Genomic DNA, 144,179 nt, shown 5'->3' with positions numbered 1-144,179 from the left:
TTTCTTTGTTTTTTGTACGTTAACGCCGAAATATCAGATTTATCACTGAGCAATTTTTTACATAATGTAGAGCGGAGCATAATTGCTTTTCGTAAGTCTTTAATGTGCAATATAGATTCAGATCGAAAAACGTTATAGACGTCTCAAGTTTCCAAAGAGGATGCATTTAAAAATGTCATTGGAATTTTATAGAGCATTACGTATACAAGTTTAAAGTAAAATAAGATCGTTAAAATATTAAAATTAGTTTTAAAATTAATGTAAATATTAAATTAAAATTAAGTATTAAAAATGTTGAACTTCATTATTATATAATGTTTTGAATTCCCAAATGAACACCCTCATTCGATATGTGTACACTTACTACACTTACTTTACAAAGGACGTCTTGTTGAGACATTTTATTTGTTTGCATATGTTTTTATTGGCACTTGACAAACTTCTAAATTTATAATACGTATTTAAAATTGTTTACAAATAAAACAAGGAAGTACGCTGCTACGCTGTTGAGTACACTCATAAAACAAGTGAGTATTTATACCGTAACATACGAATATTTAATCAATTCTTTTTAATATCCTAATACCATGTCGCATATATCAATTTTATTTGACCCACAGTATTTTAGGAAACAAAAACGAAAATTATTTTGAAATTTTTAACTTCATTTGTTATTTTAATGATAAAAATAATAAAACGATAAAAAGAATTATATCGTTATGGCAATGTAATTCATTTTATCGTTCAAAATATCTTTTACAAATATTCGTGGTCGTCAAAGTAACTTTTAGTTGAATCTCACTCCTTGTTCAGTTGAATATATAAACTATAAATAGAATATAGATTATATTAATTAGATAGGCATCATATTGAATCAAAAAAATTACTTTTTTTACCGTTCTTGTTAGAGTATACATTATTATAACAAACCTATGCACAAACTTGTACTTGCTGTTTGTGTTATTAGAAAATAATATGATAAATAAACTGATGATATAGCTATTGTTATTTCAAATTTATCAGTTATTTCACAATGCTTTCTATTTATTTATATATCTATTTAGTGGAATCGTTGAAAATAACGTTGCCCGACGAGAACATTTGATGCGAGTCTTTTGAGTCATTGAGTGATAGCCAGACTTGATTTATAGGATAGCGTTAGTGTAGGTCGTTTCTGGCTATGGTATAAACAGTACTTAAGTAGTAGCCACATATGATCTGCATGTAGCTTTATTACTTATATAACCTAAGTATTAAAATTACCCTACCATAACCAATATAACAAAGAATACCATACTTATAGATGGTCCACATCTAAGCCATTCTATGAATCGATTGTGGCCATCACACTCGATTTATGAGATGGCAAGTGAATAATGAATACTCCTCACTTTTCTTGTAAACAAGTACAATTTTTTCTAACTCGATTTTAAGTAAACAGTTAAATGTAACATTTTAAAAAATTTGTTTAAGAAATTCTTTTATAGAATACTTTATGTTCTTAAAGTTTTACTTTGCACCCTACCGTGCAAAGTAAAATTTCCTAACCGCACGGTGCAAGATAAAAAACATAAACTGTTTAAGTCATTTCATTTTATTTAAAAATAAATTTGTTTGCTTTTGTATATCTAAGAATTAAAGTTGTTCAGAATTAAATCTTCAATAATATTTAAAAAAAATGTTTATTAAATAATACTCTTGATTAGTAAACATAGGTGTGTAATGACTCAAAAATTTATAAACAGTATAAAAATATATATAAAAACAGTATTAACAGAATTTGATTCTCTTTGCTGTACGAACTGTTGCAGAACAAACAAAATTTTTTGTTTTGACATCCTGTCATTACAGATTTAAATAGCATGAAATAGCAAAGCATTATTTTATAAAACGTAAACAGCACAATTAATGATAATTTACAATACGTGTTAAAATAGTTATTTTTGCTTTTTTTTATTTTGTTAAGGATTTCATATTTTGGTTTTGTCACCCACATCTCAATATTATTTTCTACAAACAGTCTCCGAAACTTTATTATTAAATTTGACTCTAAAACTTTATTGGAGATGTTGCTTAAAGGAACAGTTTTAGTTTTGCTTATCCACGAATTTGTTATTGCAATCGAAATACCGCTTGATTATAAATACAACGAATGTAGTCCCAAAAAGAATGAATGCGAGTTCTGGTTAGAGATAAAAGAGAAACTAACAATGATATATAAGAAAGACTTACTTTATTCTTCTGGTGGTTCTTTATTTCTATATAACGAATCTCCTGGCCCGAACGCAACAAAGGTCTATAGTTATAGTTATAAATATATTATAAAGACATATTTATCAAAACCAAAGTCTAATGTCTTGAGTTTTGTTATGTAGATACCCCTAGATGATGTGATTTCAGCAGATGGAGAAAACCGAATGGTAATTGTAATTAATGGTACACTACCGGGCCCACCAATTGTTGTTTATGAGCATCAAAATTTAATCATTCACGTTAAAAATATGCTACTAAGTGATGTTACCACCCTGCATTGGCACGGATTGCATCAAAAAGGAACCCCTTTTATGGATGGCGTAGGATGGATATCTCAATGTCCTATTTCTGCTGGCCAAACATTCACCTATAAATTCAAGGTAAAAAGTAATAAATTTTATTGGTTTACTCGATCCTTATTTTTTTAAACTTATTAAAATATTTTATTGTTATTACATTTTAAAAAAGCAAGCCGTTATAAAATATAAAATACCAAAATATAACAAAAATTTATGAGACTGTTATTAAGAAATAAACGAACGCGACTCGTTAAAATTGCATTTAATAAATTTTTTGTAGTAAAGCTTTTTTTAAATATCTTCAAATTATTAACAAAAATATTTTAATAGAACTAAACATGATCATTAAAACACTACTAAAACACCAATAGAGTTTTTCTTTGTAAAGAAAACTTAGATTAGTTTACACAAGAAAAAAAAAAATTACACTTTTGTAAAAAGTATTTCAATGTTTCAATAAATACTGTTTATTTTTAAGGAAAGAAGTTGAACTCCTTTATTAAAGATTTTAAAACGAATACTGAGGATAATTAAAAAGATTGAATACGGTACGTTATATTAAAAACTTGAGAAAGACTTTTAACTGAAAGACTGCCTACCTAAAAAGCGTTCATTAAATACTAACACAAAAGCGTGCATTATTTATCGTAAAATCAAAGGAACGATTTTTATTCTGAGCTTATTGGGAACTGCTTTAATTGCGCTTAAGTAAGAAAAATTATTTTGAAATGTTTTTATTTAAGAGCCATCCATAAATGATGTCAGTAAAAAGTGAGGGAGAGGGGGGAGGGTCCTAAAAATTGACAATCGAGAGGAAAGTATTGAGACCAAAATGATGTCAAGTTTTTATTTACTCTATCTATAAGCAGATTTAAAAAAAAACCATGAAAAAAATTAAATGGTATACCATAAAAAAACTGATTGTAAACACGCATTTTTTTTTTTTTTTTGGGGGGGGGGGGGGTTGGGGTGACATAAACTGACATAATTTTTTAGAGGGAATTTTGAAAAAGAGTTAAGGATGGGGAGATAGGGGTCGAAAAACGAAGAAAAATTATTGACATTATTTATGAACGGCCCCATATGATTTGCTGCCAAAGAACTGAACAAGATTTTTTGCTGAAAAGGGAATTTTTTTTTTAAATAAAGTTAAATATAAAAAATTCTTTTAAAGTTTTTCATTTTTTATGCTACTTTTAGTATGTGCAGTGCCGTTTTAAGGCGAAGGCTGATAGGGTTGCAGCCCCAGTCCCTTTGTGGCTGCAACCCCATGCAAAACAGGCCCTCTGGCCTGGGACCTTTTTTATATTAAGGAAACAGAGAGCTTTTTTTATTTGCATGTTTCTCAGTTTTTTTTAAAACCAGTTTTTTTTAAAAAAGGCATTAGTATTGCATTTGACATAGAAAAATGTAAAAATGCAAAAAACTCTTATAGGAAACGATAAGGATGAATGCAAAGTTATATTTGAAATTATGACAATGATGATCAGTTTTTCAAACCAAAAATTGATATCACGTGTAAGAATACATTTTTTTGAGCACAGAACAAAATGAAGAAGAAAATACTGTAAGTTTTGTCACTCAATTACGAAAACAAAGGGGTCATCCATAAATGATGTCAGTAAATATAGGGGGGGAGGGAGTTCTGGAAAGTTTGACACTAATTGACAACGGGGAGGGGGGTGTTGAGGCCAAAATGATGTCAATTAAAATTATTTTTTTAGTTTTAATGAGCAGATTTTAACGGTATTTACATCTACTAAATGGTATAGAAATTATGCTTTGTTTGTGGGAAAATTAATATTAAATGCGGGGAATTTGATATGATATTTAAATTAAATTATTTATAATATAATATTATAAATTAATATAATAAGTTTCCCAGAGACATTAAATAAATAACAACTACTAACGTAAAATAAAAATTACTATCGTTTTATTAATATTTTACCATTTGACTGCGAATCAAATTATGTTAGAAATATTAACTCTTTGTATATAAAATTCTATTATAAAGTGTGGTTCAGAGGAGACTCATAAAAGTAAACTCATAAATTTGTCATTTTTTTAAATTAAATTGTCGTTATTTCAAATACGAAACTCTAATTGCTCTCTAGTTGATTGTAAAACGTGATGCAATGCAAACACAAAAAGTCTATTGAAAATTCGAAACGCTAGATTCTCCCCAGCGGGTTGAAGAAACTCTTTTAAAAAGCTTGCGCTAACGATGAGCAAAATTATTTTGACTGTGATGTGAACAATACTAATAAATCAATATTAAAATATGAATAAAACCGCATTACTTAACTTATTGATGGTCTCGTATGGAAATGCTCATTCCGATAAAAAAAAAAGGCTAATATCCAGAAAGAAGTCCATAGTATATGGAATTCATTAAAAGAAGAGAAACTGGTGCATAAGGATTTTGAAAAATCCTTATGCACCAGTTTCTCCAAAACAGTCTGCCCCCACTCCACTTGAATTTGACAAGAATTCTTTACAGTTTGTTGAGCCCACCAATGAGCAATCTGTTTTTGATGATCAACAAAGTGCATTAACTTTGAGTTTGTTGGCCAAAAAAAAGTATGATCTAGCTCAACAGAAGAAAACTAGAAAACTGAAAAAAGCTAGAATGGAAGAAATCTGCTTGGAGCATCCAAAAGTCAATGAAAAACTAAAAATCAGAAAGAAAGGTTGACCGTCATTAGAAGTAGATCAACCTCTTCTTTTGAAGACGATTATGGATATTGCTCTCCATGGTTCATCCGCTGATGAAAGACGTCGGTCAGAAGTTCTTCGGGTAATGATAGCTTAGCTATGTTTGTTGATATTGTATTTGTTAGATTTTTACTTTTAATTAGTACTCGCACTATTGTAAATATCCTTGAAATGTTAACAACTAATTTCAAGATTTGATTTGAATATAATTTATGAAAAAAATCCCGTTTTCTGTAAAAAAAAGTTAATTATATCAAAATATATTTTTTTGTTATTTAGAGCATTGAAACTCTCGACGAATTGACATCCGAAATGAACAAAATTGGATTTGCAATCAGCAAGAGCGCCCTCTATACTCGTCTACTTCCGAGAAGTTACGGAACATTAGAAGGCAAAAGGCACGTCAAAACAGTCCCTCTTAGATTGATTAGTCCTCAGAATGAATCTCATTTAAAACATGTTGACGGACTCTTTTGCAGTTCAACTATAAAATATGGGGAAGAAGTTTGTTCAATATAGGGCCAGATGAAGTGTATTTCATTAGCCAAGACAACAGGGCTAGAGTGCCAATTGGAATCACAGTAGCCAAAAAATAGGCGCCGTTGTTGATGCATTTGGAGTAGCGAGTGACTCCCGGATCCCGGACCACGACTGGGTCGTGGCTGCTAAACACAAGCTTATACCATCTGTATACGCTGGAATTACGATCAAAAAAGATGGTCTCGCAAAAACAGATGCTGTTACTTAATCTGGACCTACCTACATTGCTGTTCGATCAGGTAAACACGCATCCTCGACCGCCTTCGCTCATGGATTAGACTTTCAGCGGCTCTTGGATATCAAAGAATTCGACTCTATTACCAGAGATCCTCAAACTAATATATGGTTAAGCCTATCGTTGTGTCTAGCGTCGATGGAGGACCCGACAAAAATCCGTGAATTTGATTGTACCTCAAGAATACGATATCCTTTTAAAGCGCGGAGAGCATTCACTATTGTTTTCAATTTCAAATTCACTATTGTTTCAATCAATAACCACTTCAACAACCCATGGGAAGATTATATTAAAGATATATAATACTGTTTGCTAAGTTAATTATTTAATGAGATATCGACTATTATATAATATAACTTGATGAGATCTACTATTATATAAATGTATAATTTTGTCAGAAAAAAATTAATGGTTTTTAAGCTTTTCATTGTTTTTTAGGGGGGGGGGGGAGTACACAAAAACTGATACCATATATAACGGGGGATAGGCCAAAAATTGACAGAGTTTGACAAAGGGGGGAGAGGGAGTCAAAAAATTGAGAAAAAACACTGACATCATTTATGGATGACCGCAAACTGAATATTACCCTTTTCCATATCGCTAAGGCAATAAGGAATAATTCCTATACGCATATTACTCCATAAAACTAAAACTTCTTATAATAAAAAACTAAAACTTCTTATAATAAAACCATAAACCTCGAAAATGTGCTTAAACCGGTTGCAACGTAGAGATATCAACACAACATGCAAAAGAAAGCTCCAAAAAATAAATAGACGAATGACAGAATGAATTAGAAAGCAGAAGTTATCGTTAAGCTCATATAGTAAGCGTAGAGTGTTTTTACTAAAATTTCATTTTATATAGGGGAAATTCGGGTAGCCCCGGACGGTGGGTAACTCCGGACACTTAATGTACGGCATAAACTAAAGAGGCTATGTGATTTTAAATATTATAAAAGCATTATTTAAGTAAAATATGCCATATGCAAAACATCATAATATACCGAAGCAATTGGCTGGAAGTTCAAGATTTGGTTTCCCACCGTCAGATAAGCGATGTATCACGTTTGATTCACATATAAAATTACCAAATTTTTATGTAAACTAATAGCTTTTTATTGATTAAAGGTACATTTTTATTTACAATACTTATTTTTAAAAATTCGTTTAATACTTTAATTCACTGCTTTTAAAACTAGTATTTGTGAATAAGTTTAATAATAACACATGTTTAGAGTTTGGGTTCCGGACAACTTATTCCATTTACATAACAAAAATGAGCAACTTTTTTTTTATGTAAATATTAACTAAATTAAAATAATACATAAACCTATAATAGTAACTCAATTAATTCCAATAAAAAGACCTCAGATTTGAAAAAATTGTTTTTAAAGTGTTTATTTTCATTGGTAACAAGCTAATGTTTATATTTCTAAATGATGACATTTTCATTCCCATTCCTTATATATCAGAGGCAGTTATTAAAGACGAATTTTTTTTTTAAATGTGTTAAGAACTGGCCAAAGTTAATTTATAATATATTATATTTGTGTCACAAAAAATGTGTCCGGGGCTACCTTCCAATTTTAAAATATGCCTTTTTTCTAACATTTTTTATTTTATGTTTTGGATATTATTAAGGTACACAATATTTTTTTTTGTTTTTAGTTCAATAGATAAATGTTTATACTTTTGAAAAAGTCTTTTGACACTATGTTTTACGTTAGTACATGGGTACAATCTGTTTTTTCCTTTAGTGTCCAAGGCTTCCCGAATATATCCTCGATATTTTCTTTCTGATGGTGTAAAATAAAACATCCTGAAAAACATGTGCAGAAAACAATACGCAGTTTAATGCAATATATACTATATAATGGTTTTACATTCAAAATATATTTAAAGGCCCTGAAAATTGATTCAGCCAAGGACTTAAAGTTCGTTTAAGTCCGTTGGGCTTCATAGATTTGACTGACATAATTTGATTGCAAAACATAGTGTGGCTTTTTATTTCTAGCTGCAATTATGGAAGTAAATCCATACTTTAAAAATTTAACACTATATTTTTCAAACTTTCCTACTACTTGTCTCTCGCTAATTCATTATCGTGGGCATGCAATTTACATCAATATAAAATTTATAAAAAACTTTTTGTTTAGTTAGGAATTAAAATGTCTAAAATTATTAAATTACATTCGGCTCCTGACATTTGTCAAATCATAGTATTGTACGTTGCTTCGGTGTTATAACTTTAGTCAAAGTAAAAGTATTGCTTAAATTTAGAATGATAAAAAGAAACCACTGACTAGCGTAAAAAAATTTTTTTTTCAGAAGGTCTATTGAAGGCTTCTGGCAAATTGTTAGACAATCCTTGTTAGGGTTGCGACCCATAGGCTAGAACCGCTGAGCAAGACAAAGAGTGATATTCATCTATCAAAGAAGAAAATTTTGTTCAAGCTTCCAATCCACGTTGTACTTTGTGAATACTTTTAAATGTTGAAATTACTGCGGTTTTACTGGATATTTGAATATGCCAATTCAAACGCATATTTGTAAAACTAAAATGCTTGAAGATGCGACATGGGCAGCTGATACGGAGATAGCGAAAAAAAAATGGATGACCTACCCATGCAGTTTATGGCTTAATAGGTTAAGTGATTATTGTTTAGTTTCAATTATTGTATTTCTTTTTCGCTCCTTATTTACTGTATATATATATGTACATATATATATATATATATATATATATATATATATATATATATATATATATATATATATATATATATATATACATATATATATATATATATATATATATATATATATATATATATATATATATATATATATATATATATATATATATATATATATATATATATGTATATATATATATATATATATATATATATATATATATATATATATATATATATATATATATATGTGGAGATCTACCCCTCTATAAAAAAAACATATCCCATTATATCCTCCTCAGTTTCTTAATCGCATTTTCAAGCAATATTATCAAAAACTATGCATGCATCTTAATAAATAAATCTTTATGGAGTTTTTGAATACCTAATAATTTTCTCGTGTATCTCGTTGCGCATACGGTTAGAAAATTTTAATAAAACTGACATGAGTTTATCTTCATTTCAAGTTTAATAAAATAAACTGGTTTGTAGAAGCAGTTTATATAGTTTTTTTATATATGCATGGGCGCCCGCAAGAGGGGGAAAGAGTGGACCTGACCCTCATCCCCCTCCCCCTCCCCCTCCCCCCCCCCTTCCCTCCTGCATACTTTAAGTTTAAAAAAAAGTTTCGTGTCTCTTATCGATCTGAGTGCCATGAAAGTTGTCACTATTATAAGGTTTTGGTAAAAATAAATTTTTTTATTCTTTAGCAGTACAGTTTCAATACAAACTTATTTCTTAATGATATTTCGTTACGGCTTCAGAAAAAAAATATCTACTTGTTTGTACAATTTAGGAAAAAAATCGTAATATGTCAGTACTATTTAGGTGACAAAAAAATTGCTCATGGGTTCAAAACTGTTTCAAGACAATCGAAATGAAAATATTGTGAAAAATGTTAATCTATTTCAAGTAAAATAGTTGAACTTAATAAAATTAATTTTGACAACAAATTATGCACAAAAATTTGTTGATAAAATAATGAAATGAGTTGATGATAAAATATAAAAAGATCATCAACAAAAGAAATTTTTCGTTTGCTAAAATCCTTTTGCTTTTTTTAAACTTTTCTCTAACTAAAACATTTATTCTTTTACTTTATTTATCATAAAGATAACGCGTTAGGTGGTAGTAAACTGAACTTTAAAAGTGAATAAAAAGTAGTTTTCAAAAAAATAAATGGTATTATATTATATTAAAGAAAAAAAAATTTATTAAAAATACTTTGACGGTACTCATACCTCCAACTTACATTTAATAAAAAACTGCAAAAAGTTGAAAACAGAAGATGTTGCTTATCAGAAGTTGATTGTATATCTAAAGAATCAAACAATCGACCAAGAATCCGACAAACTTAAAGTTTGCCAAATTCTAGGTCAAATAATGAGATTTATAAAAAATACTAGGTTAAATAATGAGATTGGACTCTTCTTAAAATGTACTATAAAATGTCAAAAACCATATTAGCTTAGCATGGTATCATGGGGCTCAGCGAGATACTAAACATTTGGCATTAACAATAAGAGATAAAGATATTCTTTGTCAAATAGAGAGTTCAGTAAAACAAACCTTTAAAAATAACTGAAAGAAGCTGTATTCTATTATTTTTATGGAAATTTTTAATGATCGCTAATCTTCACAGGCTGGAAATGAAAATGGTATTCAGGCAAATATTCGAAAGATTTACCCCAAATCCGTTTTTGTTCACTACGCTTCACATAAACTTAATCTTGTAGGTAGTGATCTAAATGATGTTTCGGTGGTACAAAATACTATTGCCACTATTAAACCAATTATTGCATTTTTTTGTGAAAGCTCAAAACAGAGATCTTCTGTGACAAATATTCATCTTCTATGTGAGACAAGATGGACAAGCAAGTATAAAAGTATTTAAGTTTTTTTTAGTAAACTTAAAAATATTTATTATCATCTGAAAGAATTTTCATTGCATGCAAATAGAATTACACGAGAATTGCACATCAGCTTTAAACAGGGCCGCCCGAAAAAATTTTAAAGAAGGAGGAGGGGATGGTGACCTCTTCGTTTTTTGCCGACTAAGGCCCAAAAAAACGTTTTTACCCCTATGCCCCCCCCCCCCTCCATCGAAACGGCTCTGACTTGAATGTTTATCAAATTCCAGCACATGTTATTTCGCAGTCAGCTATACTTAAACTAACTTGACTTTTTAAATTGAAAAACTTTAAAAAAATGTTAAATAAAATGTTAGATAAAATTGTTGGCATGTTTGATATTGATATGATATTGATATACCAGACGACTTTAATTCTTGTTTAAAAAATAAATTTAATTTTAAATGTTGTACGTTTTTTATGAGTGCTACGTTTGCTATATACATTCAGTGTGCCATTAAAAAAAATGCTTCTATAGTACGTACTAAAGCAGCAATTTTTTTAATGGCACATTGAATGTATATAGTAAACGTAGTACTCACAAAAAGTTTATTTTTTAAACAAAAATTAATTTTTTAAATTAATTTTTAAACAAAATAAAAATGAATCGTCTGTTGTCAAAATAAAAAAATAAAAAAAAATTACATAACGGCGTTATTTACTTACACTCGTTTACTGGGTTAAAGCGTCCAACGGCGACATTTTGTTTATTAATACTGCGTAACATTTGATTTAATCGCTACAAAAATTTCAAATAATGTTTATATTAAACGGGATCGCTTTTTTACTGCTTTTCAAAAAGCCACTATCTTTAAAAATTTAAAAGATATTGTAAAAGTACAACTAAGTCGTAAAATACATTTTGCCGCAAAATATTCTATGGAAGTAAAAATCTCATAATGGAGTAAAAATCTAACATGAGATTTTTTGGAGTAAAAAAAATGCGAGAGTAAAAATCTCATATACGCCGGGTGAGGTTGGCCCTTGTTATTTATCTCGTTAGCCTCGTCGATTTTATTCAAAGACTATGCACTTTAGCTGGGAATCTGAAAGTTGGGGTTAATTCATCCTTTTTTCAAAAATAAAAATTATATTTGTTGGATCATAGTTAGAAGTGTGGAGCCGTTTTAGCATGTTTTAATTCATCAAAAGTAAATTTTGAATAGTTTGCTTGACGTTAATATGCCCACTGGTGTTCAACAGTAATGCATTAAATTTGCATGCAATTTAAAGCTTAAAATTTAAAGATTATTTTAGCATATAATGCTTGTTAATAATTTAAAAGTAAAAGCGTTTATTCTTTAAACATTACGACGAGGCAGGTTGGCCCAATGCCAATGGTCACGTTGGCCATATGTTAAAATCAATCCTTAACAATTTTTTTGTTTGTTTTTAAATAGCTTGTTTTCATTTCTGATAATAACATTATGTGTTTTGAAATGGTTTGAAAATAAAAAACTTGGGGTAAATAATAAAAATTAAACAAATAAGAGTTTTAAATTTTTTCAATATTTAAACAGTTTCATGCCAAGGCCCAACTAGAGGCATTCCGACGGAAGAGGAAGGAAGGGGGGAGGAGGAACGTAAATAGCTTACCAATGTTGTTTATTGGGTTAGAGCCGGCTTTGAACACCCTGGACCCTGAACCCTGAACCTCTTGTTTCTAAGCCAGTGGTTCTCACTAAACAATTCAGTTTCTCTTTAACAATTTCTATTTAACAATTCATCATTAAATATCATTAAGATAATTTAGTTTTAACAATTCTTTTACCCATAATGATAAAAGTTTAAAAAAATGAAAACTAAAAAGTTAAATTAAAACCATTTTATTATTATTTATAAAATTAGGATTGTTATTAATTTAACATAAAATTAGTTGTACATTACTCATACAGCTAAAAACTAATCAATGAAGTGCAACCTCAACAGAAGAAACAAATAAATCAAGGAGCCATTTTACTACATTTGTTAAAATATTTATCTTTTATTTACATTTATTTTAGAATTCCTTTGTGCGGAATTAATCTCCAAGGAATTTTAAGTTTTGCAATCGTTAACTATCGTGTAAACAGAACTTTATAAAACCTAAATAAATGTCCAAATATTTGGAATTGCTGTGCAGCAATCTTTACAATCGTGAAAGTAATACACTTTTTAAACAAACTTTTAAAAACGCTAGTAAATTAAAAACAAATCCATTTTAGGTCCCCGAAAATTGCGACCTCAGGACTGTCGCCTAGACGTCCTACAAATAAACCCAGGCCTGAAAGCAATATATATAAAGTGCAGCAACTTTTAGCAAATTTGATTTAAATTTACTTACATGTATGTTTAAATTGTGTCGCTATTTTAGATTTTCACTTAATAATTTCTTACATTTTTTTTTATATAATATAATTATGTAGTAATTCCTCCTTGGCCACTATCACTTACACTCACTATCAGCTTTCAAGCTGGTTAAACTGACTCGATCACTTTCAGCTATAGCTTTACTGAAGCTGAAACTGATTTGCTTAAAACGGAAGCTGAAATATGAGCATAAAACAGATGCTGAAATCCCTACTGTATAGGCAACATAGTGGTTTTGATGTAAATATTTTGTTACAATACATGCTTGTTTTTTTAATACTTTAATAGATAAGAAAATATCTCCATGCCTTTAGCCCGATATTCTTTAGACAAAAAATATATTTTTTTACAATACTCAAATCGTGGTAATAAGTAAAGGAAATATTTACGCCAATAATTATATGTAAAATCCCCAGTCCCCAAAGCTCATGCAATTCAATTATACATTAGTCTCGCACTAATTTCAATGAATGAAATTAGTCATCATAAGTTTTATTATATTTGAAAAATCCCTGTAGTACGCAGGGAATTTTAAGTGCATTCACAACCTTTTAAAAAAGTTACAATAAATAAAATTCATGGTTTATTTATTTTAAAATAAAATAACGGCACATGATTTTTAAACTTTTTTGTTCATTTATAATATATACTATGCTTAATAAGTCTTAGATAGTTATTAAAAAATAATATAAACAATGTCAAGACTTGGAAATCAGATATTTAGTGAGAAAATAAATTTTTAAATATTTTTCATGGTTTTTATTATATAAATGTTTTTTTCTGTGTTAGGCTGAGCCAAAAGGAACATTTTGGTACCATAGTCATGTAGGATCTCAACGCACAAACGGAGCATATGGTGCATTTATAATTAAGGAACGTGAAAAGATCAACACTGAAAAAATAACAGATGTTATAATGACAGTTGGTGATTGGCATCATAAAACTTCAGAGGAAGTTTATTTAAAAATGGTGTATGGTAATTTTATTGGAATGAAACCATTCAATGCATCCAAAACTGTTGATGGTGGTTTGTTTTCTGGTGTACCATGGGTTTCAGCTTTAATAGAAGGAAAAGGAAGATACATAGATCCAAATACAGGTAAGGTTTTATAAAAGAAATTAAAAAAGGCCCAGTATGAGGAGAAAGAATACAAAAATTGTTTTTCCTCCGAGTTTCTCCTTTCACACTACCATCGAGAAGATATTTTTTTTTAAATGTACTTTTGCAACAAACAAGGAATAGTGTCGCAAATGAATTTAATTAATAGCGTCAAAAATAGAAAAAGGAACAATGCCGCAAAGAAGTTTAATAAACAGCGCCGAAAACAAAACAAAAAATAAGGAATAGCGTCGCAAATAGTGACGAAATCGGAAAATAGTGACGCAAATAGTGACGAAATCGGAATAGTGACGAAAAAAAAAAAAAAAGAGTAGTTTCGCAAATGAGTTTAATGATTAGTGTCAAATAATAAAAATAATAATAACTGAAAATGCAAGTTTAGATGAAATGTCTGGTGTCATATTGAAATAGCCTGCTGCCGGGGGCTTCAGTACACACGCCAACTCTCTTATAACCTGCTGCTGCAAAAGAGTGCCGCAACATCGACTAAGGGTTTGGGCTTGGGTAGCAATATTTTCTTGTATATATTTTTCTTTTTTCTTTTTTGTCTGTAAAAGTCTTATGCTATAAAGATAATCAAAACAAGTAAGCAATTGCAGATCTATATACGCTCTAATAGATAATATATATTCACATATATTTATATATTAAATATTTGCGACACTGTTCCATTTTTACTATATGCGACACAATTCCTTTTACTATTTACGACACTATTCCTTTCTTTTTGTTTTCGGCACTATTCATTAAATTTATTTGCAACACTCTTCCTTTTTCTTTGCAACACTAGGCCTCTTTGTTATATTCTATACTATTCCGAAGTTCATTTTTCAACTCTATTCCTGTCATCCACTTCCAAAGCAACAATATGAGAAGAAAAAACTGATTAAAATGTTTTTTGAGCCTGTTGGAGTAAAAAGGATGCATGTTTGCTTGACGAGTCACGCAAGATTGAATTTTGGTTGATGGAACAAATGGTGAACAATATTCTCTACTCAAGCAAGCATTCATTCCTTCATTGATCTACTCAAGCAAGCTATAGCTTGCTTAAGCAGACCAAGTAAAAAAAATTGAAAAGAAAGTATAAAAAAAGAACAGTAAAAGTTAAAAATTTTGTAAAACACCATAAAATCTTTTTTTAAAAACTTTTGATACTTTTGCTTTTATTTATTTTTTCATTTTCGTATTTTCCCCTTTTCAAACAGTTATGTGTTAATAACTTTTTTAGTTATTTTGTAATTTATGGTTTTTATAAAAAAAAATATAAAGGTTTAATCTTGTTTTAACATAACATTCTAGGGAAAGATAATGGTGCTCCGCTAACTTGGTACACAGTAAAACATGGATTAAAGTATCGTTTTCGATCAATCAACGTTGGAACTATTTATCCAATGCGCATTTCAGTCGATGGGCATGAGATTAGCGTTGTTGCATCAGATGGTTATGATATCAAGCCATACTCAGCTGAATCTGTTATCGTTCACCCTGGAGAGCGTTTTGATTTTATACTAAATGCTAATAAGACAATAGATAATTATTGGATCAGAGCGGAAAGTATGGAGGTAAAATTATAAACTTTTATTATGACAACTACTACTACTACTACTACTACTACTACTACTACTACTACTACTACTACTACTACTACCACTACTACTACTATTACTACTACTACTACTACTACTACTACTACTACTACTACTACTACTACTACTACTACTACTACTACTACTACTACTACTACTACTACTGCTCCTACTACTACTACAACTACTACTACTAAATACTCTTAGCCTTTTACATTTAAAGTCACACGATTTCCTCACACCAAATAAAAACCGGAACAGAAAGATAATAAGAGTACTCGTGTTGTAAGATCCGATTAGAATTGATCAGGAGACTGATTTAAGTGTAAATTTATTCTCAGTGCTGCGATTTATTCACCAATGTTTTAAAAAATACTAATAAAAAGTGGCTTGCATCACTTGTCAGGGGTTCATACTTTCTACCATCATTGTTGAGTTTTACATAATATCAGTCATAATTGGAAAGTTATATAAATGTTTATTTTATAAAAGTTTTTATAATAGTTAAATAAACACATACTAATATGCCATTGTTTTAAAACAGGACGGCGTCCAAAATCACTCAGTAGAAGCCATTCTACACTATGAGGGAGCATCTAACAAAGAACCTAGTACCAGGAAGCAAGTTTGTTTAAAAGGAAGTTCTTGTAAAGTTGTAAACTGCCCTTTTAAATACTTTCCTGAACATCTCAATCTTGATTGCGTACTGATGTCTGACCTTCACAATGCTGATGATGAAGATCCGTCTCCTATATTTACGGCTGACAGCGAAGAATATTTTTTGAACTTTGCATTTCCAGGTAGCAAAGTAACCCCTGGTGCTGTAAATGGAAGAAAGTTTGAGTTTCCAGGAGTAAATTCACTTACTCAAGGAGATGAAATTGATGGTTATGATTGTAATAAGCACGATTGTGGGCTTGATAAAGTGTGTTATTGCCATTATGAGCTGAAAATTCCACGTGATAAAACAATACAAATGATATTTACAAACATTGGAAGTGGGGCAGGATGGGGGCATCCAATTCATCTGCATGGTCATAGTTTTTATGTTTTAAAGATGGATTATGCGCCTCAAAATACCACTACAGCTAAACTAATAAACGCAACAGCAAATAAAGATATTGATTGTGGATTGGGCCAAAAATTTTGTAATGAACCAAAATGGAAAAACAAGCAGTGGGATAATGGTAATATTCCTGGTTTAAATTTGATTAATCCTCCTCGAAAAGATACTCTGATAATACCAACAGGTAAATATTTTATGTATAAAGCATACAATTTTAATAATACTCAGTGGTGTATATATATATATATATACATATATATATATATATATATATATATATATATATATATATATATATATATATATATACACATATATAAATATATATATATATATATATATATATATATATGTATATATATATATATATATATATATATATATATATATATATATATATATATATATATATGTATATATATACATATATATATATATATACATATATATATATATATATATATATATATATATATATATATATATATATATATATATATATGTATATATATACATTTATATATATATATATATATATATATATATATATATATATATATATATATATATATATATATATATATATATATATATATATATATATATATATATAATATATATATATATATATTGCTGTTGTATGATTTAGTATTAAAAATACTAAACTCTTGATTGTTGTAAAGTGCTCAATATTTAAGAAAATATATATTTTTTCAAAAACAGAGCGTTTTATAATTAAATTTTAGAAAAAACAACTTTTAATGGAACTTAAAGTTTCATGCCTATCGGCAATCATCAGCCATGAAGTACAAAATCAAAATACAAAAAACCGTTTAAAAATTACAAACTACGGTAGAATGAGTTCTGACGTTATATTACAAGAAGAGGTAATGGAAAACTAATCTCCGCTATCAAATAATGAAAGGAGAAATTTATTTTTGTGTCTGCATTTAGAAACTAATTCGTCTCTTTTGTTTAGCAGATTATTTCATTTGTAAAATAATATTGCGAATTTCTCATTTAAATAAAGCTTACAAATTTTTGACGCCGGATTGTTTGATTTACAGCGTTTAATAATATTCCATTTGATTGAAGTTATAAAATTGTTTTCTTTTAACTCCCATACTTTCTTAGACAACTCAGTGTCGTTTTTGTATTTTTTTATGTTAAAAGATTTTTGATGGTTCGCATAACGTAGCTTAAATGAGGTTTCGCTTATCCCAATGTATGCTTTATCGTTGTATTGAGGTTTATTTGAGCTTACGGTGGCTTGGTAAACGATATTGTTAGACAAGCAATTGTTGTTCAGTGGACATAGAGATTTTTTAATGCAATTGCAGACTTTTTCTGATAAATTTACATCACCATATAAAATATTTTTGTTGTGTAAGCTGATAATAGATTTGATGTTTAGCATACAGGAGTAGCTTATCTTAATTGTGTTTCTGTTAAATATTTTGTGTAGTTTTGTGGTTTTTAGGAAAATGCTTGTCAATTAGGGTTAAAAAGCGTTGACCAATTTTGGTTGTAACATTTTTACTAAATGGAGGATTGTACCAGGTTATGTTTTGTTTGCGGTTATTTTTTGGAACATTATTTATGCTTGGTTTATATGTCAATTTATAAATGTATCCCGATTGCTTTAATGCGACATCATAAAGGTGTGTCGATTCATTAAAAATAACTTCACTTGATGAGTTGGCTGACAATCTTAGCTCGATAGTTTTTGGAAGATTATTTATTATACTAGGTGGATGGTTAGAATCAGCATGCACATAACTTAGGTTATTTTCAGGCTTGCAGTATGGTTGAAAAGAATTTTGAGTAGGATTAAAGTTAAATCAAGGTAGTTAACAATTTTAAGATTGCAATTTATAGAGATATTGAGATTGTTACGTTTGAAATCTTAAACGACATGCTTTTTTATTTGTTCCATTTGATGGTAATTTTTGTTCTTAAAAACAGCTAACCCGTCATCTCGGTATAAACCAAAATCATTTTTGTTTTAAAACTGCGAAAGTTGATCTAAAAGAAAAATCCCAACTTGTTAATAAACTAGTTAAAATAACCGCAAACGAAACATAATCTGGTACAATCCTCCATTTAGTAAAAATGTTACAACCAAAATTGGTCAACGCTTTTTAACCCTAATTGACAAGCATTTTCCTAAAAACCACAAAACTACACAAAATATTTAACAGAAACACAATTAAGATAAGCTACTCCTGTATGCTAAACATCAAATCTATTATCAGCTTACACAACAAAAATATTTTATATGGTGATGTAAATTTATCAGAAAAAGTCTGCAATTGCATTAAAAAATCTCTATGTCCACTGAACAACAATTGCTTGTCTAACAATATCGTTTACCAAGCCACCGTAAGCTCAAATAAACCTCAATACAACGATAAAGCATACATTGGGATAAGCGAAACCTCATTTAAGCTACGTTATGCGAACCATCAAAAATCTTTTAACATAAAAAAATACAAAAACGACACTGAGTTGTCTAAGAAAGTATGGGAGTTAAAAGAAAACAATTTTATAACTTCAATCAAATGGAATATTATTAAACGCTGTAAATCAAACAATCCGGCGTCAAAAATTTGTAAGCTTTATTTAAATGAGAAATTCGCAATATTATTTTACAAATGAAATAATCTGCTAAACAAAAGAGACGAATTAGTTTCTAAATGCAGACACAAAAATAAATTTCTCCTTTCATTATTTGATAGCGGAGATTAGTTTTCCATTACCTCTTCTTGTAATATAACGTCAGAACTCATTCTACCGTAGTTTGTAATTTTTAAACGGTTTTTTGTATTTTGATTTTGTACTTCATGGCTGATGATTGCCGATAGGCATGAAACTTTAAGTTCCATTAAAAGTTGTTTTTTCTAAAATTTAATTATTGATTATATATATATATATATATATATATATATATATATATATATATATATATATATATATATATATATATATATATATATATATGCAAACTAAAAATAAATTATAATACAAGTAAGGTATAAATGTTTTGTATTATAATTTTAATGGTCTTAAAAATAATATTGCAATAAGAATAGAAAAAAAAGAGAATAAAAAAAACAAAAAGCTCTAGAAACACAATCAACTATATTTTATACTTTTACCAGGTGGTTATGCAGTTTTACGTTTTAAATCAGACAACCCTGGGAAATGGTTTTTGCATTGTCATATTGAAGTGCACGCTTTAGATGGCATGGCTATGATTATATCAGAGGCTGTTAACGAAGCGCCAAAGCCTCCAAAAGGTTTTCCAGTGTGCAACAATTTTTATCACGACTTATCAAGAGATTTCTTTTACATAAGGGATGATTCAACTAATATTGGTAAAGAAGTTGTCATTTATGTTTTATAACTTTTGTTCATATTTAGTAAATATATTTATTTGGTTTTTGTTTAGATTGCACTAATACTAAAAAGTACTTAGCTATTGCTGTTGCATTGTTTGTACTTTTATTTGTAAATTTTGTTACTTCGATTGTGATTTGGAGAAAATATCGTCAGCAAAAAAAAAAGTCGAATGACTGCAAAAATGAAGACACAATTCTTTAATGAGAATAGAAAATGAAATCTTTATATTATTATTTCCTGGTGATTATACAATCTTTTTGATGAAACCGACGATCTTCATTAGCTTTGTCTAAAAGTTGTTTAAAGATGTCTTAAAATTGTCTAAAACGTAAAATTACAAATAAATTATGTTACGAAAGGTGAACGAGGTTTTTACGGAAGGTGAACAAGGCATTTTTAATGTTACTTTTATCTGTTGATAAATATTGTTAATGGATAATGATATTCTAATATTTTGATAAATATTTTATTTAATATGTTAAATTTTCAAATCAGGCCTAAAATATGTAAAAAAAAAAAACCAAAAAAAACCTGGTAATTTAAGTTTAAAGTTTGGTTTGCAAATAATTTCAAAATAATTAAAAAAGCTTTAAAGTTTTTGTATTGTCCCTATATCTCATAAAACATTTAATTGCCTTTTTACGTACACAGTCAATAAATAAGTTTCCCTAAAGTTAAGGTTACTCGAACTTCAGTGTTCGCGACTCATTATTTCTGAGATACGGAAGTTTTTAAAAGACAAAAAATTCTTACTAAAGTACTTTAATAGTTTAAAAACTATTACCGAACAATGCTTGTAAAAAAACTTCAAAAGTTTATAAACAAAAATCTAAGACTCCGTGCAAAAACTTTTGACAGTATTTTTTGATCCTATTTGAAACTTCATGGTTATGTGACGTAAAAATTCCTATATTATTTATCTGTTTGTAAAATATCTGCTAAATTCACTTTTCATTATAGCTAAAAACTGAAACATACATAGAAAAAAATCATTTTTTTTTTTTAAGTTTGTTTTAGTTTTTATCTACAATAAAAACTTTTTGCATTTATTTTGTAACAAATGATTTGTTTCGGGTACATCAATCATACTTTCAAAATTTTTAAATATGGCGGATTATTTTTAATGTGTTAATATTCCTTTTTAATACCATATAATTGAAAATAATATGGTAATTGATATTTTTTAAATAATAAAAATAAAGTCAGTTTAATTATTTATTTTAAGTATTTTTGTCTTAAACAATTTTTTTGTTTAAAAAATTTGTTAAAAAAGGTAGTTAATTTTTTTTTTTTGCGTTAAGCTTGGGTCGAGCTTTTTTATTAGTTATCTTTACAAACTTTTCTTTCTCTTTAAATCTTCAAACTAAAGCAATTAGTATGCCAAATTTTGGCATTAATTTAATTAAACACTGGCTCTTCATAAATTACTGTCTTTGAGAGATAACAGCTGTTTTGAAACTGGAGGCTTTTCTTTATATCTTTATATATAGAAATGAAAATTTCTCCAGATTTTTTATTTAAAATTGATTTAAGAGTTAAAATTAGATACTCTGATTAGGTAAATTGTATCTGATACCAATTGTGAGGTCTTCAGAGTTAAAATAATTAACAATGTTACACAAAACCTTGTTATAGAAAATCTAGTTGTTATAGACAATCTGGTGAAGGTGTGGTAAAGTTTTCCAATTTTATGAAACAGATAATTACATCAAACAGATTTGTACAATAGAATGTACAATTATTTCAATAACAATAATCTATTACACAAAAATCACTTTGGTTTTAAAAAAAAATAACTCAAATGATCTATTTTTCTATTTTTAATATCTTCGCTTTTTACATTGTTTACAATGCGTTTTTGCACCTTGTCTAAAAGAGAAAGAGCATCATTCGAATCCGCTCCAGATATGGCAGCAGTATTCCATACAAGGACAAATTTGAGATTTATAGAGATAAAGAATAGAATTTGTAGTGAGAAAGTGGCAAACATGATAAAGAGATGCAACATTAGCAGATGTTATTTTGCAATGGATTTGATATATGGTTTCCAAGAAAGATCGGAAGTAAGAGTTAACACTAGAAGACAAAGTGGAGATGACTCATCGAGTACATTACCGTTAATAAATATAGGAAGATCTATATTAGTGTGATAACGATTAGCTGAGAAAAATGAGTTTTATCTTAGTTAAAATCCATCAACCACCTATGCTGTAGTAGTAGTGAGATCTTTTTTAAGCTCAAATCCTTTCTCCAAGCAACCAGAGAGTGTTGGCTTCTTATCAAGACAAGAAAAAATGCGATCTCGCATGGATCTAACAAGCGAAGATGTTTAACAAAAAAATAACAGTTCATTTATCACACATCCACATCTAATGCACGATACAACCTATCGGGTATTACCGTTAGCAAATCATTACCGTTATTACAGTTATTTAGTTGTTTAAACCTAAAGGTTATTATGGTTAACAAATCTAAAGCGTTTGATACTGTAAATTGAAATATTTTGCTCCATAAACTTAAACATTACGGAATAAATAGCAGAGTTTTATGGTTTTGATGCTGTTTATCAAATCGAAAACAATTTGTCTATTTTGATGATATATATAAAAAAAAATTGTTTGAAATACCCTGTGGTGTTCCGTAAGATTCTATTCTAGGGCCACGTTTTTCTTGATTTGCGTAAAAGACTTTTATAAAGCCTTAAATTTTTTTAAGTATCATTTTTGCAGATGATATCAAAATAATAATATTTACCAACTCTATTCGACTGTGAATAATGAATTGCAAAAAGTCAAATTGGTTCAAATGTTATATATTTAAAACCCTAAACATAACCAAAACAAAATGGATTCTTTTTTATCCCCTCTCCAAAAAACATTTCTTTGGCATAAGTATGCCGCAATTTTTAATTGATCAACTTTAAATAAACAGAGATTTTGTAACAAAATATTTTGGTGTTTTTTTTTTGACTAGAACATCCCACGGAAACAACATACTAATTAATTTGAACTAAAGTGTCTAAAAGTATTTTAATCTTATACAAGGCCAGAATATATTTAAATGAAATTGTTTAACATAACTTTATTTATCATTTGTTCACAGTTATATAAATTATGCAATTACTGCCTGGCGTACCACAGGCAAAATTTAAAACGTCTTTACCGCCGTCAGAAACATGCTATGCGTTTATTTAATTTGCAGATCGATTCTCACATAATTGAATATTGTTTATGGAAACGAGAATTCTCAATGTATTCGAATTAAATGTATATAATGTTTTAATTTCTATTTATATGTGGAAAAACAATTTAACCTCTTTAGCTTTTAAAGATTTATTTATTTTGAAACCCATAAACAAATACACCATAAAAAAAAATAATTTTGTAAATGAACCATTTTTTAAAACGAGAGGGTAATTCCGCATCAAATCATCCAAAATTTAGAAAATTTTGAACCATGGGTCTTCAAATTTTTTTAAAACCTCTTTGGCTTTAAAAACCTCTTTGGCTGTTGCATCTTAAAAAGAAAAGTTAACACATAAAATTTTAGCTATAAATGTTGAGAGGTTGACAAGATACTGCAATTTTAATACTGACCTGGTCCTAAAATGACCCGGTTTTCATAACACTCTGAAAAAACATTTTTCTTAAAATAATAAGAAATAAAAATGGCAAAAACATGAAAATAAACATATATAATGTTTTTTTGATGCTGAATTCAATAAATGTATTTAAAATGCTCAAATATAAAAGGAACATGCTTAAAAATTAATAAAACAACTAGTTTCTATAAAACAACTTTGGGGCCCAATATCTCAAAACACCCCCATCAAAAAAAAAATTTTTTTGCTGTTAATATTTTTAGCTGTTTATAATCTTACTAGGCACAAAAAATCTAACTGGAAAAACGACTGAAACATACGGAACTTTAATTTCAAAGATGTATCAAATTTTCAATAAGCTATTTTAAAAAACTTTCAAATAGAATTCTGTAAAATATTATATTTAGTTAAAAGACTCCTTAAAAAAAAAAAAAATTTGTTATATTTAAGGAAGTCTTAATTATATGATAACTTATTAACAATATCTATCAGTGTAAAAAATTATACAACAGTGGGATTCTGAAAAGGTTTGAATTATTTCTATATTAAAGTTTTTTTTTTACTAAAAATTAAGTAGGAAAATTCTTTTATTTAAGTAGGAGAATTCTTTTAATTAAGTAGGAGAATTCTCTTTTTTTTAGGAAATAAATTTATACAAAGTAGTTTATTATAAGATGTGTTCTATTGGGTTAATGACATCAGATGCATGCAAAGGCCAACAAGATGTTATTGGAACTTTAAGCAACGAAGAAAAAATAGCTATATCATTACGCTGTAACATTGAACTATCAAACTTAACAACATTATGTGAAAAACATGCTACAAATTATTTGAAAATGTATCCTATATGGCAGAAAGCATGCTGTGATCCATTCAAAAACATACAAAGAAAATTACAAGTAAGTAAAAGTGGAATTTAAGCATTTTAATATATATTTTTTTAATTTGTGTTTTCCAAAACATAAACAATGTTTTAAACAATTGCGCAGATAAGCTATATACAACTATACATACAATTATACTATATACAAAATACATAAAGCTATATGCAATTATATATACAGTTCAATTACTTTTAGAAAATCTTAGAGTAGTTACAATAAATGAGTCACAAGACATGATGAGAAGTAGCTTAAATATTGCTCCTGGGAAGAAACTTTGCAAACCCTGTAAGCAAAAGATTGCCAAAAAAGCAGATCTTAAAGAAGAGAAGCAAAGTCAGGGTGAACAAGATGAAGATTTTCTAATATCATCATTCAAATCAAAAAGACAGGAGATCAATGAAGAACTTGAAAATTTTAATATATCTCCTCTAAAATCTCATTCAAAGTCATCAAAACATATACTCTCAGAAGGAAAGCGAAAAGTTGCGCGCATCAACGAAATGGTAAGTAACCTTACTAGAAAAACTGAAAGTCAATTCAATGTTCCCTCAAAACTGTGTTATGAACCAAATGACATTAAAAAGAAGGCTGAAAACTTTGATGAAATTATGAGCTTGATAAAAGAAAAAATTCTATGTTCTGACAAAAGAACTATTGTTCAACTTCTAACACTGGCACCCCCAAGTTGGTCAATATTAGAAGTACAAAATAACTTTGCAGTTACAGAATACCAAGCAAAAAAGGCTAGACAACTTTTTAATAAAAAAGGATTGTTGGCTATCTCACCTTTGTATAAAGGGAAAGTCTTACAAAAAGAAATAAAAGATTCTGTTAAACTTTTTTATGATTCAAGTGATTTATGTAGAACTATGCCTGGAAAAAAAGATTATGTTAGCATTCAAAAGAACGTCCATAAGCAAAAAAAAAACTGCTTTTGTGCAATTTAAAGGACTATATTTATTATACAAAGAAAGCAATCCAGAAATACAAATAAGTTACTCAAAATTTGCTTCACTTAGACCAAAGTGGTGCATTTTGCCAGGTGCAAGTGGTACACATTCTGTTTGTGTTTGTTCTTATCACCAAAATGCCATATTGCTAGTAGATGCTTTAAATATTGGACTAAAGTATAAGGACTTACTTTCAAAAACCGTTTGCTCAGTAGAAAACAAAGAATGCATGCTTGCACAGTGTGATGATTGTCCTGGTAAAGAACCCCTTACCAAATATTTGTATGAGATTTTTGGAGAATACGAAGATGATTTTAAGATACACTACAAGCAATGGCAAACTACTGACCGTGCAACACTTTTAAGTTTAACAGCTGATGTTCCAACGTTTGTTGAACTATTAGCATCTTGTTTTGAAAAGCTACAAGCTCATTCTTTTATTGCTCACTCTCAATCACAGTACCTTAACCAACTGAAACAATATATGGATCAATGGAACATTATCATTATTGGCAACTTAGCTGAAAATTATGCTTTTGTTGTCCAAGATGAAATACAGAGCTATCATTGGAACAGCCAACAATGTTCTTTACATCCATTAGTCATATACTATAAAGATGATAAAGGTGAACTGAAACATATTTCTTACTGTTTTATATCAGATGACATTATACATGATGTAAATTATGTGTACAAAATATTCCAACTGATCATACCAATATTAAAAATAAAATTTTCCAATCTGTCCAAATTATATTTATTCACTGATGGTTGCCCAGGACAGTACAAAAATTGTAAAAGCTTTTACATCTATGTCAACTAGAGAGCGAATTTTGCCTTAAAATTGAATGGAACTTTTTTGCCACGTCCCACGGAAAGTCACCATGCGATGGGATTGGTGGTACTGTAAAAAGATTAACAGCACAAGAAAGTTTAAAATGACCGTACAGAAACCAAATTTTAACATCAGAAGCTATGTATGAATTTGGATTGATAAAATCAAAGTTGTTAACTTCATTTACATAAAGGGATTGGACTTACAATTGCAACTAGAAGAGCAAAAAGAAAGGTACACTGGTGTAACAACTCTACCTGGTACTCGTAGCTTTCATCAATTTATACATCTTGAAGATAACAAGGTTGGGGCAAAGAGGTGTAGTACAGACACTAATTATATAATAATCCACAATCTTAAAAAGAAACAAGACATATCTCAACTTGATACTGTCACTTTAGGTTGTTATGTCGCTGTAGTCTGTGATGATAAGTGGTGGATCGGCATTGTAACTAAAACCAACTTAGAAGAAGTTGATGCTATAGTTAAGTTTCTTCATCCAAATGGTCCATAAATCTGTTTTAACTGACCTGAAAGAGACGACTACTGTTTTATTCCAAACACCAACATATTAAAAAAACTATCTGTTCCACAAGCTTGCTCTAGTTCTGGTAGAAACTATATGTTTGAAAATGCTGAAATAGAGGAAGTACAAGTAAAATGGGAGCAATATTGTAAACTATTACAAACACAGTCAAAATAACTTTCATCTTTGATACCTTTACAAATCTTGTATATTTAAGTAACTTTTTAAATTACGATTAACTTTATTTTATTTACAAATATTTTTTGGGAATTTCTTGAAAAAGTAATACATCTTTGAAATTAAAGTTCCGTATGTTTTAGTTGTTTTTCCAGTTAGAGTTTTTGTGCCTAGTAAGATTATAAACAGCGAAAATATTAACAACAAAAAAAAATTTTTTTGATGGGGGTGTTTTGAGATATTGGGCCCCAAAGTTGGTTTATAGAAACTAGTTGTTTTATTAATTTTTATCCATGTTCTTTTTATATTTGAGCATTTTAAGTACATTTATTGAATTCAGCATCAAAAAAGCATTATATATGTTCATTTTCATGTTTTTGCCATTTTTATTTCTTATTATTTTAAGAAAAATGTTTTTCAGAGTGTTATGAAAACCGGGTCATTTTGGGAAACCAGGTCAGTATTAAAATTGCAATATCTTGTCAACCGCTAAACTTTTTTAGCAATATTTTTTTATAATTAGGAATAATGTGTCAAAATATAACACAAAAGGAAGACACATGGTTCAATGGACTGAGTGATTTGATGTGGAATTGCTTCTAGAATCAATCAATTGTGTATTTCATATCGTGCACCATATCTCTGGGTTGTTTTACCAAATTTTTATTTATTAATAAATATTTGGTAAAAATATTTATTAATAAATAAAAATTATCTATCATAATCTCTTGGATTACTTATCCAGTCAAAATATTTTTGAATACTTTTGATAACCTAACTATACAATTCATAATGAAATTTTTTGATACAATATGTATATTTATATTTTGAGTATTATTTCTTCCTGATATGGTATCAGGGCCGGCGCGAGTATCTTACGTGGATGGGGAGGACGCTGCCATTACAGTTTTTGCCTCCGACAAAAAAAAAAGTCCTCGTTTTTTGAAATTTGACGACTGACTGGTTTACAATTGCCGACTGTCTGTCTACATTTGCCGACCAAACCCAACCCCCTCCTCCACACACCCACACATCCTTCGCGCCGGCCTTGATTGTAATACACGTTGTTATTGAAAAAAATCAGACACCTTTGTTTGTCTTTTAATTTTTTTATCTAGAATTTGAATTTATAGGTCTACGGTTTCAACATGTTGTAAAGGCTTTTATTACAAAAGGAACAAAAAAAAAAAAAGGAAAGATAAATAATACAAAAAAACGTTGAAAAGAAAAATTTTTTTTGATTACCTATTGATGACATAAACATAAATTATTTGAATTATACTAAACGTGCAAGTAACTTATGCAAATAATTTTTTTTGATGATATGATATGGAATTACACTTTCCCATTACTATAAACAAACACACCGAAGTTACTTCTGCCTACTTCTTTTCTGCCACTATTGAGTCTTTAAATTTTTGTGAAGAGGGTTTATTTAGCAGCAATTGTCATAATATTAACAAACTCAATTCAAACATTATATTGACAAACTAAATTCATTTTTAAAATCAGGAACTATAAAAACGGACATATCTGACCACTTCCAAACAAAGGCTGAAAAGATCAACAACCTGAAAATAAAAAATCTTCAAAAGAAGTAGAAATAAACTATCTTCAAAAAAATTTAAAAAATCAATAGCGCCAGAAAATCGGTCATAAATATATCACGAATATAACCTTGGACACATTAACTCTGCCTATAATAAATTCATAGAAATATTCCTAATGCAGTAATTACTTTCCAAAAAAAGAAAAAGAAGTAAAAGCAACGCACTTTAGCGTCTATTAAAAAGTTCTTAAAAAGTTAAAAGAAAAAAAAATTGTTATAAAATTATTTATAAAAAATATTTATAAAATTATACCCAAATATAGCGTATGTGTACAAATTATAATAGTATAAGTGTTTGAAAACCTTTATAATGCTGATGTCAGCAGTTCATGTGCAATATTTTTGATTTGGGCAAATTTTAACCGAATTGTTTTTCAAATATTTTTTTAAAATATATTTATTTTTTATCTCCATAATCGCTTATTTTATTTTCATTTTCACTGTCATAGATATTGGTATCAACAATATAGATACACCAATATTGTTATTCATTTCAGTGTATCGATATCTTCATTTCTTGTTGCTTTGGTAGAAGTCTTGACAATGTTCGCAGTTGGGATAGTACTTTTATTTATTTTGATGTTAAAACGCGAACTACTTTACATAACTCATATAAAAATATATAATTTACTTACGTTTAAAAGTAATTCGTTTATTTTTTACATAAATTATATAAGGTGTGAAACTTAATTACTTAAGTTTTTTAAATGAGTAAGCGTTATTTGAAAAAGTAATTTACTTTTACAAATAAAAGTTATTTGCATTTTTACTTTTACTTGTAAATGTAAGTTACTTTTAATGGTAAGTCGTTTAAAGTAAATTACTTTGAAAAGTAATTTTGGTTATAATTATGTAAAAAATTTACATCGAAATGTAATTTACTTTTTAAATGTAAAAAATGTTATTAATGAAGTAAACCTACGTAACTATAATATTTAAAAAACATATCACTTATTTTCCAAAGTAAAACAAAACCACATCATAACAACATATTACTTTTACGTGTAAAAGTAACTAATTAGCATTAACAGCTTACATAAAGTAATTTGAAAAAAATTGTTATTTATTTTTACAAATAAAAGTAAATTTTTTCTTTGAAATTTTATACTTTACTTTGTAAGTAAATAAAATGTAAGTTATATTATTTACTTTCTCAAAGAACAGTCATTTCATGTTGATTTAACATAAATTTTGAGATAGGTAGCGTATTCAAATCCGTTGCCTGTTTAAGGGCACTTCTGAATAATACTTCAGGTAATATCTGATGTGTGTAGACAGTCTTTGGGGCATTGGGAAAGGATTTTTTTTCACGTATATCATAAAGGCTAGCTCTATTATAATTAGGAGCAAATATAGTCAACATGCGGGTAATGTAGAGACGAGCTCCCTGCCGCATAAGTGCTAATAGGGGCTGCTAAATAATCATTGATTTTTTATTTCCTTTTTTTGTTGAGCAGAAATAGGTTAGTGACTATAGTGAAATTTTATCGGGGAGGAAGGGGGGGGGAAAGAAGGGGGAAGGAAGCATAAATTGTAAGTTATGAGTAATTCATGCATGTGTAAATTTTGGGTATCCGCAAGGACATCGACTCCTAAAACAGTTTTCAAAAATTTATAAGTATTTAAATTAATGTTAAAGATTGTACGATTAAAAGAGTGTTTATCAGATATAATATTTTTATGCGTTTTATCATATATAATCTATTTGAAAAAAGGTGGTAAGGAAAGCTATTCAATCTTCTACTATAGGTTGTGGGCACCCTAATAACCTCCTTTTTGTTGCGTTGGTGTCCAAGCTGCACAAGGATGATAAGAAAAATAATATCTGATTCAATCAAAATAGTACTTTAGAATAAACTTGTAATTTTTTTTCAAACATTAGTTTGACTTCACAAGATGTTTAAAAGTACATATTAAAAATGTTTTCAGAGCCAACTGGAGAACTCCACTTTTTTAAATCTCTTTCTTTTTTTTTTAACTTTACTTTATCTTTAAGACTTTACTTTGATTTTACTTTATCTTTATATTTATGACAGCATTTGTGTAATCCCAATGAACATGCATGTTAAATTTGTTTCCTGGGCAAGGGTGGTCGTACCCTTATTTTTTTTCTCTAATATTTTTTTTTTTTAAGTTGGGGCTTATAACATTTTAGAAAGAAAGATTTTTTGCAAAAAAGCTTTAAAAATGCATTCTTTTAATTTATTTGTTATAGTATTAATTTTTTGTCGGGAGGAAATAGCTTAGTGGCCCTGATAAAAATTTACCGTAAAGGAGCCGGGCATAATTTTTTCTATGCTGCTGCTTTTTGCTTCTCTTATTTAGCGTGGTTGTCAGGACCGTCCCGAAGAGGTTTCTCATCAGGTGGGGGAAGGGGGGAAGGGGAGGGTTGTATATGTTTTTTGCCAATTAGAGACACACACACACTAAAAAAGGTCCTCGATACTTGACATTTGCCAACTATACTTTAAAACTTGCCAATTGAAATGCTAAATGTACAAATGGGCTAACTCAAATGCATTTAACAGCTTGGGGTTGTAACAACCACTCTAACAGAAATGAAATTCTTTTTTTGTTTATTTATTAATAGCTATTCAAATAACTGCTGTCTGGAATGAACTAATTTTAATTAGTCTATTTCACGCAACAATTATTCCTTTATTAATCTATTATCTAACAATTATTCTAGTTAGTCATTACCATAAATAACTTTCATTTTGGTTAGATTGATTTTTAACAACAACCACGCTGAATTTAAGAAGCCAAAATACAAAACTTAGAAAAAAAATTGCAAAATACAGAGCCATTTCCAAAGCAATAACAATAAAACCAGACAGTCTTTTAAAAAAAACTTTTAATTAACTAATGTAAATAACATCAAGATTAGTTTAAAAAAAAAAATTAAAGTTAAAAAAGTAAAAGTAACTTACTTAAATTTATTTAATATAGTGAACTTAGTTGGATGGTTCAAAAAAGCACACTTTCAAATTAAAAATTTTATGGTCGATTGTGAAGAAAAGTGTCTTGATGTTATTTTATCATACAGATGAAATAACATCAAGTTCTTTTTTTTTCAGTAAATTTTTGTTACTTTTTTTACTTTAAATTTTCAAAAATTAAAAGTAAAAAAATTAACAAAAATGCAATTCACAATATTTAAACAACCAGATTCCAATCCCATATTTAAAACCAGGCCCGTAACAAGCTTTTTGCTTTTGTTTGAGAATTTAATTTCATTTAAGGACATGGAGCAAACTCCAATTTGAGGGCAAGAAGAAGACAAAAATAGTCTTATTGCCAAGCCCCTAAATATCCGTACATAATAAAATCATTAAAAACTTGTTATTAAAAATTGATGATCATGTGTTTTTCTGGGATTTGAGTTTAATAAGTTTATATAGTTGACAATTATAGTTTTGTCTTTTTTGGGAATATATCTAAAAAATTATTATATGCAGCTGAAATACCAAATTCTCCTGTTTTAGTATGTTATTAAAAAAAAAGAAAAATCTTTATCTAAAAAAACATACCAAAACAGAAGAAATTTGCATAAATAACAGAAATTTTGAACAATTTTATTATTTTCACATATTTATAAAATGGTTTAAAAAAATATTATCCATGAAAATATAAATTAAACAAAATACAAGATTTAATTTTAAATTCATTTAAATACAAGTATTGCGTGGTATTATACCATGTCAAAAGCGATGTAAAAAGGTTTCATAATTTGAAAATGCGGCGATTCCTTTTATCACCAAACCGATTAGAATTACTTAATCAACAGCATCTTTAACTAATAGTATTCTTAATAGTTACGCACAAATGAGGTCTTTTAATGTGTTGTTAAAAACCATATTAAACTCATTTAAAGACTCTATGGTAACCTATAATATAATGATATCTACTTGTGTAAATTTTGAGATTAATAGGCCGGGTGAATAAAAAAAAAAAGCAATTGGTTTTACTCAGTAATTGGTCAGCTTTACGTGAAAAGAAATTTCAGCAATTTTGCTAAAGTTTTTCTTCACGTAAAGCTGAGCAATTACTGAGTAAAAGCAATTGCATTTTTCTATTTAACCGGCCTATTATTAATTTAATTATGAAAAACTAATGATTTTGATTAATAAATATGTTTTTGGTAAATAAAACATACTTAAGTGCCAAACTTAAGTATGTTCTTGTTTATATCACGTTAGAATGTTTAGAAAAATGTTGAAACAACCACTTTACGAGTTTACGATTATATAAAGTTTAAACCGGTTTGGGTTTAAACTTTATATAACCATAAACTTTGAGTTTTGAATTTTAAAACCTGTTGTATAAACTTAAAGTAAGAAAATAAAAAATAAAAGTTACTGTTTTGTAGCCCTCACATTTGGGGTAGGGATGGTAAATATTTAAGGGTGTTTTTTTTTCCAGGCTCCAATCACCACAAGCTTTATTTGATAATCTACGTATAAATCATTGCTTAGCTACAGCTCGGGTATACGTATATTACACAGTGACGTAGCAAAGTATTTTTGGTCAGTAGATATACGTGGCCAAGGTGCCCAATTTCTGTTTCTCTGAAATAATAACTTTTCTAAAAAAAAAAAACTCTTTTAATTTATTTTAGGGGTTCTAAACCTTGCGGCTCTAGGTTCAGTTATTTGTGGGACCGTAAGTTTTGCTTATACTGGGCTTGTGGTAGCTAGGCCACTGATACTACACGCAGATAAAGATATTTACGTAAAAAGTTCTAAATTTTTCACGCCCATATAAAAGTACCGTAGTTGTTTAAAGCAAGACTTTTGGAGTCAAATGATATTTTTGAGCAGGTAGACATTTTTCGTATCAAAGTGGCAAAAAATCTTTACAAAAATAAAACGCCCTCTTAAAAAGTTTGGGGTTCCTTAATCTTAAGGGCATGGTGTTATAGCCCCCATAATTCAGGACAGGTTTAAAATTTCTCTCCTTAGTTTTTAAATAATAAATACATTTATGCAAAAAACTTGTAAAAAAGAACTAACAATTATGCAAATTGTTTTCCTTTCATATAAACAAACCTTTCTGAGTCACCCATGGGTATATGCGCCTTCTGCTAACTGTCTTGTTTCAGCTTTGTCTATATATATATATATATATATATATATATATATATATATATATATATATATATATATATATATATATATATATATATATATATATATATATATATATATATATATATATATATATACTATTATAATCAGTCAGGGACTCAAAGAAGTTACGGGTGATGCATTTATCATCATAACTTTTTCATTGAGCCCCTTTAGTCGCTCATTGAAAAAAAAAACACTTTAATTTTTAAAGTAAAATAAAAATTCAATAAAGCAAAACTTATTTTTTTTAGTGTAAAAAATTGAAAACAAAAAAATATTAAAACAAATAAGTAGAAAAAAAAAAAAAGAAAAAAATACTGTAAACTATAATTAAGGAGATGCATTTTAGTTTATCGTTTAAACGATGAAATGCTTTTTTGGTCTTTTTGGAAATTATTCCATATTGATGGACAACGGTTTGTAAGAAAGAAACTTGACTGCTGTGATTTAATTTTCCCTAGGTGATAGTCGTACCTGGTATTTGAACGCAGATTATATTTTTCAGAAAATGATACCCGGAAATTATCTGAAAAAACACTTGATAGAATTTGATTTAGATTTTTTTATACTTATGCATAAAAATTATTATCTGTTATGACACCTTTGTTTCAAGAAGACTAATATGGTTTCTCCATGACAAAGCTATTTGCAAAAAAGAATTTAGGTTAATTTATATTTAAAGCAGTCAGTTATATGTTCGTCTTGTTAATTAGTATAATTATTGTACGGAACATAACATAAGAGTCTACGTGAATTATATCGCCATTGACTGTTAACAACAGTTTGGCAAGTGTTTGGGCCTCCTTTAAATGCTTGATAATTGATTGGTTGGCTACAATATTATCAAAACTGTTTTGAATCTCCAAACCAAGAATTTCTGCTCGATCACACTTAATTTTTTAATCATTATCAGCATCAGACCAGTAAATCGAATTATTGAGTCTTGAAACTCGAAAGGATTAAGCAGCATTCTTTAATGATTTAAAATCTTTAGTATCTCTTTTTCGCCGTGACTCACTAGATGACAATGACAGTGACTCACCAGTTTCACGTGACTCACCAGATTCATGTGGCTCACCAGATTCACAATGTTGCTGACTAGTCTCAAAACGATGCTTTGTCAGTAAATCATGAATTGCTCTGCATTTGTGCAAGGTACTAGCCTTAAGGTTCTTTGTAATCTTAGACATACCAACTCCTCTAGTTAAACCTCAAATGCTTTTTTATTGATCTCTTTATGCACTTTCAATTGCTAAATCAGGCCTCCCAGTTGCGACATGCGCGTCTGATGGAATAGTAACTGCTCATAAAGTGCATAGATTGATGTTTAAAAAATGCATGTATTGAAGATATAAACGAGCACTTTTGGCATTTATGTATCCCATTGCGGAAAATAAATTAGGCATAAGCCTTATGGCTTCCAGATGTTCTTACCAGTTCTCAGTTCTCTGCCTGATGAACATTTTAATAACGCAAGAGTATTCAAGATATTGCAACCATAGTTAGGTTTTTCTGGATGAACTTGAAAGCTGTAATGTCAAATTTTCATTATAACTTTTAATCTTCTGATTACACTGCTATTTTTTATGTCTTCTTCATACAAATTTTTTTGGACCAGATCTTGATACATATTTTCTAGGGAAGTGTTGTTAACTTCGTCTTTAGGGGCTTTTTTTAGAAAGTTAGTTTATCAAGATGGGTTCAAAAAAGAAGTAAATTCTTGGTGCTCTAGCTACTGCTTTAACAGTCATATATATATATATATATATATATATATATATATATATATATATATATATATATATATATATATATATATATATATATATATATATATATATATATATATATATATATATATATATATATATATATATATATATATATATATATATATATATATATATATATATATATATATATATATATATATATAGCCATATGTGTATATACAGTCATATGTTATATTTGCAATTTCGTAAGCTTTTAACCATAATTTAACATTTAAGTATAATACAAAATTACAATTAGAGTATGTAATTTCATTAATTTGCTGAGCTTTGTATAAAAATTAATGTATAATAAATGCATTTTTCAGTAAATTAATATAAATTAATGTTAGGCGCAATGAATACTATTTCCAGGATGACTTTTACCATTGCAGTCGTGTCAGGAACGTTGTACCACAAAATTGAAATATTTATTTTAGAGACTATTGGCTGTTTTTAAACCATATCTTATTCTTTTAATTCACTTCTTCAACATTGCTGTCCATAACAAGGTGTTTGAAACGTGTTATTTCTGATAGACTTATATAAAATTCAAGTTTAAATTGTTGTTTTTTGTTAAACATAGTTAACCATTTCGATCAAAACTTGTGGTCTAGTTCTAATCCTAATCCAAAAATGCAAAAGCTGGATATAACATCGCGATTCAACAACTTTTGATTTTGACCCATAGAAGGTTATTTTAGTTCATTAGATGCTTCATAATGAGGCGAAGTAATTTGTTTCAAGGCAAAGTTATGAACTCAAAACTTCTTTATGATGCCTAATATCGTATTAACATCTGAATATGCGGCAGATATGTGAGCCAATGCTGCTTTTAATTGATCAATAATAGCAATTAGCACATTAACTCGAAATTCTTTGTTTGCAAAAAGGAAAATTTTTTTCAGAAGTACCTTCATCGAACTGATGGGTACTGATCTTTTCTGATTTTTTTGACTTCTTTTTCATATACTTTACATTTGGACAACTCTTTTCCATATTTCTTAAATTTATCCAAATCTGTCGCACATCTCAACGATTGAACATAATCAGACAATGAAGGCAACAAATCAACAGATTTATTCAAATCTAAAGTGGCACCCTTCTATATATGGAGTTGTTTTGTTTAATATTTGCAGTATCGTATCGCAAAAAACAGTCAAATTACCAGTTACCAATTTACCAAAACGTTTTGCTAGTCTAAGCGCCTTTCTTCGAGTTTTACCTTTTTTACGTTCATCAGTTCATTGGTAACTAGAGCAAATTGAATATTCGTGTAATCCTTCCGCAAAGTACTTCTTGTCTTTCTTACTTCTGATCTTTCTTGGAAACCATATATCAAATCAGTTGCAAAATTAGCGTCTGCTACGGTTGCATCTCTTTATCGAGCTCGACACTTTCTTACTTCATATTCTATTCTCTATCTCTATATATCTCAAATCCAGCCTTGTATGGAATACTGTTGCCATATCTGGAGCGGATCTTCTAATGATGCCCTTTCTCTCTTAGACAAAGTGCAAAAACGCATTGTAAACAGAGTTGGACCTGCTCTTGCAGCCAACCTCCAAACATTATCACATCGTCGTAATGTTGCTTCTTTTTCTCTTTTATTCAAATTCTATAATGGGCACTGCTCTAAATAGCTAGCGTCTCTTGTGCCTTCTACTAAAATTCATTCTCGTGTTACTTGTCATTCAATTAAGTCTCATCCTTTTTCTGTGACTGTTCCTAAGTGCTTCAAAAACTCTTATTCGTCTCGTTTTTTTCCTCGAACATCGGTTCTTTGGAATTCGCAACATTACTTTTCAATGCATTTGATAATCCAATTCCAGTGTGACTTTTAAACCTAATGAATGTCAAAAAGCGCTCAATTTTTTCACCTTTATTTACATAAAGAACTGTCTCAGACAACTGATCAACATGCGATAAGTCAGGTGTTGAATCAATTGACACACTATAGTACTTTGTTTTTTGTATTTCATCAACAATAAAAAAAGTATTTTTTGACCCATCAAATTACTGAGTTCATCACAGACAAAAGAAGATAAGTATGATGTTTTTCCGCAACCTGGACTGCCATGTTTATCAACATGTGCAGCTAAAGTTGGATCATAAAAGAGCTTATAGCTCGAGAAAGCCCATAAAGTTACCATTGTGTACTGAACCAAACTTCTCTTCATGTCCGCGAAGTAGCAAACCACGCTCAGCTAAAAACTTTACCATATCCACCGTCCGCCAAAGAACAGTTAACCATTACTTAGATTCATTTAAGTTTGCTTTCTCCTGTTACTTATCAACACAACCAATTATACCACGTTACTGTGCAAACGCTAAACAAGCTGATATATGACTTTCACTATTTTCACGTAGCTCGACATTACGTTGTCCATTTTTCAAACGATTAAACCCTTATGTAAAAGGAGAATTATTTTTCATATCCGATAATAAAAGCTTATACTTGAAACAATAAACATGTCCATTTGTTGGTGAGTAGCAAAACCAAGTATGTTCAGAGTTCTCACCAGTTAATTTATGATGCTGAGTGAATAATGAGAGAGTACAATACTGGTTTCGATTTAAACCATTGTCCGATAGTTTTGATTGCAAGAGTCCTTCGTCTTTATGATGGGATTTAATATCACTGGTGTTGATAAAATGAGATGTTTGATAAAACTTTTTCCATAAACTAAGATCGGTTTTATATTGGCAGGTCTACCACTGCTTGTTCTTGTACATGTTCAGTGTCAACGTCTGTTTCAGCTGTAGCCGATTCAAGATCAACTGGTTCTTGATTTGAAACTTCTCTGATTTCACATTAACCTTGACTTTCTGGTTTTGGAATTTTACTTTTCTGCTTCTGAAATGTTGTACTATGGAGAAATGTTTAGATGAGCGCGCTACATCTCTTTTTTCTCTGGCCTCTTTATCAAAGTCTTTTTTTCATTTTACAAGGGCTTACAGGGCTTTTTTCGTTTTACAACCCCAGTCTCATATCTTTCAGATATTGTACAATCAGATCAACAGATATTGTACAATATCTTTCAGATATTGTACAATATCTTTCAGATATTGTACAATATCTTTCAGATATTGTACAATATCTTTCAGATATTGTACAATATCTTTCAGATATTGTACAATATCTTTCAGATATTGTACAATATCTTTCAAATATTGTACAATATCTTTCAGATATTGTACAATTAAAATACACAGCCCACAGACACAGACAGTCTACAAGAAAAATTATTGTTCTCAATCAATATATATTTCTGAATACAAAAGTTGTTACAATTCAAGGTCATTTATAAATAGTAATAAACTAATCTGAAGTAAACACCTGATGCATATACCTGATATATAATAACGACAATAATATTATAATAGATAAAAATGAAAATAATAATAACAATACAAAGTTTATTATACATAATTAAAGATACTTTCTTAATAAGAGTAATGTAACACCAAATTATAATAATTACAATACATACATATGAAAATAATAAATACAACACATACATAATAGCAGTATTAAATAAAAAGTTAATAGCGAGAATAAAAGTAATTACTATATAATAAGATAAATCATAACAATTATAAAATAAATCAAAATTAATTTCCATACAACAATTGTTTATACATACATAGTTACAGTTTCAAACAGTAGTAAACTGACAAAACGCAATGATATATAGATAGTGCCTAGATATCGAACTTCGCCGTTTTTAATGAAGCCAATTTAATATTACGTAATTCGCGTTTGAAGTCATTATTCAATCGGGCAAAAAACTTTCAGCGATTCTTGTCAAATAAAAGAAGATTAGCAATTTTAAAGTCTAAATCAAGGTTGGAATTGAAAATGATTAGCTTAGAGATGATAAATTTGGTGGAATATAGCCAATATAAATTTGTTTTGGTCAAAGACAATTGTATTAGCTGAAAAACTAAAACAAACCGCTGTTTTTAAAGCCATAAATATTTAGAACTTTAAACAAAAACATTGTAATATATTATAATATTTTATGTAAGAAAAAACATATATTTATAAACCCTTGAATAATAGTAACTGATTCGTTTATTGTCTTGAACCTTTCTTAGCAATTAACTAAAGTCTTAAATAGTATATTTCTGGGTATATTTAATCAGAATTCTGAAAAAATATTCACTTATCTATCTAACTAGCGTCATTTATTTTCAAATTGCATATTTATTTTGTGGCAATGAAATTCGATACGTTTCCTTAAAAGTTTATTTGCAAACTTTAAACCTTTAAACTTAAACAAAGGTTTAAAAATAACTCCATTAAATATACTGGTCTTAAAAAATTACAAGCCATTAAAAGAATTTCTATCTAATTTAAGCATATATGCTAAAATTAGATTTTATATGATCCATGCCATATATGGCATGGATCATATAAAATGTGTAGCAATTAGTTGTCATATGAAGAAGTAATAAACATATCTTTAACATCTTTGAAAACTGACATCAAAAGGGAGCAACAGAATTTTAATTGGTACTTATACGATCAAATGTAAGACTTTTGATACAAAGGTATTTCAAAGCCAAATTCAAAATGTTTTCAATAAAACACATTAAATTAATTGTTTTAACTTAATTTAATTAAAAATTAGCAAAGAGTTTTTTCCAATGAGCAAAACAACTAATATAAAAGCTAAAGCCTCTGTACAATGATAAAACATAACTAATGGATATTTTCCAATGTCCTCGCAAACCATCTAACATGAAAACTAATGCCTCTGTAGCTTGATTATTAGGTTCGCATACAGTAAAATCCTTACCGAAATCATAAAAACCAATGCAGTGATTTGAACTTTTTTTCGAGGTCAGACTGTTTTTGATTGTTATAGTATCAATTATAAGAGTACAATATTTAAAATTAACAGTTTTCTGTTTATCACATAACATGAAAAAATATTATGGAATAAACCAAAATAAACAATCAAAATCACAATTTACAAAGGTAGTCTTTTGTGACAATGAACTCATAGCATCCCTACACAGCATTGGTTGAAGTAAGTTATATGCATTTATTAGTATTCAAGGTTAACTTATTACACTTGAACCAATTAGATATATGTTTGAGTTCTTCGTTTGCTGTTTTAAAAAGTTCAGCGATATGATAGTTTGAAAGGAATAAGTTTGTATCATTTGCATACATAATGCTTGTTAGTTTTATAGCTTTATTCGTTATGTCATTTATATAAATTAAAAAAAAAAAAGATCTTTTTTATATTAACTTTTCATATTAACTTCATTAAGCAAAAACTATAATAACAATTAAAAGATTACTTTTTACTTATAACTTTTTCTTATTCTTAATGATTTTTTAAAACGTCCAGGGTGTATTGATGTTCTTAGTTGTTATTGTTTTTTCTACTGTTAGGAAATTAACTTTATAAACAGAAAAAAACGTTTTGAAAAAATTTTCATAAATATTATTTGCGTTATCGTCAAAATCTATGTTTTTCCAATGCAGTAATGATAGTTGGTCTTTAAATAATTTAATATTAGTCTCATTATAAATGCGTTTTCGTATTACTTTTTTGGTATTAATGTTTCTTCCTGGGTTTGTTTTATTAAATTTCAGGAATATAGGAAAATGATCTGATTTGTCAGTTTTTATGATACTATTTGTATATTATTATTGAAAATATCAGTAGTCATAATATTATCTATAAGAGTTGCTGTGTTTATTGTTACTCTAGTGGGTCGACTTATTAAAGTAACTGACCTTGTTTCTAAAATTGCATCGTAAAAATTCTTAATTTTATGGTCGTCATTATATAGAAAACAGTTCGTATTTAAGTCTCCGACTATATAGCTTTCTTTTTTATCATTGGTTCCTTTTTTAAAGATTTGTTGCAAGAACATGCTCAGGTTTTCGCTCACGCCGTTAGGTGGCCGATAACAACAGCTTAGTAAAATGTTTTTAGTTTGATCGTTTGTAATTTCAATAGTAACAATTTCTTTATCGCAGTCAGAAATCATTCCTAAAAAAATACTCAAAATTTTCGTGAACATAAAATTAATACTCCACCGCTGCACTTATTTGTTTTTCTCTCCATAGAAATTTTATTAAAATGAGGAATATCAATATTACTGCTTATTTCATCTACTGTGATCCAAGTTTCAATTAAACAAATTTTATTAAAAATGTGTTTAGTTTCTTCTAATAGATTTACAAGTTTTTCAAAATTGCATTTCAAACTTCTTAATATTGACGTGGAGAATTATAATTTGATTATTTTTTTTCGCGAGCATTCTTAAAAAGAAACCCTTCTGGTTGGCTAGGAAAATGATAAGAACAATCGGATAAAATACTGCGATAAAAATTATTTCAGGGTCTAGGTTTTCTTCTGAAGAAAAGAGATTTGTTTTGTATAAATTAGAAAAATGGGATTCAAAGTTATTAGTCATAGCCATGATAATAAATGGAAGAAAAAAAAAGGATTTTTTTTTAGGAGTGCTAGTTATTTGTTAAGATTGGTTTTAGAATTATTGTTAAGATAAATAATTATTATTAAGATAAATAACTTTGTCATATCTTACCGTTACATTTTCACCATTTGAGCGCCTTTGTTTAACTTACTTTTTCTTGCAAATTACTTTTTTGAATAGCAACGGTCTCACGAGAAAAGTCTTCATTAATAAAGAAATTCGTGCTCTTTAGTTGATGAGATTCTTTTAAGATTCTTATTTTGCCTTTGTATTTTGTCCATCTTTCTTCAATCCAGTGCGGTGGGCACGTTTAATTTTGATATATATATATATCAAAATTGAACGTGCCAAGTTATAGTATACTATAACTTGAAAATCACCTTCTTTAGGGGAGGAGGTTGTAACACCCCCTACGATCTCCCTAAAATCGCCTCTGTATATAACAATATATATATATATATATATATATATATATATATATATATATATATATATATATATATATATATATATATATATATATATATATATATATATATATATACAGTATCGGACAAAAAGAGTGCAACCAAATAATGCTAACTTAGTTTCTTTATATAAAAGTGCTGCATTTTTTCAATTTAGAGAAATAACTATGTAACTGTTTAGAGACATAGTTCTTCAAGTTTTATTCATCACAAAGTTCATTATTTGTACACGAAAATTAATAAATTAATCAAAAGTATTAAAAAAAAGTTGATTTCCTTCTGGACAAAACAAGTGCAACTCGACAAAATGTTGACCAAGCTGTATTTCGCTATCAATATTTCGTGGTGAATCCTATGTTGTCGATCACAGCCTTGCATCTTCGAGGCATAGATTCGATCAGGTGATCAATGAAACTTTGTGAAGTCGCTGCCCAGGCCTTTTGGATTTGTTCAAACAGTTGATCCTTATTACGAACACCTTCACGATTAATTCTGCGGTAGACGATCTCCCACAGGTTCTCGATAGGGTTGAGATCCGGAGATTGAGGCGGCCAATCCATCACCGATAGGTGGTTGTCTTGAAACCACTGCTTGACTACTTTTGCAGGGTGTTTCGGATCGTTGTCTTGCTGAAAAACCAATTTTATTGGCATATTTCAGCATGAGGTAACATATTTCAGCATGAGGTAACATAACATCTTTCAGGATATTTTTATACATGAAACGGTCCATTATTACATCGTTTCGATGTATTGGACCTAGAACGTTAGCAGAAAAACACCCCCAGACCATTACATTGCCTCCACCATTCTTCACGGTCTTATGGCAGTAACGTAAATCGAGGCGTTTTCCGGCCAATCGACGTAAACGGCTAATGCCATCGCTCCCAATGATGTTGAACTTCGATTCATCACTGAACAGGACAGTTCACCATTTCTGCACATTCCAGTCAATATGAGATGTAACAAACAGGAGTCTTTTCTTCTGGTTTTTTAGTGAAATCAGCGGTTTTTTTGCAGGGCGTCGAGAAAACAATCCGGCTTCAACAGCTCGTCGTCTGATTGTTCGGTCCGATACAGGCAGCTCTAATTGCTTTTGTATCTCGACTGATGATATCCAGGAATTCTTCTTGACGGATCTGACGATCATAGAATCATCTCTAGAAGTGGTGGAACGCGGTCTTCCACCTTTGTTATCTGCTGCCAACTTTCCCGTAAAACGATATTTGGAACATAGTCTTGATACGGTCCATTTTCACGCAATATTTATCACAAATACTTTTTTGTGACATTCCACTTACGTAATCGCCAATAATTTTCTTTCTTAGTTCCAATCCAAGATTGTCGGGAGCCATTTTTGCACTTGAAGTCATAAAAATAATAAAATTTACCTTGTGATGATACAATAATGCTCTGTGGAACACAACGTCTTGGTTGGATGTGGACTGTATTGATGTAATGAAACACTTGTTGTATTTCACTTCTTGTATTGATGTTCTTCAATAAAACACTTTGATATATATATATATATATATATATATATATATATATATATATATATATATATATATATATATATATATATATATATATATATATATATATATATATATATATATATATATATATATATATATATATATATATATATATATATATATATATATATATAGATATATATATATATATATATATATATACATATATATTTATATTTAAATAAAAGTAGACTTATGAATTCTAATAGTTTTGTAAATGAAGCTAAGCAATGGATAATAGATCCTAACGAAGTTCAAGTTTCATTTGATATAGTCAATTTATATCCATCCATACCCATTGACGAAGCAATTCCGGTTATTATTGATATATTGAATGCTGACATTGATGACTTAAAAACTCGAACTAAACTTACTCTTGCAGACATTCACCAATTAATTGAACTTTTATTAAGTATATGCTATTTTTTTGTGAAAACAATATCCGAGTAATACCTAATTCAGGTCCTATAGGTTTATCTTTAATTGTTGTTATGGCGGAAGGGTTTTTACAAAATATAGAAAGAAAGGCCCTTAACATAGCAATTGTTTATACATCCGAACCAAAAACTTACAAGAGATGTGTAGATGATTGTCACGCTTGCTTCGCTTTAATAAAACAACAACAAATGTTCCTGAACATCCTTAATGAACAACATCCTGCCATAAAATACCCAGTGGAACTTGAAAACGACCTAAAACAACTCAATTTCCTAGATATTAATATTACAAACACAGGCTCTGGAGCTTATGAATTTCAAATACATCGAAAAGAAGCTATTACAAATGTTCAACTTAAACCTAACTCGAACATTAATCCTAACATTATTATTGGCGTTTTCAAAGGATTTTTATGTCGTGCAAAAAGAATTTGCTCTCAAAAACACCTTAAAAAAGAAATTGATTTTCTAATAGACATATTTGTTGAAAATGGCCTCGACAAGAACATTCTAAATAATATTACTATAGACTATTTAAAAAACGGTTCAAAAAACACCACATGTCAACCATTGGATACCCAACCCTTTATAAAACTACCTTGGATACCAATTGTTGGTCCAAAACTTCGTAAAGAATTTCAAAAACAAAACATAAAGGTTATTTTCACATCAACTCCCAATTTAAAAAATATTTTTTGCAACAATAAAACTAAACTACCACTAAACACAAAACCTGGCGTATACCAGCTAAAATGTTCATGCGGTTCGAAATACATTGGTGAAACTAAAAAGAAGGTGATATCGAGATGTATTGAACACCAGAAAAACAGCTTAAAAGAAAAATGGTCCAGTTCGGGTGCAACTGAACATTCCAAATCTTGCCATGGTAAGTTTGATTGGTTGCACCCCAAAACATTATCTGTAGCCCCAGAATATCGAACTCGGAAAATCAGAGAGTCACTCGAAATAAGCAAAGCTAGGGTTTGACAGGAGTTGAGAAATGGCAATGTGGTTCTCAATTGGGATGACGGTAATAACGTGACAACTAAAACCTGGGGTTTTAGTTAGGCCATTTTTTAATACAATCTGCTGACGTCAGTTATTTGAGGTAATTTTTTTGTATTATATTTTGGCTTTTTAGTGTTATCTTTTTAACGGTTTGTTTTTACTATAACGATTTCTTTGTAACTATTTTATTTATTATACCTGATGACGCTGATCACGATAGATCAGCGAAATATCGAAATAGTTATATATTATTAAAAAATATATATATATTTAAAAAAAAGTTTATGCGCAGCCCTATTTATTGAATTCTACCCATATTTTAACGTATAACAAGAAAATGACTTATATATATATATAAATATATATATATATATATATATAATATATATATATATATATATATATATATATATATATATATATATATATATATATATATATATATATATATATATATATATATATATACATATATTTATATGTATATATATATTTATATATATTAAAACATTTTAAATGAAAAAATACAACTTTATAATGGAACTTGAAGTTTCATGCCATTCGGCAATCATCAGCCATATAATTCAAATATAAAATAAAAAATAAAAACCTTTATAAAAAATACAAGTTTAGCGTTGCAACGGCATCTTTCGTCAAGTACACGTGATCCGATGTTTGCTAATCGCCGGAATCAAAGTTAGAAAGTAAAAATTTTTTCCTATGCCTACAAGCAGAAACCAATTCACTTTTTTTGTTAAGTAGTAAACGACTATCAAAAGTCATAATGAAATATTTTTCACTGATGCAAAGGTTACACTTTTTTGTAGATGGATTATAAGATTGGCATCTTTTAATTATGTTCCACTTAATTATAAGCATGTTACCTGCGTCTTTATGTTTCCAGATTTCCTTGGAAAGTTCTGTATCATTCCTATACATAATTGCATTAAATGATTTAAGGTGGTTTTCAAATCTGAGCGGTGTGAATTAATAATTGATCGAATATGTGGCATGCAGCTGTAACTAATTTTTATTGTGTTTCTGTTGAAAATTTTGTGGAGTTTATGATGTAATGGAAAATACAAGTCAATTAAGTTTAAGAAAAGGTGTCCATATTTTGTTACCACATTTTTACTGAAAGGAGGATTAAACCATATAACACTTCTTTTTTGTCTATTAGTTGCAGAAGGATTTAGATTTTAATGATATTGGAGGTGGGTGTGAAATCCAGACTTTTCTAATGTGTCTTGATAAATAGGAGCAGACTTTTTTTGCTTGAAGAATTGGAAGATAATCTATGTTCAATTGAGGTTGGTAATTGTTTTAAAATGCTTGGTGGATGGTTGGAATTAGCATGGATAATTTAACGTACTATCAGGTTTATAGTAAGGTTGAAAAGTGTAGTTATTAAGATTAAATGTAACACCAAGGTAGTTAGCAATTTTCATATTAGATTGAATGGAAATACAGAGGTTGTATTGTTTAAATATTTGAGTAAAATGCTTCTTAATTTTTTCCATTTTTGGACCGCTTGCGTTTTTAAACACGGCTAAGCCATCGTCTCTATATAATCCAAAATCAGATTTTTTATAAAATTGCGAAATCTGGAAGAGAAATACCAACTAACTTGCACATTTCCGCTTCATCAAATGCACCCATGGTAACATCAAACAGACCGCTCGATTTTTTAATCCAAACTTGGTCATTGGTAAATAATAAAGACTTACGCGCGTGGAGAATCAAAGATTTATAATCAGCATTAATGGAAACGTATTGTTCTGCAAAGTTTAAGTAGCTTTTCATTAAAAGAAGGGTAAAAGTCAACGATGTCGAAAAATAAGGAATTTATAAAAATGTTTGTCATTGATGTTTTTGAACCAATTTATTACATTTTGTGTACTATTCCACTAGTTTAATTGTAAAATATTTTTTAGGTTGGTGGTAATATCTGATAAAATATGCTTCTTGTTCTACCAACTTCATTCTTAGCTGAGTTAATTAGACGAACAATAGGATTATTTAAAAAATTAGGTTTGCGGTCTTTTAATGCAATGAAACAATTGGAAGAACTGTTTATATTGATTTTGTTAAAAACGTCATGATTCTTCAGAATAGTTTTTCCTTCTTTATTAATGTGATCTTTTATTATAAGGTTTGTTTTTTTATAGTTAGATGTAGTAGCGTTCATTAACAACTTATTTTATTCTTCTTTTGATAATTTATATGAATTTGATGTTTAATCTGCGTAAGTGTAAGTATACGTTGATTTTCGAATGGAAGAAATGTCTTTTTTAAATTTATTTTGGAAGGCCCATTGAACCATCCTAAACTGTGTGATTTAAATTAATTTGAATAAATTGCATTCAAACGCACGCATATCTTTAATCTGTTGTGGACAATGTGGTGTGTTAATACCATAAAAATTAAATGTGGTATTATTATTACTATTACTATTAATATCATTCATACCGTTAAGCTGGCGATTCATGAAGAAAAATGCCTTCCATCGCATCTTTTTAATCAATATCTTAGTTTTTTCAAGCAATCGCAACTTGTATTCTTTATTTGTTATTATTTTTTATTTTTTATATTTTAATAGTTAATTTTCACCATTTTTAAAGACTTGAGAAGAATGCTCAACAGGAGGAGCAATAAATTTATTGATAAACAGTATACAACATTTTTAAATAAATATATTTATATTTATAACAAAGCATTATACAACATTTATCAATAAATAAATATATATATATATATATATATATATATATATATATATATATATATATATATATATATATATATATATATATAGAGCCAGGGCCGGCGCGAGTACGAGTAGTCACGTGGGGGGGGGGGGGGGGGCAATACAACTTTTGCCGACTAAAAATAAAAAACGTCCTTGTTTTTTTAAAATTTGCTGATTGCCTTATCGACATTTGCCGACATTTGACTTAGTGTTGATGGTTATCACACTTTAGGTGTGAATTGTCAAGGTCACATTTGGAGCCCTTTGTTATGGCTTAGAGTTTATTAATGTAATGAGGCAATTGCTTGGACTATTAGATAGTATACTGAGTACTATCTGTGCTTTGAGTCAAGTTCTTTAACAAATTTAAAAATTACTAAAGTACCAAAAACTATAAAACACAAAAAAATATCATCACCACCAAGTTCTTTAAACCTATCATTCACTAATATTTATGGTATTCGAAGTAACTTTTCTTCTGTTGAGTGTTATCTCTTGCAAAGTTCACCAGACCTTCTTGCTCTTTGTGAGAATAATTTGAGTTCGGCTGTCTCCTCTTGTGATCTTAGTGTTGATGGTTATCTGTCTTTATTTCGTCAAGACTCCAATAATCACATGTCACATGCTTGGCCTGGGCATTTACATTTGTAAGAATTCTATATCACTCTCCTTCATCCCAAGACTGAGCTTTTTTTGATGTTATTTCTGATCAAATTGACCAAGTCCTTTTGTTTTTAATGCTCATCACACTGAATGGCTTGATTCTAGTGTCAGTCACTTACAGGCTTAGGCCCACAACTTTTGCCTTTCTAAATCTCTAACACAAGCAGTCAACTTTCCAACTCGCCTTCCAGATAATCCAAATCATTTACCTTCTCTACTTGACTTATTCGCTGTTTCTGATCTTAGTCAGTGCTCTGTTTCTCACCCTTAAGTACCTCTGATTACGATTTGATCACTCTAAAACTATTATCTCATTCTTCTTCATCTTCTTCAAACAATCATTAATTATTGCTTTTGAGCAACTTGATGAGAAAACTGGGTTTTTGCTAAAAGATTTTTATCAGAAAATTTTTCCAGCTAAATTCCGTGAAGGCCTAAAAGAGTATTTTGGAAAAAAAAAAATTTACATGTTGATATCTTTTTCTTTGAGAGGCTGATAAGTGAGAGCTTTATAAGTGCGAAATGGCACAGGTGCGAATCGATATAAGTGAAAATTGTCATAAGTGCAAATCAGTTGCAAAAACTAGCACAAATGCAAACTAACATTAGTGCGAACTGGTATAAGTGCGCCAAAAGAATTAGCTAACATTGGCAAAAGAACAAATTGGCATAAGTGCGAACTGGCATAGCTGCACAGCAGTTGCAAAAAATGGCACAAAAGCAAGCTGACATTAATGCAATTTGGCATTAGTGCGCCAAAAGAATTTGCAAACATTGGTATAAGTGCGAACTTGCATAAGTGTAAACTGGCATAAGTGCGAAGCAGATGTAAAAACTGGAATAAGTACAAATCGGCTTAAGTGCAAACTGGCATAAGTGCGCCAAATAAATTTGAAAACATTGGCATAAGAGCGAATTGGCATAAGTGTGAACTTGCATAAGTGCGAAGCAGTTACAAAAACTGACATAAGTGCAAACAGGCATAAATTCAAATTGGCATAAGAGCGCCAAATAAAATTGAAAACATTATCACAAGTGTTAGCTAGATTATAATTAGTTAATAAGAATTAGCATTTCGCACTTATGCCAATTTGCATTTATGCCAATTTTAACAAATTCTTTTGGTGCACTTATGTTAGTTCGCATTTATGTCGATTTGCACTTATGCCAGTTTTTGCAACTGCTTCGCACTTATGCAAGTTTGTACTTACGTCAGTTGGCACTTACACCATTTGCACTCATGCTAGTTTTACTTAAAAAATTCGCGTCTATTCAGTCGTCGCTTCTTCAATGAAAATGGTTAAATGATAAAAAAAGTCTATTTTACTGCTGTATATAGATGTGAGCAAACCCTTGTTCATGTACTCTGTCTCGCTGATGTTATTATGGCCAAAGTTAAAAATTTTTTTCCTTGTTTGAAAAATATTTATGCAAAGTCAGATAATACATCATCCTATCATGGATTTTTCTACTTAAATGCCCTTTACAAAGTTTGCCCAGCAAAATAAATCTTCTTACTTAAAAGATACGATTACAATGAGTCTTTATGTGGAAATGATCAATGAAATAGGAAGTCAGTAGGAGGGAAATGTGTTATTTAGAGTTTTGTTGGAAACAATTTATTGACTACAGAAGATCTTTATGACTCTTCATAATGGTAGAATTCAAAATGCTGATGTTGTTGTTATCAAAATAAACTATAAAAACTTCTATTTTATCAGGACCCAATCTGATTCCCAACATAAGCATCATTCTTTTCGGTTTTTCCCTGATCGCATGTTAATGTGGAGATAAAAACAGAACTATAAAAACGTGACATTCCATAGTTCAGTTGAAAGTAATTTGTGCAAAAATTTTACGGTTTGGTTGTGCTTAATCATTTTTTGATAATGGTCCATAAGAAGAACACATGTTATCAGAAAACCACAATTTTCATTCTGTGAAGAAATCTATGGTAGACACGTTAAGACTATCATATATCAATAAAATGAAAATCTCGAACGTAAGTTCTTCTGATTATCTGCTATTATCCATTAAAGAAATAATTGAAAATTTAACAAACGTCACTGGATGGGCATTACCAAGAACAAAAGTGTTCAGATATTCTTCAAAGCAAAAAACATTGTTAATGCAGATGCTTATGTCTGGATAAGAACGAGGGAAGAAAATGAATTTAAAGCAGGTTCACCAGCATCTGAGAGCAAAGTTAAAGCCGAGTGAATATGTGACAACTCAACAAGTTCGATCATTGATCTCTAAGCAAGTAAATTAACTTGTATATTTACTAATAACCAAAGTATATAAAATATATAAAATGTGACTTTATAAATATTTTGCAATTTCCTTCATGCTTCGAGTATATTTTTTTAAAATAGAGTAAACAAAAAAGAGCAGGAAAGCTAGTAACCATTTTTTGTGAAGAGGTTAATCTAACTGATTACGGGATTGATGCAACTAATGACGCGAGACATGCAACTCAAAACAACGATGACGATTTAAACGACGATATTTAGCTGATAGCAAAGAAGTTAGCTGCTAATTTTTAAATTGGAAATTGGGTTGTTATTGATCATAATATGCAATGGTATCCTGCAATAAGTCAAAATGTAGGACGTTGTAACACTTAATTGTTTTATTTTTGAGTAGTAAATCTACTAAGTAGATCTACTTTTACTAAAGTCTATAATTATTAATTTATTAATCAAATTATTTAAATGTAAGAAATATTCAGGAAGCACCAAGGCTAAGTAAGAATACTTCTAGGACTTCTGTAAACTTTTTATCCCTTAAGCACATGGATTTTTTTCAGATATTGAAAGATTCATATATAACGAAACCAAATATCTTTTACATTTCATGGCAGACCTAAGGCCACAACTATTATGGGTAACCTAACAAAACACATTAACCGCAACAATCCATTTTTGGCATTTTACTGCTTCTCGGGCTTTTGCATGCACATGATTTGTTTATTTTTGTATAAAATAAATAAATGCCTTAATGGCTTTTAAAAAAATTAAGGAATTCATGTTTAAGTTATGGCCTTAGGAGATATTAATGCTCAAAGTACAGATAAAATTTCAAACTTAGTGGTTTTGAACTGTGATTTTTAAGACAACAAAAAGTCTAATCATATTGAATTTTTATTTTTACTTTCGAAGTTTACACGGAGAAGCAGAAAAATAAAAAATAAATGCGTCTATTAAACTCATGTAGCTAAAATTACCCTTCAAAGTAGCAACTGCACAAATTTTTTGACAAAATGGGCCGAATTTCGGTTATACCTAACATCTCCCTAATTAATAGGAATGTTCAAAAAACTAATTTCATTATTTTCTTCAAAATATCTCAGAGCAAAAACAAATTGAGACATCACTTCTAGAATTTGCTTATTTTGCAATATTTCTCAGATAATGGCTCTAAAGAATATAACATTTTAATAGTTACGTTATAAAAATTGGTACAAAGTTTACCCTTTAGTTACAACCGTTACTATCGTTAATTAACATTGTTACAATCGATTTAGAATCATCACCAGAAATATTCTTTGAAAAAATTTTTAATGAACAATTTTGTGATTTTCGCAACATTTGTTTTGACAAAGAATAAATTTTTTTTGTCAAAACAAACGCTAAAACATTTAAAACCTTATTGACAGTTTCTTAATTAGGAAAATTTCCAAAAAAAGGAAAAATATTATTTTTATCTACTTGTTTTTGTTAAATGTTAAATAACCTAAAATGGTAAAAACTTTTCTCTATATCTTAAGTAGCAAAGTGCTGTTTTGTTTACTTAAATGTCAAAATTTAAGTAAACAAAACAGCAAAAAAGTACAGTTAAATAATCCTTGTAAGTTTTATTATGATAAACTTAATTTTAAGTTACTTCCGTATCTCGTTCAAAGTTTTAACGTTAAAAAATTTTTAACGCGTTTTGGCGATATTTTTTGCTGCATAATATTTTATAATATGTTATACTCTTTATATCATACTATATTACTACACAAAACTAATAACTAATTAATTAGCTATAAAAGAGTTGCATGATGGGAAATTATAAAAGCAAATGGTTTAATGAAAAAAGTACAGTTGAGCAGTATATTTAACAACATAGTTAAAAAAAATGCAATTCAAAAAAACATCTTAGAACATTTTGCGATCGAAAAAACGAAAATTATATCCTGACCACCTCAAAAAAATATATTTTGACCACCTCAGTAAAAATTAAATCAAGTATATTTTAAAAATATGATTTATTTTGATCACACACAAACTTTTTAAATTACTGTTGTTTATATTCAAAAATGAAATATAAACTAATGATAAAAAATTGATTCGTTTCTACAGAAAAAAACGTGTTAAAAGCACTAGAGGTAACATCGTTTTGCCATAACATTTGATTCAATTATCATTTTATTGTAATTCACAACTAGAGATGCAACTAGATCAGACATAAGCATAGTGTATTTGTTGAAGCCAAATTAGAGTTTATAGAAAATTTATTGGAAAAATAATTTATAGAATTTATAGAGTTTATAAAAATAAGAGTTTATAAAGCCTATTAATTATAAAAAGAAGATTTGACTCATCAAAAGTTGTTTTGTTTAGTTATTTAAGTATTATTATTTATTATTAATTATTATTATATTATTATACCATTATTTTTTAAGTTTCCAAATTTTTAAAAACTTCGTAAAATTTAATTTTAATGCAATTTTTAACAGTTATCAGTTACCAAGAATTGTTTAAATGTTTTAAAGTTTAAAAACTAGGTATGGTTTTAATAATAACTCAGCTGAGTATAGCTGAGAACCAACCAAATAACGATTTAATATCAATTTTCTCATTAATAAAACAGTAATTTAAGAACCTTAAGTTGTTTGCAAACGCTTCAAAAAATAGACGTCACGTTACGCAACTTCGCGTTAGATTTCATCCCCAAAATATTTCCTTGAGAAAGTAAAGGGTAAAATGATGCAATTTTAAACCACTAAAATTTACTTGAGGCAAAAATGCTTATCTTTATCTTTTTCGAAAACGTAAAATATTATGTAAATATAACGTAAATTATAAAAATATTATGTAAGCGTACACGTAAATATATATGCATAATACATTTAGCATAAATAAATATACTTTTATATTTGAGGGCATGTTTATATAAGATCATGATAAAAATAAAAATTATAAAAGAGAAAAACCCAATAGAAAATTCAAACGAAAAAAAAAAACAATAACCGAAGCCAAAACAACAATAATAGTTATATATATAAAAAAAAACCTTATATCAATTATAGCTTTTATTTTTTTTTATAGTTGCAACACATTTCAAATTATAAAAACCGTCAGTGTATTTAAGGGTAGAAAACATCAGCATACCCAGGGTATGGGTAGGGGACGATAATTAAGTACATTTTATAACAACTTTCAAGAAAATGTTTAGTCTCTTTTAATAAGAAAGTTTTAAAATTGTAAACTAAAAAAAAAGATCATCATTTTTATATTGACATTTTTATATTGTCATAAAAGCTCACGCTATATAGTTACGATACGCTTTAAAAATTCAAAATACATCTAGCAACTTATCTTTTTAAAACTTATATTTTTAAACATTATACAATATTATGTAAAATACGATAATATGTAAAATATAGACTTATAAATATATTATTGGTATATTTTCACTGAATCTCTATGTTTTACCTTATATATAAATATATTAAGTGAAATGCATTCAAAAACATTCTTATAGTTATTCATAAATAGCTTAATATATAATATAAATAATATATAATATAAATAGATATAGAAATAAGTAATAAATAAAATAGTAAATAAAGAAAATTATAAATACACAAATAAAAATTTTAAATTTTTATTTATGTGTATTTATAATGAAGAATTTATGGGGGGTCATTTGCAAATTTAGGGGCCCTTTTGGAAACTTAATGAGATTTTTTTGTTAAGCAATAACTAGCGACAAATATTTTTAAAAATTGGGGTCCTAATGACAGTTTTTTTTTTTGCGGGGAGGCCTTAAACCCACTAGCCACCGCACTGTGAATGTATATATACCCCACCTCTGGGCAAGTTTTGCGACATTGGTTAGGAAAGAGGCGTCAACTTCCAATTAAATGCTCATCCGCGGTGCTCAGCGATAAAACCGTAAATACTTTTTGGGGCACCTAAATAAAATTAAGTATATATATATATATATATATATATATATATATATATATATATATATATATATATATATATATATATATATATATATATATATATATATATGTATATATATATATATATATATATATATATATATATATATATATATATATATATATATATATATATATATATATAATTTAGATAATAAAACAGATGCTAAATATAAATCAATGATAACAAGGTAAAATTTGATGACGAATAAAAAGTTTGGGAGAACAATATAAAGGACATTTTATTAAGTGAGTTGATACTTTTTTTTTTAAATTCAGTCCATAAAATGTTTTCACTAAAACACGCAGCTAGACATTTCTTGCTAATTCTTATTAAAAATCCTATGCAATAGGAAGTAAATGACTGAAACAAACAAATGCAGTTGATAGATAGTTAAGACGTGCACAGTTTTCATTTTTAATTGCTCGTTTTTTTTCTTACTCTCAAAATAACATTTTGTTATTTTGTTTATCTTTAACAGCAGCGTTAAAGATAAAAGATACTTGACAAATAAAGAAGAGGGAAGAAAATTAAGGATTAGTTACTGTGTTTCAAGTTGTTATCTATCTCAGCGTGGTTGTTGAAATGTCCTTAAATACGGCTGAAAAAATATTTTAAACTATCTTTCAAGATTACAAAGATTCAATCTGCTCAATGTAAGTAAGCTTATTGTTAAATATTGATGTTTGAAATTTAACTAAATATATATATATACATAAAGTTCAACAAAAGCGTAAAAACGTTTACGTTTGAATTATGTTTACTAACTCTTTAAAGTTATACATTACAAAATGTTTAAATTGTTTACAATCTATTTAATACTGATGTCTTGTAGGGGAATGATTTTTTATAACAACTGTTTGTTATAAAAAATGCAATGCAATTTTGATAGGATTTATTATGTAAGTTTAACTCAGTGGTAATGAATTTTTTAATCTTTGATGGCAATATAAAACTCAGTTTAAACCATGTTGGTATTTTAGAGATTTTCATTAAAAGCCGACGATATTATAAGCCGACATTATTATAAGCTGACATTATAAGCCTACGATACAACATTTAATTACGTTTAATACTCTTAACCACTTTGAAATAAAGAACTTTCAAAAGATATTGTTTACATCTTTTTTTTAGAATCTTAAAATCTATTCCGAAAAATCTGAAACAAAAAAATAAAATGGAATCTGAACATGAAGTTTCAACACCAGTCTCTGCTGAAGAATTAAAAGCCGAAATTGCAGTTTTGCAAGAAAAATTAGCCGCCGGAGAAGGTTTCAAAATACTTTAAATTAAATTTTCATAAATCTACTAAAAGTAATTTTAGACATCTACTTATATATCTGTAGCTAATAAACTTGATTAGAATTTTTTTTCATAATTGGTGAATTTTTTTTTAGACGTCTCGCATGAGTTAGAAGAAAAAGAAAAAGCTCTTGCAAATCATTCCGAATAATTTTCCGCAAATCCTAACCCTGAGATAACCTCCAATAATGTATTTATATTCAATAGAATTAGAACGATTTAATTGTATTTGAAATAATTAACTATTTTAAATTATCAATAAATATATATTTTTCATATCTTTCATATATATGTTGTTCTAATATTTTAAAATAATTAGCGCAGTTAAAAAAAAAAAAAAATCATCCATTTATTAGAAAGTTTAACATCAAGTATCTACAAGTATCAAAAGTTGCAAAATTTATCTTTTCATATATTGCATTATAAAACCATTCCAGTTTTACTTGTGTCAAGTTATGTTTTTAAATTGATGGAAATCTAGATTGTGGTAAGGTAATCTTAAAATAATCAAATAATAAGTAAAAAATTATTAGGAAGTATACAAAAAATTTTTAGAGGTAAAATTACTTGGAAAAATGTTTAAATTATGAGGTCATATTTACTCGTATTTTTTTTTATACGCAACAAGTAATATTATCTGTTACAGCGTAACATGCAATTAAACTATAAAAAGTTGTGCGCTAAATTGCATTTAAAAATAGGTGTTGCGTTTTAACATATATAACATTATAACACGTTGATATACACACCCATTATCTAGCAAAGGAAGAAAAAGTGTTAAATATTAATAAAAGCGCAAATAGTGATGTGATTGACTTTGGAATCAAAAAGTTCGTGTTGATTGCCCACTTTTTTTAAAAAACATTGGTAAAGAAGGGAGAATGAAACTTTTACATCAAATTCTATTTCCCTGTGCATTGTAATAAGACCAGTAGGATATCGGAGAACCTTACAAAAAAAAGTCACGTGTTTTAGACTAAACACATAAAAATTTAATTTTAAATACAAGATTTAATGCTATACCAGGGGATTTGCATCTTTAATTCCAAATCTTTTTTAAAAATTGATAATATTCTGGTTATTTTTAATTTTATCAAAAACTCAACATTAACACATGGGTCAAAAAGTTGCGGGCCTAACTCCTAGATTGCATCTCTAACAGAATGAAGTTAAAGTTACACTTTGATGTTGTTGTTATTATCAACACAGCGGAAGAGCATATATATATATATATATATATATATATATATATATATATATATATATATATATATATATATATATATATATATATATATATATATATATATATATATATATATATATATAAATTCTCTTCTTCTACAAATGAAAACCTTGAATCTTTTAAAGAACAATTATCTCTTATTGATTGGAGCATTATTAACACCTCTGATGATACAAACTTAGTTTATAACTCCCTTTTTAAAACTTTCTACGATATTTACGACACTAATTTACCTGAAGTTAATATAAATCTCAAAGCTAAAAGTATTAAATCGCCTTAGATTACAAAGGGTTTGCGGAAGTCTTCAAAAATTATACATTAATTACTTAAAATGTAAAACAACTGAAAATAAAATTATAAATAAAAATTAGGCTAAACTTTTTGAAAGCCTCAAGAAAAAACAAAAACAAAAAAAATATTATTTAAATTTACTAGATAAATATAAATTAAATTTTAAACGCACTTGGTTTATAATAAGAGAAATTACTGGCAGAAAAAAATGCACATCTCACTTTTTGCCTAACACAGTTAAACATGATAATGAATTTTTTTATATGATAAAAGACAAATTACGAAAAAATTTAATAAATATTTTGTGTCTGTAGGACCAAATCTCGCAAAAAGAATTCCTATAGCTAACAGTTTAATGAATGATCTATGTTTTCCCCTAAACTCTTACTTGAAATCTTTTGAATTATCTTTTTTGAAATTGCCTTTAAAATGTTAAAATGTAACAAAACCCTAATAGTATTAACGGCAACATAATTATAAGTTCATTTGATGTTTTAAAAGTTATACTCTTTAAGATTTTTTCAATACCAGTTAAACAGGGAATTTTTCCACAAGCTCTAAAATTAGCAAAAGTCATACCAATATTAAAAGGTGGTGACATTGAGAATATAAGTAACTATCGTCCAATTTCACTACTTTCTGTATTCTCTAAAGTTTTAGAAAGAATTTAGTACAACAAAATTTATAGCCATAACTATATAGTCATACTATAAACAATTTATTATACTGCAATCAATATGGATTCCAAAAAAACAATTCCACTGAACATGCTATTCTACAATTTACAAGAAATGTATCTGACTCATTTGAAAATTCTCAATTTACTTTTAGGTGTTTTCATTGACTTGGCAAAAGCTTTTGATATTATTGATCACAAAATTCTTTTTAAAAAGTTGGAGTGGTAGGGAATTACTGGAAATATATTAATTTGGCTAAAAAGTTACCTAAATAATCAAAAACAATTTGTTTATGCGGATGATAGCGTATCATCTAATTTGCTAAATATTTCATGTGGAGTTCCTCAAGGATCCATATTAGGACCCCTCCTGTTTCTAATATATATTAATGATCTACCAAAAGCTTCTAACCAAATGACAATTATGTTTGCTGATGATTTTAACTTATTTCTTTCTCATAACAACATTTTTACACTTTTTAAAAACATGAACATTGAACTAGTCAAAGTTTCCAAATAGTTTAGATTAAGCAAGCTATCATTAAATGTTGATAAAACTAAATGGATTCTTTTTCATCCTTATAGTTAAAAGCACCAGCTGCCTAGCAACTTATCTATTCTTTTTATCGATAACATAATTATTAAAAGAGTTCTAGTGACAAGATTTTTAGGTGTATATATCGATGCAATAAAATTTCAAAAAGTGTAAGCATTTTATACAAAATAAGAAACGTTCTTGATAAATATACCTTAATTCAATTATATTATTCGCTAATTCATTGCCATATTAACTATGCAAACATTGCTTGGAGTAGCACTTATAAAAGTAAACTTAAACCTCTCTATCGGCAACAAAAGCATGTAGCACGCCTTATAAATTTCAAGGACCGTTTGCTCACGCCAAGCCTCTTTTATATAATATGAAAGCACTCAATATATACGAGTTAAATGTTTTTAATATTCTTTGTTTTATGTATAAATAAGACCTACCACCCGTTTCTTTTCTTAACTTGTATTTACAAAGAGAAAGAAATAAATATACTTTGAGGAACGATAATTTAATTCGACAACCATTTTTTCAAACTAATTTTGGAAAATTTTTTATTTCATTTCGCGGACCATTTTTATGGAATAGTATAGTTATAAATACTTTTAAAGATTTTTCTCAAGAATGTAATTTTGATTCTTTTAAACAAAATCTTAAAAAACTCATTTTTTCAACTGAAAATATACTAATCTACTTTTAAGTTTTTGAAAATCCCTTATCTATATTATATATTTAATATCTATATGTATATATTTAATGTATATTCTTTTTTTTCTTTTTTATTATCAACCAACAATTATTTAACATGTTTAATTTTAGTGAATTATTTAACGTTTTAGTTTTTAAGCTTAAGAACTAAACCTCTATTGTAAGTTTATTTTAATTTTAATTTATAATATTATTTTACGAACTTTATATACTTTTGTTATTAAATTTAATTTTGTAATAAAAAAAATTAAATCAATAACAAGAATAAAAACATTGAAAAAATAATAATAAAAAAAAGACAAAAATATTATATATATATATATATGTATATATGAAAAAGAAAATAAAAAAGAATGGATGTATGGGTATCTGCCAATATATGTATGTAGGCTATGTTTGGAGGCGAACCATCCTTTGAAAAAAAAAAAAAAAAAAATTCAATTTTTTCAATAGCGGTTTCTCTGCGTCAAGACCTAATGGTCTTCAGGGTTGATTATCCGCCTTCTTTTTATCTATTTTTATTCTTTATTTCTTAACGATATCTTGACTTGTTAACTTTTCTTTTTTATATTATTTGTATCTGTATCATAAATATTTTAATAAAGAACAAAAAAAAAATTTTTAACTAGGAAGATCACACGTCCGTTTTTTACTATTGCGGCCAAAGCTAATATTGTTTCAGTGACACTACTTTTGTTATTTTAGAAATAATAGCACCTTGATAATTCAAAGAAACTTTGGTCTTTTAAGGTTGACGCTATTGAAAAATACAATTGTTTTGCTAAGTGGTTAAAACCGGTACTTTTTGCAGTTATGATTGAGTGCTTGTTTCATAAGCTAGAGGCATGGTCTTTAAACCCACCACGTTGACAAAGGTAATAATAGCTCATAAATAATATAGATATTTAATGTTAAAAGATTAAAAAAACTGCGAACAAAAATTATATTTAGTACTTTTACTAAAAACTGAATAGTAAAATGAAAATCTTTATATTGACGAGTGCATGCGTTCTTTAGTGCGTGCGTTTATGACCTTACCATATTATAAAGTACCATATCATTGTTGTCATATAATTATTTATATTTTGCTAACTTTTACTAAATTAAATTACAATGCTCCGAAACATTATATATGCAACCAACAAATCTTTTCTTACATGTTGTAACTGTTTTTAAAAAAGTTATTAGCTTGAAAAAACTTATTACTTTCTTAAAATTATAAATAACTTAAATATATTTTTAAAGCAAGTTGTCCGGTTAGAGCGTCATTAATCTTATGAAAAACTTCAGGTTATCCAATAAAAGTTTTTTTTTTTATATATAGAAACACAAAATTTTAATAACTAAACTTTATAATGAACTAAACTTTAATTTTTGTCTGGGACATAGGAGAACCCTAAATTAAATTTCAATGCCACTGTTCCTAATTGCGTAGAAGAAACTAGTGGCTTTAAAATAAGTGGCTTTAAAATAATTGGCTTACAATAAAATATGTTCTTATTGTTAACTGTCACTCCAAACAACAAATACAAATCTGAAGTTAAAAAATATTTTATAATTAGCATTAGGCTTTTTTGCTTGATTTGCTTGGAGTCGTCAAAGAAAAGAAACATGCATAGCTAATAACTGCAATAACTTGGTTGGTTTTAATAATGCGGGTACCTAAATAAAATATAATCATTCGTAACTGATAAATTTTGTTTTCTGTTGAAGTTAGTATCGTAATAAAATAAGCTAACCTCATGATAAAAACGATCAACGGATACAAAATCTGTTTTCAAATTCTTCATTGCATCACGTAACTTAGGTTCTTCAAGTAAAAAGAGCAGAACTTCAATAATAGATTCAACACATTTTAAATTCGTTTTATTGTCTAGAAAAAAAAAATTATATGAATTTTAGTAATTACTTAAAACGAATTTCTTATAGCAGAAAAAATAACATTTTATAATGACAAACGAGTCTTTTACTTCGACGTTAATGTTAGGAACCTAAAACAAATCTTTCGTGAAGACAACAGACACTAAATTTGTTTTTAAGTACTTTTGTTAACTTAATAGCTGTCAATACCAATTGTTAACATAATATAGTAAAGGTCATTATAGTGTATTAAATATTTGTAAATGAACTATATTTAAGCGAGGGAGTTGAAAAGACTGGATTTCAGCAAATCTTTTTTTGAATCTTGGATCAAAAATGACCGTTTCAATAACTTTTAGAAATAAAAGTGTCGTCAACAATCCGTTTAATATGCAGTAATATTTGTTTCATGAACAATAAAGAATTAATAAAGGATGAAAAAAAAAACCCAACAAGGTCACCCCAATAAATGTATTACTTGGGAATTTTTATATTTATTTTAATAAAACATGGTTCAAAAAGTAATAACATATGGGTCAAAAAGTAATAACACAGTTCAAAAAGACGGTTCAAAAATTTTTTATATATGGGTCAAAAAGTCTCGGACCTAACAAGTAAAACAACACTTTGAGAATTTCTTTTTTATTAATATAAGTATTTGGCATTTTGATATTTCCAAAAATATTTAGAATTACATATTTAGAAATAAAATGAATGAAAGTGCATCAATTCATCCATTGTTAGATATATGAAATCCGTCCGAAATTTTTGGCACAGTTGCTTGTTTTGCAAACACAACACAGTTTGTTTAATCTTTGAAAATAAATCACTATATATATTATTTTTATACAATATTTGAATATGCATAAATATGTTTTATTTTTAACACAATTAAATTATTTTTAATTCTTTTTTTTAAATAACTATTTTTAAAAGTATTTTTAAAAGTATTTTTAAAAGAAATTTAAAATAACGCATTAAATTTTTTTAAGGAAAAAAATACAAAATAACTTTTTTTATTGAAAAGATCTAGTTTCTTTTTTATACACTGAAACGATTTTTAAAAGTATTTATAAACTACGCTTAAATTTTTACAACTTGCAGTAAATTTAACTATTGTATAAATAGTTCTTTTTTAAGTTTAGCAGTGCTTGTGCCTGGTTCTTTATATGAAACTACCTGACTTTTTTTAAAACAAGATGATCTTCCCTGACCATTTCCGACATTTTTTTCCGACGTTTTTATAAAATGTTTATGAAAACTATCTGCTATAATGGACATGGTAGTAATGAAAAATTTCAGTTATTAATAAAAGTTGGATTTATATATTAGTATGGATCTTATTACTACGGATGAACACTTAGAAAAACACAAATTTTAGACGGTTCAACTATATAATACTATGCAAATGACCTAAACTACTTTTTAAAAAAAATCTTGCGTCTTTCATTAACTAACACATAAAAAAAAAAACTAAAATACATATGTAATTGTACATTTGCACAAAAACATAAATATATTTAAATACATATATTCTTAGATATCTTATGCAATAAACTATCAATAGTCAGACAAACCTATTAAATGGTAATTATCAATAGTCAGACAAACCTATTAAATAGTAATTATCAATAGTCAGACAAACCTATTAAATGGTAATTATCAATAGTCAGACAAATCAAATTGCTAGTTCTTTTAATTAGAAACCTTAACAATTGAAGTTGTTGAATTTTTATCAGCTGCTAGTTAAACAGAAGCTGAAACAGGTTAGCCACTCAAATTTAACAAATTCAAGAACACTTCATGAACAAAATACTGGTTTTAAAAGAAAAAGTTTTGCTTATAAACATCAACTAACGCTAATACATTGAAAACTAAATCAATTCACTGACTGACATGAATCAGAAGCTCATACTATAGAAGCAACATGACTGATATTTTTAATGGAGGTAACAAAATGACTACTAATCAACATGCTAAAATTAAGTAACAAAAATCTAAAAACAAAAATTTAAAAGGGTCATGCGCAAAGCAATTTTCCAGTTGATTTACAGAGTAGTAAAAAAAAGAGAGGAGAACTTCCTTAAAATCACAATACAAAAATGATAGCTGATATCACACACCTTTGCAAGCATTCAAATTAGTTTGTACATAACCTTTCTAGATTAAAAAAAGCCTTAATAATTGTATTTATCCATTAGCTTTTAGGCAAAAAATATAATATAATTAAAAATATAATATAATTAAAAGAAAGCTGCATAATTGTATGTTATCCATTAGCTTTTATTAGGCAAAAACTAATTTAAGATTTTAAACCAAAGAATCATATTTGCATAAGTATTATTATCAAAGAAGTTGTCAATAGCAACATATGTCAATTCTGTTTCTTTATTCGTTAGCAATAATGTTCAACTTTGTAACGCCTTTTACTTTCTCATCGTTTTTTCTTTTTTAAAGCATTTGCTTTGCTGACCTTTGTTTTCCTTTATGGCTCGTTTTACACTAAAGACAAATTTTTTTCTGGCATTAATGAAGTTTTTGTAGGAAAATATATAGGAAGTTATAGATCTTCAACCATAGATAAAATAATGGCTTCCAGATCTTGCATTGCATGTTTTTTGACCTTCTTTCTTTAGGCATGAGTTGATATTTTTGATGAGCAGACTTGAAGGCAATTACAACTTCTAATGTAATCTGGACTGTGTGAGGCTTGAAATTGTTAGTGAGCACTGCACAAGAGGATGTTCAACAATATTACTTGTTGATAATCAGTATTGATTATCAGTAATAATTTTCCTTATTAACCCCTTTTTGACTAATGCCTGTTTATGATTTTTTATAAATCTGTTCCAACTGTGTGATTCATGACTCAACAATAATTAAAATCATAAACTACGTTCATGAGTCAGCCGCAGAATCAAGTGGGCATCATTTAAATAATTTTTCAACAGATGAAATCAAAATATTTATACATTGAAATTTAAATTCTTTTAGCTTTCTTTCTGAGCTTTGAAAATGATAAGCCAGCAGTGAATCAAATATAATTTTTTTTTTTCTTTTACAATTAAATATTGGTAAGCTTGGAACAAACCTAGACAGCTTCAGATGTATTGGACATCCTGAAAACACTAACCACTTTAAAACAATTACACAAGATCACCATTCTTGTGAGGTAGCATTGGAGTATGTGCTGATAAAGCTTTAAACATGCTTGTCAGTTAGTTACAAATTGGAGTCTAACAAGGAAAAGGATTACAACATGATTTTACCAGGATTTACAACTAACTTAAATTATTTTCAGGATGGGCATTTACTTTTAGGTAAGATCTCCCAATAATTAATAATCTTTATAATAGATGTCCAAATACTGATTTTTTTTAAGACATCTTTTTGTCGATCTGGTTGTGCAAAATGAAAGCAGGAATACAGAATTATGAAGTATACGGAAAAAGTCACTTCTTCTAACAGGAGAATTGTGAAGTAAGATAAAGCAGCTTTTAAATGTCTTTTTAAATTCTCAAATAATTGATTCAACTCTGGTTTTGAAAGCACCATAAATTATGAATAGGGAACAACAGCTAATGTCAAAAAGTTTGGATATTATGTGCAAGGCCGTGGGTGATATTATGTCTAACTTTAATTGGTCTCATTTGAAAGATTTTGCAATGTCACTGTCAGGGAATATAGCCTGAAATAAAATAGTTTTGCCACTGTTTAAACTAATGGAAATTTTATTCAAGCAACAAAGGAGATATTATTTGCAACAAAATATTTTATCCTTTTGACTCTTTCGCACCAAAACAGGTTGTTAGTGACTCTTTTATAATAAACCAATAAATAAAGGGTTTTTCTAGCAAAGCAATTAACCAATAATACTTGATTTTATGTTTTAAAGGATAACTTAGTGTTTGACTTCAAAATTGGTCATAATAAACCAACTTTAAAAGCTCTGTAGTAGAAATAAGTTGACAGTTTTTTCGGATTGTGTGATTTTTATTTTAAAATTTTTCGCAAAAGTCACGTGATATTTATGTCATTGTTATTTTAATTTTTTTTTTAAAGATATATGTCTATTTGTCTTTCAAAAAATATTAGTTTTGGTGTGCAAATATGATGCCTTCTATACTATAAAACTCTTTTTTTTTTTGATATTATATATAGTCAGATTTTTTGGTGAATTTCTAAAAAATGTGGTCTATTGTCTGACTATTCCAGGTTTGCCAAAACTAGCTAAAGCAGATAAATTTTTCATGCTTTCCAGGTTCAGCGCGAACCCTGTTTAAAATTGGATAAATTAAATAGATATTTCATATACTATTATAATCTTTTCAACATGAATTTTTATTATGAGGAATCTTCTTTTCGGCAATAATTGTACTTCATTCACAGTAATCTAATCATTAGTGTTGAGACAAATTTTGAAAAAAAACTACTCACCAAAATGATCAAAAAAATTACACTTCAAATAATGGTTAATTTTCCACATGGTTAAATAATTCGATAGAGAGCAGACGTAAATTTGACATTTTTGTGTTTCCGATATTGATAAACAATTTTAAATTTGATTCTCAATAATTTTTAATTTTTGAATTGATATTTGGCGTTTCATTATCATGTGACATTGTTAATGCTATTTTATGAATGCTAGAGATGAGAGCAAATGTTGAGCTAATCATAAATCACTAACCCCTAGGGTTTTTCAGTTCCGGGTACCCGGACCCGGCAAGTCTGTGGGTAAATAAATGTGAGCCTTAAACCGGATCTGATACCTGGTTTAAGGCTCTACGAGTCTCATGGTTTGAATGTTTTGCCTTGTTTTGCAGGCAGCGGTGCGTTGTTGAGCTGGATCCCTAACTTTTCTAGAAAAATATGGTAGTTGGGTGAATCTAACTTAAAGTTGAACTAGGCCACGGCTTTTTAGATGTTTTGAGAACATTCAAGTTTATGTATGTTTCCATGTATGTCCGAATACACACTAAAAGAATTAACTTCATAACTTAAATTTTTTCTAATCAAATGTTTTTATATATAAGCGAATTATAAATAAGCTTTAAAGGATTTGCTAATATAAAATGTTTCTATAAAAACTTTTGATTAGAAAGATTGAAGTTAATAAGTTAATTCTTTTAGCGCATATTTAAAAAACTTAAAAAAAAAACACTTTTTATTTATTAATTACTTCTCTATTTTAGGAAAAAAGTGAAATTTCATAATTTTATTAGAACATTTTTTACAGCCCCATTATGCCGAAGCACTCCAAAGTTTGGGAGTATTTCACTCAATGTACCGATTTGAAAAGTGGAAAATGCAATAAGTGTTCAATGATAATATCAAACAAAGATGGAAATACTTCATCAATGGTTAAACATTTAAAAGTTAAACATGGAATTTCTTTACCAACACGGAAAGAAATGGGAGAAAATTCTGGCGCCAAACAATTTAAAACTATCGACACTTTTGTTTCTATCGCAAGAAAGTCTTTAGAAGAAATTGTCTCTAAAATGGCCGCTCCTGATGGTATATATTTCCTGATGGAAAAAATTAAAGAAGGCCGACAATTTAGCATTACACTTGATGAATGGACGAGTATGAAAATTCGGAAATACCTCAATATCAATTTGCATGGAATTGACTCTGAAGTTTATAAACAGTTAGTTGAAAGAGTAGAACAACACCTAAAAACATATAATATTAATTTTAAAAAACAAATAGCTGGTTGAACCGGCGACGGTGCAAGTGTAGTGATAAAATTTGGACGAGAATCTCCTAGTCTCTATAATTTGTGTTTGAATCACACTATACACTTAGCTGTTTGTGATGTACTATATAAAAAGAAAATTATTACCGTCTTGCAAGATGAAGATGATGTTGATGGAGATAGAAATGACCATGGTCAAGATGATATTAATGATGATCAAGATGAAAATTATTATTCTGACGAGAGCGTGTGACGTCGAAGAGTACGGACAAGGTGAATTAACAAATTTAGGCACTCAAATAAATAGTCATAAAACCAAGAAATAGAAGAGCTATTAGATTCTCTTGTAAATGGTACTATGCCTTTAAAGAAAATACAACTATTTACAACAGATTTACTGAAGAGATTATTTGGTGAGGATGAAGAACAGCAAAACACACATGAACAGGGGCATTCAGCTAAAAATAACGAACACACTACCATTAACACTGGAGGAAGAACTACATAGAATATTAGAAAGTGCGAAATATCCAATTTTGCCAAGTTGTGGAGATAAATTAGCAAATATTGAAAAAGAATTTTTATTATTTTCAAAAACTAAAAAAAAAACAGAATATTTAGAAAAATTGTATCAAGTGTTAATGACAATAAAACCAACATCAATAAATTCTGAACGAACATTTTCTGCAGCATCCAACTTCTGTACAAGAATTCGTTCTTGATTATCGGACAATTCATTTTTTTTTTTTTAAAGTTTTATTTTTTAAGTAAAAATTATTGCACTGTTTTGTATTAAACACTTGCAAGTATTTTAATTGAGTTGAGTTTATTTTTGCTAATATATTTACATGCATTTTATAAAACGCAATATTTTTAAAAAGGTAATGTCAAGTTTATTTGGTAGTTTAATATTATTATAAAAGTATAGAATAATATAAAATAATGTCAAATGTTAAACTGGCTAAAAGTTGTTTTATTTACCTTAATGTATACCAAATCCATTTTTAAAAATCAGCGTGAGAACAAAAAATCTTTTCATGCTATTGTTAAAATTGCAAGTTAAAAAGACATATTGGACCCGAACTCGAGCCCGATAAATATTCGTCGGGTCTAAAAATGCCGGGTTTTACCGAACCCTACTAATCCCCACCCCCAAAAAAAATAAATAATTAAAAAAAAAATACACACACACAACCCTGATTTTGTGTTTAAGATAAAGTTTTAATGAAAAAATATCATGCACTATTATTTTTTTTTTTACCATTATATTATCTTTTCTCGAAAAAACCAATATAGGCCAAATCATATCTAATATTTATGTGTTTAATAACTTAAATAATATCTAATATTTATGTGTTTGATTAAGATAATTATTTTTGCATGAACTGTTATGTGACGTTTTGTGTATTTCTCATAAACAATATCCAAAAAAAAAATTCAAAACTATCAAAGATCAAAAATTGTAAACATAGTTGGACCTACTCTTGCTCATTGTAAACATAGTCGGACCTGCTCTTGCAGCCAACCTCCAACCATTATCACATCGTCATAATGTTGCTTCTCTTTCTCTTTTCTACAAATACTATAATGGGCACTGTTCTAAAGAAATTAGCATCTCTTGTGCCATCTACTAAAATTCATTCTCGTGCTACTCTTCATTCAATTAAATCTCATCCTTTTTCTGTGACTGTTCCTAAGTCCTCCAAAAATGCTTATTCGCATAGCTTTTTTCCTTGAACATCAGTTCTTTTGAATTTGCTTCCTTCATCTTGCTTTTCTGATTCATATAATTTGCAATCCTTTAAGTCTTCCGTCAATCGTTATCTTGCTCTACAATCTTCATCTTTTCTCTTCCAGTAACTTCCAACTCTAATTAGTGGTTGCTTGCAGCCTTGTTGAAAGCAAAGATGTTTAAAAAAAAAAATAGCTCTACAAAATTTCATTAGTAAACTTTTATATATATATTTTATAAAAAAACTTGAAAAAAACAAAAAAAAAAAACAATGTTTACACTTAAATTACTACATATAAAATTAGGCAACAGAACACAATAAGTGACGAAATTTTTTTTAAATAGGAGTTTTTTTTTATTAGAAGATAAAAATTTAAACACTTTAACTTTAAACACCTAAAAATACTTTCATTAAAAATACTTGAAAAATTAACTTCTTAGCTCTTTCAAACCATACTGAGAACTCTAGTGAAAAAATCAACATAAAATAACATATGATAAACTATTTTAATAAATAAATTGAACTAAAAATAATCACTTCAAGAAGATACTCTAGGAAACACATTGTTCTTGCCTTCTTAGATTAGTATACTCTGTATAGTGATGGTTGCAGTAGTTGTTTTTAACAATAGCAAGCAATAGTTCAAAAAATAGTTGTTTCTTAGTTATTCTTTAAAATATATTCACAATTTGAAGCTTTTCCAAGTTACCTAGCAAAAGTCTGAATAACCTAATACTGGTTATGATGGCTAACTCTAACTTAAAAAAGTTTCTTTGAACTTAGTGTTTAGTGCTTCAAAATCATAATGTAACAGTATACTGTAAGTATTACAATACATTGTAAGACTAAAATGGTATGTTTTTAACTCTTTTATTTTTAACTCGCCTACTCAACATTATAGTATATACATAGTATATTATAGTATTTTACATTATAGTATATACATACATTTATTAGTATATACAACATTATAGTATATACAACATTATAGTATATACATAACACTTAATTATGATTTGCTTATACTGAGTAAACCAACTTGTTAATACAAACAATTACACAATCAAATGCAGCTACACAAAAACAATTGCACAATCAAATGCACCTATACAAAATCAACTGATTAATCAAACAGACAAAAAGCTTTTATTTTTCTAACAAATCATAGTTACTATAACCAAAACCAAAACTATGACTAAAAGGTACTACAAACAAAACTTTCTACAACTAGAGACTTATGAAAAATCTTTTTACACCCAAGACACCCAAAGACACCTAAACATTAAAAAATCAACACAATAGAGATGACAACAAAACAATATCTGCAACCATTAAAAAGGAAATAATTTTTTCTTTGCACATTTTTTTATTTTTAAAGTTCCAATGTTTTAACTCGAAGCAACAAAAATGAGTTTTATTATGGTGTTGTTTTAACTAATACTGTTAAAACATTTGTCCTGGTAACAATTATCATTAAATCAAATCAACTCTTTTTAGCTGAGTTCTAGATGAACTAAAATTTTGACTTTTTTAAAAATTTTGACTTTTACAATCACTTAAGTAACACACGCATAAGTAATTATGTTATACATGCATAAGTAACTGTAAGTGACAACTACATAAAAAACTAAAAGTTAATGTTGCATAAATTACGCTTACACAAGTAACTGAAATTACAATTGCATAAGTAACTATGTTACACATGTAACTACAATTGCATAAACAACTATGTTACACATGCATAAGTAACTACACATGCATAAGTAACTATGTTAGATATGCATAAGCAACTGCAATTTTTTTTTTTTTTAAACATCTTTGCTTTCAACAAGGCTGCAAGCAACCACTAATTAGAGTTGGAAGTTACTGGAAGAGAAAAGATGAAGATTGTAGAGCAAGATAACGATTGACAGACGACTTAAAGGATTGCAAATTATATGAATTAGGAAAGCAAGATATAGGAAGCGATTTCCAAAGAACTGATGTTCAAGAAAAAAACTAGATGAATAAAAGTTTTTGGAGCACTTAGGAATAGTCACAGAAAAAGGACGAGACTTAATTGAATGAGGAGTAACACGAGAATGAATTTTCGTAGATGGCACAAGAGACACTAATTTCTTTAGAGCAGTGCCCATTATAGTATTTGTGAAAAAGAGAAAGAGAAGCAACATTACGATGATGTGATAATGGTTGGAGGTTGGTTGCAAGAGCAAATTCAACTATGTTTAAAAAGTGTTTTTGCACCTTGTCTAAAAAATAAAGAGCATCATTAGAAGATCCACCCCAGATACGGCAACAGTATTCCATACAAGGACAGATTTGAGATTTATAGAGATAGAGAATAGAATCCGGAATAAGAAAGTGTCGAGCTTGATAAAGAGATGCAACCTTAGCAGATGCTAATTTTGCAACAAAGTTAATATATGGTTTCCAAGAAAGAACGGAAGTAGGAGTTAATCCTAGAAGATGAAGGGTAGATGACTTATTGAGTACATTACCATTCATAAATATAGGAAGATCTAAATTATTGCGATAACGATTGGCTAAAAAAAATTGAGTTTTATCTGAATTACCACCATAATTATTCACCAGCCACTGTGAGCCCCATACGGTCGCAGAAGTGAGATCCTTTTCAAGCTCAAATGCCCCCTCCAAGCAATCAGAGAGTGTTGGCTTCTTATCATGACAAGAATAAATGATAGTATCATCAGCGAACAATACCACCTTAGATGTGAGAATATCTGGAAGATCGTTAATGTAAATTAAAGAGTCTAGGGCCAAGAATAGAACCTTGAGTAACCCCTGAAGTTAAAGAATAAGAAGAGTGCTGTCCATTGAGGACAACTTTTATACTACGATTGGAAAGGAAGGATTCAATAATCTTAAAGATGTTACCAGATACATTATAAGAAGAAAGCTTATGGAGAAGACAGGCATGCCAAACTTTATCAAAAGCTTTAGAAATGTCAAGAACGATGGCCTTAACCTCTCCACCTTTATCTAATGCAAGATAAAACTTATCAGTTATTACTGTTAGCAAATTAGCAATTTCAAGATGAGAGATTAAGTGTTTGTTAATTAGAGATTCAAAAACCTTGCTTATGATAGGAAGAAAACTAATGGGATGGTAGTTAGATGAATCAGATCGCTCTCCAGAATTTTTGAAAATAAGGATAACAGATGCCACTTTCCAGCAGGCTGGAAAAACAAGACTCTGATAAGCACTTGTTGAATAGTTTTGAAAGTATAGATAACAGCTAAAAAGAACACTTTTGCAAGACTATAACAGATATGTTGTCTGGGCCACAAACTGTAGAAGAGTCTAAGCAGGAAATCACTTTAGATACAGAAGCTGGAGTGATACGAATGTCAAGCAATGGATCAACCTGTTTAACGGCTATATCAGGTAAACACAACTAGTGGAATCAAGAGATGATATTGATGAAAAGCTCTTAGCAAACAATTCAGTTTTGTCTTTAGGAGAGGTGACAAAGTCCGAACCATACAAGAGAGGTGGAATTACAGATTTGCCCTTATTATTGATACTGTTAAAGACTCTCCAGAAGTCACGAGAGCCTAATTTTTGTGATGAAATACGAGATTTCATGACCTGAGAATAGTGGGCTTTGGCGTTAGATAAAACCTTTTTACAATGGTTTCTAGCAGTAATAAACAGATGTCTGTTTTCTGGAGAACTGTTTTGCTAATAGATATGAAAGTAATGGTCTCTTTTGGCAATTGCAGCAGCACAATGTGAGGAAAACCATGGAGAAGAGTGAGGCTTGACCTGGAATCGTCAATTGGGATTAAAAGGTTGCATGCCAGCCTGAATCCACAAAGTTATGTAAGAAGCACATTTGTCAACAGGAAGACAAAAGATTTCTACCCAAGGGCCATCACGAAGAAAATCTCAGAAAGAGTCCAGTCAGCTTTAAGGTAGTTGTAAGAGGCACAATGATAGGGGGATTTAGATGATGAAGAAGAATGAGATAATAGATTTAGAGAGATCAAACCATGATCAGAAGCACCTAAGGGTGAATGTGGAGAAACTAAGCACTGACTAGGGTCAGAAACAACATATCCAAATCATTTACCCTTTCTACTTGACTTTCTGACTAGGGTCAGAAAGTCAAGTAGAAAGGGTAAATGATTTGGATTATCTGGAAAGCGAGTTGGAAAGTTGACTATTTGAGTTAGGGATTGAGCAAAATAAAAGTTGTGGGCTTTAATGCCTGCAGAGTCAATGACACTAGAGTCAAACCATTCAGTGTGATAAGCATTAAAGTCACTGACAACAACAATATTAGCTGATGGATAAAGAGAGAGGGCTTGGTCAATTTGACCAGAAATAACATCAAAAAGAATGCAGTCTTGAGATAAAGGAGAGCAATATAGAACAAAGAGAAAGGCAATAGAGTGAAGTGGTGCTAAACGAAAGCACATAAAAGAATAGTCTGTGGATTCAAACCTAGTTTCCCCACAAATGAGTGAATTCTTACGAGTGTAAATGCCCAGGCCAAGCATGTGACTATTAGAGTCTTTACAAATTAAAAGAAGATAACCATCAACAATAAGATCACAAGATGAGACAGCTGAACTCAAATTAGTCTCACAAAGAGCAAGTAGGTCTGGTGAACTTTGCAAGAGATAAGACTCAACAGAAGAAAAGTTACTTCGAAGACCATGGATATTAGTGAATGATATTAGGTTTAGAGAACTTGGTGATGATGATGGTTTTTTGTGTTTTATAGTTTTTGGTACTTTATTCATTTTTAAATTTGTTAAAGAACTTGACTCAAAGCATTAATGGTACTCAGTACACTGTTTAATAGCCCAATCAATTGCCTCATTACTATTATTAAACCCTCAGCCAAAACAAAGGGCTCCAAATGTGGCCTTGGCAATGCACACCAAGAGTACAAACAGGGACACCATCCATGCGCAACATAGCACTGTTAATACTTTGATATTTTTCAGCTGTTGATGGAATCAGCCTCTCTGAAAGCTACCACAGAGTTCAGGAAACCTGACTACCAGCCGACCTCAAAACCATCTTATAGTAATTCATCTTATTAAAAGTAAGACCAGGATAAGCTGGTTGCAATATTTTTTAAAATATTTTGTATTTTAAAATTTTAAAAATAAAAAATATATTCTATGAACTAACCTTTTATAACTTGAATCCATTTTTTTATTATATGACAACAAAGTGATTTATTGATTCTGAGCAGACTAATTGATTCAGAAAGAAGTTGGAAATCTTTATCAAATTTGTTGCTTTTTGCTATTTCTGATTTGAAGGTGTCAGATAGAGAATAAAGCAGCACAGAAGACACTAGGTTAGCTACTTGATCATTTATAGATTCTACTTGATTTTTGGAATCTCTAAATTCACTTTGCCATGATGATAAACTTGGAATAAAAAAAAGGATTAAATTGTAAAACAGTAAATATAATAATAATAAAATAAATAAACAAAATAAATACAACAGTAACATTAAAATAAAAAACATTTGTCGCCATCAAACTGTTTTATCTTGTCTTTTACAAATACTTTTATTCTTTGTAGTAATTTTGCATCTGTTGAATCTTAACTCTTGCAAAATTCACTAGACCAACCTTCTGCTTTGAGTGGTCTATATCCTCTATACCCTTTCAATGGTCTATATCCTTTAACTTGCAAAGACAATAGTTAAATTGTTGTGCATTTATTTGTTCTTTATTATTTTTTTTCTTCCCAAAGCTGTAAATTGTTTTAATGCTGTTTCTGATCAAATTGACCAATTTGTTTTCATTATTTATCTGTCTGTTGTTATTTTTCGTAACTTGCTCATTATACTGAATGACTTAGTACTAGCGTTAGTGACTTTTCTAGCATTAGCGCTCAAAACTTGTACCTTTCTTAGTTGATTACTTAGATTCTTCAGAAAACTCAAATCATTTATCTTGACTCTTTGATTTATATCTTGACCATTTAAACCTTACTTGAGCTCAGTTTCTCTTCATTCTCAATACAGATAGTCCAGACTAGAGATCGACCGAAACAGAAAAAAGCTGCAACTGAAATTTTGGGCACTCCAAATTGGTGCCAAAACCGACATTTTAGCAACTATTTTACCGAAACCGATGCCGAATTTCGGCTGGCCAAAATTTATTTTACTAGAAAAATTTATTTAAAAATGCAATTTTACATTTGTTGTTTTTTTATACTCGTATTATGTTAGAATAAATTTACATGTGTATCCCAAATTGAGATTTAATACATAAGTTGGCAATATAAGTTAATATCAAAATTTAACAATTGCAGAATTTTTCTGCAAGATTTTTTTGAGGGATTTTGTGAAAATTCTCAAAATATTTTGTGAAAATTCTTAAAATATTTTGTGAAAACTCTAAAAACTGTTTTTCTAAATTAGTTAAAATCGGTTTTCGGTACGTTTTTCAACCGAAATTTCGGTTTTTATCAAATTTATAAAAAGTACTAAAACCGAAATTTCGGTATTAGTTTAAATTCAAATTTCAGCTGAAACTGATACCAAAACAGAATTTCAGTCAATCACTAGTCCAGACCATAATGATCTCAACAAAATTGTTTCTTCAAACAAACTTGTTCTTTTTCTATATCAGATTAACTCCATCATTGTACATTACAAAACTAACCTTAGACTGACTTGGATACCTCGAGCTAATGCCGCTTTCTATTTGATAAAACTTGTGCTTTAATCACTTAGATTCAAACAGAGATAAAAATTTTATTTCTATCTCATTGACTTCAAATCAAACCTCACTTTACCCTATAGTTTCCTTCTTCTTGCTGTTAATTCTACAAGATATTTGCAAAAATATCATCTTGAGTCTGAAAACTGAATTTCTGACAATCAATACAGCTTTCAATCTTCTCCACTGCTGATTACAACCCTCGGAATTAGGAAAATTGAGGTTGGCAAATTAATGCCATCCTCAATCTTTCAGAGGTCGGCATCAGGTCAGCAAAAATTATTTGATATAAAGGTCTTACGATAAAACATAGAAACGAGGTCAGCAATTTTTTTGCCGACTTTAAACACTTTCAGGTCAGCAGTTAGGTCGGCATTGCCGAATGCCGACCTTAATTCTGAGGGTTGTGATTAGTTATAATATCAAAGAGTCTATCATGCATACAATATAAGCTATTAGGCCTAAAATATCAACAACAAAAAAAAATCTTTGGTCTGATTTAGTTTCTCATCTATATTAATAATTTTCCTGACACCTCACAGTAATTACATTACAAATAAATCAACATCTTAAAAATAAACATCACCATCATAATAACTATTTGTCTTATTGTTATTACTTTTTATTTTTTAAACTTAATAAGTATTTACATCAGATAAAGATTCAGATAGGTATACTACATACTTCATAATTATTTGTTTGGTTAGTAATTATTACTATTTGTAAATATTTTTAAAAACTTTTCAGAATATATTTGATTTTAATAATGTCGCGATATTTTGATTTTTTAATGATGGCCTCTCCTTTTAGACATGTCCGACTAGACTTGCAAAAATAAATTGAAAATGTAATTGGACCTGCTCCAACTTCAAAGATCAAACATCGTTTTTTTTTTATTTTTCACAAATATTGATACACTCATTACACTAGATGGGCACTTATTACACTAGATGGACACTCATTACACTAGACGTACACTCATTACATTAAATGGAATTTTAGTAGGTGTTGACTTTTTTTGTTGTTGTAACCTTTCTGTTAAAAAAAACTCTTATCTAGTTTTTTTAGTAAAACACCAGTGTTTTAGAATTCTCTTAATTTGCAACTTTTCAAGTTCTTTATTATTCTTACCCTAACAAAATTATAGCCAAAAATTTAAAAAAATTTTCAAACAGTCTGGAAGTAAAGCATTTGTATTAATTGTTTAACTTTAAAATCAATAAATGAAAATTATTAAAACTGAAGAGTTGATTTTTAATGCTGATGATTTTGATTAATTAATGCATCACTCAATAAAACAATATAATAGAAAAATTTGGAAAATATATAAATAATTGTTGCCAAACTAACTTTTTTATAAATAGCTCAAAGTCAGTCATAATTATAAATATTTTAAAAAAAGAATCATGAATATGAATTTAAAAAAGAAGGTAATTACTTTAAAAGAAGCTTGATTAATCCTTGCGCAGTACTCAGTGGGATGCTTTGTAGTGAGAGCTATTTTTTTAGTAAACCAAAAAAAATTAAATTTTTAAAAATATATATAAAACTTAATCTATAATGGAAAGATAAAATCATAAAATGAAAACCAGAATTACAATCTTACAAACTAAAAATACAAATACAATATAAAACAAGATCTTAGATGCATAATGCACTATTTAAAACCTACAAAAACATTACCAGCAATCTTTCAATTGGAAGTATCAACACCGAGTATAAATTCATATAACCATCTATTTGTTTTAACTGATCAATAGCAAACTAGAAATTAAAAAAAGATTTTAGATATTTGTATCATTACACCACATTTCAAACAATTTATTATATCAAATATATTTTATTTAAAATATGTTTCAATTAATTTATTATGTTAAATATTAACTTCATCACTGCGGTAGTGGTGTAGTGGTAGAGCGCTCGCTTCATAAGCGAGAGGTTCTGAGTTTGATTCCCGCCACATGCCTGGTAGTACCTCGTTCAACTTGTTTCTCCGCGCAGCCGTCTTGTTCGTCAAGGTTCGTATTTTGGAGTAAAAGAGTTAAGAGAGGGTTATAACCACAAGTAGCCTCCTCATCTGTAGTGGCCTTCTCGACCTTGGGGAGATGAATTATAAAAAAAAATATATAACTTTTGTTGAGAAAAGACAACACAGGAGACCTAAGTTGACTTTTTAATTAACTTAACTTTTTATCATCAAATGGAACAAATTGAAAAGATAATCCCTTTAAATCAAACTTATAATAACATAACAAATACTTTTTAAGATTACAAAGAACTGATAAAACATCATCATAGAGAAAACACTTTAGGGAGAACTGAAAATAAGTAAAATTTGATGTTATTTCTACACATGTTAACTACCAGTTTAATTCCACATCAAGTCAATTAAAATATAGGAAGTTTTGAACCATAGGTCCTCATATTTTCTTTAAACATCTTTGGCTGTTTCATATTACAATGAAAGGTTGACACAAAAACTTTTAGTCCAAAATGTTGTAAAGTTCCTGAGATATTTAAATTTTAATATTAACCTAGTTTCCAAAAATGACCTGGTTTTTATAACATTTTGAAAAAAAAAAATTCTTAAAAAAACGAGAAAGAATACTCAAATAAACTTTCATAATACTTTTTTAATGCAGAATTTATAAAATCTACTTAAAATGCTTAAAAAATAATAAACAACTAGTTTATATAACCAAACTTTGGGACGCAATATCTCAAAATGTTCGCGATATTTTTTTTTTTAATTTTAATATTTTTAGTTACTTGTAACCTTATCATAAAAAATCTTGAAAAACAACAAAAACATTTAGAACTATAATTTCAAAGATACATCACTTTTTCAAGAAACTATTAAAAACTTGTTAAAAGAATTCTCATTAAGTATTAAATTTTGTTTATAGACTCTTTAGAAAAAACAACAACAAATATATGTATGTTATATTTAAGGAACTCATAATTAGAAATGAAAATTTATGATCTAAAAATTAATGATCTTAAAAATACATCCTATTTAGTTTTTATATAAAAAGTGTGATGTGCATCTGGTATATATATGTATATTAAATTTTGGCAATCATATAGTTTTTAAAAACTTATAGAGCCACATTAATTGGTAAAATTTTAGTAAAATTTTAACAAATTAACAATTTGATGTACATAAATAAAAATGTTTACAAGTGCACAATATCATATAAAGAAAAAATCTAGAAAAAGTTTGAACCATTTCTACATTAAAAAGTTTTTAAACAAAAAATTAAATAGGAAAGAAGAATAAGAGTCACATGATTAGAAGTAGTTTGAATATGATTTCATAATTTGAATATGTGGAGTTTGTAAAGTCATCATTCAAAACATATTCTCAGAAGGAAAGTGAAAAATTGCACGCATCAACAAAATGGTAAATAACATTAGCTAGAAAAATTGAAAATCACTTATGATTTTATTGAGTTCCCTCAAAAATTTGTTATAAAACAAATAGCATAAAAAAGAAAGTTGAAAACATTAATGAAATGAAATTATAAGATAAAAAGAAAGTTATCCATTATGATAAAAGATTGTTCAACTTTTCACTAAGTTAGTCAAATATCACCACAAAGTTGATTGATATCAGAAGTAAAAAACAACTTTGAAGTTACGGAATACCAGGCAAAGATGGCTAGACAGATTTTTAATGAAAAAACATTGTTAGCTATTTTTATGTGGTGAAAAGGTAAAGTCTTACATAAAGATGTAGAGGATTTTGTTAAAATGTTTTTGTTAAAAAGCTACAAGCTCATTCTTTTATTATTCACTCTTAATCACACGATCTTAACCAACTAATACAAAATATGGATCAATCAAACATAATAGTTATTGGTGACTTAAAATAAAATTATACTTTTGTAGTAAATTTGTCTGTATTTCATTTTTTCACTAATGTTTATGCAGGGCAGTACAAAACTGTAAAAGCTTCTACAATCTATGCCAACTAGAAAGTGAATTTGGCCTTAAAACTAAACGTAAACATAGCTTTCATCAATTTATAGATCTTGGGGATAACAAGGTTAGAGAAAAGAGGTGTAGTACAGACATAAACTACACAATAATCAATTATCTTTAAAAGAAACAAGATATATTTAAACCTTGATTTCAGGTATGATGCTGATCCATTACTTATCATCATTGACTACGATTACATAACCTCCTAAAATGACAACATTAGGAGGCTATGTGGTGGTAGTCTATGATAATAAGTAGTAAATTGGCATCGTAACTGAAATCAATCTAGTAGAGGTTGATGTTAAACTTAAGTTCTCCACCCAAAAGATACATAAACCTTATCTAACTGGCCTCAAAGAGATGAATACTGTTTTACTTCCAACATAAGCATATTGAAAAAACTATCTGTTCCACAAGCTTGATCTAGTTTCAGTAGAAACCTTATGTTAGAAAAAGCTGAAATGAAAGAAGTAAAATGGAAAAAATATTGTAAATTATTACAAATACAGTAAAAATAACTTACAAAATGATCATGATAAAATAGCCAAATGGTGTAATGTATGGAAGATGAAACTTAATGTAAGTAAATGTAAAATAATACATTTTGGTAAGTTTAATAAAAAAGAGATTGTACTATCTTAGACTACAATCATAACATACGAATTCAAATTGCAGTCTCCAATTAAAAAAAAGACCTAGGCATTATGATATCTACTGATGGAAAATACAGGCAATATTTCAATTACTATGACAGCAGAGCAAACAGAATGCTAGATTTATTTAAACACACTTTTGAATTTTACACCATCTTAATTGCTAAAATATTGTATAAAGCCTTAGTTCAACCCCTTCTCAAATATGCAGCACCAATCTGGAATCCATCAAAGAAATGAGATATATTAGCTCCTGAAAAAATTCAACAAAGAGCAACTTGAACATCATCTCTTTTACATCTAAATTATAAATCACGACTAAAAAAATTTAATGTTACAATTCTAGAAACTTGTAGGTTAAGAGAAGATTTAATCAAGATTTTTTTTCAGTTTCTATCCTAAATTATTTTATTTAGAATTTAAATAAAACATTTGTTTTGCCATTTTTATTTAATCATTTTACTCGGAATTTAAATAAAGTATTTTTGAAATAGCAAATAAGATTAGTTTTGCCATTTTTTTCTGAAATAGCAAATAAAATTAATTTTTTTAATTCAATGTCAGGTCAGCAGTTACACATGGCCGAATGCAGACCTTAAGGGATGAATAAAACAATAAAATGATAAAAAAAAGCAAAAAGCAACCAATTAAATCTAAAAAATGCTAAAAAATAATAAATAATATACATCTAAAATGTATTTTAATGAAATAAATTTAAAACTTTGCTATGAAGTTTCATTACAGATGATTAGCAATTTATATACACTAAAAAAAAAAACTTTTTCACATACATCCAACAATGGTTCTTTAGGCCCATCCTCAAGAATAGTTAAAGTGCACCAACTATTAACAACAATATATAATATATTAATATAATATATATTATATAAATATATTCTTTAATAATAATATAATTGCTTAAACAAACTTTACCTACTAACTATATAATAAAGATAATAAAAATTTTGGAAAATTCTAAGAGTTTAAAGAAATGCTTTGAAATTTTATAAGATAAAATTACCTTATGTGGCTTGACACATTAATACTTTGTAGCTGCAAAAAAGAATAACCTAAAATCGTCAAAAACCTTTTTATTTAAAAACACAAATTTCAATACCTGCACTAACACCCACCCAATAATAACATTCACATTTATACATGTTTTTATATATATTTATGACTACAGATTTAGGTCCACATAGTGCTAATATATTTTCCTGAACTTTTTTTGAGATAGCAATAATGCTTTTTTTTAAAAAAAAAAGCATTATTGCTTGTTAACATCTCTCCTAGTCTATAAACCATTCACAACCATTTTGGATTGATGTCATTTGAACCAGCCTCAAAGCCTCGATGATTGGAATAAGGTTTTTTGACAAAAATGCTAACAAACAATTTTATATCTATCAACAAAGGGTATGTAGAACAAGTGGTCAGCATTATGAAAAATATAAAAATTGAAACGTAAATGATATTAAAAGTAAACTCTTTTGCTCTTTTTATATATATATATATATATATATATATATATATATATATATATATATATATATATATATATATATATATATATATATATATATATATCAGCCCTCAGAATTAAAGTCGGCATTCGGCAATGCCAATCTAAAAATGTTTGAGTTCAGCAAAAATATTGCCAACCTTGTTTCTATGTTTTATGGTAACCCCTTTGTGTCGAATTTTTTTTACCGACCTGATGCCGACCTCTTACAGTTTGAGGTCGGCAATTTATTGCTGACCTCATTTTTTCTAATTACAAGGGTTGATATATCCATATATATATACATACATATATATATATATATACACACACACACACACACACACACACACACACACACACACACACACACACACAAATATACACACACATATCTGCTTTTTTGAAGAAAAAAAAAGTTAAGACCATAAAATGGCTGCAAAAGGAAATAATAAAATAAGGTTTGGCACATTCTTTTAAAAATTTTAATGATTTTTAAGATTACAAAATTATTAAAAAATATCTTAATGCTTGAAAATTAAAGAACTTGTGTTCATTTTAAAATGATAATTTTAAATAAATCAATGTATTTTTTAAATGGAAACTTACAAATAACTAACATTCAAACTACCTGATAATATTAATAGTTTAAAATAACTCTCATTTGCACAGATTTTTCATTCAGTTAAAAAGGAAGTTTCATAACATTTAACTAATGTAATTTAATGCTGAACTTCTTTTTTTAATATTATAACAACTTTCATAAAATATCAAAAAAATTTTAACTGAGTAATTAAAACTACAAGAATTCTTTTTATGAAATGCTACTGAAAAATGAAAGTGTTGTTTGTCTATTTTTAGTCCTCTCTGTTTTGATGGGTTGATGTTTGATGATTTTATTACTTATTATTCTTTTTTTCTTTCTATTATAAAAAGAAAAAAAGTGTAAATGTGCAATCGATATTTTTAAATTTATTTAACAATAATTTATTCACTGCAATGAATTTGCTAATAGCAAGAAAAAAATAACTGAAAAGGTTAAATGAAAAAGTACAGTTTGAAGAGAAAATCTTTTTTTTTTCGTAAAGTATTGAAGCTGTTATATAATTATTTTAATAAAAATATATTAAATACTTTTATTAAATTTATTAATAACATAAGAACTTCAATCATTTATGAAAAAGGATTTTCATGATCACTATAATAAAAGTAATCTATATAAGTAAAGACAAAAAAATTATTAGATATAGTTTATGCTATATAATATTTGCCATAGTATGACTCAAAATGAGGTTTTGAGTTTTTAAAAAAACGCAGACCAGATATCATACTGTTTTCGTGAGAAATGAAAGAGTGCTACTAAATTTACCAATTTATACTTGCCTCAACAATATCAATATATAATCAAGTCTGCTTTTTTGAAAGCTAAAAAACCTCATTTTGAGCCATACTATCTTCTGGTTACCCGTGATTACTTGTTAAACCTTGTTTTTCAAAACTGATATTTTTTTCAACTGGTCAATGATGACCAACAATATTTCATTTTGGGAGGTCAAAGTAGCACTATTAGTCATTTTAGGCGCTTATTGACCATTAACTGGCCATTGACATGCTGATTTTTATTTAAAAACAGATTATTTACTTAATTTTGATCCAAATTTTTTTATATTACTAAAAAATTTTATAACTTTTTTTTAAGCCTGTAAAAGACTTAATAGGGAAACAATGAAAAATAGTGCAAATAGAATTTAATTTTTAAAATCACTAGTGCCAACATAATAATGCACAAAATTAAAAATGCACAAAATTACAAACAAAGATATCTGCATAAAAATGCTACAGATATCTTCATACTAAAATAAGTATAAGAAAAATCTTCAATACAAACCAATATTAATACATATATTAATTAAGCGATTAGGTTTAAAAAAAAAATACTTATTTGCAAGTTCTTTTACAAAAAGATTTTTAAATTTTTAATTGCCACACAAAAAGATGCTTAACATAAAATTAACAGCAAATCGAAAAGTCAATTTGAAAAAAAAAATAAAATAAAAAAGCTACCTGTAACAACAGAGATAATAAAACTGATATACTCTTCAATTCTTATGGAAGGAGATTTTTTTTTTACACTAAAAAAAATGTTACACATGTGTAATAAATTTAATATGCAAAAACAACCAACATATATCGCATGTGGAAAATAAGAAATCAAAAGCAAGCGATCAATTTGACCGGCTAACACATGGAACTGACAGTCAATTGTTTTTCTTGGGCGGTCAAAATTTTTATTTTTTTCTTTGTTTAAGTTTTCATCTGAGTAATAATTTTAGGAATAATCTGAGTAATAAAATTTAAAGCCTTTTCTTAATTGTAACTAGGGCCATTAGCTATTGTACTTGGAGCTACTCTCTGAAAAATAGGTTTAACTCTATAATTAATTCGCAACAAAGATAGACACATAAATTTGATTAAAAATTTGTTTAATCCAAAATTGTTTTTAAAAGATTTAACTAGTGTTATTTAATTGCAACACTTAAATAAATAACAAAATTGACAAATAGTTCTGAGCGAAATTAACAAATAAGTGTACACATAAAATGGTAGTCCCAAAACAACCATAAGAAAAAAAAAAATTCTGCACCAACCAAAACTCAACAATCTACCTTGTTATCAAACAAATTCTTTATGCACATACAACCCTAGGTAGAAGCAAACTATATGGATCTAGGTACAAGAAATGATAGATTCATGAAAAATGTCATCTTCTTTTCAACATCTTTGCTTCCAACATGGTTGCAAGCAACCACTATTAGAGTTGGAAGTTACTGAAAGAGAAAAGACGAAGTTTATAGAACAAAACAACGATTGACAGACAACTTAAAAGAATGCAAATTATATGAATCAGGAAAGCAAGATGAAGGAAGCGAATTCTAAATAACTGATGTTCAAGGGAAAAAACTAGACAAATAAGAGTTTTTGGAGCACTTAGGAATAGTCACAGAAAAAAGATGAGACTTAATTGAATAACGAGTAACATGAGAATGAATTTTAGTAGATGGCACTAAAGACGCTAGCTCTTTAGAGCAGTGCCTGTTATAATATTTTTTAAAAAGAAAAAAAAAAGCAACATTAAAACGATGTGATAATGGTTGGAGGTTGGCTGCAAGAGCAAGTCCAACTATGTTTACAATGTATTTTTGCACCCTATCTAAAAGAGAAAGGGCATCATTTGAAGATCCGCCCCAGATATGGCAACAGTATTCCATACAAGGACGGATTTAAGATTTATGGAGATAGAGAATAGAATCCAGAGTAAGAAAGTGTCGAGCTCGATAAAGAGATGCAACCTTAGCAGATGCTAATTTTGCAATGAATTTGATATACAGTTTCCAATAAAGATCAGAAGTAAGAGTTAGCCCTAGAAGATGAAGGGTAGATGACTCGTCGAGTATATTAACATTCATAAATATATGAAGATCTAAATTAAATTGAAAAAATTGGGTTTTATCTGAGTTAAAGTTCACCAGCCACTGTGAGCTTCATGCTGTAGCAGAAGAGAGATTCTTTTCAAGCTCAAATGCCCCCTCCAAGCGATAAGAGGGTGTTGGGTTCTTATCAACACAAGAATAATTAGTAGTATCATCAGCAAACAATGCCACCTTAAATTAAAAAGAGTATAGGACCAAGGATAGTACCTTGAAGAACCCCTGAAGTTACAGGATATGAAGAAAAGTGCTGTCCATCGAGGACAACTTTTTATACAATGATTGGAAAGGAAGAATTCAATAATCTTAAAGATGTTACATGATATACCGTAAGAAGAAAGCTTATGGAGAAGACCAGCAAACTTTATCAAAAGCTTTAGAAATGTAAAGAGTGATAGCCTTAACCTCCCCACCTCTATCTAATGTACAAAAAAACCTATCGGTTATTACTGTTAGCAAATCAGCTGTAGATCGAGAAGATCGATATTGATGATCAGAAAGTAAGTTATTAGATTCAAGATGAGAGATTAAGTGTTTGTTAATTAAAGATTCAAAAATCTTGCTCATGATAGAATAAGGACTAAAGGAATGGTAGTTAGACAAGTCAGATCACTCTCAAGACAAGTCAGATCGCTCTCCAGTCATCTATTAACAAACCCAGATTGAGAGGAAACCAATTGAACATCGCAATTAGTACTTAGGTAACAAAAGTAACGATATAATATACAAAAAATTGTAGAAAAGCATTTTCTCTAGGTTTGCAAAACAATCTAAGATATCAGCAGCAAAAATTTATTTTAGACCATCAAAAAGTGTTTTCCAATTAAAACTTTCCGTAGAAATGCTCTCTGAGAATCAAAATATTAAAAAATAAATATTTTTGTAACTAATCACCTGACTTTATAGTTTTCAAATAAAGTGACATGGCCCTAGGTACAAAGAGGCCCCAGGTACATAAACTTCCCTTAGTTGAAAAAAATACAGCAAAAATAAATTTCAAAAATTGCAACAATATTAAAACATATGGTTTGGCTAACTTTATATTCCCATGCCAATTATACTCAATAAACAAGGCGACATAGAAAAACCTCAAATATTTATTGCCAAATATTTGAATTAAACAAATGAAATCTCAAAATAATGCTAAATGAAAACTTAAAATAATGGTTGTGCTCGAATGGCATAAAGGAAGATGATGATGATTACATAATATTGTTTTTAAAACTCTATATTTTTATTTTCATTATTTTCAATGTTTTCATTATTTTTTATTTTTTAATATGTATCGTATAGAAAGCTTTTTATAAGATTTTTATACTTTTCTTTTACTTTAAAAAAAAAATTGTATAAAAAAAACCTAACAACTAAGTAGTTAAAAAACTTAAATATAAAACAACATTTTATTGATAGATTTTATTTGCTTCATTATTTTAGAAACGCATAAACGGTAGCAGGGGGTAAAATCTGCAGAGTAATAAATAAATTGTAAAAAAATTATTAACTGACAAACAATTTTTGCTATTAAGTATTTAATGGAGTAAGAGACCAGCCCTAACCCCGTTTTGCCAGCTTGGATCTCTATATTATTATATTATAATTATGCATTCATTATGCTTTTGAAAACATTTAAAATAATCTATTTCATATACTTATCTCAATTTAAAATTTATTTTTATATATTTTATTTAAAAAATTCTTTAAAGAAATTTTCTCACCATAAAGAAAGAAGGGATATAATATATTTCTTTAAAACAATTGAAATTCGGTTATCATTGCAAAGTGAAGTCAGATTCTTCAACAAGTTTAATGGAACTTCAAATAAGCCATAAACAATTTCAATTGCTGTCATTTGGGTTACAGAGGATGCATGCACAAATAGACCGCCATTTGGTTCTACATATCAAAACAAGAACTTTATCAATATCACAGAAAGTTATCAATAACACTGAAAAATAAAAATAAAAACAATGATTATAAATTTTTGCAATAAATTTAATACAAATGCATACTCAGGAAAGGGGTATAGTACTTAGTTTAACTCAACTAAAAACTTGTGTGGGAACAGATTAAACAGTTTATTTAACACACAACACCTGTAAATTTAGTCAGTGCTTCTATAGTAAAAACTCTTGTTTTTTCATTGATATTTCCAATTATAAAAAAATCTTTTATAAACTTTACACATTCCTGAACCAAATTGCAATAAGCTAATCCAGATGGTAACAAACATAGATTATCCACGACTAAGTCAACAAAAGATACCAGAATATAATCACATTTATTTTTCTCTCTAGATAAAAAAAAAAAAAACTCAGTCAAATGTTAAATTACTATTATACAAAATTTAGTCAAAATTAAAAAATATATCAAAAAAATATTTTAACACTTCAAAGACATGTGACAATAATAATTTTTCCATGATTCTGGAATATTGTTATTAAAGATAAGACTTATTTTTTTGGTCATTTTTTGGGAAGTAAATAAAAATTCATCATTCAAGCTACTAAATTTAAATTTAATAATAATATCTTTAATGATATCTTAATTTCATATTTGAATAAGACAAGTAAGACTGAAATTGACAAACATTCTTTTTATTTAATAAACATTAAATAAATGTTGTAACAAAGCTCAATTTAAAAACTTCTTATAATTCTCAATTTGATGACAATAAAGTGTATGAAAAAGTTGTTTTTTTTTTTTAATTTTAAAACAAACATACAGAGTTAAGTTAACTTGTGTTTGTTTGGCAATTAAAAGTTAAATTTTTTTGAAATGAATAAAACTAAAATTTCAGTCTTTATAGCAATAACGAGCAATTTTTAATTCAGTCTTAGTAACATTAAATTTTTGAAAAACATTTGATCTTCAGCTTGCTATTTTGATTCAGGTTAGGAAAATGAAAAAATGAAACAAAAACTTCTTCAGTAAGTTTTATTTCTTATCCATATTCTTTTCGACATTAATAATAATAAAAATAATAATTACAATAACTTAATAAAAGTTTTGGTAAGACTTAATTATTTTTAAACTTTAATGTCTTAAAAGTTACAAAAAATCCATAGAAAATGTACAGTGTGTTAAGAAAAAAAACCAGAATTACAAAACACATAATAAATTTTCATTGGCTACATCAAATTACACAAAAATTCTATCATTTATAGCTTTTGATTTATTTTTGATTTAATATTTTAATAAATAAAAAAGTTTAATAGCTAACACGGTCACATCTTTATCTCATTGAAATTTAAAATTTTTTTAAACTGATGCAGGAACCTCATCCCACTCAGTCATATACTGTTATAATTCCTTAATACTTTTTGGCATACACTTTTCTGCATTACATAATTAATTCTTTTATTTAAAAGGCGTCTTACAGGTATAGTGCCCTTAAAAAGGCAACAAATTTAAATATGCTTTTAAAAATTTGGTAGCAGTATTTTTTTCGAAATTTTTATACTTTTATTTTTTCTAGAGATGTATAATTTCTTCCTGGGGGTTAAAAACAATATTCAATTTTATTTTTACTATTTTATTTTTTCTTAAAAATTGTCTATTTTTGGCTGAGTGCCCTTAAAAACACAATCTTATTTTTGTTGATATCTCCTTAACGATTATCTCAATAGTGAAGATATTTTGTATAGTATTTTCTGCTAGATATGTGTATCTTATAATATAAAGAAATCTGGAATTAGTTTATTATTTTTTCCAAATAATTAGAAAAATCATGTATTTTGACCCAAATACTTCATTTCTTAATAAGCATCAAGAACATCATTTTCTTAAATAATTTCAGTATTTTTATATTTTTTTCTTCTCTTTATATCTTAAAGTTTATTTTGACATAGTAACAATTCTTATATCTTATGATTTCAATTAACAGTTACTTATTTTAGTGCAAATTGAATAAAAAAAGACTTAAAAATTCAATTATTTATGTGCTGCATTTTTACATTACAGTGCTTGTAGAGTAATTGTTTTAATAGTTTAAAATGTTTATTATTATAGATAAAAATAAAAATGAAACCAAAATTTAGCTTAAGAGTAACAGCAAATGCAAATTCTATAATAAAAAAGCCAAGGAATAAATCTGAAGCAGCTGTAAAGCAGTTTAACCGAGATGAAAGATACAAACAGATAAACCAAGCAGTAGAGTGGTGCAAAATTAATGGAAAGTGAAGGTCTGCTGCAATATCAAAAGGGCATTTTCCATTGATAAAAAGTAAAATGTGATTGATAAGCAATTAGATAATCTAGTTTTTACAGAAAATTAAAAAAAACATCTGATGATTCTAACAGCTGAAGAAGAAGATACAATAGTTAAGTATGTACGCTGTAAAAATCGTGCTTATCAAGCTATGAACAGAAAAAAACTAACAAACCCCATTATGGATGTGTTAAAAATTCGAGATCATGCTAACAAAAAGATGAAAAGAGGAAGAAAGTTCATTGCTTTGACTGAAAATGGAAGAAAAGCTCTTTTGAAGAAAAGGTAAAAATTATAATTTATTAAAACTATAGAAGTTGTATGTCTCCACAGTTGTATATGTCCACAGTTCCAAACAAATTTACAAAAAAAAGAACATAAAAAATTAAGAATTATTACACGGTTATATGTATAACCTTTATATATTATACTGTATAGTATAATATATAAAGTTTCAATATTGAAACGCTAAACTAAATAAATAAATAAACAAAAAAATATGATCTAGAAAGCCCTTTATTTTTAATGTTATAAATGTTACAATTCTTTACTACTGCATTGAATTATTATATATATATATATATATATATATATATATATATATATATATATATATATATATATATATATATATATATATATATATATATATATATACATATACATATATATTTCTATCTAGCCTAAGTAAGTCGTTTTGGAGACGATGGGATGCCAAACATGTCAATTTTTCTTTAAAAAGACAGGGAATATTCCCTGTAAATATCCATGGCTAACATCACCCGAAAGGACCGAACAAATCCTTTTAGATGGGCATTAAATAGACCTAGTGTGAACATTTAGAGCTGTTTTTGAAATCTTTTAACTACGTCCGAGCCATTTTTTTCATTTTTAAGTTATATAGTGAAAATAACCAAAATCCAAGATTTTCCAAAAAAATAAACAGCTCAAAATCATAAATTACAGTGATTTTTTTAAGTTGTAGGTATATAGAGATCATAATAAAATAATTTTAAGTCATTTCAAACATCCAAAAGTTTGTCAGAGCCATTTTTCTCATTTTAACGTTCTATGGTAAAATAACCACAAAGTGTAAAATTCCATAAAGTATATTTTCACAACTTGCTCGGTCTGGACAATATTTATGATAAAAAATAAACAGATTCTTACATATTGCAAATTTGAGACTAGAATTAAAAGCTTTCTTCACAAAATGCATAATCCAAAAACAGTTTTTAAATTTCTCAAAAAATTCTAAAATTTACAATTTCTAATTTTTTTTAGTCCAAAACATATATTTCTGAAAAAGTTGAGTTTGTAGGTGTTGTTTGTTACAGATGCTTGCTGTTATAGTCAACAACACAATTGAAGAGTTGTTTTCCATATTCTGGATGAGTTGGGATGCGCTTGTACCGCTCCCAGTGAACCTTGAACCTTGAATGCATTGCTTCGGTTGCTTGTTCGCTGAAGATTCCGAGGGAGGTTTGATGTTTTTCTACAAATTCAGAAACATGGTAGAAAACACCATAGACCTTAGGTGTCACCGATATTGGCAAGAATAGGAAAGAAGTTTCAAACTTCTGAATCGTTTCTTTATAATTTTCCTGCAGAGTTGTTCCAAAGCATGAAGTGACAACTTCTTTGAAATGTCTTAGAGTTTCAATGAAACCAAATGCTTGATAGGCACAAGCTTTTTCTGCCATTCTTTGGAGAATGTCAAGGTTTTGCAAAAGCTTATGACATTCATTGCCAGCAAAGTGTCCGCCATGGTATGGCTGGAGCTGAATGTGCAGCAAAGTTGGCCATTCTTTGGCACCAGGCCATAACTCAGAAAGATTCTTGAAAAGATGATTGACAATTCCAAGAAGAAGATGGAGTTCCATTGGTGGAATCACATCCAAAATGAGTGTTGAGTTATCCATTTTAATCAGTGGTGGATGGATTACATTGTTAAAATCTTTTGCTGATTTTATATCCGATCCAGCTGCAACATAGGCTTCAAATCTCTCCTTGATTGATCCGAAACTTCTGGATGTTCCACATTCTGAGAGATTGTCAGAATCAATGTTGCACCAGCAACAAGGGTGTTTGCTTGAATGGGATTGAATTCCGCAAATGATGTTGGCCATCTTGAGATCGCATGAAATGCAGAAAGAAACATCATTTAATTGAATGATGTTCATCATCAATTTGACGTTCTCATATGTTTCAGAAACATTTTCAGCGGTGGCAACTATGAGCTGCCGTTTGACACCTGTGTCTCGGGCAGATGAGCTTGTCAGCAAGCGAAGACTTTTTTTGTTGAGGACTTCTTGTTTCATCATCTTCATCAGTTACCTTGATAACTGCTAAGCTCATTTTCAAGAATGATCCTCCTCCATCAATGCCAAGCTTGACAAAATGATTGGAGCCGTATTCCCTTGACAACAACACCTTGTTGGTTAAGTCCTCAAGATTTTTGCAGTGAATGATTGTTCTCTTCTTTTCAGCTTTTCCTTTTTCTGCTGAAATGTTGACAACTGATAGTTGAAAGAAATCATTCAATGATTTTCCTACAGCAGCAAACTTTTGCTGGAAAAATGGCTCAACTAGTCGAGTTTCTGTTGCTTTGTTAAGTGTTGAGGCAAGTTGTCCCATTCCCGTGTTGGATAGTCCTGTGTTCAACTGAACATTTAACAAGCTTTGCATTGTAAGTGTTGAACTGGTTGATTTGCGCGCAGATGCTGGGCCTAAAAAGCAAATGAAATAAATTTAACAACTTTTTGTTACTTGTGAATGATTACAACAACAATAGTTATGAGTAAAAGTGATTCCCACAGAAGTTTATTATTACCTGGTGTTAATGGAACTGCCCTCCTCTTGCTTGACTCAGCCGGACAGTTCCTCCAGGAGATGCATCCTTTGAGCTGATAATGGCAGATGCAATTTGCTCAGCACCAACAGGATCTGACTGGACCAATGCTTGCAAGTTTTGGTGTCTTGTTCGATTGTGCATGAATGTCTGAAACCTCTTGCAAGAATGGACAAACATTGTGCGCATCTTTTCTCTGATGACTGTAAGCGGGACTTTGGTGAAGGGCCAGGCTTAGAAGATTCACCTTGGTCAAGGTTTCTGTTCTGTTCTTTTGGTGCCAAGGGATGTTTCTGGTTGAGCTTGAGTTTTGCTATTTGGCAAATGAGGCAGTCACATGGACCAGATGTTCGTGTCAAAGGCTTGACAATGATTGCAGAGAAGTTGTAGATTGCAGGAAGTGAAACACTTATGTCCCCAGCATCTCTTTTTTGCAAGAGAGTTTGGCAAGCATTACAAATAGCCTGTGGGACTCTTTCATCTGCAAAGTCAATGTCTGTTTTCAACAATTTGTGAATTCTTCCGATGATAAAGTCATTTAACTCTCGGTCTCCTTTCCTCATGCAAAGAAAACAAACAGATTTTCTGCATTCTTCATGTGTTTTTGCTTTATTTGGCATTTTTGATGCTTTATGTCTTCATTTTAAAAAATGATCTTCATTCAACAAGGAAAAATAATTATGAATGTTTTTTATTTCATAAATTTCATGATAATCTTTATGTGTACACAATTTTTTTGTGTACATAATCTTATTGTGTACTTTATGCCGATGGAAGGGGGATGACAGGGAAGGATTTAACCCTTTTTAATTTGAAAAGTTAGTGCATGCATGCGTGCGTGTGTGCATGCGTACATGTACATAAAATCATTGCTGATGCTTAGTCATTACAAAGTAACTAAATTCAAATGAAATTCATTTTTTTTAATTTCCAATAATTATTTGACCTTCTGGGATGTTTGAAATGACTTAAAATTATTTTATTATGATCTCTATATACCTACAACTTAAAAAAATCATTGTAATTTATGATTTTGAGCTGTTTATTTTTTTGAAAAATCTTGGATTTTGGTTATTTTCACTATATAACTTAAAAATGAAAAAAATGGCTCGGACGTAGTTAAAAAATTTCAAAAACAGCTCTAAATGTTCACACTAGGTCTATATAATGCCCATCTAAAAGGATTTGTTTGGTCCTTTGGGTGATGTTAGCCATGGATATTTACAGGGTGTGGAATTATCACAATGAATAAAGCAATGAATTGATGAATTGCACTTGTGAAATGGCCTGCTCTCATTTAAGTAAAACAACTTTAAAATTCACAAAAGTAATATGTTGTATCTGTGACTTAGAGCAATAATTAACATATTCATTCAAATAATTTAGAAATGATATAGAATTATAACTTTGAAACGTGTTATAATTTGATTTAAAAATAATAATTTTAATGATTATTCACTTTCAGATGATCTTGCAAAAGAACTGGTTGAATGTAGCATCATGATTAAGGAAAATCAAGAAGTATCTGGACATTGCACCGGGCAAATTGACTTGTCTTGGATCTTCAATCACGATGAAACACCACAATTTGTTAACTTTGGTGTTAATGGTTCAGCGAATGGTTTAGTATATGGTGGTCGTGGTAAAAGATGTCAAAAAATGATTCGGCAAAATCGTGAATGTGTCATGATTTGTCAGAGATTTCATGATGTCCAGGGCAGATCATAAAAATTTACTGGATGCTCTTCACCCTTTTACTACCAAAATAAAGTTCCCCCACCCTCTGTGTGCCCCTGATTTTAACACAACACATGTATTTTATTACTTAAAACTGCAGACACATTTTTTAAAAATATTTTATTATTTAGGTGAAAAATGCATCTGCCATGTAATATTTGTTACTCAAAGAATTACTAGTCAGATGGCTCCGCTGAGTGCTGTTCAAAATATTCCTAACTTATTAGTTTCTACAACAGAGAATAGATCACAAGATCACAAATCCATACTTGCATTTTATAAATTATTTGACAGACACTTGATTGCAAAAAAATTACGTCGCCCTGTTGTTGTACTGAGCAATGGTCACAGTTCTCGCTTCCATTATACTTCGATTTCTTAGAAAAAAAGAAAAACATTTGTATACATCACTTCCAGACACTAATGGGGTAACACAACTACTTGATCAAATTAAAAAGGCACTTCATGAACACTATGCTAATGCAAAAGAAAATCTGTTTAATCAACATCAAACAATTAATAGAGAAGCCTTTATGTTGTCTTTTGCGAGTATGTGGGATAAGTGGGCTACGTCAGAATCGATACAAAAAGCTGGTAAGAAGGTTGGTATTATCAATGAAAGTTTAAATGTTGCATTTATGCAAAGCAATAAATTCCACCAAGCTTCTATGTTAGGCAAGGAAGCTGCTTCGCCTAACGTTACTGATATTTCAACAATTCTAAATAGCAAAATAAGTTCTCCTATATCTAAGAAACAAAAAGATAGCTGCATTTATTGGAAAGAGAAAGCTTCAAACTGGAAAGAAAAATGTTTGTCATTGCAGACCATGATTACAGACTTACATGAAAAAAGAATCAATCTTAATGAAATACCAGGTCTTTTCACAATCCAAAAATAAAGTCATCCCAAAGTAATGGTATGCACAAAGCAACTACAAGGGTAACTAAAGTCCATGGCTTCATGGAAGGTCAAAATGTGCAAAAACTCGTAGAATCTATTAACAACTCCAAAAGAAAAGAAAGTGCAAGAGAAAGATGACAGAAAAAAAAGTGAAGAAACTGAGTTGTTCTATAGATGCAAGGAAAGATGCATTTCAGACAATAGCATTTGCAAAACTGCAAAGGTAAAACAATGTCCCATGTGTCGAAATGTTATGAAATCAGTATGTGGTAAATCAAAGTGCATCGTAGATGGTAAAAGACCAATTATGATTTTAACTAAATATTTATCAAAAAAAGAACCGCTGCAAAGAATTTATTTAGAAAGTCTAATGATAAAGAAGACAGTGCTGAAGATTCGGAATCCAATAGATTTCACTATTGAGAACCTTTTCTATTATTCATTATAAATTAAAGTGTTTTGTTTGTTGTTTTTGAGACCTTTCTCCTTCAGAAGTATAAAAAATTGGAAAAAAAGTTAAAAATATATGGTGCCTTTAAAGAGACAAAAATATTAACATTTTAGCAGTGCTTTTTAAGCAACCAAAACTATATGTTTCTATTAAAAAAGTGAACAAAAATTACTATTCTCATAAGGGCCCTATTCATAGCCTCTTTTTAGACTCTTGTTTACAGACTTAAATTAAATATTGTTCGTTTTATATTAAATATTAGTCATTCTATGTTCTCAAATTTTTTTTAAAACAATCTTCTGAAACAAAATTTTAAAAAATTTTAAATTTCTGCACTATAACTTGACTTTTTTCTGAAAGTTATATGGTCTGTTTATGCTTTTGAATTTCCCAACTTTTGTTTAATGCTTTTTAGGATAAGTTATAGGCAATTAAATTTTTTTCTACTTTTAAGGGCACTGTCTTTTTAAGGGCACTATACCTATAAAGCAAAAATAAAATTATAATCCTTTAGTAAAAGTTGGTAGAACTAAATGCGGTAAATGCGGTAGTGGTGTAGTGGTAAAGCGCTCGCTTCATAAGCGAGAGGTTCCGAGTTCGAACCCCACCACGTCCCTGGTAGTACCGCGCTCAACTTGTTTCTCCGCGCAGCGGCCTTGTTCGTCAAGGTTCGTGTTTCGGAGTTATAGAGTTGGGAGAGGGTTATAAACCACTATTAAGTAGCCTCCTCATCTGTAGTGGCCTTCTCGGCCTTGAGGAGGTGAATAACAAAAAAAAAAAAAAAAAAAAAGTTAAATTAATAGATTTGCTAAATCTTGAATCGAATTAAAAATTAAAATAATAGTAAACTTACTATTTTTTATTTTTTTTCAACAACTTCACTTCCAACAAGGCTGCATGCAATCACTATTAGAGTTGGAAGATACTGAAAGAGAAAAGATGAAGTTTATAAAGCAAGATAACAATTAACAGACAACTTAAAAGATTACAAGTTATATGAATCAGGAAAACAAGATGAAGGGAATGAATTCCAAAGAACTGATGCTCGTGGAAAAAAACTAGACAAATATGAATTTTTGAAGCACTTATGAACAGTCACAGTAAAAGGATAACACTTAATTGAATGACAAGTAACACAAGATATTTTAGTGGATGGCACAAGAGACGCTAACTCTTTATATTTATATTATTTATATTATAGTATTTATAGTAAAAAGAAAGAAAAACAACATTACGATGATGTGGCAATAATTGAAGGTTGACTGCAAGAGCAGGTCCAACTATGTTTACAATGCATTTTTGTACCTTGTTTAATAGAGAAATAGTATCATTCAAAGATCTGCTCCATATATGGCAACAGTGTTCCATGAGGATAGATTTAAGATTTATAGAGATAAAGAATAGAATGCTGAGTAAGAAAGTGGCAAGCACAATAAAGAGATGCAACCTTGGCAGATACTAATTTTTCAAAGTAGATCAAGGGTAGATGACTCATTGAGTTCATTACCATTCATAAATATATATATGAAGATCTAGATTGTTGCAATAACGACTACCTAAAAAAATTAAGTTTTATCTGAGTTAAAGTCCACCAGCCACTGTGAGCCTCATATTGTAGCAAAAGTAAAATCCTTATCAAGCTCAAATGCCTTCTCCACTCAATAAGAGGGATTAGCTCATTATCAAGACAAGAATAAATGGTAGTATTGTCAGCAAACAATGCCACCTTCGACATAAGAACTTCTAGGAGATCGTTAATGTAAATTAAAGAGTACAGAGCCAAGGATTGAACTTTGAGGAACTCTTGAAGTTACAGGATATGAAGAAGAACTGTCTATCGAGGACAACTTTTTTACAACAATTGATAAGGAAGGATTGAATAATCTTAAAAATGTTACCTGATACACTGAAGAAAAAAGCTTACGGAGAAGACCAGCATGCCAAACTTTATCAAAAGCTTTTGAAATGTTTCTAATGCAAGATAAAACTAATCAGTTATTACTGTTAACAAATCAGCAAAAGATCAAGAAGACCAAAATCCGTATTGATGATTAGAAATTAAGTTATTAGATTCAAGATGAGAGATTAAGTGTTTGTTAATTAAAGCTTGCTTATGATAGTAAGAAGACTAATGGGGCAGTTGGTCAACAAGTCAGATAGCTCTCCAGAATTTTTGAAAATAGGGATAACAGATGCTGCTCTCCGGTAGACTGTAAAACAAGACTCTAATAAGCACTTGTTAAATAGTTTTGAAAGTATTGACGACAGCTCCGGAGAACACTTTTGCAAAACTATAATAAGTATGTATGTCTCGACCACAAGTTGCAGAAGATTCTAAACAAGAAATCACTTTAGATACAAAATATGGAGAGATAAGAATGTCAAGCAATCAATTAACCTGTTTGTAGGCTATATCAGGTAGAACAAGACTAGTGGAATCAAGAGATGATATTGACGAGAAGTTCTTTGCAAATAATTCATCTTTGTCTTTAGGTGAGGTGACAAAATCTGAGCCATACAAGAGAGGTGAATAACAGATTTCCCCTTATTATAGATACTGTTAAAGATTCTCCAGAAGTCACAAGAGCCTAATTTTTGAGATGAAATAGGAGATTTTGTGACAAGGGAATAGCGGGTTTTTGGCTTTAGACAAAACCTAATTTCAATGGTTTCTAGCAATAGTAAACAGACGTCTGTTTTCTGGAGAATTGTTTTGCTGATAGATGAAAGTAAAGGTTATGATTGGAAATTGCAGCAGCACAATGAAAGAAAAACCATGGAGAAGAGTGAGGCTTAATTTGAATCAGCAAGAAGTAATAAAAGATTCCATGCCACCCTGAATCCAAGAAGTTAGATAAGAAGCACATTTGTCAGCAGGGAGACAAAAGATTTCTACCCAAGGGCCATCACAAAGAATATTGAAAAGAGTGCAGTTTTGAGATAAAGGAGAGCGAAATAGAACAAAAAGAAAAACGATAGGGTGAAGTGGTACTAAACAAAAGCACATAAAAGAATAGTCTGTGGATTCAAACCTAGTTTTCTGACAAATGGTTAAATTCTTACAAATGTAAATGCCCAGGCTAAGCATGTAAATATTGGAGTCTTTACAAATTAAAGGAAGATAGCCATCAACAATAAGATCACAAGATGAGACAGCTGAACTAAAATTATTCTCACAAAGAGCAAGGAGGTCTGGTGAACTTTGCAAGAGATAACACTCAACAGAAGAAAAGTTACTTCGAAGACCACAAATATTAGTGAATGATAGGTTTAAAGAACTTGGTGGTGATGATATTTTTTTGTGTTTTATAGTTTTTGGTACTTTAGTCATTTTTAAATTTGTTAAAGAACTTGACTCAAAGCACAGATAGTACTCAGTATACTATCTAATAGTCCAAGCAATTGCCTCATTACATTAATAAACTCTAAGCCATAACAAAGGGCTCCAAATGTGACCTTGACAATTCACACCTAAAGTACAAACAGGGACACCATCCATGCACAACATGGCAATGTAAGTACTCTGAAATTTTACAGCTGTTGATGGAATCAGCCTCTCTGAAAGCTACCACAGAGTTTGGGAAACCTGACTACTAAGGGAGGTCAATTTTGTCCTTTTTTTGAAATTTTAACTTGCTGTGCCCTCAGATAGCTGGGAAATCTTGTCAGGAATTTGGAGCAATCTTCCTTTTATTTTTTAAATGCTAAAAATGTATGAACAATTGAAGGGTGTAATGCGAAAATAGTAACTTTATATTTTCCAATTTTTTACATCTCTTGCCTTAATTTACAGTACAAATCTTGTTGTGTCATTACAAATAAGCAAATCTTTACCGAAAAATTTCCAGTTACCATTAATTTTACACTTAAAAACTGCAAACCATACGTTGTTACATAATTCTTTAATTTTTTCTGAAATGAAAACATTCCCGATTTTAGTTTACACCCTTTGCCTATAATATTACTATCTTTATAATATTATTATCTTTAAAATACTATTTTTAGTTATGAATATAACAGTTGAATATACAAGTTAAGGTTGTACAGGATGAGTTTGTAAAAAAAAAATAGCAAAAAACGTAGCTGCGCGTTTTTTCCCCAACAGTTTAAAAAGTAAATTAATTGAAATTTAATTGAAATTTTTTGGAGCTTTTTAAATACTCGAAGATTATGGATTATTTTTTTATTTAAATAAGTTATAATAAAAATAAATTTACCACGCAGCGTTTATTATACTGCGTTACAGCTAACCAAAAATATATGTTTTTAGGCTGAAAAGAATAATTTTTTTTTCAAAATATTATCAGAATATTCAAGTAGAGCTTGGCCTTAGTTCATTCATAGGTATAATTCAACAATAGTTCTAAAAATTACCTAAAAAATATTTTAAATATCTTCCAGTAAACGACTTCAAACTTAGAAAATAATTATATTTTAATTATTATAGTTTGTTATAATACTATGGATTAAGCATAAGAGTGTTGAGAAAGTTAAAAACAATCAATACTATATATCACAATCTTTTTTCGAATAAAACTTTTTTCTTGATACTCAGCTTTTTTTTTTTCCTACTGCTAAACAATGTCTATTTTGTAAAGAATAGGCTTTTTTTGAAACTTCAGGAAAAAGCTTTACAGCACACTCAACAGACTGAATGTGTAAGTCCCAGCCAAGCTCACAAGGATCTGGTTACAAATTAAATTTAGTAATTCTTGATAAGTCAAGCCCTTAGTAGCTGGAAGTTCATAAACCAGATTATTATCGGAGGATAGTCTCGACATTCTAAAATCAGCAAAACTGATGATACTATTATTTATTCTTGTCATGATAAGAACCCAACACTCTCTAATTGCTTGGAAGGGACTTTTGAGCTTGAAAAGGATCTCACTTCTGCTACAGCATGGGGCTCACAGTGGCTGATGAACTTTAATTCAGATAAAACTCAATTTTTTTCAGCCAATCGTTATCGCAATAATTAGATCTTCCTATATTTATGAATGGTAATGTACTCAATGAGTCATCTACCCTCTATCTTCTAGGATTAATTCCTACTTCCGATCTTTCTTGGAAACCATATATTGAATCCGTTTCAAAATTAGCATCTGCTAAGGTTGCATCTCTTTATCAAGCTCGACACTTTCTTACTCCGGATTCTATTCTATCTCTATAAATCTCAAATCCGGCCTTGTATGGAATACTTTGGCAGATCTTCTAATGATGCTCTTTCTTTTTTAGACAAGGTGCAAAAACACTTTGCATCAAAACACATGGTCATAATGTTGCTTCTCTTTCTCTTTTCTACAAATACTATAATGGGCACTGTTCTAAAGAACTAGTGTCTCTTGTGCCAACTACTAAAATTCATTCTCGTATTACTCCTCATCTAATTAAGTCTCCTCCTTCTTCTGTGACTGCTCCTAAGCGCTCCAAAAACTCTTATTCATCTATTTTTTTTCCTTGAACATCAGTTCTTCGCATCCTTCATCTTGCTTTCCTGATTCATATAATTTGTAATCTTTCAGTCATCTGTCAATCGTTATCTTACTCTGCAAACTTCATCTTTTCTCCAGTAACTTTCTTCCAGTAACTTCCAACTCTAATTGTGGTTGCTTGCTGCCTTGTTGGAAGCGAAGATGTTGAAAAAAAAAATATATATATATATAAATTTTTCAAAACTAATTCACTTCCAACAAGGCTGCAAGCAACAACTATTAAGTTTGGAGTTACTAGAAAACAAAGGATAGATGGAAAGAGTTTAATTAATATTATTGTAGTGGTTTAAAAAAGTTTATGTCTTAATAAATAAAAAAATAAAGAGAATTTTATGATGCCATTCACATAAGACTAATGCATTAAACATTTTTATTTAAAAAAGGCCTCATGATGGTAACACTCTAAAAGATTTATAATGCGACTCACAAATTTATCTGACACTGTAAAAAACATACTGTAGGATAAAATTTAATTTTTTTAGCATTTTTTAATATATATATGGATAAACCAATTTTTTATGGATATATGGATAACCAAGAATTTTTAAATATTTTAAATGTTTATATGGATAAACCAAGAATTTTTAAATATTAGTTTATATTTATTTAACTTGATAATTAATAAAAACACAAACAGTAATAATAAACATTGCTTTTCTTACTGTCCTTTTTTTTAGTAATAAAAAACTAATAAAATTTTTTTTTCTTTAATCATCTTTTTCACACGTCATCTTAAACAGCAATTTAATCTATTATTTTGATTAATAAAAATATTTTTATAAAAGATTCTTAGACTTACAAAAATTGTTCATCTTTCTCTTTGTGCATAATTCTTGAGAAGAATTGAACAAGTGCAATCTTCCATGGCGAATCAAACTGTACACGAGAAAAAATATTGATCATTTCTTTCAAAATAACCAATATATCAAAAGCTAGAAATAAAAAAATTTTTTCTATCAAAATACTTTTGGTTTGTATTTAAACAACACCTAGAGTAATTAAAAATAACAAATAAAATAAAGAAAAAACTTCTAAATGTATTATAAAGAAAAATTAAAGATTCTATTCAAAATAACACTTATAATTTTTATTACAAAACCAGCTTTCTAATAACTGGACATTTAATTTTTAGCAAGTGTTGGCATTTTAATTATTATGAATGGAGTTTACATTTCATTAGCCAATAGTATAAAAAAATTTAAAACAACTATGTTGAGAGGAACCAGGTTACAGGTAACAACAACAAATTTACAGATATTATCTAAGTATTATTTCCACTTTTGTTTTATTTTAACTATTCTGTAATATTATGTTTTAACTTTATGTTATATATATATTATAACTTTATGTTTTTAATAATGTTCATTTTTTACTTACAAATAATCTCATCTTGTTACAAAAATTGTTCACTATATATCGCTGGGTTAACAAACACAAAAACATATCTACAAATTGTCAAATGTTGAGGAGAACAAAAAACAAAAATTATTCTGAATCAATTGGGCTTTTTTCCAAAAGTATAAAAGATAATAAACTATCTGATATTTAATATCAGACAATATGTAGATACATTTTTGTGTAATTAACCCAGCAATATATCATTAAAAAATACAACTTGTGACTCTAGTCCCCAATTAATGGTCACTATACAAAACGTTATAATAATAAAAAAATGACTTATCAATAATTAGCAAAACAAATAATTGATGCAAATCGAAACTACAAAAAAAATTATTTTCAAATTTCTTTTATACCAATAAACTACCACACTATATGATGCTAATCTACCGTGAGGTGGTAGTATTTATTATCAGCATGAGATAGTGTAAGAAGTTTAATTTATAAGCAAAAAATACCAATTTTAATCTTTACCATATCACTGATGGCAGGGTTGATACCATGGTTTAAACCATTTGTAAAATATCAATTTATAAAAATAATATTTTTTAAGCAACTTTAAATTTACAGCAGGAAAGTAACGCAGGGGTATATTTACAAACAGAACTATACCTTTCATGTAAATACTTTATATGAATGCACCCATTTAAAAGCATAAAGATACTTCTTAAAATGAATTTCTAATGTATTTTAAAATTAAAGTACACTACTTATTTGACATTGTCAATTTGTTTTTTAAATACGGCAACAAGTCAATGTGATATTATATATTTATATATCTTATATTGCTGATTTAGGTGAGCAGTTAGACATACTGAAATAGTCTGCTGTCGGGGGCTTCAGTACATGCATCAATTGACAAATAGCCTGACTCGAAGAGGAGTGCTGCTACATCTACAACTGAAGGTTTGGCATGAAATCTTTTCATTCATTATTCTTTGTCTTTTTCTAAAAAAGCCGCATTAATTTAGATAAGCAAAAAAAGTGAGCAAACGCTTACACAAATATGCTATAGTAGATATATATATATACACACATATATATATATATACATATATTTATATGTATACATATATATACATATATTTATATGTATACATACACATACATATCTATATATATGGGAAAGTCTTTTAATTGTAGAGTTAACCAAATAACAAATCAAGATGCAATGTTAAAAGAAATGTCATAGAAATGAAAAAATAGCAGTTAAAGGAAGCAGTTGAGTGGTGTCGAATCAGCAATAAACATGGTCGAGCCATAATTACTTCAGGAAAATTTACACTAGTTAAAGATCTAAGAACAGTTATTCAACAACTTGGTGTCATTGAAATTGAAAAGGAGAAGGAATATTGTTCAATTTTTACCAAAGATGAGGAAGTGTCGATAGTCTTTTATATAAAAAAACAAGAATAGGTACACATGATTGAGAAATAAAATTATTTTCATATAAACTCCTCAAGTTAAAAGGAATAAAAGTGTATAGCAGAGAGATATTGGTACCATTTGACTTTACAATCATGATGAAACCCCCCAGTTTGTAAACTATGGAGTTGATGGTACTCCAAACAGTTTAGTTTTTGCTGGGAGAGAGGAAAATTATCAAAAGATGATAAGAAAAAATAAAGAATGCATTACTATACATTTTTTTTTTCTTTTTGAGGAGATATAGCAATGTGCCATATATTTAAGGGAAAAGAGATTAGGACTTCCATGGCTCCAAAAGAAGTAGGTAAACGAATTCCAAATCTCCTACTCTATACAAATAATAGTGGCAGCCAAAATCACAATAGACTTTTAAGTACATAGCAATATAAAACGTTGTTATCCTATCTGATGGTCATTCAAGATTTTGACTGTGCTATATTAATATTTTTAAGAAGCAAAAATGTTTGACTTTTTATCACTCTGCCTGACTCAACTGGCGTTACTCTGCTCCTTGATGATATCAATAAGAAGTTGCACTCTGAGTACAGAAGTGCTAAATCTGCACTTTATTTTTCATTTAAGATGATCAACCGAAAAAGTTTCATGAATAAACAATAATAAATGCAGGTAAAAAGTTGGAATTTCTAGTGAAGGACTCAGTGTTGAGTGGATGCAGGAAGATAAGTTCTTACAAGCCACGCTGTGTATTTATAAAAATATTGAAAATAATTAATCATCAACAGCACTAACATTTTCATCTCCAAAAAATATTCATTATGGCTCAGCAAGCTATTGGAAACATAAACACGAAAGTGCCATGTAAGCTTATCAAACAATACCTGATAAATCAATATCACTTAAAGAAATACCTAATTTGTTGCCCGGAACCAAAGTAAAACCTAAAGTGAACAAGGTTCACATTATGTTAGAGTTACCCAGGTTCATTGCTCAATGGAGGAAAGGGGGGGGGGTATGGAGGCAAAAGTAAGAAATGGTCTCATCAATCAAGGAAGACATTGCTAAAAAGAAGTATGCTAATAAAGAAAGGAAATTCAAGCAACAACAAAAAATTGAGGCATTCTATAAATGTAAGGAAGAGTTTACATGTGTCTAGAATGTTTGTGCTGCAACTAAGTTTAAAGAATGCTCGTGTTGCCATAAAGTTTTAAAATCTACATGCAGTAAAGCATCATGCTGAGGTGAAACAAGTTAAAAATTAATATTGATCAAACCATTTTGTAAAAAATTAACCAAAAAATGCCTTCAGTTTGAATTTGATGAAGATAATGTTTAAGGGTTCTTTTCTCTGAAGATCTCTAATTTCTTCTAGAATACAACGCATCATTCTGTTTTAGCTGATTTTGGATTATATTTTATATAGATCTTATTTTTATATTTTTTGTTGATATATGTTTTTTTTTAAGTTTGTTAAAGTTATATTTTATTTTCAATTCTTAAAAGAAATCCATAAAGTTTATTATATAGATTTTCGAAAATGCTAGGTTAAGCACCACAAAATGCTAGGTAAAACTTTTAAATTGCTTAAAAAAATGTCTTTCGACTTTTTTTAACATCTATTTTAAATTAAAATGTTTTCTAATGATAATATTTAATTTTTTTTTTCCTTTATGACTTAACATTATATCCTTTGCTTAAGTTATTCATGGCTTTCAGCCTTTAATAAAAAAATTCGGGTTTTATGTTGCTTAATTTACAACCTGACATTCTGAGGTCCCATTGCATTCTGAGGTCCCTTTACCTGTAGATAAAAAAAACTTCAAAAAAACTTTAGACTTCAGGTTTAAAACTACTTTATTTTTAAATAAAAAAATAAAAAAATTTAATTTAGCATGTGTTTAAAATTTTTTTTACTTGATTGTTACCTTGTAAAAAAATAAAAAAACGAAATCAAATCATTTTGTCAACAGCAATAACATTTCTGTATAACTCATCCGTATTACATTATAAGTTAAGAAAATTAGTATGTTAAAAAGCAGGCAAAATATATGCATGCTTTACAAAAACAATGTTCAAGTTTAACAAGTTCACTTGAGAGTAAAGAAACAAATTGAAAAAAAAGCGTAGAACAAAAAAACACACAAAATAAAACATAGCATACAAATAGCTCTAAGCAAAAACAAAATTGTTACTTTGAAAAACTATAATCTTAATTTTACAACTTATTTATTAACCCCTTAAGGACCGATATTTTTTCAAATAAATGAACAAAAAAAAAAAAAATTTTTTTAATGCTTAGAACTTAGATATTGACATATTAAGAATAAAAAAAAAGTCTGTTATAAATCTAAATATTATTAATTTGATTGATACTTAGTTGATTTAATATAATAATATTGTTATAAGATTATTTTCACAAATTATTTCGGGCTAATACATAATGAAACGTAAAATATGTGACTGCCCGAGTTATCTCGGGTTCAGTCTTTTTGGACCATATAGCATGATCGAGATATCTCGGGCCTGGTCCTTAAGGGGTTAAAAAGTAAAACTACATAAGTCTTTTTATTAAAAAGTTAAACTACATAAGTCTTTTTCAATTTCCCGTTCTTCCTCTTGTTATTATAGTGCTTGTCAAAATTTTCATTTTGATGATATTTTTATTCACAAAGAAAAAAAAAAAAAAAATATGTTTATGATAATATGTAGAAGTACAATCAATTGTTTTTTAAAAACAACATTATATTGTGTAACAGTATTTTTATATTGTTGTTTTATTGAAACGAATGATTATGTTATAGCATTTTAATACTTTCACATATTTTTTCAAATAAATAAATTATTAAATATATATAAAAATTAATTTAAAAAAAATGATAGGATAAAATAGAAATATTTTTTTAAATCCCTGTTTTTCTGCTTTTTTATCAAGATGGAAAAGTAAAAGCGGCAAAGTTTGTTTTTATATACAGAACATTAAAAAATGATGTATTGAATGATAAATTATATCAGTAATAGTGATAAAAGTTTACTCAAGTGAATAGTCCATTTTCTTTTTTTGAATTAAAAAAGTTAATTAAACATGGCTTTTTTAAAAAAAAAGGAGTTTGAATAAAAAAAAACCATGGTTTTTTTGGTTTTTTTAAATAACCTACGGTTTTTATGTTTTTTCAAAAAATTTAGTTTTTTTCAACCCTGCCTGATAGTAATATACTTAACTTGTTTCACGAGGCAGCACAGTAGGCCAGAACATGGCTAACATTAGAAAAACTTTACATAAATATAAAAACTTTATATAAGAAAACTTTATATAGATATGTTATATACCGAAAATGGTTGGGGGGGGGGGAGGGGTGTCGAAGGCTCCAAGAATCATTTTTTAAGTTAAATTTGAATTATGAGTACTTTAACCAACAAGCTATTATCTACTTATTGCATTTTTAGGCCAACTCAGGTATTTAATTAAATTGTCATATTTATTTACTCACAAAATGAATATGACAATTTAATTAATTAACATTATCAATCAATTCTTGTAATAATGTAAAACCTAACTATTTATAAAGCTATAAATATAAATAACAAATAATTAAAATAATGTGTAATTTATAAAACTTATGTAGGTAACAGTGACATCCACTCGAAGCTTCAACTACATCCGCTTCAACTGTCTTTTAAAATCAACACTCCTCAGTTGTTGATCATGAACCTCTACCAAAAATCAGAAGAGTATGATTAACAAAACAATGTTTAAGACTCTCCTTTAGATTTTCACATGAAAAACTTCTTTTCAGAAGACTAGAAACAAAGACCTAAAGTCTTTGATCCTAGTCTTTTGTACTTCTAAAAACATCTCAATTAGCAGATTTTTCTTTTTATCACTTAATGGCCATTGATCAGTACTTTGCACACAGACTAGGACATATATAACCAGCTATAAAGTTTAACAAACAAAAAGTTCAACTATAAATATTTTGTTCAGCTACAAAATCGAAATAGATCAGGATTGATCTTCTAATTGGAAGACACAACACAGAGGATATTAAAGTTTCTCCTTAACAACTCCTCAAAATATAACTCAAATTAAAAAATTTTATAACTTTTGTTTGACCTAAATGCTGAAAAAACATTTTTTGTTTTTTACTTTTTTTTTATTTCATTTGATTATTCAAAAATGATAACATCATTTCAAAAGCTATTTCATTTTAGGATGTACTTTTGAAATAATTCAGAATTTTATTTACCCCATGTTTTTATGATTGATTCAAGAAGCCCTCATAACTTATGCTCTCAATTTCTCTTAAATCCCCCTCATACTTATTTGCACTTCAAAAATAAACTCAAAACAACAAATAAGAGTTTTAATTTGTTAAATTAAATAATTTAAATTTAATTTATATTAACTACATGTTTTATTTTCTTTATTTTATTAAACTTACCTTCTTTATCTGGTTGATTTTTTTCTGAACTTTTTGATTGTTTTGTTTTCAACAAAAAAATGCTCTCTACAAGAATTATAAGCTGGGAGACAAAATCACTTCCATTTATTTTTAGTTGAAGAGCATCCGTTATAAACAATCCCAATTTATTAATGCATTTTTCTTGCTGTTTAATATCAAGAACACATTGAGATGATAGTAGCAAATTACATACTATTCGCGCAATTACAAAATTAAACTCGATATAAAATTGTTTTAAAGGATCTGAACTGCTGTGATTATTTGTCATACTTCTGGAATTTTGCATTGGTAAGAAAAACAGCTGAACAAAATGAACATAAAACTCTTTAAATGTTCCAATGTTACTTTTAATAAAATCATCCCTATCTCTTTCATGAGTTGATAGCCACAAAAGATTAAGAAGTGCATCTAAAGTATCAATAGTAGCTTTCATACCTGGTAAAAGAGATGATAAAGAATTTGAATCAATGAACCCAGATACCAGCTGACCAGGATCATACTCAACCCAGCAGTTTATAAGAACAGGTAAAACTATTGCAACTAAATGATAAATATTGTCAAATTCCTTTGATTCAGCTCCAGTCTTTTCACCTCCATCATTGTTTTCAAGCCAACTTTCAAAATCAATATAAGCTATTTCAGGTATCTTGATTGTATATTTGCAAATACGAACGTTAGTCTCCATAGTTTCTGAAACATGAACTGTCTCATCTATACAATCACATTTTTCATTTTTTTTAAGCAAAGATTGTTGATAGGTTAGCATTACCTTGAGCATTTTGTATAACTTTTCTAAAATCTGTTCACGCCCTTTTACAGAGGACAACTTTCCACCTACAACTGTATTCATTTCTCTTCCTTTAGTTTTGACTTTCGTACTTCTAACACTTTGTGAGGCACTAGTTTGTTTTGACGATTGCTTTGAAATTAAGTCCATGAAATTGGTTAATACTTTCTTCCAGAACGGAATAAAAGCTTCTGGAAACTTAGTTAACAGAATATCTAGTATATTAAGTGAGTCTAATTGAACACCTTCATTTATATGTGTCATGCCACAACAAATATAAGCAATCATGATTTTATAAAATGGAACTATTTCGTTCTTTTCAAAAATGTTCATTGCATATTTCACACAAACAAATAAAGAATGGCGAACAACTGAATCAGTGTCAGAAAGTCTTTCAAATACCTATGTGTACAAAAAAAATAAAATTAACAATAATAATAATTTTAAATAGTAAAATATTATCTTAGATCTAATACTTAACACACTGTCTATAAATATATATTACTTTCAACATGTGTGTATATATATATATATATATATATATATATATATATATATATATATATATATATATATATATATATATATATATATATATAAATATATACATATATATATACATATATATATATATATATATATACATATAAATATATATATATATATATATACATATATATATATATATATATATATATATATATATATATATATATACACACACACACACACACACACACACACTCACACACACACACACACACACACACACACACATATATATATATATATATATATATATCAGGGTGTTAACCAGCCTGGTGGCACCATGTATAATGTGGAATTCCCAATTCTTTTTAAATTTCCCAAAAGTTCAAAAAACTATTAAAAAAACAAAAACTGTTAAAAAAATTGTTATAAACAAACTTAAATTTTAAGATTTATGCAAGAGACATAGAAATACTTAGTAGACAAAACGAAGAAAATAATTTAGTTAATCGAAAACAATTACTTTCTTTACAAAAGAAAAAGTGTAGCAAGTCATTCAATTCAAAGTCATTCAAAAAGTGTAGCAATTCATTTAAAAATAAAATAAAAACTTTATTTTTCAATTGACGTCAGTTGTTCTTTAGTTTTTTCATTTCGCTTGCTACATTTTAGACTTTTTATTTACAATAAAAAAAATTTAAACCAACGAATGCTGTTTATCTTTAGTTAGGAAAGTAACAAAGGTTTTAACATAGTAATTATTCAAAAAAATGACTTTTGTGGAGGTAAATGTCATTTCAAAATTACTTTAAAAAAAAAAAGATTTAAAAGTTTTTTATTAAGGTAGTTAAAAATACTGTTAGTAAACTAAATTTGCTGGTAAAGCATTTTAGTGTAAGCATTTTATTATTAAGTTAGTAAATTATTTGTGTTTATAAATGTTATAAATTATTTGCGTAAGGCATAAAAAAAAGAATACTATATTTTCATAAACTTTTACAATTTTTTTTTAAATTTACAAATACTAGCAAATTAAAGCAGATCAAAGTATTTTGTTAATTATTTATTTGCAAATAATAAACGATTAAATAATATTTTGTACTTGTACTTGTACTAGATTGTACTTGTATTCTTGCTACAAAAGAAAAGACACGCTATAAATTAGAAAAAGATTAAGAAGATTGTTTAGAAAGAAACAGAAACAAGTTGAAAATTAATTAGTTTTATAATTTTGCATTTATAAAATATAAATTTTCTGTATTTAGTATTGGCACGACAAGTTTTGCCTAGAAACTTTTGTAATGTACGATCTTTGCAACCCAGCAACCTAAATTTCTAATATTATGATAATGCTGTATAAATTTTTTTCCTTGGTAACACCCTATATATATATGTATATATATATATATATATATATATATATATATATATATATATATATATATATATATATATAAATATATATATATATATATATATATATATATATATATATATATATATATATATATATATATATATATATATATATATATATAAGGGTGTCCCTTATATGATTGACATTTTTTTAGGGAGGGGGGGGATATTGAAATGCATACCCCCTATTTTTTTTAACTATTTAAACTTAAATACAAAATTTTATCTTCATATGATACCACTAACACATGCCAACAGTACTCTGAAGATTTTGAAAATTGCTGTCTTCCTGTTATGTAGCTAAATTAATTGAAACACTTATAATTTATAAAAATAAAATTTATAAAATAAAAATTATTAAAAGAATATAAAATTACTGATCAAGCAGGATATCTTCCTTTAAGAGTTTCTTTTTTTATAATCTACTATTGCGGCAGAAAGTAAGTATACACCCTACCCAAATCGTAAAAATAATAGTTTAATGTGGTATTTCTTATTTTTAGAAACATAATAGAAGCAATTATTGCATTCTGTGAATTTACTTAATATTCTTTGCACTTCCTGTTTACAATAGCAAGTGTGACTCATGTTGTGTACTAAAAATTAAACTTTAAAGAGTTAACTTTGTATTGTTTAATTGTGCAAATTTTGAAGACAAGGTTAGTAATTGTTTTACAATGTTATAGTATTGTTATTATAATTAAGTTTTTAATAACAATTAACAAATAACTTTTTTTTATTGTCCTAAAAACTTTCAAAATGGTTCTGACCAGTTTTGACTTTAGGCCAAGTCATTAATAAATTATTATTATCCATTGTTGAGATGCATGTTGGGTTTTAGAGAATTTTTAGTAACAACTTGTTAGTTTAAGCTAATACTGATTAATTAATGTCTTTGGTTTTTCATTATTCTTATTTGGCCATTTGTCTGATATATTTTGTGTAATTATTCATTTTTATATTTGAAGGTATGCCCAAATATCGTCGACTGACAACAGAAGAAAGACTTCGCGCAGTGTTCTTGGCAGAAACAGGTGCAAGTTTAAGAAAAATAGCCAGAGAACTTAAAGCAACACCAATGGGTATTAAGAAAATAATAGATAAACATATCGAAACTGGTTCAACAGCTGATAAGAGGCAATCTGGAAGACCAAAGAAAACAACTCCACACACTGACAGAGTGTTAGTTTGAATGTCCTTGCAGGATCGTAGACTCACTGCCCCTCAACTCGGTCGAAAACTTTCTGAAGAACATGGGGTTACTCTGGCAACTCGAACTGTACGTCAGCACCTTCTGAAAGCAGGTCTTCGTGGATGTGTGGCTGCAAAGAAGCCACTGCTTTCAGCTACAAACGTTCGTCGACGATTGGCATTTGCCAAAGCACACAAAGACTTGACAGTAGATGATTGGAAACATGTCCTGTTCAGTGATGAAAGTTCTTTCGAGTTGTTCCTTAGTTCCAAACGAGTAATTGTGCGAAGAAGAGTTGGTGAAAAATTCAGTAAAAACTGTATTGCGCCAAGTGTCAAGCATGGAGGAAAGAGTTTAATGATTTGGGGGTGTATGTCTGGCTATGGGCTTAGGCACCTTTATCGACGTACTGGAAGTATGAACCAACACCAGTACATTGATGTACTACAAAACACAATGTTTCCTTCTGCTAGTGCACTGTTTGGGCAACTTAACTTGTTCTTCTTTCACAGATTTTCACAAGACTGTCACAGATTTTCTTCGGCGTAATCAGGTGGCAGTACTTGATTGGCCTGCTCAGAGCCCGGACATGAATCCGATTGAAAATTTGTGGAGCGTTATGGCAAAGAACATTGAAGGAAAGAGGCCATCTAACTTGGAAAGTCTTTGGTTAATTTTGCAAGATGCATGGAACAATATTGATGATGTAACAATTACTCGCCTGTTTGAGTCAATGCCAAACCGTATGAAACATGTTATTAAAGCGCGAGGTTACCATATTAAATATTGATCAAACTGCATGTTCTTGATACAGAGTGTTGTTTTTGATGATTCTGATAAATAAAAATTGTGTTTGCAACAATTTACAGTGTTTTTAATTGCTTAAAATAATAAATGTATGCAAAACTCAATGGTGTATACTTACTTTATGCCGCTATAGTAGATACAGATTTCTAATTCAGATAATTAATAATTCAGATTTCTATGCTCTTGCATACAGCGTAGCCAAAATTGCTTTCGTTCTTCCTTTACAGTGACCAAACCATGAAAATCTTTAATAAGTTTTACTGCTCTTTTAGATGAATCATTAACTGCAGTTAGGAAAAGAATTTTTCTTTTTGCCTCTATATAGGCAAATCTTTATCCCACAATGAAACAGATCTCTGGAGGAAGTTCTCAATTTTTAATCGAGAAAATAAATAAATTTGTGTTCTTGACAGAAACAAAATCAAAGTGCTCGTTTATCCTTGGGACTAATTTCAATCTGGGATTGTTACAAACATAACTTTAAAGAGTAAATAGATCTAGCCATCTACCTAGCTGGATGCATTGCAGGAGATCTAGTTTTAACTTTTTTCTCATTATCATCTCCTAAGAAAATAACATATAGTTCAATCAGTTCCAGATAATCATCATGTAAAACAGGTTTTTGCAGTTCTTGATTATAAAATGTCAACAATTCTTCAAATGTTGTATTACTAAAATGTTATTTGACAATAGCAATGTATGTTTCAATAGCAGCCAGATTAATAGTTTTCCAGCTGTCTCTAAACTCTTTAAACATTGGAATATCAGGACTATTTGTAACTTGCTGGATTATTGTTTCAAACACACATTTTAAAACCAATTCGTAAATGTTATGACAGCAAGCAAAAAGTAGATCCTTGTCTAGTTTTAGTTCCAAAAGTACACAAACTCCTTTTAATGACCCTGTATTAAACAATGTTGTGCCACAACACATTATTTCTACTTGTCATCAAAGGTTGCAGTCATAAAGTGCGTTTAACACAGCTTCAGTTTGATCCTGGCCAGAAGAGCTCTCCAGTGTGGGTACAGCCAGCAGTTGTTTCTTTTCTCCAAATGAAATAGAATTGTTAGACTTTCTTCTTTAGAACTTCTTACCTCCATTCTAGGTGATAATTTCCTATACTAGTGAACAACCCCCATTTCAAGCATATTATTCTTAAAATTTGATTTTATATATTCCGCTCTTTTCTATTTTTTGTGCGAATGCATTGAATAGACTATTTATTCAACAAGAAATCATCACAGCTCAGATCTAGTGCTTCTTCTACAGCCTGAAGTATATAGACAGAATCCCTTATGCTTAATATGTGATAAAGTTCTTTCTTCCTCTTTTTGATGGAGTTTTAGAACTTACCGATTGCGAAGATTTAGAACATCTAACTTTAGTTTTTTTTTTTTTGAAATTCGTTTTTTATAAGGAGAAACTTTTTTGTTTTAACTAAATGCAATAGGTCATTTTCCAAATTTTCCAAATCAGGTATAAAAGATGGGGTATTTTCTGTTTTAAATCCATAATTATCATTATTTTGGTTGTTATTAAATACATCAAATGTTTCCACTAACATAGGAAAAGTGTTTTTGAAATTGGTCAACATGCATTTCCTGCCTTCTAATAAATTGCATAAAATTTTTAATCAAAATACAATTAAAGTTAGCTACATTTGCACAAAAAATACGAAAATCCTAAATGAAAAAACTACAGAAAATTGTAATTGTAAACGAAAAACAATTGTTCAATGAGTGGAAGTTGTTTATCAAAAAATGTGGAATATAAATGTATTGTTTCCTCAAATAATGTACCTGATAAAAAATATATTGGCATAACAGAAGGTAAATGAAAAAACGTTTTGCCAATCATAAGCAATCTTTTAAAAATAAAAAGTACTCAAAAGACACCATGCAATATATATGGGAATTAAAAGATAAAAATATTGATGATTTCATATTGAATTGGTCCATCTTTAAAACAGCGCCTACATATAACAATATTTCAAAAAAATGCATACTATGCCTACAAGAAAAATTTGAAATGATTACACATGACCAAGAATGTTTATTAAACAGAAAATCTGAATTAATTTCTAAATACAGGTACAAATCTAAGTTTCTCCTAAAAAACTATAAAAATAAATGAGCTCAAATAAAAGTTACATTAAATCCCCCTTTAAAAAAATATTTTTTTAAAAAAGCATAAGCAGTCAATTCTAAAGAATTCTTTTTATAATAGTGTCAGCAAATTCCACAATGTGTGAAAATTAACAGTAGTTAAGACATTTGCAACTTCCTGTAATTTAATTTTTGGCATAAATTGAAGTTTTATTGATTTGATCATTCATTTCTGATGAGTCTTTATTGATGAAACAAAGTGTTAAATGAAAAAAAAAATTTTTAAGTGATTTTCTACTAATTTACACACACACACATATATATATATATATATATATATATATATATATATATATATATATATATATATATATATATATATATATATATATACATATTAGGGTGTCCCAAAAAACAACATTTTTGAAAATAATCTGCTCTCACCCCCTAAATGTGTTCCATCTCATACAAAAACACTAGGTTAAAAATTTTTTTGAATAAAAAATATTTTAAGGGGTCTCCCAAGAGCCTCTAATATTCAATGGGCCCTTAACATTTTCATTAAAAAAGTTTTTCAAAAATATGTCAACCTGGTACTCAAATGAAGCGAAATTATATAAAAATTTCAAAAATAATATTTACTTCGAAAAGAAATTGTTATTTATGGTTTTATAAAATTAAAAATTTTGTTTTTTAACAAAAAAAAAAAAAAAAATGCATTTTTTATGATAATTTTGTTTAATATTTTTTTAAAAAGTTAAAAGTTTTTAAAATGAATATTATTTTTGAAATTTTTATATAATTTCGCTTCATATATATATATATATATATATATATATATATATATATATATATATATATATATATATATATATATATATATATATATATATATATATATATATATATATATATATATCAATTCAAAACAAAAACGTTTATATATAAATATACTTTTTATTTCACCTCCCCAAGGCCGAGAAAGCCACTACAGGCAAGGAGCCAACTTAATTGTGGTTATAACCCTCTCTCAACTCTATAATTCTAAAACACGAACCTTGATGAGTAAGGCCGCTTTGCGCAGAAACAAGTTGAGCGCGGTACTAACAGGGACGTAGTGGGGATCAAACCTCTCGCTTGTGAAGCGAACGCTCTACCACTACACCACTACCGCAACATATCCTGGTTTACATAAGTTTAGATAATATATAAAGTTATATATTACACAATAATTTATCTTTAGTCTTAAAAATTTTAACCTGTACCTTAGGTATCCAAACACTCAATTGTTCATGCATAACCTTTGGATGAGATTGAAATAAGTCAAGCATTCCCAGCATTGCTTCATGTCTAATCGTAGCGTTATAGTGGTTAACTTGATTGAGTAAATCCTTAAGAAAATATCATAGCATAAATATATATTGTAATAAAAGAAAGTATTTTAAGTTAAGAATAAAAAAAAAAGTTTGACTATCAACTTTTAATCTCCTTTTTTACTTCAAAGTATTTAAAAAAAAGAATTTTTTAAAGTTAAAAAAAAATTTGAAAATATCTTTTTAAGTTAATAATATAGAATTTAATTTTTTTTTGCTTTTTTTTGATGATTGCTGTTGGTAAATAATAAACAATTCACTTAGTTAAAAACCATTGGAATTATAAAAAATAAGGTCAGCAAAAAATTGCTAATGGACAGAGACAAACATGGGAACATTTAGCTAAAATTGAAAGAAAATTTTTTACTATTTTATTAGGAATTTATAAAAAACATTAAATTTGTGGATTTTATTTTTAATATTTTATTTAGAACAAATAAAATGGTTGTATTTTCTTTAACTGTTTTGCTTATAATTCAAATAAATAGCCATTAGAATAAGGATAAAATGTTTGTTTTGTCATTTTTATTTTTATTATTTTGTTAAGAATTTAAATAAAATATTAGTTCTTCAGTTGTTTTTCTGTAATATTTTATTTTGTAGTTAAATAAAATATTTATTCTTTTATTTTTATTTTAATTATTTTTATTTAAAATTTAACTTTTAAATTTTTAATTTAGAATTTCAATAAGACATTTATTTTGCTGTTGAGCTTTTTAAACTATGTTGTTCAGAATTTAAATAAAGAGTTTGTTTTGCTGTTTTTATTTTAATTATTTTAGTTCGAAAGTAAATAAAACGTTACTTTTTATTTATTTTTTATTTTAATTATTTAGAATTTTAAGAAGAAAGTTCTTTACTCAATTTTTATTATAAATTATTTAATTTAGAACTTAAATAAAAAATTTTATTTGGCTGTTTTTTTTTTTAATTAATTTATTCAGAATTTTAATAAACCATTCACTTTATTGTTTTTAACTTATTTAAAATAACAAATAAAACTAAGTTTTAAAATTCTGAGGTCGTCTAATCACCATTGCTGATCTCCATTGCTGAGATCTCCATTGCTGAATCCGAGATCTCCATTGCTGAATACACTGTGAAGCTACACAATAGTAATTTTAAAAAACTTTTTGATAAATTAAGATTCAAGAAAAGATCATCTTCTTTTTATTGTATCATCATTCAGCTGAATTTTGATATGGCTTATATTTTTATAAGTGCATAATTATAGTTTATATCTTTATTTAATGGTTTATATCTTTACTAAAACACAAACGACTGCATTTTTCTTTTTTAGTTTTTTTTGTCCACTAATTTAACCATAAAATTATTAATTTATTTATAACTTTATAAAACCAGGTTTGGTGTCACTTATATAGTTAAAAGTTAGTCATCGGAGTGATAAAAAATATACAATACAAACAAACAACAAAAAGTAATAATAAAGATAGTAAACTAAAAAAAAAAGTATTAAAAAAAAGTTAATAAAAAATGGAATAAAATTATTTAAAAAAGAAAGAATAACAGAAAAAAAGGGAAAGAGTAAATGAGATGACATGAGAGTCAATAAGGAATTGTAATCCCACTCACTTTTCTACCTTGCTGGATCAGCGCATGATATTTAAATTCCTGAACGATTCAGCAGAATCTCAGAATTAGTAGAGTTTGATTTCTTATACACATTGTAAATGACAAAATGACAACTGTACTTATATTTCGAATATTTGAAGATAACAATCTCAAAAATGAATAATTTTTAAAATATGTATGAGGGTGTGATAAATAAAAATAAACCAATTCATTTGTAAACCCATATAATTCAAAATTTTAAATGAACAAAAATGTAAAATAAAAACATAAACCTAACTTATTGTTTTGAATATCATGTGAGAGAATCATTGCAAGAAATGTGATCTTAATAAACAGACACTACTCAAAGTATCATCTCCTAATCTACTTTTCAAAGGACTGCATATATAACTAGCAGCTGAAAAGGCTTGCTCTGCCTCTACGCTTGTTGACAATATTTTCATCAAGTAATTATGTTATACTTAGAATATTGGCTCTTACTCCATTATTTTCATTTCCTTCTTCAATAATTTCTCAAAGTCAAAACAATCAATATTTGGCATCTTCTTTACATTTTTTGCCCAGTTTTTATTCTCTTTCTTCGTATTTGATTTTCTAATTCTTCTTTCAGCAATTGAATAGTAGGACTAAGTTGTTGAGAATCCTCAACAGATTCTTCATCTTCATTTTCTTTAATTTTATAAACTCTTGTCAACGGTTTTTTTATTTTTTCACGAATAACGGTTTTCTTTGGTATTGAAAATATGTTTTGATTTTTTTAAATTCCTTTTTTGTATATTTTAGGATTTCGTAAGTAAATTAGTAGACAAGTTAAATTATTGTTACTATGTTGTATAAATCTCTAATGCAGTGGATCATCTAAATCAATGCTAACTCAATATTGCTAATCTAACTTATCTTACATAAATCAAAAAGTTGTTTCCCCAGTGATGAGATTTGATTCTCTTCTGCATAATACTTCAAGATCAAGTTTCAATACTACAAAACAAAGTATTAAATCATTGATTTGAGACCATCATTGTTAAACCTATTTCTGATGCAATGTCAATTAGAGCTTTTGGGATAGGTAACTTTAGTTTATAAAATTGCCCAACATATCAAACTGACTGTTTCACCTTGTCTGACAATTTTAACTTTTTGCCTTGTTCTTGTAGGATATACTATTGTAAATATATATTATTTTTAACAGGAGACTTTTTAAAGATTTTGACTAGCTTTTCTTAACTTTAATCTTTGTAATTGCTAACAAATTTAGCAGATGGTTGATCCAAAAAAATTGTCAAGTTGTAGTCTTTATGTAAAACTTAATCACTATCAGTAATATCTTGGTCATTTTCTTCTCCTCAGTTTTCATACATAGTCAACAGTTCTTCAATTTATCTTCAAGGTATCAATAACCGCATGTCATCAAATGTTATAGAAAACTTTTGGTTTTGCTTCTTTAGTGTTACAAATTCTTTCATTATGAAGGCTTTACTGATTCTGAAATTTTTTTTACCATTGATCTAATTATATAAGATAAAGAAGAGAGCCAAAAAACACACTTTGAAAAAAAATACAGCAAATCTGAAGATATGCAGAAACTATTAAATGTGAAGCCGTCTTTAGCAAACATACATACACAACACCATTTTTTCCATAGAAATTTCTTTAACAAAAATGCATTAATTTTTCTGATCTTTTTTTATTCGAATCACTGTAAATTGAAGTTATGTCTTACAATAAGACTTATTGTAAAACATTTGATTTTAAATCGACACAATATTTAGTCTTTAAATGTATTAACCCTTTGTCAACCTTTGACTAATTTTTAAAACAGCTGAACATGTGCTTTGCATTTTCACCTTTATCACCATTTTTTTAATAATTCCAAATTGTTTTATTTTGCAACATACTTAGTAGGTAATTTTATTTAAATATTAATTTGGAATGATGCTAAGCAAAGGTAAATACGCCATTTCAAAATATGATTAAATATTTAGGTTTTGGAAAGTAGCATGGCATATTTTTCTCAACAGGCTGCAAGTATGACAAATCTGAAGGTTAAAATCATATTGACAAGGTGGAATTGCCTAAGAAAAACATTCTTGGGCAACATCCAGTGATAAAAAGTAAATTATTTCATACAAAGCTACTAAAATAAGTTTTTTAATTGTATAAAGTATTGCAAAGAGTGGTAAACCTTTATCAACTGGAAATTTAATAAACTTTCAGAAATAAAAATGTGGTGTAGCTACAAATGGGATAAGTGCACTAACAGGAAGAAAGGATACCTAAAAAATTTGTAATATGACCATAAATCTCTAAAGCTATTTTAGCTATTTCACCATATAAAAGTGGTTTTCACAACTCCAAAGATGACTCAACAATAGCAATGTTTTATGATTTCATATGTATCAAAGTGCCCCACTCTCTCCTATGAAATATACTTAAAAAAAGTTGTCAATTTAATGTTAAAATAGGAATTAACTGTTTTTAAAAAACAATGGACGTCAACACAAGTTTGAAGTTGACACAAATGACAATTTTTATTAAAAAGTCCTTTATATCTATAAATTTTGAAATAAAAAATTAATAAAAAAGCCCCCCTGGTGTCGTTGCCCCTGATATATACATCAGCCCTAGGAATTAGGAATGACATTCAGTAATGCTGACCTGACTGCTGACCTGACATTGTTTGAGAATTTTAAAAGAACTTTAAAAGAAACTTATTTTTATTTGCTGTTCCAAATAAATTAAAAATGACATAACAAAATTTCATTTAAACTTTAAATAAAATAATTAAAATAAAAACAGCAAAACAAATATTTTATTTAAATTCTAAAATAAAATAACTAAAATAAAATGGCAAAAATGTTTGTTTTAATGTTGTGTTAAATAAATTTATTTTTATTTTAATTACTTTATTTAGAATTTACCACCCGATCCTTTTATAAATTCTAAATGAAATGATAAAAAAAATTTATGCTTAAAATAATTTGATGCTAAAAGTTTGTAAATTTGTTAATTGTATGTTTTTAGGAATTATTTGAAATAATACAGATGTTAGCTTATTTTGCAATTTAATTTTAGACTGTAAAACTAAATAAAGTAGTTTATTAAGTATAAAGATTTTATACTTAAAGATGATGTTTGATATATATATATATATATATATATATATATATATATATATATATATATATATATATATATATATATATATATATATATATATATATATATATGTATCAATCTTGGTCAGGAAGGCATGTAATCACACATCTTTATGTGTGACTACGCAAATAATACTTTGTTTTAATGATTTGACCATAGCTGTTAACATGTTTTGAAAATTTGAACATTTAAAAAAGGCGCTAAAAAATTTATCTAGTCTACACATAATAAAAAATTAAAAAGAAATTAACTAAAACTAAAAAACAAAAAATAAACATACAAATAACAAAATTAAAGCTTTAAAAACTAAAACACTTAAAATTATTTAAATAAAGTTTTCAATCAAAATAAAAAACTTCAAACTTTTTCTATTAGCATATGTTTTTATAATATTATAGAAACCCATATAAATAAAGTAACAACTTTGGTTGTTTGAATAATTGTTTAATAAATAGGCACATTTGATTTAAATTATAGTTTGTTTTTTTTTGTTTTTTTGTTAATTCACCTCCTCAAGGCTGAGATGGCCACTACAGACGAGGAGGCTACTCATTTGTGGTATAACCCTCTCTCAACTCTATAACTCTGAAATACGAACCTTGACAAACAAGGCCGCTGTGCGGAAAAATGAGTTGTTCTTTTACTTACTTACCCTTACCTGCTTACTTACCTACTTACTTTACTTACTTACCTTTACTTACTTACCCTTACTTACTTACCTACTTACTTGCGTGGAGAAACGAGTTGTTCTTTTACTTACTTACTCTTTGACTGCGATGAGCCACTATCGTGACTTTTCTGTTGAAATATGGCTTTTAAAATGATCTTTAAAACTACGACTTTAACATTAATATATTGGTTTCAGTAATGAATAAATGGTACCAATAAATGATGCACAATTTTTTCAATCTTTTGATATATTATTTATATATGTTTTATTGTGAAAACAAATGATTTTTGTTTTTTATTGATTTTAATTTTTCTAAAAATCTTTTTAGTTTAATTTTTCTAAACATCTTTAAATTTTATCGCCCAGTCAAAGGGTTAAAAATAGTAAGTTTCCATACAAATACAGGATAGTAAATACTTTCACATTAAAAAAATAATTACTTCTAAAAAATATATTAAAGAGACAATCGTTTAAATTAGTTGTTTATAAAATCGATAAATTTTTTTAAATACAAAAAATTAATGTTCATTAATTTAGGTTTACTAACTTTAATGATTTTGTGTATTATCTTTAATGATTCTTATATAAAGTTCATTAAAAAGACTATCGTTGTCTAAAAATGTTGTTGTTTATAAATTTAAAATAAATTTATTTTAAAAAAATATCATTTAAAAATGCATACAGATATAATTTATAACACAGATTAAAAAAAATTATATGTATCTTTCATTGATACAAAATTCTCCTCTCGCCCAAACTCTTCTAAATTTTTTTTTAAATATTTTAGATATATACTGCATATTGCTCAATGGAGCAGTACTTGAAAGAACCTCTACTTGCAAGTCATGAAGACATGTTTGATTACTGGAGGAAGTCCAAATTTCTTAATATCACAAAATTAGTACAGAAATATTCAGGGACGCCTTTATGTACAGTGTTTTCCGAGAGGTTATTTAGTACTGGGTGCTTATCTGCGACTGGACAAGAAGCAGGTTAACTCTGGAATGAGTGCAAATGCTTGTGTTTTTGAACAAAAAACTGTTGTTTCTTAACTACCATTACTAATGGTAGTGACATATGTAAGTGCTGAAAAGACAACATTCTGTGATCACTTATGATTACTTATGACTATTATTATTTGTTTCTTATTAATAACAAGTTCTATATAAACATCCTGTATATTGTTAGTTATTTATTATCATGATATTAGTTAAGTTGCTATTATTTCACAGGGCTGACAACACAGTCTTCAAAGTGAAGGGGAGGGGCACAATATCTCATCAATTAAAAAGTGTGGGAAGAGTGTGCTTTCAGGACCCCAGGTGTCATCAGCCCTGTTTCACCTCACCAATATAATTGATTTCAATGTTTTTACTTTTAAAGTCTGTGTAAGTATTAAATTAGCAATGCGTTAAATTAATTTTAAATGCTTACTAAACCATCAGGTATCATAATTATTTTAAAATACTTTAACCACATGAACTAGAGTGGCTAATACTGTTATTTACAAAAAAATATTTTTGTGATCAAGCCTACAATAACCACCAACTGGTACAAATGTCCAGTATCTACCAAAAACTACAATAAATATTGTTTTTGAGTTTCGTTCTTTGTCAGTGCACAATTGTAGTTTTGGATGAGGGTAATGCCTCACTCTGCCGTGTCATTAACAACCTTGAAATGGTAACATTCATGTCCTAGAATATTGCATCATTGGACCATAGAGTAGGTAGCTTCAATATGAATGATTAAGCCTCTTCTTTTCCATTTTTTGATAGCAAATCAAAGAATAACATTAACCTGCTTGTGACGTATTCTGACAAAGGGCTGTTGTGATCAAATAATGATCAATAATTTCTTAATATGACAAAACTAGTACAGAAATATTCAGGGACAAAATTTTTAATCTATTGACAAAACAATACTTAAGGATTTCAAAACTATAAAAAAATAAATTAAATTATTTTTATTAAATAAGCTATCATTAGTTTTTTGTTATATTTGATTTTGTATAAATTGAATATTATTATAAATAGAATTCAATATAATGAAATTATTTACATACGTGTGAGATAATCATAATGGCACTTTAATCTCTAATTATTATTATTATTATTATTGTTATTATTATTATTATTATTATTATTATTATATATATATATATATTTAAACAACTTTAAAAAGTATTCTACACAATAGAGTGCTCAATGTTCTTAAAAGAACAGAGCAATTATATTAGTAGTAGAAGTTAAGTGATATATATATATATATATATATATATATATATATATATATATATATATATATATATATATATATATATATATATATATATATATATATATATATATATATATATATATATATACATACAGGGGCTATTCTAGACCATTTTCAATAGTGTCAACAATAATTGGGCATTTTTAAATTTTGAAAATATGTCAAAAGCCGTGGTCAAATCATCAAAACAAAGTATTTTTTGCGTGGTCATATAACTGCACGCTATTGCACATTTTCCTGTGAAACACTGATATATATATATATATATATATATATATATATATATATATATATATATATATATATATATATATATATATATATATATATATATACATATATATACATATATATATATATATATATATATATATATATATATATATATATATATATATACATATATATATACATATATATATATATATATACATATATATATATATATATATATACATATATATATACTGTATATATATACTGTATATAATATACATATATATATATATATATATATTTATATATATATATATATATATATATATATATATATATATATATACATATATATATATATATATATATATATATATATATATATATATATATATATATATATATATATATATATATATATATATATATATATATATATATATTATAGAACTAGCAAGTAATATTAACAAGAGCTTCTTAATTACATCATACATAAAAAAAGTAATACAAAATCTCTTTATTAATTGGCGATATAATACATAGATAGGTTATAAAAATCTTACATCCAATTAACCAAATAATTAAGACAATAAAAAATGTAATTTTTATGGAGTTTTATGAAGCTAAAAACCCAAACCTTCAATGACAAATTTCTTTTGTTTGTTGGTACATTGCGCACTTCAAGTTGAGCAGAAATATTTATAGTGGCTGTTCTAAATGATGTATCAGTGACATTACCTCCTCTGGGTTTATGCTTTCCAACTTTAAATTTTACTTTATTAAAGTCTGCAGTTTTTTCTTTTTTTTTCTTGGACTTCACCATTTCAAATTAATCTAAAAAAAGTGTATAGGTATGAAAATTAAAGTCTTCTAGTAATTTTTTTAACTATATCTTGAGCTGTTAGGGTTTCAGTAGGGTAAGTGTGGAATATATAGACAGTGCTGGCAATATGGACATGGCATTAAATAATATAACTGGGTGCTTGTCTTTAAAAATTTTTACTTAAATAACGTTTTATATACAAGATTAAAAAGATCGTAGCCATCCAGGAAAGTTTGACATTCAGAAAACTATTGAAGGTTTCAAGAAACGTTCTTCTTTCAAAAATAGATTTTAATAGAAAACTTTTTTCGAAGGTTAGCAAAACTTAGCTTAGTATTTTATTTGGTCATTTCACTATGAACTTAAAAGTATTCTATTAGTAATTATTAGCTATTTACTTTATGAAAAACATGTACAAAAATCAAATAATTTGCTCTGTAGCTGTAAGTACAATTAAATTAATGTAATTGTAAATAATGTTGAAGAACTTTTTTGAAATGCACCAAATGCCATTTAAAAAAAGTATTTTTATGACTATAATTTATTAATAGGATATCTTGTACTAACTAATTAATGTTGTATATGCATGTTGTAATAACTAATTAATGTATAATTTATATCATTACAAGCTTTGTTTAGTACTTAAATTTATATTTTTGAAAACCCTAATTTAAATAATAAAAAAAAAAATTGAAAATTTGTTATTAATACAGAATATGCCAAGAAACTTAAAAGTGGGCAACAAACAAAAATGAACTAATGGAAACAACATGGTCTCTAGCAGCATTGCAGAACCCTGTGAATATGTGGAATATGTTGTTGTAGTCAGCATTTTACACAGATGTGCATTATAAACATTGGTATTTCAAGATTTACTTTGCTAAAGAAAGTTGGAAAAAGAAAAGATTAAACAATTAAGTCGAAAAAATACATTGAATGATACACAAGAGGAAGAATTAACTGATGTTATTCTTGACATGAAAGCAAAATTATACAATTTAACAACAGATGAAATTAGGTCTGTTGTATTGCAAATGGCATCAAGGCTTAAGGAAAAACTAGTTATACCACAAATTTGATATTGAGACTTTTAAATCTTAACATAAGCCATAAGTTATTTAAATTTAGTGAACTCAAAAAACAAAGTTAGTAGAGCAACTGAAGAGTAAGAAACAAAATCTAGTTCGATATGTCCATAATATTTATTTTCTCAATATTAATAAACATTTTTAATTATCAAAACTTATTTTTATTTGCTTTATTTTTTATAGAGATTAAAACTGTTTGTAATTTCAAATTTAATTTATGAAGTTTATATTCATCATTTCAAAAATATAGAGAAAATTTAAAAGGGTCTCCATATAACATGCAGTTAACCTTAAACAGCAAGCATGCTCAGAGTTATTTTTTATAACTTGCTTTTTTTTATTTAAATTACAAAATTTTTAATCTATTGACAAAACAATACTTAAGGATTTCAAAACTATAAAAAAATAAATTAAATTATTTTTATTAAATAAGCTATCATAAGTTTTTTGTTATATTCGATTTTTTATAAATTGAATATTATTATAAATAGAATTCAATATAATGAAATTATTTACATACGTGTGAGATAATCAAAGTTAACAAATGTTATCAAATTTACAATTTTTAACCTATTTTTACAACATCCATGAGTATGAGAGCCAAATGCTTACATTTACTGGCTATCAATTATTTGATATCATTCAATTTAATCTAATCAGTTTTAAATTTAACATAAAATTAATATCATAAATTTTTTTTAGCGAAATTAGCCATAATATAAAAAATATAGTATCTATATCTATAAATAACTTAAACAAACATAAAAAAGCTTTAAAATAGCATAAATAAGCTATAAAACAGCATAAATAAGCTACAAAATTAGCTGGGCCTAATTTTGTAGCTTATTTATGTTATTTTATAAACAACATAATAACTGTCATAAATAATTTTTATAAGACTGGCTTCAGTTTTAAGCTCATTATAGTAATTTAGTATTTTTAAAAGCACTCGTTTTCCAAAGTTTTCTAAGCACTAGTTTATATTTGTTACTATAGTAGTATTTTAAATTTCCTTAGGGGATTTTAAATTTCCTTTAGGTTCGGCACATGGCGACTTGAATTCCATTTTTTAAAAACCACGGTTAACTGCGGGTTTCCGTTCTTCTTTGTAAATAATAATAGATAACAAAACTTTTTTTTTTTTTTTTTTTTTTTGTAATTTATTTTCCAGAATAATATGAACAAGGTAGATTTACAATGAATGTATTACTGGTAGGACTTCCAGAAGATCACATGATCTTATCATGAAGCCCTTTACAATCTATATAAAAAAAAATGGTACATTAAATTACATATGCGTTATAATACTCTTCAGATGTTAAGCAAGTTTTAACATAATATTTTATAATATAGGTATATAACATTCTCAATATTGAATAATATTATAATATAAAGTATTCAATATATGTTGTATAAATTATATTCTTTATACAGTAAACAAAAATAATGTATTAAATCATATTAACTTGAAATACTAAAAATAGATGAATATAATTTGTGTTGAAAATATTATTTCTTTTAATTTCTTTTTAAAGGAAGAAAAAGGACCACTTGAAAGAAAAATCAAAGTTAGGTAATACTATTTTATTCCAGAGAAATGGACCACGATAAGAAATACAAAACTAGTCAATTTTTGTTTTGCAAAATGGCTCTTGAATATTTTTACTACAACGAAGTTCATATTTGTTTTTGGATTTCAAATTATAGAGATTTATAAATACACTAGGAGATACATTTTCTTTACATTTAAACATAAAACATAAAGTATTAAAAATATTTAGTTCGTATATATTTAAAACTTTCATTTCTATAAGAAGTGGTGTTAAGCTTGAAAAACGATTTGCAAAATTAATTATGCGAGCTGCGTGTTTTTGATGCCGAGAGAGATTTAAGTTTGGTTTTGTGAGCGCTTCCCCATATAATATTAGCATTGTTTATATGGCAATGAATAAATGAATAATATAGTTGAGTTAGTTGGTGTTTATTTAGTATATATCTAGCTTTATATAGAATTCCAATGCATTTAGCAACTTTCATGGAAATATTATCAATTTGTTGATTCCAAGATAAGTTTTCGTCTATCATAACTCCTAAGAATTTTGAAACTTTTTCTCTTTTTATGATTGTATTGTCAATTAATAAATCAGGCAAGATATTTTTGATTCTCTTTTTTTTAGAGGTTAGGTAAAAAAGTAAAAAACAATTTATTTTTTCTAAACCAATAAGATATTCTTTTTAGTTCATTATTCATTTTATTAAAAAGTATATCTATGTCTTCGTGCGACTGAAATAAATTCTTATCATCCGCAAAATTTACGGTCGTTAAGTTAGAAGCTTTGTAAAGATCATTTATGTATAATAAAAATAACAGTAGCCCAAGTATGGACCCTTGGGGGACACCACATGTTACATTCGTTATTAAAGATTCTTTATTATAAATAAATTGTTTGCGATTACTTAGGTAGCCTTTGAACCAATTTAGAGTTTTATATTTTACACCATAGCTCTCCAGCTTTTTAGTGTTCAGTAGAATTGTTTTTTTGAAAACCAAATTGATTTTTGTTATTATCAATAAGATAAGTGTATATTCTGCTATACATTCTTCTTTCTAATATTTTTGAAAAGACTGGTAGAACTGAGATAGGACGATAGTTTGTTATATTGGTATGATCATCTGTTTTAAAGGTTGGAGTTATTTTTGCTATTTTCAAACTATCTGGAAAAGATCCTTGAGTAATAGATGCTTCAAAGACTTTGTAATAGATATCTTTGATCACATTAAAAGAGTCAATTATAATATTTTCACTTATATTATTAGGACCAATTGTTTTATTCCTTTTTAATGAATTAAATCCTATTACAAATTCATAATAACTTAGATTTGAAAAATTTATAGTTGAATTAAGTGACGGTATAAATTCGTCAACAGAGTTGTTGTCTACATAAGGAATCTTATTTGATAGTTTATGTCCGATTGTTGAAAAAAACTTATTGAATTCGGCAGCGATTTCATTTGAATTCGTGACTAATTTATTTTCTACTTTTATAGCATTCGGCATCGAACTTGTTTTATGTTTGCCAGTACTGCCCTTTTTATGTTTAAACGTTTTAACATTAAGTTCAGTGACGTATTGATATTTTTCGCGGCCTGGGGCACTAATCCTTTAAACGCCCTCTTTTACAAATAACTGTATTTTTGATATGGGGTGATAATTAAAAAAAATTACGTGCAGGTTCAACAGATAGAGATAGCCCTTTTTAATGCTGAAAATGATCTCTCAGCTGAACAACTGGAAGCTGGGCAGCATAGATATATCATAATTGCTATATCTACTTACAGTAGATATAGCATTAAAGATAGTTATATTGTTCTCGATGTTTATCAGTTCTGATCATTTTACAAACATCTACTATAGTTTTAGATCTTATGTTTTCAATTAAACTTATTATATAACTTTTGTATGCACTCGTTAGTAAATGAAGTCGAAAAACCATTTTTAGTTATATATTTTGAAGTATTTCTGCTTTTTTGTAAACTTCTGATGCTGATTTTTTTATTACATTAAAAAAAAAGTTAAGTTTTTTATTGGCTTCATCATAGCACAATTTTCTTTATTCTAGTTCAGAATGTGGTTTATTTATAATAGCATAATATGTGGCAATCGTTAAATAATTGCATATAATGTGATAATCCTTAAATAATAGCATAACATGTGGTTATCCTTAAAGAGTCTCGAATTTCAAAGTTTATTTCTCCTTCTCTTTTTTCATCTGCAGTTAATTTTCTTTTTCTTTTGCGTTTTTTTCATTATGTGTTTTGTCTAAAACTGATCTACAACTGTTTCTAAATCAATCTAAACTGACTGCAATTGTTTATTAGTTTTGCTAAATCTTACAAATATACCACATTTTAATGTGACCATTATAACCGTTTCAAGATAATAAGTCTAATTTTAGTTATAGTTAATTAGCTTCTGATCATGTGATTGACTTTTGTGATTTATCATCTTAAAGACAGTGCATTAATTATTTAATTCCAATTTTTTTTTAAACTAATACAAGCATCAGATCTTGCTGACCACCTGGTATCTGAAAGCTTTTTAATTGATACGTTTTCAGTTTTAATGAAATTGTTCTGAAGTAACTCCCATCTATTGTAGAAGCAGTGAAATATTTATATTTAATATTTATAGTTTAATATTTATAGATACTTTGAAGCAGAATAAAAAAATTCAGAAGCATTTTAAAGCAATTTAAAGAGTTTGCCAAGCATGGTACAAATGCAGCTCAAGATTTAACTTCTTTAATGCGAGCTTGAAGCCCTATACACCTACCAGACATGTTAAACGCATTGTCGTAGCTTTGATCACGACAATTATTTATACCTAATCCATGCGGTTCTAAAACTAAAAAATATAGCATCTACTAATTCTTCAGATTTATGACCAGAATTGGGAAAAAACCCTAAAAATCTTTCTACTGGACAGCCATTCTTTTGAACATACCTAAAAATGAGTACAGTTAATCTACATGGCTAATATCAGAAGTAGAATCAATATTGATGGAAAAATATTTAGCCTTTTGTATTTCTTTCACTATTTGTTGTATAAAATTATCCATCATTATGTCTATAAACTGCTCATATATATTAAAAGATAGGTGCAATCCTCTAAAAAAGATCCTGTAAAAAAGGATCAAACTGAGCAAAGTGACTTTTTTTTTACCAAATCTTCGTTTTCGCATGAATAATTCACGCATAATTATGTATAATTTCTATGATTCGATCTATGATTTGGACATGAAAGAATATAAAAATTTTCGTGGTAATGATATAAAATAACTATTTTAAGATTTTCTACCACTCTAGATTCTGCCATTCTGACGGCTGGCACCCTATCAAAACTTGGCGCCCGGGACCCAATTGATTCATCAATTAATCTTGATCTGAATTTTTTGCAGAAACTGGTGCAGGTCGAAAAAACGCGTTTGACATTAGTTGACATGGGTTTTAAAGAAAGAGTCGCATTGTAGATCTATTCAAGGTTTTGTGTTGTCTTGCCCGTTTTTTGGTAGAGTAAATACTCTTGATTAAGCCATTTCAATTGATCAATAAATCAGTGCAAGTACGTGATTATCTTAATAGTGCTTTTAATATATCCTTAAGGAATTTAAGAAGACTCAGTCTCCACATTATCCACTATCCATTATAGCAGTCTCTGCTAATAATTCAGCTTCTGCTACTGTCTTGAAAACAACCCATATTTCAGCCTCTGTCGCTGCTTTGAACACTACCAAAATCTTAGCCTCTGCTGCTGTCTCGAACACTGCCGACATTTCAGCTAAAGCTTCTATTACTTTTTTAGCTAATAATACTAAATCGAATATAAAAAAAGGCTTAGTTTGGCAATGTTACTAACGTATATACATTTGGTAAAACAAGCTTAGCTTTTTCTTTGCACCATTTAATGCCAGTCTGAAAGCAGAAACCAAAAAAGCGAGTATCAAAATTAAGAAGAAAAAAAACAATTTTTGTTCACCTTATTTTATAAAAAGGTTTTACTGGAAAAACATAGAGAAAAGAAATCTCTAAGAAAAAAACTCCCTCAAAAACCAGGTTCAATCCGAAAAATCTACAAATGAAGACAAACCTTTATTGCGAAGAATTCTATCTCTTAAGCCTAATTTTTTCTTCGAGCCCACCTATGTTGTTACAATTTTATGTTTTTCTTCGAATCCTTCTGGGTTTGAAGGGAAAAAAAAGATTTTTCCAAGCATAGATATGATATTTTTGCAGAAAGATATGATATTTATACAAGATATACACTTTCAGTTTATCTTCAAAGACACATTGTTGATAACAGTTTTTGAAAGTAAACTTTCAGTTTACTTTAAAAAACTGTTATCAACATGTGTCTTGTGTAAAAACTAAAACTTAAAACAGAAATTATAATTATCCGAAAATAACAAAAAGTATTAAAATTAGTAAAGTGTACGTCATGTTTACGTCGTGTTCAAGTCAATGCTGCTTTGTTGTTTAGTTTGTTTTTTTAATAATGTTTGTCTGCCGTATTTGTAATGTCGGAAGGTAACTCGTTAAAAGGTTTTGATCCTGCAAAGTAAAAAGTAAAAAGTTTGTGCTTTGTTTCAATGTTGTCAAAGTTTTGTTCTGTTATTTTTAAATAAACTTGTATTGATTTTGATGTTTTTTGTTACTATAGAAGGCCTTTTTTCTAAATTACCCTGTTTTACTTCAGTTTCTTCTACTTCTTTCTTACGAGATAAACTTATGAACTTATTAAAGTGCAGAATTGCAAAATACATATTACGTATATATATAGAATGTATAAGTTATATAAATGTATATAACAAATTATATATGTTTATAACATATGCTTATAATTCAAAAAATTATATAAACGCATATATAATTTGTTAAATAAAAGAAATAAAATAACAACATGCAAAGTCTTCGCTAATGGCGGTAGCGTTTGTTTAACCGTTAAAAAAGCTAAAGTAAAGATAAAGATTAAAGTTAAACTCAAATTTAAAGATAAATACCAATAAATCATAATCAAGTCAATAATCTTATGAATTAATTTAAAACAAACAATTAAATCAAGAGAAAAAATTTACAAAAAGATAAAGAGAATTTCAAACTAAAAAAAAAAACTCTTACGTAAAACAATAAAAAAACAAAAAAAAAAAAAAAAAAAAAAAAAGTTAACGAATAAAAAGAAACAAAAGAAGAAGGAAAAAAAAAGAAAATTACAAACGAAGAATAAGAAGATTGGTTGTTTTATACTTATTTTTTAACGATTTAATTTGTAATTATATATTATAATTTTATGTCTTTCTAATTATTATTATTAATTTTTTGTCTTTCTAATTTTTATTATCAATTTTCTTGAATTATATTATTTTTTTTTTTATTAGTTTTCTTTTATTATATTTTTCTTGCATTATATTATTGTTTTTCGTTAATATATATATATATATATATATATATATATATATATATATATATATATATATATATATATATATATATATATATATATATATATATATATATATATATATATATATATAATTATATAAGTGTATATAATATCGTTAATATAGTTAATAATTTTTTGTTCGATGTTTTTTTTTAGTTGTTGTATCTTTTAATATTATTTATTTATTATACATATATTATCTGCTATTATATTATTTATTATTAAATTAACTATTTAAAATTCTTAATACTATATATTTTTTATGATTACTAGTTAATTATTATATCCTTTATTTTTATATTATACTATATTTATTTGTTATTGATTTATACCATACTTTATGTAATATTGCTTTGTTTTTAACTAGTACCAGTGTAAGTTCTGCAATAAAGCAGTAGCCAATCATCAAAGAGGCATTTTATGTGATTGTTCGAAGTCTCATAAGGTCACTTACCATTCTTCCAACAGTATATGGAATTTCGGAATCTAAATTGTAAATTAATGATCCCAATATAACTGACATAAGTATAAATGGTTATAACATCGAACAATGCTCTACTGAAGCTAACAAAGGAGGCGCTCTTCTATAAAGCGTGTACACGAAATAAATGTGAAAGAATAAGCGCGTCATTTTTTTTCAGTGTTTGTATTAAAATCTTTTAAATTGTTTTGTATTTTGTTTACAACGTGTTGTGGTTTCAAAAAATATGTTAGTTTTTGGATTTAACTTGAAATAAATTTTAAAAATGACATAAGAAGAAGACGTAAGAGATTTTTGCACAATTTTTGCACAAATATTTACAAAATCCTAATAGCAGCTACAATTCGATAGCAAAATCGTTGAAAATACATCCATACACCGTTAGTCGTGTTATTCAACGTTTTTCTCAAACAAAATCGATCAAACGCAAATCTGGTGATGGAAGAAAGGAAGGTTTTTAAGGGCGGTGGAAGAAAGGAAGGTTTTTAAGGGTGGTGGAAGAAAGGAAGGTTTTAAAGATATAAAACTAGTTAGAAAACAATTTTATTTCTAAAAATTTCTGTATTATTGAAGACGATGAAACTTATATCAAGCACAATCACCAACAAATTCCTGGTGCTATTTATTATATTACCAAATATAGAGGAAAAGCAGATAAGAAATTTAAATACACAAAACATGACAAGTTCCCTAAAAAAGCTTTGATTTGGCAAGCTATTTGCAGTTGTGGCTAAAAATCAGCACCTTATATTTCTCAGTCCACACTTTCTGGTCAAGTATATCTTAAAGAATATTTACAAAAACGCCTTTTACCTCTCATTAAATCACACAATAACAGACCTGTGTTCTGGCCTGATTTATCTTCAATTCACTATTGTAAACTAGCTATGGAATCGTATAAAAAGAATAATGTGAACTTTGACTAGCTTTTACCTAACTGAACTTTTGCCTAAAACAGAAAATCCTCCAAACTGCCCAGAATTGAGAGTTATTGAAAAGTACTGGGCTATTATTAAAAGAAAAATGATAAAAACAAAAAAGTTTTCAGAAACATTAAAGATATTAAAATATCATTTAAAAAAGCATCAAATAGTTTTGATTCTTATTCTGTGCGCAAGCTTATGGGTACCACTAAAGCAAAAGCTCAAAATTTTATTAGATTCCCACAGGAATAATTAATTTATTTTTTTTAATGTTTGATCTTCTTATATTATTGTATTAAAATTATTACTTCGTTTGAAATAAAAATTAATAAGTACTTTTTTTTTGGTTGTTTTTCTACTTTTACATTTATTTCGTGTACACGCTTTACTTACAATCTAAACTACTATGTTAGAAGAGATGTTATAGCATATGCCTCAAAACACCTAGAATCTCTCTTTATTTAAATTATCAATCCTTTTAAGAAAAATGTCATCATTGGCTGCATATACTGGCATCTTTCAATGAACCCAAAGGAATTTATTTCTGATTATTTTAATCCTTTACTTGAAAAACTTAGTTCTGAAAATAAACAGGTTATGCTAATGGGTGACTTTAACAAGGACTTACTAAACTACAATGGATCCTTTATTATCTCTGAATACCTTGACTCACTTTATTCTTATTCTTTTTACCCAACAATAATTCAACCAACGCAAGTAACCTTGTAAATCTAAAACAATTATTGATAACATCTTTTTAAATTTTCAAATTTCTAATCTTATTTCTGGCAACCTAACAATATCAATTTTAGATCACATGGCACAGTTTGTTTGCATTCCTTGTACTCCTTTCAAAAGAAAAAAACTCATATCAACTAAACGATCATTTAAGAATTTCGATGATAATGAATTTATTCAAGATATTTCTAATATTGACTGGAAGTTTTGTATCATAAATAGTGATGATGTCAATCAACCAATAAACTTCTCATTAAAAAAATTCAACATAGCTCTTGATCGTCATGCCCCGTAGAAAAAATTGGCCAAAAACCAAGTTAAACTCAAATCTAAACCTTGGATCACTAATGGAGTTCTGAAGTTGATTGCAATTAAAAATAAGATCTACAAAAATCTACTTCTTTAACAAAAACCTCAACAATAAAAAAAACACGTGGAAAAGAATAAAAGAAATTATTAACATCAAACCCTCTACACCAATTAAATTTTACATTCTCAAGTCTAATGGTAACACTATCTCCGACAGTATTCTGTTGTTAACATTTTTAACAAATACTATGAAACAATACAACACCCACCCAAAAGTAAAATGATTTACTCTAAAAGTATCTTATCTGACTATTTAAAAAATGTTAATTCTTTCTTCCTTAATCCAGTGACTGAAAATAAGATGTCTGGTTTGATAAAAAATAGTTTTGATAAAATGGTAAAATTTTAGGACCAAATAGTACCCCCACACACCTTCTTAAACTTACTTCTCATGTTATTTGCAAGCCTCTCTGTACCATATAGAATAATTCTTTTAATAAAGATATTTTTCCAGATGTTTTTAAGATAGCCAAAGTCATTCCTATCCATAAAAAGAGTTCTCTAATGGATCACACAAATTATCGACCAATTCCTCTTCTATCTAACATTAGTAAAATATTTGAAAAAACCATGTACAACAGACTTTATAGTTTTCTTGACAAAAACCAATGTTCCAGTATGGTACAAACATTAGTTTGGATTTCTTAAGAAACTCTACACTTATTAAAATAACTGAAACTAATAGAAATGCTCTTGACAATAAGCTTTTTGCATGTGGAGTGTTTCTTGACTTGGAGAAACCCTTTGATTCTGCTGATCACTCCTTCCTTTTAAGTAAATTGGAACACTGCGGTGTTTGAGGTAATACACTCCGATGGTTTTCATCATATCTTTTTAATAGACCGCAATTTGTTTCCATCAATGATGCTAAATCTTCTCCAATAAAATGCTCCACGGGTGTACCCCAAGGTTCTGTATTATATCAAAATTTCTTTTCCTTATTTTTATAAATTATCTTAATATCTCTCTAAAACTTTCAACGACTTACCATTTTGCTGACGACACCAACTTACTCACAACAAACAAATCATTAAAAAAAATTAACAAACATATTAATCATGATTTATCCAACCTTTTTCAATGGCTGCGCTCTAACAAACTAAGTCTTAATAGCAACAAAACTGAACTCATTATTTTCAAATTAAGTCAATCTAAAATGTATAAAAACCTACACTTTAGACTAAGGGGCGTCCATAAAGGACGTCACCATTTATAAGGCATTTTTTGACCCCCTCCCCCCCCCCTCCTTTGTCACTGATTGTCCTTTTTTCCTATACCCCCCCCCCCCCCTTAAAAAGGACGTCATAAAATTGAGCACCAACCCCCCCCCCCCCCCCACAACCCCTATAAATATCATTCAGAATCTGATTAGGTATTTCCACGTATGTTTTTGTTCTTTTGCCTTTCTAAAAAAAAAAATTATTTAATATTACTTTAGTCTTATCCGACATATTAAATTTAATCAAAGTGTATCAGTGTATCAACTTGCCTCACTCATCATCTATCCAAGGATTTTTTAAGTGATCGTCAATTGATATGATTGGAAAAGAGCAGTCCGGTTCGTCTGAAACAGTTGAATCATTCGGAATATGAAGGCCCTCCGTTTCGATTTCGTCCTCATCGAACCATTCAGCAAAGGCCGCGTTCTCTTCTACTGCAACTAAGGCCATTAACTCTCTTTTGCGCTTGGCGGCAATGCAAACAGGCCTGACTTGCAAAACAGTAATAGTCATTCGGTTAATAACATTGGAATGAGTAAAGTTGACATGCTTTTTGAGCATGACTTGGGAGGCAAAATACAAGTTACAGTGCTTGCAGATTTTCTGAGACAAACTTGATTGCACAGAGGGACAAAACAGGTCGTAAGGAGGAGGTTTGAATGATTTCAATGATCGAGGAATGGTGCTCTGAATATTGGAAGCGATAAGAAAAAATACTGAAGGAAAACGATTCTTGCTGGCGATGTCTGAAATGGATACAGCTTTCAAACCATCTTCTGACTGGCTGATTGGAATTGGTGGAGGCAGAAATCGACCAGGAATAACATGGAAGTAAGAGCTTCTTTTCAAAGCGCAACATCTGGGATCTTCACATTTCACAATTTGCGTGAAATATTGACTGGTGCGCACATGAGAGGCAAACCAGTCTTGATCCTTTGATAAGAGATGATGAACGTCGAGCTCCGTCTTTTTGTCTGGATCGATATACTCGGCCACCGTTGGAAACTGGTCAATCATCAGACCTGAAAAGACCGAGGCACAGTTCTTTCCAGCAAATTCAAAGTTTTTTTTCTCCAAAAGAAGATCCACTGTCCTGCCTTAAATATAAGTCGCAATGCATATAATTAACTCCTTAAGCCTTGTATCTATATTGTATTTTGAGAAACAGTTGATATTAAAAATGAATTTGAATACCTTTAGAGTCTAGATGAGGTCCATAATGATCGTGAGGTAGGATCAATCCCGCCAACTCTTTACTCAGTGGAGCCATCCTTCTCTCGGCTCGACTGAAAGCACTCCGTCCTGGCGCATTTGTCATGATAAATAAGGCATCCAAATCATTTGTAAGGAAATGATGAATTGCTGTAAACAAAATAGATATTTAAATTAGAAGAAACATAACTGTATTGATGGATCGCAATAAAAAATTTGAAAAGAAGGCTATACCAGTTTCGATGACTTTAGCGTATCGTGGATTTTCATCTGGTCCACCATCAACACTGAAAACAACCACTGGCTTGACCAACTTGGTCAAAGGATCTTTTGTGATAGAATCAAACTCTGGCAGAGTCAAAAGTCGTTCAAAGTCCATTCCGTGAGCATACGCTGTCGATGATGAATGCTTTCCAGATCGAATAGCAACATAAGTGGGACCGGAATAGGAAACTGCGTCAGATTTTCCAAGCCCGTCTGGTTTGATTGCAATACCTGCGTAGACGGACGGAATGAGTTTGTGCTTTGCAGCGATAACCCAATCATGATCAGGAAGAGAAACTCGATATTCCATATGCATCAATATAGGAGCTTGTTTGTTGGCAGCGGTGATTCCAATAGGGATCCGAGCTTTATTGTCTTGACTTATAAAGCACACATCCTTGGGGTCCAAAAAAGAGCAAACTTCTTCCACATTCTTTATAGTTGCTGTACAAAATGGAACATCCACGTGACTTGAATGGAGGTCAGTTTGAGCTCGCATCAACTTAACTGGAACCGTGTGGACGTGTCTCTTTCCTTCAAGCGAATCGCTCCGTTTTGGCAGCAAACGAGTATTTAAAGCACTTCTGCTAAGATTGTAACCTCTCTTTTCGAGCTCGGCACCAAGCTCATCCAAAGATTTGAGGCTCTTTAAAAGTAATTAAAGAATAATCAGTGAATAAGTTCAAAGGCTGAAAAGTTATATTGAGACCTAATATAGTACATTAGAATTATTTATTATCTAAAGTTGTACTCTCACTCTATACACTTCAGATAGTCTTTTCTCGTGGGCAGCAGATCCATGTTCAGCAAGTTGAATGATGACACGCAATATCTCAGACTGTTCTACCTCAATAGTAGGGCGACCGATTCCGTCACGTACTTTAAGAGCTTTTTTCACTTCCGGGTGGTTAGCGAACACCTACAGTACCGAAAGAACTATACAAATAAGTTAATGTTCATTTTCTGCAATATTATTATTGTAACTTATTATTATATGATGCGATAAATATTACCTGATTCATGACAGTTTTCTTTTCAGTCCTTGATCTTTGTTTTGACTTCATATTGCCAATCTTCTTCTTTTTAATGGTTTCTTCTTCAGCATCGGTCCATATGCCACTTCTTTTTCTGCTCTTCATAGCAACTATTTCTTGATTCAAAACAATAATCTCTGCTTTGATTTTGTCTTGAACATGAGTCTTGGCCTTCTTCGTCTCAATTTGAACTGTGCTCAGGATGTCGTGTCGAGAGGCATCTGACGTGGTATCAACGACATCTATTGGCTCATTAAATTGATCTGAAAAATGCTGGAACTCTAAGGAGGAAGAACTGGCATGGGAAGGAACAGATTGCTTGGTTGTTTGATGGTCCCAAAATGACATTAAAGAACCTTTTTGTTTCAAGACCATTGAGGTATATTTTTGGATCAAAGTCTTTACTTGAACCTCCAAGTTTTGCTTTTCCTTGATCTCATTCCATATTTTATGGACTTTTTTTTGACTATCGGCTTATTTCTCGAATGGATGAGCATTATTGTAAAATTTTATAAGCGAATTTTGAAGACTATTTCTATCCATCTTTTAATATACAGACAACAATGATCTTTTAAAAAATTAAAAAATAACAAAAAATAAACAAAAAAATTTCAATAATATTCACAAATAAAAACGTGTCACCCACACACACACACACAAACATTTAATCACGAAAAGTATAGAGTTTTCATAATAAATGACAATATTAAAATAAGAAAGTAAATCATGTCAAGCAAACACATATAATCCTTCAAAAATAATAAAATTTGAAAAATATTATTTTTTCTTTCTTCAAAAACGGAGCAATTTTTATATTTAATTTTAATTCTTTTTTATTACTTTCCATTCTCGAATGATTATTTTCTTTTAACTTTGGTTTTTTGTCTTTCCTTTTTCTTATCTCAATTTTTTCTTTTGTTAATTTGTTTTAATTGGTTTTTTTTTTTAGTTTAGCTTCTTTATTTCTTTTTTTTTTTTTTCTCCATTCTCTTTATTTTTATTTTATTTTATTATCTTTTTATTATCTTCCTTTATTTTAAATTTATTTATAAAATTCGTTACAAAAAAGCATCCGCCATTCCGGAAGTCTCTGCACTGACTTTGAATGAATTTCTGAATCTTTGAAATTCTGTCTTATTAACACAAATACTGTGAAAAGTAAAGATGTGTTTTTTCCCGTCAAATTCCTTTTGGACAATCATTTGTAATTTTCGCTTTAGACAATCATTATTAATTGCTACGCAAGCAATTCCCTTGGACAAATATTTGTAAAACTCTATTTAAAATCATATATGATATTAACACTAAGTCCTTGGGGACGAATTACGCAAAAAGAATTAGCACGAAAACCCGTAGCGATCAACTAATGATACGTATGATACGAGAAACTACCAAAGGTTGAGCAATATATAATTAATTGTAATATATTCAATATATTTTTTATACAAAAATAAAATTTAAATAAATATCAACACTAATTTCTTTCCTATATTACTATAGATAAAAGTATAACATTCCCTTACGTTAACTCCATCAAAACACGTGTTTATATAAAAAAAATTATATAAAGTGACATCCTTTTCTGATAACCCCCCTCCCCCTTGTCTTTTTTTGTCCTTTTAATGACGTCCTTTATGGATGGCCCCTAAGTGGCCAAAAAATCTTTCCGGTAGTTTCATTAAAATATCTTGGAATTCAAATTGACTCAGATCTATACTTTTCCTCTCATTTTAAAAACTTAGCAGTAAAATTGTGTAGATCAAATGGGATGCTAGCCAAAATTCGCCACTATGTCAATTAAGAAACTCTACTTAATATATACAATGCATTTTTTGGATCACATCTTAGATATGCTTGTCAGCTATGGGGACAATACAAGTCTAATGTTTTTTTAAGATTATGTAACCTACAAAACAAAGCTTTACGAATAATATTATTTTAACAATATCATTCTAACTCTGACATCCTTTACTTTCTTTGAAAAATACTCAAATCTTGTTTATCTATTAAATTGTCTATTCGTCTGGAATCATAAACAAATAAACTTCCCTCCGTCATTCTCCAATTTTTTTACCACTAAAAAAAGTTCTCGTTATTACCTTCAATTTTTAGTAACTTTAAATTATCTATCCTAAATCGCTGCTCGGTAAAATACGGTGATAATTCTATTATAAACCAAAGCGTAAAATCGTGGAATAATATACATTTTCATTTTCAATCGCTTAACTCTATTTCACAATTTAAAAGCCGTCTTTTCGACTATTTGATAGAAAAATACTCTAATTAAAATGTAAGGCTAATAATAGATTATTATTAATATTGTTATTAATATTATTATTATTATATGTGATGTTAATATTACTTACATTTTATTTACATTTTTATTACCGTTATTATTACTTATTAAAATTGTTTAATAGTTATATGTGATATTTGTAATATTATCATTATTGTTATTATTATTGTTAATTTTATTATTATTAATGTTGTTGTTATTATTGTTATTGTTGTTGTTAATATAATTAGACTAATATAATCATTATTATTGTCATTATTACATTTAATCGTATTATTGATATTATTACAATCCTCCTCGTTTAATTTATTATACGGTTGCTATAAATATTTAATTGGTGTTTACCTTAGTACTCGTACTATTAGTAAACAACCATGAAATGTAAACTTTTATTTCAGAATATATATTGTTATTGTTGTTGTTTGTTATTGTTATTGTTGGCATACTAAATAAAAACGGCTAATACAAAAACTTAGCTTAAGATAATTGTTGGATTAAAATAAAAGTTTCCAAAACAATTTTGTAAAATAAAACAAATAGTCTAAAATTTAATCATGGATCTCAACGTTTTTTCTTATATCTATTCGCTCAGTTATTATTACATTTTCGAATAAGTCAGTGTTAAAATTTTTAGTACTGGTTTACCACCATTAGCAATAGAGAATCCTTGCTTTTTTGTACTTCAAGAGTTTTAGGTTTCCTTGCTTTTTTGTACTTCAAGAGTTTTAGGTTTAGGGTAAACTCCAAACTTTTGCTTATACTGGTGTTAAATGGGTTGAACCCATTAACCTTTATCGGACGGGTTCGATAATGATTGCTATACATTAAAAGGTTTTATTGATCTGTCAAAAGCTTTTGACACTTTAAATCATAATATCCTTTTGAAAAAACTAGAACTCTATGGAATATTAAACAATAGTTTACTGCGTTTAAAAGATTACGTGTCAAACAGGAAGTAATACTTAATATACAAAGCAAATGAAACAAAAAAGCACTGACACGCACCTGTGACTGGCACCTGACCATTTTAATTTTAATGGTCCAACAGTCTTAGACCATTAAAAAAAAAGTTTTACCAGCTTTCTATGCATTTACTCGTAGCAATACAACCTAAGTTTTGCAAAGATAAAAATACTGCATTGCTTACTTGGTCCTCTTTCTTAATGATTACTGATACACTTTTGGTACTTTATGCAGCTCATAATTTAATGATAGACAAAGCTATACTGTTGCTAGAAAAACTTATCATTTTATTATATGACCAAACTTCTGTGTAAGAAAATGTAAATACTGCTTAAAAGCGTTTTTTTACTCAAAAAAGCTAGCAGAATGGCAACATTCCACTCACACGTGATGTAATAATGCAGCATGTGAAGCGTATAGCGTATTAGGCGTACGTTTGGAGTCAAAAGTTGATAGTATTGCCATCTTTACCAAGCCTAAGCGACAAGGTTTAGAAGCTAGGATGATATGATTGCCATTGTTTTAGCAGTAGCGGCGCAGTGGTTAGAGCATTTGTTTTAGAAGCAAGAGATCCAGGGTTCAAAGCAAGCTCTAGGCATGTTTCGTGCAATGAGTAAGAAAGAAGGCATGAACTTCCTTGTTAAATGCTCTTTCGCGGTGCACTATGACACGAGTGTGGCACCTAAAACAAAAATTAATTTTCAGAGTCATATACTAGTATTTAAAATGTGCTTTTGTTGTGTTTTCATTAAGCAAAAACTGTTTAATCCAAGATGTCGGTAGTCGCTAATATAATAGCCACTAATATTGTAATTTTTGCACTAAGGTCATTTCTGGTAAAGCAATTAATATATAATTGATATGGTTTACATTCCTGAGATTTTATTGAAGATTAGTTGAACGGTTGAAAATTTATTAAAATTTTGATAAATCTAAAATGGCAGTGGTTACTGCATTTTGGATTTTAGCCCATTCCGGTTATGCCACACTTTGCCACCATATCTCAAAATAATCAGCATAACTTTCTGCGTAATTGGTGAAATTTTTATGCTTTTATCCACTTGTGCACAATTTTAGTTATTTTTAATGCTAATCTGCTGCACTATAAGGAAGTCAATGGGTTTATAAAAGATAAATTTTTGATCACGCCAGATAATAAATAAGTATTAAGAGATTAAGAGAGATTTCATTTTAT

The 144,179-nt window shown here is 28.3% G+C and overlaps 4 protein-coding genes across 5 annotated transcripts; 2 read left to right on the top strand and 2 right to left on the bottom strand.

The window, feature by feature from the left end:
* The first annotated feature begins 376 nt into the window (after positions 1-376).
* On the top strand, positions 377-20,650 carry LOC100206475 (uncharacterized). 2 transcript variants are annotated; one of them, XM_065810386.1, is made up of 9 exons: positions 485-527; positions 1,065-1,163; positions 1,967-2,294; positions 2,376-2,633; positions 13,792-14,101; positions 15,422-15,684; positions 16,253-16,958; positions 19,936-20,151; positions 20,226-20,650. In XM_065810386.1, exons 3-9 carry the CDS (start codon positions 2,067-2,069, stop codon positions 20,375-20,377), a joined length of 2,133 nt encoding a protein of 710 aa, XP_065666458.1. In that variant the 5' UTR covers positions 485-527; positions 1,065-1,163; positions 1,967-2,066; the 3' UTR covers positions 20,378-20,650. The 2 variants fall into 2 exon arrangements, with proteins under 2 accessions (XP_065666457.1, XP_065666458.1); XM_065810385.1 differs by lacking the exon at positions 1,065-1,163 and having other exon boundaries at positions 377-527.
* Positions 20,651-44,616: 23,966 nt separating this feature from the next.
* LOC136086900 (uncharacterized) lies at positions 44,617-45,549 on the top strand. The gene has a single exon (XM_065809399.1). The coding sequence runs from the start codon at positions 44,617-44,619 to the stop codon at positions 45,547-45,549; it is 933 nt and encodes a 310-aa protein (XP_065665471.1).
* A 15,903-nt stretch (positions 45,550-61,452) lies between these two features.
* Positions 61,453-127,394, bottom strand: LOC100205270 (testis-expressed protein 10 homolog). Its single transcript, XM_065810380.1, has 14 exons — positions 125,213-127,394; positions 116,553-116,678; positions 108,470-109,679; positions 102,046-102,178; positions 87,701-87,897; positions 87,323-87,500; positions 84,184-84,251; positions 81,640-81,688; positions 81,410-81,461; positions 77,665-77,745; positions 77,420-77,478; positions 74,432-74,676; positions 61,713-61,846; positions 61,453-61,635 (listed from the first exon to the last, which is right to left on the bottom strand). Exons 1-14 carry the CDS (start codon positions 125,396-125,398, stop codon positions 61,570-61,572), a joined length of 2,784 nt encoding a protein of 927 aa, XP_065666452.1. The 5' UTR covers positions 125,399-127,394; the 3' UTR covers positions 61,453-61,569.
* Positions 127,395-137,361: 9,967 nt separating this feature from the next.
* Positions 137,362-139,712, bottom strand: LOC136087205 (uncharacterized). Its single transcript, XM_065809693.1, has 2 exons — positions 138,662-139,712; positions 137,362-138,577 (listed from the first exon to the last, which is right to left on the bottom strand). Exons 1-2 carry the CDS (start codon positions 139,188-139,190, stop codon positions 138,390-138,392), a joined length of 717 nt encoding a protein of 238 aa, XP_065665765.1. The 5' UTR covers positions 139,191-139,712; the 3' UTR covers positions 137,362-138,389.
* Positions 139,713-144,179: the final 4,467 nt, after the last annotated feature.

This window comes from Hydra vulgaris, chromosome 11, assembly GCF_038396675.1.
Source record: "Hydra vulgaris chromosome 11, alternate assembly HydraT2T_AEP".
Lineage (NCBI taxonomy): Eukaryota > Metazoa > Cnidaria > Hydrozoa > Anthoathecata > Hydridae > Hydra > Hydra vulgaris.
Note: the sequence above shows the minus strand (reverse complement) of the source record. Positions and strands in the feature narration are given on the sequence as shown.

Bases quoted from the DNA above. Each gene is read 5' to 3' on its own strand.
- LOC100206475 (XM_065810385.1), top strand. From the start codon at position 2,067: ATGTTGCTTAAAGGAACAGTTTTAGTTTTGCTTATCCACGAATTTGTT. The intron at 14,102-15,421 runs GTAAGGTTTTAT...ATAACATTCTAG, and splicing joins ATACATAGATCCAAATACAG to GGAAAGATAATGGTGCTCCG. The intron at 20,152-20,225 runs GTAAAGAAGTTG...GTTTTTGTTTAG, and splicing joins GGATGATTCAACTAATATTG to ATTGCACTAATACTAAAAAG.
- LOC136086900 (XM_065809399.1), top strand. From the start codon at position 44,617: ATGGCGGAAGGGTTTTTACAAAATATAGAAAGAAAGGCCCTTAACATA.
- LOC100205270 (XM_065810380.1), bottom strand. From the start codon at position 125,398: ATGGTGAAGTCCAAGAAAAAAAAAGAAAAAACTGCAGACTTTAATAAA. The intron at 109,680-116,552 runs GTACAGGTTAAA...TTGTACACATAG, and splicing joins TGAGTGTTTGGATACCTAAG to GTATTTGAAAGACTTTCTGA. The intron at 81,689-84,183 runs GTAGCTTTTTTA...TGACGATTTTAG, and splicing joins TATTATCTCTGTTGTTACAG to GTTATTCTTTTTTGCAGCTA.
- LOC136087205 (XM_065809693.1), bottom strand. From the start codon at position 139,190: ATGCGAGCTCAAACTGACCTCCATTCAAGTCACGTGGATGTTCCATTT. The intron at 138,578-138,661 runs GTATAGCCTTCT...TTTTGTTTACAG, and splicing joins CGCTAAAGTCATCGAAACTG to CAATTCATCATTTCCTTACA.